At 41.3% G+C, this 137,688-nt stretch overlaps 2 protein-coding genes and 1 pseudogene across 14 annotated transcripts in view; 2 read left to right on the forward strand and 1 right to left on the reverse strand.

Moving 5' to 3' along the window:
- Window positions 1–21,369, reverse strand: part of CFAP95 (cilia and flagella associated protein 95) — a 210,576-nt gene extending 189,207 nt beyond the window's left edge. For 4 of the 11 annotated variants that reach the window (XM_051846478.2, XM_070050984.1, XM_070050992.1 and 1 more), the window contains exon 1: window positions 21,039–21,366. In XM_051846478.2, coding sequence (XP_051702438.1) covers window positions 21,039–21,190 — 152 coding nt within the window. In that variant the 5' untranslated portion in view covers window positions 21,191–21,366. Of the gene's footprint in view, window positions 1–20,481; window positions 21,018–21,038 lie in introns of those variants that run through there. The other 7 variants (XM_051846483.2, XM_051846500.2, XM_070050978.1 and 4 more) reach the window with 5 other exon arrangements.
- A 26,971-nt stretch (window positions 21,370–48,340) lies between these two features.
- On the forward strand, window positions 48,341–49,676 carry LOC127493906 (platelet-activating factor acetylhydrolase IB subunit beta pseudogene; annotated as a pseudogene).
- A 16,036-nt stretch (window positions 49,677–65,712) lies between these two features.
- On the forward strand, window positions 65,713–121,461 carry PTAR1 (protein prenyltransferase alpha subunit repeat containing 1). Of its 3 annotated transcripts, XM_008256252.4 has the most exons (7): window positions 65,713–65,846; window positions 73,515–73,684; window positions 82,039–82,105; window positions 94,951–95,055; window positions 97,833–98,046; window positions 110,418–110,722; window positions 112,504–121,461. In XM_008256252.4, exons 1-7 carry the CDS (start codon window positions 65,761–65,763, stop codon window positions 112,844–112,846), a joined length of 1,290 nt encoding a protein of 429 aa, XP_008254474.2. In that variant the 5' UTR covers window positions 65,713–65,760; the 3' UTR covers window positions 112,847–121,461. The 3 variants fall into 3 exon arrangements, with proteins under 3 accessions (XP_008254474.2, XP_051702419.1, XP_051702412.1); XM_051846459.2 differs by lacking the exon at window positions 110,418–110,722 and having other exon boundaries at window positions 112,504–117,188; XM_051846452.2 differs by lacking the exon at window positions 94,951–95,055 and having other exon boundaries at window positions 112,504–117,188.
- Window positions 121,462–137,688: the final 16,227 nt, after the last annotated feature.

The following is a 137,688-nucleotide window of genomic DNA, read 5'->3' on the forward strand; positions in this document are numbered from 1 at the left end:
TTACCTGCTACACCACAGCGCCAGCCCTGAAAACACAATTCTTAACCCTAATTTCCATCATGAGAACCTTCCCCTCTAACCCTCCATGGAGCCCAGGCATCAGTGGTAGCTCCTGACTCCTTGCTCTGAGTTTTGCAATAAATGCTTCCTTTTTTTCCACCCCATGCCTGCCCCCTGCTGTCAGTGGTTGGCTTTCTACATGTCAGATGAGTGGACCCAATTTAGTGGGTTCTATGGCAACTCCTCCAAGCAGTTTTTGGGGGTGATCTATATCATTTGGAAGGCAGGTTTTTTTTTTGTTTTTGTTTTTGTTTTTTTATTTATTTTTTGACAGGCAGAGTGGACAGTGAGAGAGAGAGACAGAGAGAAAGGTCTTCCTTTGCCGTTGGTTCACCCTCCAATGGCCGCCGCGGCCTGCGCGCTGCGGCCGGCGCACCGTGCTGATCCGATGGCAGGAGCCAGGAGCCAGGTGCTTTTCTTGGTCTCCCATGGGGTGCAGGGCCCAAGCACCTGGGCCATCCTCCACTGCACTCCCTGGCCACAGCAGAGGGCTGGCCTGGAAGAGGGGCAACCGGGACAGAATCCGGCGCCCCGACCGGGACTAGAACCCGGTGTGCCGGCGCCGCTAGGCGGAGGATTAGCCTAGTGAGCCGCAGCGCCGGCTGAAGGCAGGTTTTTCTAAGAGTCTTCCATATGTCATAGATGTTGTGTCCACCAACACAATTTTTCCGTCTTTCCTAGGAAAACAAGAGATAAAAATCCCCAACATCTTGTGATTAGTTGGGACATTTGACTAGCTCTGGCCTATAAAATAAATATGCAGAAATCACATGTGTCCTCCCCGGGCTGACAGGGAAGGCTCTTGTATAATTCTCCACACTTTCTTTCCCTGCCACAGCCATGGATGACTTTCTTTTGAAAATGACTTTGGGCCGGCGCCGCAGCTCACTAGGCTAATCCTCCGCCTAGCGGCGCCGGCACACCGGGTTCTAGTCCCGGTCGGGGCGCCGGATTCTGTCCCGGTTGCCCCTCTTCCAGGCCAGCCCTCTGCTGTGGCCAGGGAGTGCAGTGGAGGATGGCCCAAGTGCTTGGGCCCTGCACCCCATGGGAGACCAGGAAAAGCACCTGGCTCCTGGCTCCTGCCATCGGATCAGGCACGGTGCGCCGGCCACAGCGCGCAGGCCGCGGCGGCCATTGGAGGGTGAACCAACGGCAAAAGGAAGACCTTTCTCTCTGTCTCTCTCTCTCACTGTCCACTCTGCCTGTCAAAAGAAAATGACTTTGTCCATTTTCTACTGCTACAACAGCATACCATAAACCAGGTAACCGAGAAAGAGAGAAACATCTATCTCACAATAAATAAAGGCGGCTATGAGGCTGTGAACCCAATAGCAAGACGGTAGTACCAGGTGAGCTCTCTTACCATCACAACATGACAGAAGGCAGCACATGGTGAGAACGCATGAGACAGCGGGAGAGAGAAGGAAGAGTTTTTTTGTTTCCCAAGACACCCAACTTAGTCTCATGACAATGGCATTAGCATGAGGATGGCGTACTTATGATCAAACCACCTCTTTTTTTTTTTTTTTTTTTTTTTTTTTTTGACAGACAGAGTGGACAGTGAGAGAGAGACAGAGAGAGAAGGGTCTTCCTTTTGCTGTTGGTTCAACCTCCAATGGCCGCCGTGGCCAGCGCGCTGTGGCAAGGCGCACCGCACTGATCCGATGGCAGGAGCCAGGTACTTATCCTGGTCTCCCATGGGGTGCAGGGCCCAAGCACTTGGGCCATCCTCCACTGCACTCCCTGGCCACAGCAGAGAGCTGGCCTGGAAGAGGGGCAACCGGGACAGAATCCAGCGCCCCGACCGGAACTAGAACCCGGTGTGCCCCGCGCTGCAAGGTGGAGGATTAGCCTAGTGAGCCACGGCGCCGGCCCAAACCACCTCTTAAAGACCCCATCTCCCAATCTCCTCACACGGGCAATTAGATTTCAGTAAGAGTTTTGAGGGCACCATCCCAATCACCCCAAGTCCCAGAGTACCTACACAGAGGAGTGTCCACCCTTCACTAAAAGCCTGGAGCCAACCCTGGATGAGCAGGGGATACACCTTTTTGAGATAAGCCACTGAGATTCAGTGGATTGTTTTTTAACACAGATTCAGCTCAGCCTTGTCTAACACATAAATTAGTTCCAGAAGTTAGGTGGATGCTGCTGTAACAAAAACCTAAAGTATGTGGTGTTGGTTAAAAGCCAGGTAGAAAAAAACAGAAAATTTCAAAGGCCAAACATTCAATAGCCACAGTAAATGATAAATCGAGTCATGTACCTAGTGAGATCAAGAAAGAGACTGGAGAGCAGTTGTTAATTCTCTGTGTGAATTTCCATTGGGCATTCTTGTAAGTTATTTAAAAGGAAAAAGAGACAAATTCAGGAAATTGGCTGGCTTACAAGAAGAATTAAAGGGAAATGAGAGACTCCAGAAATGTGGGGCTTTTAAATGTTTCCCACATAGGTTTTTCAACTAACAGAACCACATCTAGACTTGGTAGAAAAGCCATAATATAAGCAGATCCAAGTCTTTGGATCTGTAACTACACAGAATTAGGATCATTTCCCTGAATGAATGGATAAATACAGATTGTACATGAAACAAGACTGAAACCAATATCTGATGACTTGCCTATAGAATACACTCCAAGGATACACTGAACTTTCACCAATAATTAATTTCATTTTAAAAATATAAATTATATGATCTGTGCAATGTAATAAAACTAGAAATTAGTAACATTTTTAAAAGAATTTCAGCAAGAATCACTTGGATGGAGGCAGAGTGATTGTCAACAACACTGAGAGCAGGGCCGGCGCTGTGGCGCAGTGGGTTAATGCTCTGGCCTGAAGCGCCGGCATCCTATATTGGCGCCGGTTCTAGTTCTGGCTGCTCCTCTTCCAATCCAGCTCTTTATTATGGCCTGGGAAAGCAGTAGAAGATGGCCCAAGTCCTTGGGCCCCTGCACCTACGTGGGAGATCCTGAAGAAGCTCCTGGCTTCAGATTGGCACAGCTCAGGCCATTGCAGCCATCTGGGGAGTGAAGCAGCGGATGGAAGATCTCTCTCTCTCTCTGTCTGTCTCTGCCTCTCTCTATAACTCAAATAAATAAAAATCTTAAAAAAAAAAAAAAAAACCACTGAGAGCATCCTAATGTCCTATGACCACGTGGACCTTAACGTTCAATGATACCAAGAATGTGCCAGAAGCCTTCCAAAGGACCAAGACCCCTTAGTGGGTCATCCTTCTGTCCAGCGGGAAGGATACCACGCAGTCCTTTAGGATGCCATCTTATCTGATGAAGGCCTAAGGAGATCAAGCAGCCTGTATTTGCTGCAAACTCCAGGGCCAAAGCCCCACAGCCGGGGTGGCTAGGAAAGCTCAACCTCAAACAAGGTGACCACAGCAGGGGGCGCCACTGAGCTTGGACATCTCAAGAGTTCCACAGGGGCTACCGCGAAGGACGTGGTTACCGGACACGTTCCCCACCCTACCGATCAGCGGCCCGTATGTCCCCCATTCCTGAAGCACAGACTATGGCCGCAGAAGCAGCCGCCTCTGCCTATTACAACCCAGGCAAGGCCCACCATGTGTGTGCATGCCCACGAGCCCCTGAAAGCCCTCCATAGAAAACAAGAGTAGACCCTGTCTCTCACTCTCACCACTCCTTCCCACCTCTCCCCAGCGGCTGTTCCGCCCCCAGGTCTGCTTCCAAATAGTTCCCGGGAACTGGCCTCCCTACTGGCGCCCACAGCTGTCCCCACTAGCTCAGGGCCCACCGTTGCTCAGTCGTGCTTCCCTCTTTACCGGCTCTGGGGCTTTCCTCAGCAGCACCGGATGTCGCCCTGGTTCCCGTTTGGCTCTAGTATCTTCTCCCCACGGAGAGACTGACCACCGCTCCCTCGGTCTGGTGGCCACCTTGCACTCAACTCCGGGAGGTCCTGCAAGAGCAGCCACGTGTCTTGCCCGCAGGTCCTGACACATTCCATGCACTGGTCTCTCTCACAGCCACAGAAGCCCACTGTCCCAGCTCTCTGCCCACACGCCATTCGGCAGCGCTGCCGCCCCAGTCACACCCAGCCGCCTGTGCTTGTCTGTGCTTATTCTGTTGCCACCACTGACTTGGGGAGCTTACCCTGTGTTTCCAGGGAAAGGCCACTGTGACTGGGGAGGAAGCCCTCCAGCTTCCTGCGAGGGTTTCTGAAATTTGTTTTCCCTCCAGACAGTTCTTCTTAATTGCGACTGAACAATGCGTGTCTGTCCGTTCACACCATTTGCCTACTGCTGGGTAGGCTGGGAAGGGTCCTGGCCCTGTGTGCTAACCGAAAGCTACTGCTAGCCCCTCACTCTCTTCCTTGTATCCTCCTGCCCCCACCTCCTCCCATGCACTGACATCTCCTCTGGTTTGTTCCCTGGATTGGCCAACAAGTGAGGAAGGAGGTGGTGATTTAAAGAATTCCTTATTTATTTGACAAAAACTCCAGTTGATATGTTAATGTGAAATAAACCCTGTTTGCACCTTGATTTGTTCGCTAAAATATGAAATATGAAATGAGGTAACTGAGGAAAAATTCAAGTACAAACAAGAAAACCAAAAGGAATCAGAATGATAGAATAATTCAAAAGAAAATTGGTGAGTTAAAAAGAAACAGAACCAAGCAAGAAACAAATAAATTAACAAATCAAGAAAAAGAATTGGGGCCAGCGCCATGGCTCAGTAGGCTAATCCTCTGCCTGCGGCGCTGGCACCCTGGGTTCTAGTCCCTGTCGGGGTGCCGGGTTCTGTCCCGGTTGCCCCTCTTCCAGGCCAGCTCTCTGCTGTGACCCAGGAGTGCGGTGGAGGATGGCCCAAGTCCTTGGGCCCTGCACTCCATGGGAGACCAGGAGAAGCACCTGGCTCCTGGTTTCGGATCAGCATGGTGCGCCGGCCGCAGCGTGCCAGCCACGGAGGCCATTGGAGGTTGAACCAACGGAAAAGGAAGACCCTTCTCTCTCTCTCTCTCTCTCTCTCTCTCTCTCTCTCTTTCACTGTCCACTCTGCCTGTCAAAAAATTTTTTTAAAGAATTGGGCGTGTACAAGCAAAACCAAAGGATATCATGTCCATATAGTATAATAATATTAAGTAATAAAAAGAAATGAAGTGGGGCTGGCATTGTAGCCCAGTGGGTTAAGTGCCCTGGGACGCCAGCATCCCATATGAGCACAGATTGAGATCCTGGCTGACCCACTTTCTGATCCAACTCCCTGAAAATGCATCTGGAAAAGCAGCAGCATGGAGACCCAGATGAGTTCCAGGCTCCTGGCTTCTGCCTGGTGCAGCCCTGGCTGGTGCAGCCATTTAGAGAGTGAACCAGAGATGGAAGATCTCTCTGGCTGTCTGTCTCCCTCTTCTCTCTCTCTCTTTCTCTCTCTCTCTGTAACTCTGCCTTTGAAATAAATAAAATCTATTTTTTAAAAAAGAAATGAAGCACAATCATGCCATAACACAGAGGAGCTTTGGAAACATTATGCTGAGTCACAAAGGGCCGTTTATTATATGATTCTGTTTATATGAAATGTCCAGTATAAGCAAATCTATAGAGACAGAAAATAATTTGTGCTTGATTAGGGCTTGAAGGTTGGGATAGGTTTGTAAGTAAGGACTAAAGGGATCAGGATTTATTTTAGGAGTAATGAAAATGTTCCAAAATTGATTATGGTAATAGATGCATGACCCTGCGAATATACTAAAACCACTGAAGTAGACACTTTAAAAGGGTGACTGGTATACGAGTTGTATCTTAATAAATTGTTTAAAAAACAGATATAACCATCGAAAAAGAAGACAAAATTGAAGCATTAAAGACATTACTCTATGCAAATTACTTGGAAAGCTAGATGAGAGATATACCTTCCTAAGAAAACCAATGTACCAAAATGTCCCCTGATAGGGACAAAAAGTCTGAATAGATGATTTGTAAGGAAGAAACAAAAGAAGTTGGCAAAGAGCAAAAGAGTTAGCCCCAGGGCAGGAGAAGGCCCAGATGGCTTTACAGTGGGAAAACATTTCTTACTTGTGCCAGGATGTCAGGGAGGACATTTGACATGCCTTGACCTGCTCATCTGTCAGAACTGACAGGGGAAGACCTATCACATTACACATACTACATGGGCTTTGACATAACTCTCAGCCAACCAGAGGTGGCCTCCCCAAACTACTTGTTTCTATATAGGATTGCTTAACATACAAAGTAAAATTCCAACTAAACAATCATGCAATTTACCCAGACTAGTTTTTTTTTCTAATAATTCATAAAATAACACTGATTTTTTTTCTAGGTCTGGATGGAAGGTTACAGTATCTTCACCTCCAGGAGATTGCCTGTGATGGCCCACTGGTTGCTTTATTGGCATGCATGCCTGCAAGGAAGGTAGGTGCCACTGAGCTCTGAAGTCAAGGATTCTTACACAACAGTGAGTGGGGAATTTCCCTTCTGTGACTGGACCTATTATTGGATCCATCGGGGGTATTTTGTTCACACTCTTGCTATAGATGGCCATGCACAAACCATCTAACCTTAATGTGTTTACCCTCCATGACATATGAGCTCTGTTGCTCCCACCCATCTGGCCATAGTTTTATGCATGTGAAAATTAGATGTCACAGTTAGATGCATAAAGGCTGTCGAGATTCTATGGCCATTCCTAGGATTAAGAGTCACAATTCTTTTTTTTTTTTTTTTTTTTTTTTTTGACAGGCAGAGTGGACAGAGAGAGAGACAGAGAGAGAAAGGTCTTCCTTTGCCGCTGGTTCACCCTCCAATGGCCGCCGCTGCAGCCGGCGCACCGCGCTGATCCTGGCAGGAGCCAGGAGCCAGGTGCTTTTCCTGGTCTCCCATGGGGTGCAGGGCCCAAGCACCTGGGCCATCCTCCACTGCACTCCCTGGCCATAGCAGAGAGCTGGCCTGGAAGAGGGGCAACCGGGACAGAATCCGGCGCCCCAACCGGGACTAGAACCCGGTGTGCCGGCGCCGCAAGGTGGAGGATTAGCCTAGTGAGCCGCGGCGCCGGCCAAGAGTCACAATTCTTACAATCATACACTTCACATCATAAGATGCCAGCAGTATGCAACAAAAAATATCCACAAGTACTTCCAAAGACTCTTGGGGAAGAGGTAGTACTGATCCTCAGTCAACAATGAATGCATCATACTTTTGTTCTCTTTGTATATCCTAGGGGCTAAGTGAACCTCCCCTATGAAAACTTCTCAGTCCAACAAATCTAAGATAAGTGCTCCTCTTGGATGCTCCCTGAGCACACTGCATATCCCTAATGCATATCACAGTGCATTGTAACCAGTTGGTTAGCCCTCTCCACTTCCATCTTAGGGTCATCTTTGACCTCTTTAAAGCAAGGAAGACCTCTTAGTCACTGTCAAATCCCCAATCAGCAGAGTGCCTATGATAAAGAAATGACTCAATAAATATATTTTTAATCAATGGCATTCAAAAAACAAGGTCTTCATGTGAAGAGAAGATTAACTTTGTTTAAATCTGTTGGTTTTTTTTTTTTTTCAAGTTCATTTAATGCTTCTGGCTCCTGGCTAAGCAATTCAGAGTTCTTCCAAGCTTTTAAAAATGTCACATTTGTTCTTACATTTTAATTTCAAAATACTCTTCTTCCTATCACTTCATATAAAAGGGTAAATTCTTTGCCACAAAATTTACTTAGTAATAAGCAAATGGCATTATATTAATTCTTCTTAAAATGGAACCTAGAATAATCTGAGTAAGCATGTAATGTCTTACCAAAGAAACATTGTATAATATTTCTGCCAATTAATTATGTTGTTAATGCATGAAAACTTAGTTAAACCAAAATACAGAAAATGCACAGTGTGACTAATAGGAATTAAAATTTAATTGTATTTCAAAATGAAATAATGGAGATGGTAAGAAAAGATTAGTGTCAATCAAAAACAGTAGCAGAAGATGAAAGCTGATTCATAACTAACTGCTCTAAAACATTCAAAGATATATTCACCTAATCTCTATACAAAATTTCTTTTTTCACCTGTTACATGTAAGGCAATTTTTTGAAAACTTTACTGGGTAGGTGCAGATTAGTGGGGGAAGGTCAGTTTAAAGTCAAAGTAACAATGAATGTAGGAAACTCTCAGTATATTAACAGATTATATTCTAGACACCTGCTATATATGGGTGCTTGAAATAGCAGAATTCCATCTTAATGCAGCTATATTTCCATTTGACCTTGCCCAGTCTGAAGACCCCAAAAAGAAATCTGTCCCAAGGACAGATAATTGACATGAAACTTCTAGATTCAGAATTGAGAAAACCTTCATGCCAACCTTTCTCTGTAAGACGAAGATGTAAGGTATGCATTCCAGATCTGCAGCAGCTATGTTTCCCAAATTCTTCCATGATAAGGTGGAGCACACACACGAAGAAGAGAGATGGCAGGAGACCTGCTAGCATTCGCAGCCCCCATGCCACTTGTTCCTAAGATCCAGTTGTTTTCCTGCCCTTCTTCTTATCCAGTAGTCAACCATCCATGAATATCAAGAACCTAGTGGGCCTAGCACTGTGGCATAGCAAGTAAAGCTGCCACCTGCAGTGCCAGCATCCCATATGGGCACCTGTTGGAGTCCTAGCTGCTCCACTTCCAATCCATCTTTCTGCTGTGGCCTGGGAAAGCAGTAGAGGATGACCCAAATCCTTGGGCCCCTGTACCCACATGGGAGACCAGGAAGGAGCTCATGGCTCCTGGCTTCAGATTGGCCCAGCTCTGGCCATTATGGCCATTTGGGGAGTGAACCAGTGGATGGAAGACCTTTCTTTCTCTCTCTGCCTCTTTGTAATTCTACCTTCTGAATAAATAAATAAATACTTTTTAAAAAAAAATATTCATTCTCTCTAGTTAGGCTCATGAAAGCTGCATATCTGTCACTATACTCTGACAGAATATAGAGAAAAGGGTACCAATGTGGTGGTGGGTTTCCTGGGGAGTGCAGAAAAGTTCCTCTAACAACACTAGTAAGCATGAGTGCTCCAGATCCATAGCCTGAACATCCCATTATCAAAATGTCATGAAGCCCCACATTCTTATTACCTCCTCCTTCAACCCCTACAGTCTTATCTGGAAAGAGATTGCCAGTAAGGCAGAAGACAGATTTTCTGTGGGTCTGGCTCGAGGCTCTCTGTTAGAAGATACTATAGGGGCCAGCGCTGTGGCTGCCACCTGCAGTGCTGGCATCCCATATGGGTGCTGGTTCGAGTTCTGGCTGTTCCATTTCAGATGCCACTCTGCTAAGGCCTGGAAAGACAGCAGAAGATGCCCCAAGTCCTTGGGCCCCTGCACCCACGTGGGAGACCCGGAAGAAGCTCCTGGTTTCGGATCAGCCCAGCTCCAGTTGTTGTGGCCATCTGGGGAGTGAACCAGGAATGGAAGACCTCGCTCTCTCTATGTGCCTCTCCTTCTCTCTCTGTGTAATTCTCACTTTCAAATAAATAAATAAATAAATCTTTAAAAAAAAAAAAAAAAAAGAAGATACTACACCAGCATATGGCAATGAGACAGCTCTGATGGCTTACAGTTCAGAAATTGGTCATTGAGGAGGGAGTGGGTTGGAGTTAGAGGCACTTAAGTACAGCAAGAATCTTTCTTAATCCAAGTGAGCTCACATGGGGAAGTGCCTGTTCTGGGTCCTCTGCCTCCCAAGGGTTCATCTTGTACACAAAACTCCTTTATTTCCATCAATGCCAGTTAGGTTGAGAAACCATAACACAAAATCATGGCACCAGTTTTCAGAAAAAGCATTTGATTGGAATTGTATGAAGAAACTAGAATTGAAAAAAAAAAATGTGGTCAGGGCTAAAAAGGCAGGGTCTCCTGGATTTCATCTTGAAAAAAGCAAATAGAGCTCATGCCTCGAAAACTATTCCATTCAAAAGCATTTGTAGGTAATGTGCGTACGTTGAAGAATAAGAATGTAGGATTAGATTAAAAATAACTGTGGCGTAGGATCTACCATTATAGAATGCAGACAAGAATGAAAGGGTAGTTAAACCAAATGAATGTGGATAGCATCACTCCCTTTTTACCCAACATAAACTAGCAATTAAAAAGATATTTTAAAAAGACTCATAATAAACCATGAAGGATGACTCAGGCTCTGAGAGAAATTAAGCAGTGTGTCTACATTCTGATTGTTTAGAGAATGTTTGCTTCAGGGGAAAAGCTGCAGAGAATGATATAAAAAATTAAGCAATTTCCCTTTATTCTTATGAAAATAATGCATGTTCACTATGGAAATCATAAAAGTAGCAAAGAGAGAAAAGAAAAGGACAAATAATCCATAAATTTACCATCTGATAATACTTTTTGTGTTATATGGTGAATATATTTCTAGTCTCTTTAAAATGCAGATAGATATTTTTAACCAAAGAGAGATTCTATATATTGCTTTTATAATTCTTTTTTTAAAAACAGATATTTATTTATTTGAAGGGCTGAGTTACAGAGAAAGAGAGAGAGAGAGGTCTTCCATCCACTGGCTCACTCCCCAAATGGCTGCCATGACCAGGGCAGAACCAGGCAGACGCCAGGAGCTTCCTCTGAGTATCCCATGTGGGTGCAAGGACCCAAGCACTTGGGCCATCTTCCACTGCTTTCCCAGGCACATTAGCAGGGAGCCAGATCAAAAGTGGAGCAGCTGGACTCCAACTGGTGCACCACAGGCAATGGTTTTACCAATTATGACGCAATGCCAGCCCCCAAACAGTGGCTCCTTATTTCTAATGAAAGTATATTTTTAAATATTCATATTCATACTTTTCTGAGCTCTCTTTAATATTTGCTTTTATAAATCAGAGGAATCCACATTTGTTTTGGTAAGAGTTAGGAATCTTTCACCAAAAATATGAAAAAATAAAGCACTGATGATTAATTTGACTGACAAAAGGAAATTTTTGAGTCTCGAGTGTTTTTTTTTTTTCCTTTGAAAGCCAGGCATTGCTGAGAAGTAACAGGTATTCTAAATTCTGGAAGCTTCTATGAACAACAAGAACCAGAAGGTGACAATTCCAGCACAAGAAGGGTGATTTCTAAGTGAATTTCTGAAGAAGGCACAGCTGTGGTGTGGTTCTGGCTTGAGGGTAGACCTCCAGAGTTCCATGTGCTGGAAGTCTGGTCCTCAGTGCGGCAATGTTGAAGGCTGGGATTGTGAAGGAGTGGGGCCTCATGGGAACTCAGTAGGTCACTGGAGCTATCACCCTCAAAAGATATTTATTATTAGTCCATTTTCCATGACTATAAAAAATACCTGAGCTTTAGTGAGTGACAAAGAAAGAAAAGAGGCTTGGGTAGCTCACAGTTTTAAAGACTGAAAGCCCAAGATCAGGAGGCCCCAGGTGTGCAGCCTCTGGTGAGGGCCCCAGGAGGGTGGCATCATGGAAGATGGCAATACAGCAGGAGTCCAGGCAAGAGGCAGAGACCACACAGTGGTACTGGAGCCAGAGAGACTGGAAAGAGATTAGAATTAACAAGGCTTCCATGAGAACTATATTGATCCTCTCCAACAGTAGCACCTCCAATGACCCAATCACTTCCAACCAGACTCCACCTCTTCAAGGTTCCACACCATCTCCCATCATCGCCACAACGGAGACCAAGCTTCCAGCACATGAAATCTGGGGGACATGCACAAACCATACCCAAGCCACAGCAAAATCAATGCAGCTCTCAAGGAATCTTAATTATTTCCTGAGAGTAGGGTGATGTAAAAGAGCAAGCCTGACCCCTGGACCTCTCTTGCTTGCTGTCCTATTGAGTGATCTCTCCCTCTCATACTTTCACACCATATGGCAGTGTAGTTAGAGGACAGAGGGTGACAGAAATGCTAGTGTTAAGTCTCAGGCCAACAGAAATACACTCTCACAAAAAACCTCAGCCAATGCCCACCCTCTCTACAGGGCAGTTAGATAGAAGCTGAGTAGAATGTCCTTGGGATGGCGGCAAGCCTCCACGTTGAGAGAAGAGGTGCCTCCCCCCACAGTGGTGTTGGGTGACCAGTGTAGGTAAGGGGGTTGTGGAGGACAACTGACACATGGATCTGCAGTAGCAGCAAGAAAAAAACTGAGACCAAGTCTGTAAAAAGAGATTCCAGGCCCTCAACAAACAAGTAAGATTATCCACAAATCACAGATTCATCAACAGCAGGCACAGCCACCAGACCGGGATGAGGCGAACAAGGACAAAGACTGACACTTGGATCTGGAGTCCTCACTCCTCCACCGTCAAACATCACAGAACCTCCGTGGCTTGAGCACACACAGATGGCACTGGGGGAAGAAGGTGGAGGAGGAGGGACTCAGAAAGAGTGGGCATTGTTCTGAGAGAGACTATTTTAACTTCAAACAAGCTGTCTAAACTCAAAGAGATAGGCTTTAATTGGTGTGCTTGATTTTTTTCTAGTAGCCAACAGTTGAAAAGTTATGAAGACAGCTTTTAGAAAATAAATTTTATATAGACATTTGAGTTGTATGCAAATTTCTAATTATATTACCCACTATAAAGTGAATATATTTCCACGTCTTTGCTCAACTATTCCATCATCTGCAACGCTTATGTGATATTATAATCTGGAGTTAATTTTTCTGAGTTTGAATCAAGAAATAAAAATATCTCAAATGTAAATATCATTTGTCCCTACATTATCTCAACATCTCTTAGCACCTGTCAGTCCCAGACAGCACTTGATGTGCTGCAAGCAGAAACAGCACAAGTTCAGCTCCCGCTTTTAAATTCTCTGCCATTCTAACTGGAAGGTGTACTGTGCTCCACCCTCTCAAGCTCACTCACACAGTGGTCACCCACCATGATTCACTGCTGTCCTGTTGCTTTAGGATCCTGGTTGTGAAGATCAACTCTGGTTTTAACTGGATTTGTGATACACTGTAGTCTTTCACCTCAAGGCTTTGTTAAGTACATAACAAAGGCCCTAGCCTGCAATGCCTTTTGGGGAGTGAACCAGAGGATAGGGTATCAATATTTTCTCTCTTTCAAATAATATATATTGATATTACCAAATAATAATATACTACCAAATAAAAATAGTAAGACTATCAAATAATAATTTTATACACACACGCACACTCCTTTAAGGCCTCTTGTTTCAGTTTGAATTGCATGCTGTGTATATGAAAACTATCTAACCAAATGTATTTTAAATGTGCGTAAAATAAGAGCTAACATGCTTTTGTCTGATTTGAGTCTACAAAGAGGGAGGATTATTAAGAGGGGAGGCCTTTATTGATTTCAGCAGAGGGGCAGGCTGCAGCCAAGGGCTTTAGTTGGCTGTTTTTGTTTATTGCCTTTTTAGCCCAGTCTTGAATGTGTGCTGGAGATGAAGGTTAGGTATCTGGCCTAGTGATTAAAACACTCATGTTCCGAATCAGAGTGCATAGGTTCAAGTCCAGGTTCTAGCTCCCAGTTCCCAGCTCCCATTGTAGACATTTGGGGAATGGACTAGCTCTCTTCACCTCTCAGAAAATAGAGGAAAGAAAGAAAAGAGAAATGGAGTTCCTGGCTAGCAAAGATCTATGTAACTCTAGTTTGGTCCTCTATGTGCTTACAGATTAATGCCCAAGGAGACTGTGAATTAGACACAGGGAGGGGGCTGGCGCTGTGGCACAGTGGTTACAGCCCTGGCCTGAAGCACCTGCATCTGATATGGGCACCGGTTCTAGTCCCGGCTGCTCCTCTTCCGATCCAGCTCTCTGCCATGGCCTGGGAAAGCAGTAGAAGATGGACCAAGTCCTTGGGCCCCTGCACCCACGTGGGAGACTCGGAAGAAGCTCCTGGCTCCTGGCTTCAGATCGGCACAGCTCTGGCTGTTGCGGCCATCTGGGGAGTGAACCAGCAGATGGAAGGCCTCTCTCTCCCTCTTTGTCTCTACCTGTCTCTGTAACTCTTTCAAATAAATAAAATAAAGCTCTATTTAAAAAAAAAAAAGTGATGCTGTACCAAGCCCAAGTCCAAGCTTTAAAATATATATATATATATGGAGAATTATACAGTAAATAAGAAACTGCAGACACTTTCTGTTCTATTAAGCACCCTAATGATAGCCTGGTGCGTGGGTACTGAGTCTTCCACTGAGCGAGAAATAGATCAGAGCCCCCTGTCCACAGAGTCCAACAGAGAGATGAGTTTTCCTCTTTTGTTCTAGTTGATCACACCCGACCAATTGATTCGTGTAAAAATCTTTAAAACTGGGAAGTTCTCTAACCCACAATTATCACCACATTTTATTCTGCTTCCTTTATTCCCCTTCTTTTTCTGTTTCCAAGAAAGGGGGAGTGAAATGCCCAGGTTCTGTAATTTAGGGCTCAGGCAAGGAAGAAAAGTAATTGAAATTACAAATACATAAAATTAACCTGAGTCCTTAAAACTAAATGTCGCCATGGATACCAGAACAGGAACTGTTGCCATGGAGATCTGAATGCTTTTTTGTTGTTGTTTTTACTTTAAATTATTATCACTTGTTACTGGATATCAAGTAGGTCAAGGAAAAGTTGAGAATGAATGAACTAGCCTCACATGAAATAATTTATTAAGGGCAAGTCTAAGTTGTTCTAGCTCTTACTATTCCATTATTCAAACGAGTGAAAAGACATCCCAAAGCAAATTTCCTCTCAGCTCAGAATTTCTAATGGAATCATCTGATGACATGGCTCCATTATTGCTACAGAAAGGAGGAAGGAAATATAATTTCTGGAAAAGGCCTCCCTCAGAAGCACCAAGGTGACAAGAGTGATGTGACTCCATCTACCCCCAAGCTGCAAGGAAGAGATGGCTCTGTTGCAGTGTCCTATCCCCATAGTGGACCAGAAATATCCCTTAACAACCATTGTGGGTATAGTACTTCTGCATGTCTGTTATATACAACTGTTTTATGTGTCATGAGGTCAACAGGACTTGTAATACATGCTAGATAGAGAGAAACACAGGAAACATACAAATATATTAATTATGTAAACACAAGTAAGTCAGAATTTCTCCCATTTACAGATTTTATTTTGTACCTATAGGGACAATCATTTAATTGATCAAATACCAGGTCTGAGATGTCACTCAAATGGTAATCCACAGATATTAGCTATTCATCAATTAAATATAAAATTGCTAATAAAATATTAAGGTTCAAATAAAAGATTGCATAGATCATAAAATAAATCAATAAAAAACTAACAATTATGACTAGGACACATTAAAAACAGAATAGTCAATGATATTATTCTGCTCAAAGGTTACACAATCTGAATTTTGTTCCAGTTTCTAGGACGCTTTTTGGTGACTGGCTGGATATGGAAGGAAAACAAAGACGCCAGCAGTACAGCCAGCTCAGAAAAGACGAACGCCTCTCACACTGGACAGTCAGTTCTCGTTATCGTGTGTCCTAGAAAGTTGCCACAAATGCTCAGTGAAGAGTACACCATTGCCGCTAGAGGAAATAAAAGGTTAGGTTTTTATAGGCCTCTGGTCACAGTATTTTTCACCAACCACTCAATCCATAATCTTGTTTTATATGTGTTTCTGTTCAAAGACATTTAACATATATTTTTTTTTTATTTTATTTTTTTTGACAGGCAGAGTGGACAGTGAGAGAGAGAGACAGAGAGAGAAAGGTCTTCCTTTTGCCGTTGGTTCACCCTCCAATGGCCGCCGCTGCAGCCGGCGCACCGTGCTGATCCGATGGCAGGAGCCAGGAGCCAGGTGCTTTTCCTGGTCTCCCATGGGGTGCAGGGCCCAAGCACCTGGGCCATCCTCCACTGCACTCCCTGGCCATAGCAGAGAGCTGGCCTGGAAGAGGGGCAACCGGGACAGAATCCGGCGCCCCAACCGGGACTAGAACCCGGTGTGCCGGCGCCGCAAGGTGGAGGATTAGCCTAGTGAGCCGCGGGGCCGGCTTTGATTCATTAGGATTGAACTCACTGCCAACAGCGATATAATTCCTGCCCGAACAAAGCTCACACAACACACATATTTTCTCTGGAAGGTACAGCACAGCCTTCTTGTCTTAGGTATATTAGAGCTTCAGCCTGGCATTTTGGGGTCATTTTGAGAACAGCAGCACAAATAAAAAGCATAAATATGCACCAAACAGTAGTGTTAAATAGCCTGTGAAATGTGCACTTGCTGAAACACGAGGGTAGAGGGTCCCCTTGTTTGGCCTTAGTGGGGAACATCCACACAGGGCCACTGAGATGTTTTGCCTCTTTGGCTGCCCTGCACATGTCTGCAAATGACTATGAAAGTGCCTCGAGTATTGATTTTTAGTTACAAATAAATTTTAGCCAGTTGTTGAATTTACAAAGACAGAAGCCACAAATAATGAGAATCAACTACATTTGCCAACTCTAGGGAATTACTTCTATTTCCTGTGCTGCTTCTTTCTCTACTATTGCCTGTTCCCTTTTGTTTACCTACGGAGCTTCTATTTTTGCTTCAAAACCCTACTCAGGAAAACACACACACACATGACCTGTTACATTTGCTTCTTATACCCATCTCTATTTTGCACAAATCTGATTATACAGAATGTATTGACATTATTCTCCTAAAACTAGCATAAGAAATTTCAGGTCAATGACCACGCTTTAACACATATAAATAATACTCACTGTGCTTACTATGGGCCAGGCTAAATGTTAAATGGCAACTCATATACTATACAGTGCCTTGTTTAATCCAACAGTAATCCTATTACTCCCATTTTACAGATGCCAGAACAGTGGCCTAGAGCAATCAAATCATTTGCCACATCACAAAGCAGCAGAATTGGCACTCAAATCTACAACCCAAGTGCTTTTTACCATTTTGGCCTACTAAACAAAAAGCAGTAGTTATGTGGGAAGGCAGGTAGCTGGGGGGAGGGAGGAGCTGAGGTTTGACAGCCCCAGCCAACCAGCACACAGTGCAGGCCCTTGACTAACAGCCCCAGCTGACCCACAGCAGAGCTTAGCTGACAGTTGGACAGATCTGGTAGGACTGCCAAGGGATAACTGATCAGCCACAGCTCGGCCACACAACAGCCCCTGCATAACAGCCCAGGCTGGGCCAAACGACAACCTCCTTTCTGCACGCCTTGCACCCAAGCCTCCCTTTCATGCACCGCCCAGCACCCCCTTTCTGTGTAGCAATTCCGCAATGCTGAGAACTTAGAATCTGAATCACCTGGAAATATCCACAAAGGTTGCAGGATATGTCTCTGCAATAACCTTTAGGTCACTGTCATAAAATTACCATTGCCAGCACTGCAACTCCCATCATGGACCTTGGCCAGGACATTTCCTTTATTTCCAAAAAGAGCACAGAAATGGGTGGTTCTCAAGCTTCCCAAGGTCTGCCCACTTTTAAATATTCAATTAAGCTCCACCCCAGACACCACCAGGTTCTATGCCTCCCAATAGTAAAAAAGGACACCCTGAACCTTGTTGAGTGGGGGTTTTAGTTTTGGGTGTTTCGGTGGGGGTCTTTCTGTGTTTTGGTTTTTTGTTTTAAGATTTATTTATGTATTTATTTATTTGAAAGGCAGAGTATCAGAGAGAAAGAGGCAGAGGAAGAGATAGAGAGATCTTCCATCTGGTGGTTCACTCCCCAAGTGGATGCAATGGCTGGCGCGAAGCCAGAAGCCTCTTCTGGGTCTCCCATGCAGGTGCAGGGCAGGGGCCCAAGGACTTGGGCCATTTTCTGCTGCTTTCCCAGGCCATAGCAGAGAGCTGGGTCAGAAGTGGAACAGCCGAGTATGGAACCGGCACCCATATGAGATGCCCACACTGCAGGCCAGGGCTTTAACCCGCTGTACCACAGCACCAGCCCCATGTTTTGGCTTTTTGTTTGTTCTCTTTCTTTCTCTCAATCTGGCCTGACTTATTTGAGTGTGCATTTTTCTTCTGCTTTGAATAAATCTTGATTTCTTGTACACCTTTGTGCCTCCACTTCTAATTTTTTATTTATTTATTTATTTATTTTTTTGACAGGCAGAGTGGACAGTGAGAGAGAGAGACAGAGAGAAAGGTCTTCCTTTGCCGTTGGTTCACCCTCCAATGGCCGCCGCGGCCGGCGCGCTGCGGCCGGCGCACCACGCTGATCCGATGGCAGGAGCCAGGAGCCAAGTGCTTTTCCTGGTCTCCCATGGGGTGCAGGGCCCAAGCACTTGGGCCATCCTCCACTGCACTCCCTGGCCACAGCAGAGGGCTGGCCTGGAAGAGGGGCAACCGGGACAGAATCCGGCGCCCCGACCGGGACTAGAACCCGGTGTGCCGGCACCACTAGGCGGAGGATTAGCCTAGTGAGCCGCGGCGCCGGCCCACTTCTAATTCTTTTATGTATAGAAGGAAGAACCTAGAATGAACTCAGTCGGGGACTCCACCACCCACAACAGGAGACACCATGTATTACTGACTATTTACTGTGTTCCAAGCATGATGCTAAATGCTTTCTCTCACTGTAACTCTTTCAGTGTTTCTGTGTTCTCAACATGTAGCAAAATGTATGACATACAAATATTTGTTGGGTTAAATTTAAATCTTCCTTGGGCCTGGGCAGGTGCTGTGGTGTAGCAGGTGAAGCCGCCATCTGCAGTGCCAGCATCCCATAGGGGTGCCAGTTTCAGTCCCAGCTGCTCCATTTCCAATCCAGCTCTCTGCTATGGCCTGGGAAAGCACTAGAAGATGGCCCAAGTGCTTGGGTCCCTACACCCATGTGGGAGACCCAGAAGAAGCTCCTGGCTCCTGGCTTTGGATTGGCCCAGCCAGCTCTGCCCGTTGCATCCACTTGGGGAGTGAACCAGCAGATGGAAGAGCTCTCTCTCTCACTCTGCCTCTGACTCTCCATAACTCAGCCTTTCAAATAAATAAATAAATAAATCTAAATTTTTTTTTAAATCTTCCTGCTCTGAAATCGTCCTTCTGCAATCAATAGCAGGGGAGCCGCCTACTTTTTCGGCAGTGGCTGAAGGCTGCACAGTGTTTGCCACCACTCTCCCTCCACCAGGTTCCTCAGCTCTTAATTGTGGTTCTGCTATGGATATTTATCATGTTTGCAAGGCAACTCCTCAAAAGTACTGGCAGTGCAGAAGAGGACAGAAACAGTCCCTTGGCAGAGGCCTTTCGCTCTCAGCCACTTCTGTGGTGATGGCTCAAGTCCTTACGGAGAAGTACAATGACAGCACTTGGCCTGAGGTCCCTGACCAGAGCCCTCCATGAGACTAAGAGAGGATTTTTCTCTTTCCCAGTGGAGCTTCGGGTTCCACACCTATTTAACCTCTAACACTGAGTTCAAAATAGGCCACCAGCCAGTCTTAGGAATGAGAAGTGAAAGTAGGGAAGTAAGCTTGTAGGAAAGCAGGGAGTCGTAGGCTTCAGAAAGTTTGCAAGACAGGAACTGCAGGTGTCACGAGTATCACATGAGTGAATGGAATCAAGTAGGGATTAACCTTAAGTCTAGAGTCAAAATCCTTCCTCCCTTCTCAAAGGCAAAAGTATAAAGTAGCCGAGACTGTGACTCCTTTTCATTTCTCTCTTTTGTTCTGCTACCCTTCAAATATTCCAAGTCCAACAAAAGTGATTATGGTCATCCCTCAGTATCCTCAGGGACTGGCTTGAGAATCCCCTGTAGATACTAAAATCCACAGATGCTCAAGTCCCTTGGATAAAATGTCATAGTATTTGCCCATAACCTTTGTACATCCTCCTGTATACTTTGAACCATCTCAAGCTGATTTACAATACCTAGTGCAATGTAGATCCTATGTAAATATTTCAATAATGCAATGCAGATCCTATGTAAATAATTGTTAGATAGTATTCTTTAGAGAGCAGTACTAGAAAAAAATTCCACACAAGGCCTGAAGGGATGCAAATGTTTTGTTTGAATATCTGTGACCCATGGTTGGCTGCATCAGCTGGTGTGGAACCTGTGGCGACCGAGGGCCAGCCACATTTGTCAGTGGTTCAGCCCAGGAGAGTTGGCCTGAAAGACACAATCCGCACTGCCCTCAAAGTCCTCGCTTTTCTCCCAGCCATGTCCTTGTGTTGCTACTGATCACCGCGATCCGTGTTTCAATGAATTCCAAGCCGAGGGCCTCATGCACAGGAGGTAAACAGAACAGCTCATCCTGGAGCCAGTAAGAACCCTGAGTGACACTACTAGACAGAGAGCCAGTGCCATCTTAAGGAGTAGGTGGAGCTCAGCTCTGCTGCATTCCTCATTGCCAGGAGGAATAAAGTCCTCTCGTCATGCCTTTCAACTTTCTCGGAAGACACAGCCCCGGATCTTCGTGTACTTCTTCTGGTTCTAAGTGTGGCCAACTACAATGAAAAAAAATGCGAAGAGCGCACGCCAAACAAACTTTGTCTGTGGGTCTTACCTAGAGGAAGATACCAGCTTGTGTGACCTCTGGCTGGAAGAGCCCTCCTAAGTAGCCTGGGGGACGCCTTTGGAACTCCCTCAGAGCGCCTTCCTCCCCCCAGGAAGTGGCAGCCTGGGGGCTGGTTCTCTGACAGCTCCCTTCGGTGGTGTCCAGCCTGCCAAAGGGCTCGGTCTTTTACGAGCCACTACTTGCTTCAGAAGCTGCTTTCCAGGCCTCTGAAAAGAAGCCCCTCCTCTCTGCCTCCGCCCCGGCAGCGCAGCGCCGGCTGGAGAGCGGCTGCAGGCGGGCTCTCCCGCCTCCTGCTGGCTGCCCCAGCTCGCACGCCCCCTGCTCCAGCCCTCCCTCCAGTGCCTCTGCTACTGGTCGTTTTCTTCTTTTGTGTCCTCCCCTTTCTCGTCTCACTTTTTCTTTCTCGTCCCTTTCTCCCCTTTTCCTCTCTGTCCTCTTCTTCCCTTCTTTGCTCCTTCTCTCCTTCTGTTTTCTCTCTCCTCAGTCCCAGTCCTCCCGGTCTCCTCCCTCCCCCAGCACCCAGGGATTGCGGGTAGCTGGCTCACCAGGAATACACCAACACGGGCTTGGAGTATTTCTTGTGGTGGGAGCGCAGCGTCAGGGAGCCTTTGCGCTCCAGCAAGTCCGGGGGTCCGATTTCAAACCAGTGTGGCTGACTTTCGCACCACTCATGGTAGAGGCTTCGGACGCACTGCATGGCCACGCTCCAGGAACAGACCTCAGAGGAGTTCCCTCGGCACTCTTCCCGCTCGGCGCGACCAGGACCAAGATTCAGCGTTTCTCATCTCCTAAGCAACCTGGGCGTGGCCAGCCAAGAGGGCGGGGCCAGTGGTGGACGAATCCCTCCAACCTGTTAGCCCTGGTTTCCTAGACATCGAGTTACTGATAATAAACTACATTTCCCAGAATGCAACGAGGGTGGCGCCCACGCTACATAGAAGCTGGGGGCAGAACTGCATCCTGGGACATGTGGTTTCACCCGTCCACCAGCGTAATCCTGGGAGTGTTTCTGGAGGACCAGCTGAGAAGGAAGAGAATAGCAAAATGCCTGAGCCAGGCTGTTTACTATCAATCTTCTGTTGCCCGCACACCTTCTGCTTACAAGTTATTTGAGTTTGGCCAAAAGAACGCCCTCTAAAGCCCTAAATTTTGTTGTTTCTATACAGCTTTCCTATCTGCGTTGGAGACGAGCAGAACCAGCAAACCAATTAAAAACCTTTAGAGTCAAAAAACCTGGTTCCAGGTTCAGCTGTTCTCTAAGCTTTCTGAGAGCTAGTTTCTTCCTCTGAAAAATGAAGTGGGGGATGGGACCGTGGAGTGGGATGAACACACGAATCTGGGGTTCCTCCAGATCATGCCGCTCAGAGCAGCCAACCACGGTCCCCACATTCCGCTCCCAAAGATTCACCACGTTCAACTCTAACTTCTGTTATTTTCTGACGATACAAATTCCCATTAATGTGCTATGAGTTACATACGTGGGAAGGAGATTTCAAAAAGGTTATGGCATGGCCTTCAAGAAGCCATCAGAGAGCTGTGTTGTTGAAGGTTGGGGGCTTATTTCATTGTTGACTTTCCAAGGCAAAAAAACAACACATCAGAATGCGTCTCTCCAGCCACAGCTGCGCACCTTAATGGCATTGATAGCCTTATTCACTGCCATCTTCCTTACCTACACTAGTGCTTAGGGCATTTTTCAGAGTGTTAAAAGAGCAAATGAGTCTTATATTTGATTACCTTACATTTACCCTGGCTTCCATAAATTCAAGAAGCAAATTACTTTAAGAAGACCCCATGTGCAAAAAAATTCAAATGAAAAACAAATTAAGAGATGATTGACATTACAAATAGATTCCCTAGGCTACAGAATAATAGTGGCCTATAAATAGTGAGGAGTTCTGGATCAGATTTTGCAAATCTGATTCTATACTGTTCCTAAGTGCTTTTCTGGGGCCTGTACTGCATGGTATAGGCGCCTGTGATACACTAAGGTTGCTCTTCTACTGACAGCTATAGCTAAGCTGTGTTACTTAAAACCAGGTAACAGCCCACTGTCCTCAGTCAAGTTCTAGAAGAGCAGTGACTGCCACTGTAACCTTTTCCTTCTTGAAGGAATAAAGAGAAAAATAGAAATTAATTTGAAGAAGGTAAATAAAAGCCTTATAAAGTTCAATTCTGTCCATCAAAGGGTAGCATTCTGACTGCTGCTCCAAAAACTACTGCCATCATTACTATCAGCTGTGCCTGTGTTTATTTCACTTATGCGTGCAGTGTTGGAAACATGATCTATGCACAACTTGGAAGACAGGTCTGCGCAAATGACTCGGCTCCAAGACAGAAGCTGCTTAGAGCCAAGCTCTTTCCACAGTGCGTGGGTGCCGCAGAGATTTGAAAGCTTCTCGGCAGACCAAGTAGCCGTGACTTCAGCAAATAAGTCAAACAAATACAGTTTGCTCTTTAACATCCCTTAAGCCAAGCTGAAGTCTGTGACTATGAGTTTTGGTTTCTTGATTCTTTACTCATAAAATAAGAACAGAATAGCACTTATCACAGAGGGTTTTTTTAATGAGAATTACACAAGAAAATAGATACAAACAAAGTAGGTAAACCAGTGCCTAACAGGTAATCAATTATATTCCAAATATTACTGCTTTTATGATTACCACATATTGGCTTTGTCGTTATCATTTAGAAAAATTACTGTAAAATGTAGTTGTTATTTGTGTAGAGGTGATGAAGTATACTCACTGTTTTTTGAGCTTTGTTTATAAAAATTTATTTTTGTAATTTTTAAAAATTATTTACTTATGAGAGAGGGGGAGGAAAAGGGAGAGAGAGAGAGGGAAACAGAGAGAGAATATTCTCATCCAATGGTTCACTTTTTAAAAGCCTGCAGCAGCTGGGGTTGGCCCAGGCTGAAACTTGGAGCTGGGAACTCAACTCAAGTTAACCACATGGGTAGCAATACCCAATTACTTGGGCCACCACCTCTGCCTCCCAGACTCTGTGTCTGCAGGAAGCTTGAACTGGGAATTAAATCCAAGCTTTCTGATATCAGATGTTGGTGTCTGAATTACTAGACCAAACATCTACCCTCAAAATCTCTTTAATGAATATCATTTTATCATATTTTAGTATGAAATTTAATAGTCTGAATCATAAAAATGTTGGCGAGATATTTGGACCTGTTACCAGTGACAACAATGGTTTTGTATTCCTACAGAATCTTTTCTCTTCATGACTATCAATAAGCTATTTTGCTTTGTAAATGTGAAATCACTGATCCTCAACACACTTGAGTTATTCCTGTTTTTTCTTGAACTTCAGCAAATCAGTGAAGTGTAGGGCTTATCACAGGGCATTCTGTTTATGTTAATCATTTTCATCATTTACTTGGGGTGAGAAAATCAGAGCTTGAGTAGATGAAACAGAAACAGGACTTTTCTATAGGATAAGTGCAGATAGCCCATCCAGGTAGTGGGATGCCATCATCTGAGCTCATTATAATACATTTGTCTGTTAGCTTCATCTGATACCTGAAGAAGTTGCCAAGAATTGAGCTGCACAGGAAGCTTGAATGAGATGTAATTGGCCATGAGGACAAATGACTTCATCATTTCCTTTCTCTTCTATCTTAATGACCTCTGCTAAAGCAGCATGTTCTCTGGCTGTCAGTAAACCAGCAGCTCTTCCTGCATCCCATATGGGAGTGCCCGCGTGAGTCATAGCTGCTCTGCTTCTGATCCAGCTTCCGGCTAATGTATCCTGGCAGGCAGAAATGATGGTTCAAGTGCTAGAGCCCTTGCCACCTACTTGGGAGACCCCGAAGGAGTTCTGCCCTCCTGACTCCAGCCTGATCCAATCATGGATGTTGCAGACATTTGGGGAATGAACCAGCAGATGGAATTTTTTTTTCCTCTCCTCTCCTCTCCTCTCTACCCAGTTCTCTCCTCTCTTCTTCCTCCTCCACCTCCTCTTCCTCCTTCTTCTTATTCTCTCAATCTCTTACAAATAAATAAATCTTTTTTAAAAAGAGGGTCTTACTCATTCTGGTTCTCTCCATGTCCTAACCACCCCCATCTTCTCTCCCCTCCCACTCTCCCTTCTTCTCCTTTCCCCCACATTTCCTCTCCTTATTCTTTCCTCTTCCAGCCCTACTCCTCTTCGTCTTCCCTCCCTCTCCATTCTCCTTCTGTCTTTCCCTCTGTTTCTTTCCTTTCCTCTTCCTTCTTTGAAAGTGATATGAATTTAGAAGTCAGAAGCTATTGCTGGGTGCCCAAGAGGACCTGGCACAATTCAAAGTTACATGAAAAAATGACAGAAAAATAATCAGACCCAGAGCCAATATTTATATGAATAAGCCCAGGTTTAATGTCCCAGGAACTCTCAAAGGAATCAACTCCAGCAAAAACTTCAATCTTCTTTCCCATCCTTTAACTATTTGTAACTACCAACAGTCTTTTCTAGAATGATCTTAACCTTGATTGTGATTCTTCTGTGCCCTCAATCTGGGCTGTGAACCAATTAGACATCCACTTGCTCCCAAACCATTATAACTGACCAGTATTGATGAAGCCCTGACATGCAGCAGGCATTATTTCTGGGACTCCTAACATCAGCATGGGAATTCATTTATTAAATATTCAATATCTAGTATTCTATAATTTAGCATTTCCCTTCTTTTAATATCTAATCTTGCCAATAAGTGAAATTCTTCAGCAGAATTGTCCATAACCATTATTATACAATTTTAATGTCTGGGATTAGTAATGACATGCTTAACATAAATGTATATTAGGGACTTCTTTAATATCCTGCAAACTGGATGTCCTTAATTATTCAAAGACTGCATAGCCATTTCCTTAAATGGACCAAGCCCTTGGATTCTTCCATCTCTCACCAGGGTGCTTTGTTTTTTGGCACCTTCACTGTTCTTCAGTGGCGACAATGAGACGACAATGAGACGCAGCTAACCGTTCTTACCAAAGGAATGGAGCTTGAAGCAAGTTCAGTATCTTTGCAACTTCCTTTGTTCCTGGTGGCCTCTTTCTGCCTGAAGGAACCTCTCTCAGGGAAGAAGCCCAGAGGAAGGAGGCGGGATCCCTTTTCCCATATTCTCCCCAAGCCCCACCACCCCCGCTGCAGGTGAGGAACTGAAGGGCTTCCCCTAGAGAGCCAGGCGCATGCCGCAGTCTCCTGTTGTTGAGTAAGCCAAGCACACAGCTGAGGATGCCTACTCACTGCTTTGGGAGTGAGTGTGGGTTGCTAGGGAAAATGACACTCTTTGAGGAAGAAAAACAATAAAGAAGGAAACAAAAATTTCCCTGCTCTTATGGTTGCCTTTCAAGTGGTCCTCTGATTGCTCTCATATAGAATATATCCAGGGATTTTCCAGGTAACACTAACAGTTTGTCGTTAGGTTTCTCTAATAGTAATGATTCTTCTAGTATGCTCTTAGTGACAAATGATGAAAACTGAGCCAAACAGCTAGGACAAAGAGGAGTTTTTTCCATTCATGCAATTGGAAATTCCAGGAGTTCTGGCTCAAGCTCATCTGGACCCCGGGGACTGAAGGTGTCTCTGGGAGGCTGCTTCACTAGTTCTTGGTTCTGCTTTCCCTCTTGGGCTCGCCCTCCTGAAGGCAACAACTTAGCCTGTCCCCTCACTCTCCCTTTCCTCTGGCTCCAGTCGAAGTCCTGGACACTGATTGACTTGACTCAACCCTTGTGATCTTTTCTGGAACTGTGATATGGCACTTTCCTCAGCTAGTTCTGTGTCATGATCTCCCCTCCAGGATGACACCCACCCCTTCTGAACCACCTTGACAGACAGTGTTGGATAGGACTACAGGGCAAGCTACAGGGCAAGCTATTCCAGGAGAAGAGGAACAGGAGCCTGATAGGCAAACACAGCACCCTCCCATTGCAGATGGTAGCGGTAAGACATTCCACTCCAAGACCGCCTTGTAAAATACTTTTACATGTCCTCTTACGTGGCCCTCCAGAACCAATAGGATCTGTATAAATCTATTCGGGACATTCAGTGTGGGATCGGGCTGATACTATTATGGAGGCCAGGAAACCCCACCACCTACCTCCAGGATCTGGAGAACCAAGCCAGCCAGTGATGTCATTCAGTTTGAGTCCAATGACAGGAGAATGAGGGAGGCCCTGTGTCAGTCTCAGAATCTGAAAGCCTAAGAACTAGGAGCTGTAATGTCTGAGGGCAGGAGAAAGATGGATGCTCCAGGTGAAGAATGGAAAATTTGCCCTTTCTCCACGGTCTTAACTGTGTTCAGGCCCTGGTGATGCAGGCCCACATAGGCAAGGGCTGATCTTCTGCACTCAGTCTACTGATTCAGATGCTAACCTCTGATGGAAACATTTCATAGAGATGCCCAGAAAAAAAAAATGTTTTAACAGCCATCTGGGCATCCCTTAGCTCAGTCAAGTTGACATATGAAATTAAGCATCTCAAGTACAGATTATCATTTCTATTTCCTTTAAAAGCTTTTTAAGTTTTATTTATTTGAAAATCAGAGAGACAGGGAGAGATCTCTAATCTGCTGTTTCACTCCTCAGATGCTCACAACAGCTGGGACTGGGCCAGGCAGAAGCCAGGAGCCTGGAACTCCATTCAGGTCTCCCACATGGTGGCAGGGATCCAAGTACTTGAGCCAGCACCTGCCACCTCCAAAGGTGTACATGGCAGGAAGCTGGATTGGAGGCAGAGCCAGGAATCAAACCCAGGGACCAGGATATGGGGATGCAGGTGTCCCAAATGCTGCCTTCACTGCTCTGCTGAATGCCTACCCCGTCATTTCTATCTGTGAGGTGAGCAAACTGAATTAATCAGAAAGAGAAAACGCCAGTCTTGCCCTTATCTTTAGATTCCAAGGAATGCTGTCATTGTCCTACAGACATTATCTCTCTATATATATGTAAATATGTCTATATATGCAAATGTATATGTGTACTTATATATACTCACCTGTTTGCAGGAATCTGGGCTCTAGGACTCTGGGACTATTTCCTCTGTGTAGCCATTACCTCTGTAACTCATGTCTCCTGCGGGTATATAGGGACTTTCCACTTAAAGCATTAGGTAGCTGATCAATTAACAATGTGCTTCCCAAGTTCCTCTCTGTTCATTTCCTCGGATAGTATACACCTCATCTCCCCAAGATTTTCATAAAATAGTGTCAAACAGTTTAGGTCTTCTACCCCACTTTGCCTTGTCAAATTTATTTTCTGGACTGGAGTACCTTTGGTCTAAAATTTCCCTTTGTGTGCCATTTTCCTCTCTGTGTCTGGATTGGTTTCCCTTCTCTGGGTAACCTCATCTCCCTGTGCTGTGCCCCTTGTCCCTGAAGGACTACAGGGCTCAGCGCCTTCTCTCTCACAATCCTCTGTCACTCTACAATGCAGAGATGCAAGAGTGTCTGCATTTCTAAAATATTTTAACTAACTTTTATTCCACAGTGGAAGATTAAATGTTTTGTTCCCCAAAAGCTATGGTGTTAGAACAAGTATGATTTTATGTTCTCACAAAATTCTAAGGAAAAAAAATGACCAAGATCTTAGTGTGCCTCCAAAAAAATTCAAAAGCCTGTATCCAGTTCTATCAAGAATTACAGGTTTAATATTTAAGAAAACTACCCTGAAATACACTTTCAATTTTGTTATGCAACTCATGCTGTGTCAATTCTCATTTACCAGTGGCTGTCCTATTTAGTTTAAGACTAACTGTATTCCAATTTCTCACTATGCCCTATTATTCTTATTGAAAAGTGTATCTTATTTTCTCCTAGTGGATATGCATATGGTGACTATTTTGCATAGAAATTAATTGCCTTTTTTTCTTGGCATATTACAAAGAGGACTATTTTAGAAGTAAAATACATTAATCATTGCTCTGATTCACCAGTCTTAAAGATTTCTTCAATACTTTGACACAAAATTTCTTTCCATTATAGTCAGAATGTGGGATAAGTACTTCTTATTCCAGATGGCCACAATTTCTTATTTTATATTTAAATAGAGAAAGTCAAAGAATAAACTTCCTTGGCATGTGAGCACCAGGAAAAAATGAAGGTCATTTGATGTAGCAACTAAGGCAAAGCAGAAACATCAAGGATACTTTTTCTGTGACCATGAGAGCGCAGAGAGCGCAGAGAGCGCTCCCCCTGCAACCAGCATAGAGCCTGCCATTGTCGTTTGTACGAGTCCATGAGGAGGCTTCCGAAGGAAAGGCTTCATGGAAAATGCAGCTTATGAAAAACTATGCATGGATTTCAAAAACAAGTTTGCACCAAATAAACTCTTATTGTCATTACATTTGTCCATGAACTTTTTGAAGTGTCTTCATAAATTTCATCTTTTGTCAAACAGAGTCAAACTTCTTGCTAGATTCTCCAGTTGGTTCTAGTTCTGGGAAACAAAAGATAAGCGTCCGTCCTCTGCCTCGCAAGAGCCTTTCTTTCAGCTATTTGAGGAGAGTTTCTGTGCCTCTACTTTTCTCAGATCAGTACACAAACCGGTTCTTCCTCTTTGTTGCGGCCAACACCTCTGGATGTGCAGCATCTCTCTGGCCATGACTTCCTGAAAAACCCCTTGGTGGGACAGAGCACAGTGATTCAGGGAGTACTTTTATTAGCGCAACCAAAGCAAGGAGAAAGAATGAAGAAAGAGAAGAAAAAGGGAAAGGAAGGACTGGGGGTGAGGGAGGGGGAAGAGAATAAACTAAAACCAGGTAAGGGAGAAATAAACATGGGAGACGACTTCAATGTCTTCCTGGAAAAATGGAATTAAAAGATAACTTTATGGTGCAAAGTGTTTTTGAAATCCATGCACAATTCTTTCATGGTATGCATCTTCTATGAACTCTTCGAAGAGTCCTTGTCATCTCTGACACTCATATTGGGATCAGAACTACCGTTATGGACCCCTGCCAGGCTTGGAGAGCATAGCCTATTAAGCTAGGAAGTTTTGAAGGGCCTTAGGAGAACACAAATCCTCTTTGAAGCAAAATATCCCCAACATAGGGGTTCAGGATTCCCCCAGATTAAATTTAACCAAGAAAATATTGCCAAATATAAAAGTGAATAAGCTAGGATGAAGGTAGTCCCAGTCTCCTATGTGGGTGGCAGGGACCAACCTACTTCAGCCACCACAACTGCTACCAACAGTGTGAGTTAGCTGGATGATGGAGTCGGAATTCAGAGCCGGGAACCAAACCCAGGCACTCCAATGTGGTAAGCAGGCAATGTAACTGGTTGGCCAACAGCCAACCCTACTTGATTTTGAGTTAATCAAAAAAGAGATTATCCTACTGGTCCTAGCCTAATCCTATGAGCTCTTTGAAAGTAGAGAGTTTTCTCTAGCTGGTAGCAGAAGGGAAAATCAGTGAAATTTGAAATATGAAGGATTTGAGGTAGAGTTACCAGCTTTGAAGATGGAAAGATCACAGGAAGGATAGGAAAGTGGACCACACATCTGACACTAGCATGGAGATGTAGACCTCAGTCCCACATTGGAAATGAATTTGGCCAGTAATTGGAAGGAGCTTGGAAGCAGCTTCTTCCCCAGAGCCTCCAGGCAAGAGTCAGTCCAGCTGATGTCGATTCTGACTTTATGAGACCCTATTCAGAGAACCCAGCCAAGCCTGCTCAGGTTTCTGTCCTGTAGAACTATAAGAAAACAGATGGGGCCAGCATTGTGGCACAGAATGTTAAGGTGCTGCCTGCAATAGTTAGAATCCTGGCTGCTCCACTTCAGATCCAGCCCCCTGCTAATGTGCCTGGGAGAGCAGCAGCAGACGGCCTGAGTGATTGGATCCCTGTTCCCAAGTGGGAAACCCAAAAGGTGTTCCAGGCTCCTGGCTTCGGCCTGGCCCAGCTCTGACCACTGCAGCCATTTGGGGAGTGAACCAGTGGATAGATCTCTCTTTCTCTGTCTTTCCTTTTCTCTGTAACTCTGCCTTTGAAATAAATGAATAAATTTTAAAAGATAATAAATAGATGTTATTTTAAGCCATCGTATTTGGGCCAATTTTTTATGTAGCATTAGGAAACTGAAAAAAAAAAATGATATCTCAGAAGGTGCTGTTAAAAAGTATATACTCCTGAAGATGGTGAGTTACATCTTGAGATATGCAAATAATGGCTAACAAAGCAGAAAATGGATTGGGAGGAGAGCGAGGTGAATATTAGCAAGTGGCAGAAGAGGAGGACTGAAGAGAATCTAAGAGAGTATATATACTCTCCAACACTATAAATGAAACTCATTCTCATAATTTTTGCCAAGATGATATTTGGAGGGTTGTTGCCCTCAATATAAAATTATATCCTTTATTCCATTTTAATACTTTTGATTTTGTTTTTTATTTTTTATTTATTTATTTATTTTTTTATTTTTTGACAGGCAGAGTGGACAGTGAGAGAGAGAGACAGAGAGAAAGGTCTTCCTTTGCCGTTGGTTCACCCTCCAATGGCCGCCGCGGCCAGTGCACCACGCTGATCGGATGGCAGGAGCCAGGAGCCAGGTGCTTTTCCTGGTCTCACATGGGGTGCAGGGCCCAAGCACCTGGGCCATCCTCCACTGCACTCCCGGGCCACAGCAGAGAACTGGCCTGGAAGAGGGGCAACCGGGACAGAATCCGGTGCCCCGACCGGGACTAGAACCCGGTGTGCCGGCGCTGCTAGGCGGAGGATTAGCCTAGTGAGCCGCGGTGCCGGCCTAACACTTTTGATTTTGAATAGTATTTGTTTGATAGTAATATTGCAACATCTACTGTGTTTTCCTGTCTTATCTTTTAATACTTCACCATCTGGGGCCAGTGTTGTAATGTAGTGGGTAAAGCCACTGCCTGCAGCACCAGCATCCCATATGAGTTCACGTTCCAGCTGCTTCACTTCTGATTCAGCTTCCTGCTAATGGCCTGGGAAATTGGCCAGAAGATGGCCCAAGTGCTTGGGCCCCTGCACCCATAGGGGAGATCTGGAAGAAGCTCCTGGTCCCTGGCTTCAGCCTGGCCCAGCCCCAGCCAATGTGGCCACCTGGGGAGTGAACCAGCACATGGAAGATCTCTGTCTCTCCCTCACTTGCTGTAACTCTTTCAAATAAATAAATAAATCTTTAAAAAATACTTAACTGTCTATGATTATTTGGATATGGAATATAGGCAATCATTGCTTTTGCAATGTGAAGTTTTGAGACGGGCATTGTAGCATAACAGATTAGGCTACATCAGCATCCCATATAGCCACTGGTTCAACCAGCTGCTCTGCTTCTGATCCAGCTCCCTGCTAATGCACCTGGGAAAATAGCAGAAGATGACCCAAGTGCTTGGTCCCCTGGCCACCCATTTAGGAGACTCCGGATGGAGTTCCAAGCTCCTGGCTTCAGGCTGGCCCAGCCATAGCCATTGTGGAAATTTGGAGAGTAAACCAGTGAATGGAAGACCTCTTTCTGCGTCTGTGTCTCTCTCTGTAACTCTATCTTTCAAATAAATAAATAGAATGTGGAGTTTAAACTATTTCCTTTAGTTGCTATAACTTAAATTTTTGGCTACTGATGATGTCTTTTTTTCAAAATTCCTTGCTTTCCTTTTATTTATGTATGCACCATATACTATTTATTTGCTATTATATTTTCATTAGTTTTAAAAGGATACATTCTAGTTTTATTTTTCTAATCATTCCTATGAACTGTTCCCACATTTTCTTTAATCTGTACTTCCCTATTTGTCAAGACCAGGAATAAAATGTCACCTTTGGCATTATGTAAAATGGCAGTGCTGAGAACAAGATGTAACATCAGCGGTTGCTTACTGGATTAGACAGCTCAAGGCAGTTTGTTCCTGAATCTCATTTGGAATTATTTGAAACAGGAATTCACACAACATCTTAGAAAGCTCAGAGGAAAAACAAAATAAGCAATAGGGTCTCTGGTAATGCTAGCAGAAATGTTTTTTAAAGAAATGGTTTTAAATGGACTATCAAAGTTTTATTGTCTTTACTTACTACTCTTTGTTGAAAGTCATCAAAGTGCTACATTTTTTAATGTTCGTATAAAAAATCAACTCAGCAGTTGACAATCTTTCTTCCTGCTCAAAAACCCAAGGGAGAAACTGGTTCGTTTACCTTTCACTTCCTTCTAAACGAAGCACCCACAGCCAGAATGTAGCAGCACTCCACAATTCCCAGAAGGAGCCTGAGCACCTGCATGTGGCGTCCTGTCCAGGTGCAACTTGATTGTCAGAGCCTGTCACTAACATCATAGCACCATGAATAGCTTTATTCGGATGACACAGTCCTAAACCGCCTGAGTCTGCGAAGAATGGAGAGTGGCATTTGTACAGTTTATAGATATAACATGATGACCACAGAAGAGATTGGGAAGAAAAGTTAGTTATGACTCCGTTCCTGCCCATATTAGTTTTCCAATTGCCAGGTAAGCTTTATGGCTGACCTAAGAGCTTGTTAGCATGAGCCTCAAAGGCTTCTGGGAAACTAATCCCTATTCTGGCTCTACAGTGCTAAGCTGGACCAGAATGCTGGAGCCTGCCAAGATTGTGGCAGTTAAACAAAACTGTGCATACCAAGTTTAAGTTTATTGTGCTGCATTTATTGCCTCCTGCAACCATATTGTGTCTTGTACTGGAAGATTGCCTATATAAACAAACAAGGGCCACACTACATACAAAAACAGAACTCTGACCTGCAACCTGTAACAACCTGCTCAGGAAATCAACCAGCCCAGTAAGAATTCAGGCTGCCATCTCTAGTGACAGTCCAGGAAACTAAAGCAATGACCTCTATAACAATTCATCTGAAATGTCCAGGATTTGATTATTACCTGGCAGCTTCCCTGACATTTGTCTCCAGCCCGCTGATAGCTTCCTCATGCCAACAGCCTTCAATCAGGTCATCTTGAAGACATCTTTTTTCCACTCTGTGCCTGCCTTTGGGTCTCTGCTAATATGCAAGTGATGGTGGCTGACTCCCTTGCTGTAGAAAACACTGAACAATTGGCCTTTGCTTTTCTTAGCTGGCCGCTCTTCATTAATGTCCACAGAACAAAACTGAAGCTAACAAGGTGCTCCTGGCTTTGAGATTGTCTCCAGCATATATTCAGGCAAACCTAGAGAATTGATCCGGTTCTAATCTATAAAATTTAGCTATGAAGAGAAAGACCATTTCGCCTCCGGAAGGACTGGCCATGACTTTTGCTCAAATGTTAGCCTCTGTCACTGTGCATACTGCGGTGAGCACTTCAGAAGGCTGAACCTCCAGCTGCCTTGATGCCGCGGATCTCTGAGACATGCTTATCAAGAGTGTGCTGACTTCCTTCTACGTCCTTTAGAAAATTAAACCCTGCTTGATCTACCAGAGGAGCACGGATCTGGGCTTTCCATCAGCCTGACTTCACAGGACACTGGTCCAAGTGATGGGCAGGCACATCCCCTCCTCAGATTGAGTGGGCTGGAATTCTGTATTTGGGGAATGAATATAGAGATTTTTGTCTTCTGTCCATAGATTGTATAGATGGATGACTGCTCACAGTAGCAATGCTCAGGCTGGGGCCAGATACCATTTAGGGAGAAAGGGCTTTCAAAGCAGAAAGGGGAGTGTAAGAAAGGTGAGTAGGCAAGAATGCAGACAGCAGTGTGCTGCACCTCACAGGACTTCAAATATGCCATAGGGCACAGGCACTGGCAGGGCAACTAAGACACCTGTGTCTCACATCGGAGTGCCCAAGTTCAAGTCCCAGCTTTAGCTCCTGGTTCTAGCTGCTTGCTAATGCAGATCCTGGGAGGCAGCGGAGCTGGCTCATATAACAATCCCTGTCTCCCCATGGGAAACCTGGATTGAGTTCTTGGTCCCAGTTTGCCTTGCTGTGGGCCATTGCAGGCATCTGGAGAGTGAGCCAGTGGATGGGAGCACTTTCTTTTTTTCTTTCTGTCTCTCAAATAAATAAATAAAATTTTAACAATAAACCAAAAAAAATCACAATATCTCATAGGATTTACATCTAATTTGTAACACAGACTTTAAGCTGCTGAAGGCAGAGAGATTAGTGGAAGGAAGGACGAAAACCTTAGCCCTGAAAGCAGGCTTAAGAATAAGACCACTTACTTCTAGGTACTCCTGTACTAAGGCGAACAAGAAACATCTGAATAGGCTCACCTTAGTCCCCAAAATGTCTTCATGTGGAAGGTGTTCTTCATGCCTGTAGCACAAGATCCACAACCACATTTGTCTCAAAGTGGGAGAGCAGCACAGTCCATAAGTCTATTTTAAATTATTTGAGACCTGGGGGTTGGCTTTGTGGCATAGTGGGTAAAGCTGCCACCTGTGTCGCTGGCATCCCATGTAGCACTGGTTTGAGTCCTGGCTGTTCCACTTCCAATCCAGCTCCCTGCTAATGCACCTGGGAAAGCAGCAGAAGATGGCTGAAGTACTTGGACCCCTGAACTCACATGGGAGACCCAGATGAAGCTCCTGGCTTCTGTCAGGCCCAGAGCCGGCCATTGCAGCCATCTGGGCCGTAAACCAGCAAATGGAAGCTTGTTTGCTCTCTCTTTCTCTCTCTCTCTAACTCTACCTTTCAAACAAATAAATCTAGTTCACTCCCCAGGTGGTTGCAATGGCTGGGGCTGGGCGAGGCCAAAGCCAGGAGTCTGAAACCCCATCCATGTCTCCCCTGTGGGCAATAGGGGCCCAAGCACTTGAGCCATCTTCTGCTGCTTTCCCAGGCATATTAGCAGGGAGCTAGAACAGAAATGGAGCTGCTGGAACTCAAACTGGCACTCCTATGGGTTGCTAGCATCACCGGATGCAGCTTAATGCTGGCCCCACTTCTTTATATTTTGTAAAATTTTGTATATGTGCCTTGTGGGAAATAAAAAAGAATAGAGGACGGGAAGATAGAATAGAGGGAAGGACAGCAAGAAAAAAGTCGGAAAAAAGTGTTAATGGACGCAAGGGGCCCGTTAGGGTGTCCCTGAATAACTGCCCCAAGCAAGCGTTGCTCCAAGGGACTTTATTTCCTTGTGAGAAGGAGACAGCGGGAGGGTGAGTTCCCTGAAGAAGCCGCCTCCCTGACAAGCAGCATAGCGTGGTGTCTACAGCAAGGACCCTGCCTGCCAGGCCACATGTGTCTTTGTACGGTGCGTGCTCCGCCCTGACTCAGGCCGACCTTTCGCAGCGCTCCTACTCCTACTCTGCGCTGACCTGCTCCCTCTGAGCACAGTGCTGACAGACAGCCTTTCCTGGAACCTCCTCTGGAAAACGAGCTCAAGGCGGCCAACTGTTCCACATTCTCGGCCCATGTCTCGGTGCCCTGCGCTTGCCGCAATCCTGCCCTCCTGGCTACGATAGCAAGAAAAATCCCAATTAATACCCAAACCATTGTTAATATATAACATATAAAATCTTCCAAACCTTTTATTGTTATGTAATCACAACATGCATACCATTTTGTAACTTTCTTTGCTCAACAATATGTTGACTTTTTTTCCATATCGTTAAAGATTCCACAATGTATGTAAATATCATTAAACATTTCCAATAACGCCATTATGGACAGTCCATAATATGCCTCCATTGTTACATATTCATTATTTCCATTCCTTTTTTTAAAAAAAGTTTTATTTATTCATTTATTTGAAAAGCAGAGTTACACAGAGAGAGATTTTCCATCTGGTGGTTTATTCCCCAAGTGGGTACAATGGCCAGGACTGAGTCATGCTCAAGCCAGGAGCCAGGAAGTTCTTCCAGGTCTCCCACCTGGGTGCAGTAGCCCAAGGACTTGGGCCATCCTCCACTGCTTGCCCAGCTGCATTAGCTGGGAGCTGGATCAGAAGTGGAACAGCCAGGATATGAATAAGTGTTCACATGGGATGCCAGTGTGTGCCACAGGCCATGTCTTTACCTACTATGCCACAGCACTGGCCTGTGTTGTTACTATTCTTAATTATTATAAGAAATGTTGCCATTAACATTCTTTTTCTGTTTCTAAAGATTTATTTGAGAGGCAGAGTTACAGAAGAGGGAGAGACAGAAAGAGAAGCCCTCCATCCACTGGATCACTCCCCAAACGGCCGCAATGGCCAGAGTTGAGCAGATCCAAAGCCAGGAGCCAGGAGCTTCCTCTGGGTCTCCCACATGGGTGCAGGAGCCCAAGGACTTGGGCCATCTTCCACTGCTTTAGGCTATAGCAGAGAGCTGGATCAGAAGTGGAGCAGCCAGGACTTGAATCAGCACCCCTAGGATGCCAGTGATGCAGACAGAGGCTTAATCTACTAAACTACAGCGCTTGCCCCCATTAATAATCTTAACTAAATATTTTCAAGCATGCATGACTTTAAATACAAGTGAAGAAATAACACTTGTAGAGTAAAAGCTAAGCATATCTTTATGCATTTTTATCTGTGTACCAAATACCTTCCAGAAAAATTTTAAGAATTTATATTCTCTCCAGCAATGCCTGGGTAGGTTAATCTCTTGATATGGTGTTTGTCATGAGTACTATCATCTTAAAGGTCTTTTCTCCTTTCCTTGGCCCTTCTTCACATTTTTTCTCTTGCCAACTGTGAATATAATAATGCACCAGAGTACTGCTAAAAGAAGGGTTTGTTTGTCTTATCAACAGTCCTCCCAAAAAGCATCTCAAGGATACAGGAGAACTGAAGGTATGTGACTCAGCCTTTTGCGGATAGGCCAAGGGCCTTGGGGAAAGAGCAGGGTAATAGAAAAAGGTTTGGACAGGGACAGGAATTAAATGAAAATTGACCTTTGGATGTTCATCTGCTAAAGACTCTATAGAATGGAAGGTGACTCAGTGGGACAAGTAAAGCAATGTTTTGCACCATCTTTTGGAAATTATGTGCAGCCCAGACTTAATTCCTGCTGTGGCTTGGATATGGAATGGATCTGTCTCCCAAAGGTTCTTATATCAGAAGCTTAGTTAGTCCTCTGTGTGGTGGTATCAGAAATGTTGGAGGTGAAGCCTAGTGCAAAGTAATGGGGTGCTGAAGGCACCATCCTCAGGAGAAATTAATGCTGATCCCAGAGAGTAAGCTAGTTCTCACAAGAATGTTTCTTATTTGAACAAAAAGAAAAGTGAGCCTGACCCCTGAATCTGTCTGGCTTCTTGCCTTGCCACGTACTCTCTCCCTCTCATATGTACCCCACCCTGATGTCACCCACCAGGCTGTAGTGTAGCCAGGAGGCCCTCACCAGGGCCAAGCAGTAGTGGGTGCCATGCTGTTCAATCTCCAGAACCATAAGCCAAATAAACCACTTTTCTTAATCAGGCACCCAGCCTCAGGTATTCTGTTACAGCAACAGAAAACAGACAAATACATTTCTTGAACTCAACACTTACATATATTGTATGTAAACTCATAGAAACAGGTAGCAAAACAGTAAACACCAGGGACTGGGAATCAGGGTGGGATGGGAAGACATTGTTCCAAGGATACAAAGTTTCAGATAGAAGGAATCAGTTGAAGACACCTGTTCTACAGCAGGGTGACTATAGTTAATATTTATGTCATCCAGTAATGACCTTTTGAGATTTTTCATTTGTAGCTTGTTCTTTCATCATCATACCACCAACATACAGTTCATCAGAAAAGTCTTTTCACCGTACCTTCAGAATAGATCTTCATTTGTTCCACTGTTCTCCAAACGGCTACCATCACTGCCATCTCCCTTCTGGCAATGGGCTCTTAATCGTTCTCCTCCCAGCAGCCAGAGAAGCATGGTTGTGTCAGGTCACCTCCCAGCTTAAACTGACTCAGTGATTTCCTAAGGCCCTCACCATGAATGCCTATCCCTTCTCGCTAATGGGATCCGGCCTACCTCCAACTCTATTAAACACTGGTCTCCCCATCCGTGCCTCTGCCTAACCGTACTGGCACCATGACTGCTCCTAGAGCATACTTGCTTCTTTTCCATATTACAACTTCTCTTTTCCTTTTCTACAATCACTCTTCTCCTTGCCTTTTGCATGGACAGGACAACACTTCTCATCTATCGTGTCCCACCCCAGAACAAGCTTCCCTGAATACTCCACATAATGTCAGCCCACTCATCAACCTATTTACTCTCCTTCACATGGTTCTATTTTTTTCTTTATTAAAAAAATCAAAACTACCTTTTAAAAATGTCCTTGCCCAGATGTCCTAAACAGCACTCTGGCCTCAGAATCAGCCCTAAAGGCATTCGGATCTGGCTGAAAAGCCCATGAGAGTATTTCAGGCATGGAAAGCCAAGACACTCTGAAAAAAAAAAAAAAAAAAAAAAACTAAATGAAAGATCTCTGTGAGTGAGATTCCAGTGGAAAGAACAGGTCTTCAAAGAAGGAGGTACCTTTCTCTGAAGGGAGAAGAGAACTTCCACCTTGACTATGATCTTGTCTAAACAAGATAAGAGTCGGAGAACTCAAAAGGCTTCCATAGCCTTGGAAACTCATAACTGGAGCATAGGGAGATTACTGATGCCATAAACAGGAGTGTCAATTTGTAAAGTCAACAACAGGAGTCACTGTGCACTTACTCCTCATGTAGGATCTCTGCCCTTAATGTGCTGTACATTGAGATTTAATGCTATAACGAGTACTCAAACAGTATATTTCACTTTGTGTTTCTATGTGGGTGCAAACTGTTGAAATCTTTACTTAATGTATACTAAACTGATCTTCTGTAAAAAAAAAAAAAAGAGAGAGAGAGAGAGAGAGAGAGAGAGAGAGAGAGAAAGTCCTTGCCTACTTGAGTATTGTTTTCCTTTCTAAAATGTGGTTTCTTTGAGTCTCCTGGCTTTTCATTGACTCAGCGTATTTCCAGAACCTAGTAGAATGCCTGGCACATTGTCAACACTGGAAAAAAATAAATGTAACATATATTCATGGTGTTGTGGTGTAGTGTGTAAAGTCACAACCTGAGATGCCGGCATCCCAAAAGGGAGCTGATTCAAGTCCTGCTATTCCATTTCTGATCCAGCTCCCTGCTAATGACCTGGGGAAAACAGCAGAAGAAGACCCAAGTGTTTGGGTCCCTGCCACTCATGTGGGAAACCCGGATGGAGTTCCTGGCTTCTGGCTTTGGCCTAGCCCAGTCCTGGCCATTATGGCCATCTGGGGAGTGAATCAGCAGATGGAAGACTTTCTCTCTCTCTCTAACTCTTTCAAATCAATGAGTGAGGATCTTTTTAAAAAGTTTAAAAAAAAAAAAACCAAATTTTCTTTCTGGTAATAGGTTTTCTTACATCCAGATACAATAATGATGGGCATACTCAAGGAATTAATTTAACAAAAAGATTTATTTATTTATTTGAAAGACAGAATTACAGACAGGCAGAGGCAGAGACAGAGAGAGAGGTCTTCCATCTGCTTCACTCCCCAGTTGGCTGCAACGGTGGACTGCACTGATATGAAGCCAGGAGTTTCCTCCAGGTCTCCCATGGAGGTTCAGGGGCCCAAGAACTCACACCAACCTGTACTGCTTTCCCAGGCCATAGCAGAGAGCTGGATTGGAAGTGGAGCAGCTGGGACTCGAACCAGCACCCACATAGGATGCTGTCACTGCAAGCAGAGGCTTTACCCGCTATACCACAGTGCCGGTCCCAAGGAATTACTTAATTTTAAAGTAGTTTTCATTTTGATTGGTGAAAAGAACTATGTCACCGTGTGAATTGTCCAAAATATACTTAATCAATATACCTTATTATAAATGTAGCTTTTATAACTTTTCATTATTATAAGCAATATTACCATATATAAACATGAAGACATATAATTATTAAAATTGCTGAAGTGGCTTTGCTAGATCAAAATATTTTTACACATTTCATCAAATTTTCCCCAAGAAATATTTAAGAATTGATTCTCCATGAGAAGAGAACTAAAGTTCTTATCTATATATGGCATGTCAGATTGCGGTCAGCTAAAAGGAATAGAAAGCCATGATGAAGACTGGTTAATAAGGGGGGGAAATCCCATTTAATCAAGGACCATGGATAGAGCAGTACTGAGAGCTGCTGGATTCAGTGACTCAATCAGGACATTTTTCTTCTGTGTTCTTTGCCCTAAGGCCAACTCATCACAGGCTCACACAACAGGTAAAGAGAGTCTGGGCTGTATATCCCAACAAGACCATAATCAGAGCTCAAATGGGGTCATCTCTCCTGGTAGCTCTTTCTGAAGATGGTGAAGTGTTTCCCAGAGGCCTGAAAGCAGACTGCCCTCCACTCTCCTTGTCTGGAAATGGGTGACAAGACCCCTCCTCAACCAGTCACTGATAAGGGAACAAGGACCACCAGGACTTGTTTTCATCTAAGTGGTAAGCCAGCCTGGATTTGGCTTGAGGTTGAACCCCATGAGGATTCTGCTACTAAGCAGGAAGTTGGAGTGAGCTGGATCTTGGCAGACAGTCTACAATATCAGATAACAAGGAGTCTTAACATTAAAAACAAATTGACTCTGTGTTTAGTAAAGAACTATGAATTAAAACTGTATTTCTTTGTCCAGTATTTTGCATGAACATTTTTTCATATGTGCTGCAGATTTTCTATTCTATCCTTTTTTAACTCCTTTAGGAAAGCTCAACCCTTTTGGGTGGCAGCTGAAAGAGAGAGAGAGAGGAAGGAAGGGAGGAAGGAAGGAAGGAAGGAAGGAAGGAAGGAAGGAAGGAAGGAAGGAAGGAAGGAAAGAAGGAAGGAAAAAAGGAAGGAAGGAAAGAAAGAAGGAAGGAAATGAATCCAAGCAGGAGATTGAAATCATTATAAAAATCCAGGCTAGTTTGGGAGAATTCTCTCTATAGTTGCCAAGCCCATGAGTTTCCTTATGTACACTGACCACTCAGTAGAACAGGTGAGGCACTAACAACCCATAAAATATTAGATAGTTGCACTAATTGCATCTTCACTAGCAGACAAATTAGGAGGACTGCAGCTCCCCAAGAAGTTCCTTAGGTTTTATGACAACTCAATACCACCTCGTTGTGATTACACATTATAATCTATGTTCCAGATCCCTTGCAAACTCATTCCACATCTTCCCCTAAGGAAGACAAGTGAGGTGACACATTGCCCTAGCTCCACTTGCTTTTCAACTTGTTTGTTTAGGGATTTTCTATCTTAAGAATTGATGCGGCCGGTGCCATGGCTCACTAGGCTAATCCTCCGCCTTGCGGCACCAGCACATCGGGTTCTAGTCCCGGTCGGGACACCGGATTCTGTCCCGGTTGCCCCTCTTCCAGGCCAGCTCCCTGCTGTGGCCAGGGAGTGCAGTGGAGGATGGCCCAAGTGCTTGGGCCCTGCACCCCATGGGAGACCAGGAGAAGCACCTGGCTCCTGCCATTGGATCAGCGCAGTGCGCCGGCCGTGGGGCGCCGGCCGCAGCGGCCACTGGAGGGTGAACCAATGGCAAAGGGAAGGCCTTTCTCTCTGTCTCTCTCTCTCACTGTCCACTCTGCCTGTCAAAAAAAAAAAAAAAAAAAAAAAAAAAAAAAAAAAAAAGAAAAGAAAAAGAAAAAAAAAGAATTGATGCTGCTGAGAATGAATGCTGACAGTTTAATTTAATTGGACAATCAACTCCATCAGTTTGAATTCCTGTTTCTACTTTCTCTCCTCATCTTTAGCTGTTTTCTTCCAATATCTCTAATTTAGTAACTGATTAAATTAATATTTGTGATAACTGAGTAATAATGTTATTTCACATTTTTTAAAAAGTCTTGCCTTTTAAACAATAATGCTCACTGGCCATTTATCAGGTTGTTTATCCTTTGCTCATTAATATATATGCTGTTTATATAGTAAGGATATTGATTATGTGACATATGAATTACCAAATCTTTTTCTTATATTTTTTGGTCTTCAAGCTTTATTGACATGGGAGATACAGATAGAAAGATAATAGAACTGCATTATTATATTAATTTTTTCTTTCTCATTTCTGCCTTGGGTGACATGTTTACAAATAACTCTTACCCTGAGATCAAATACATACATCCACTCAATCTTTTTCTTAGAGACTCATTTTATTCACTGGAAAGGCAGAATTACAAAGAGAGGGAGAATGAGAGACGGAGAAAGAGGTCTTCCATCTGCTGGTCCATTCCCCAAGGGCTGCAAAGGCCACAAAGACCTCAAAGGCTGGGCTGGGTCAGGGTGAAGCCAGGAGCTAGGATCTTCTGAGATTCCCACATGGGTGCAGGGGCCCAAGGACTTGGGCCATCTTCCACTGCTTTCCCAGACCATAGGCCAAGAGCTGGATCAAAGAGGAGCAGCAGAGACTCGAACAGGTGCCCATATGGGATGCCAGCACTACAGGCGGCAGCTTTACCCATTGTGCCACAATGTTGGCCCTTAGTCACTCAATCTTTTCAAGACTGTTAAGCCTTCTAATTTTGCAACAAATATCATCTTTGTTTTTGTGCTATGTTCATATAGTCAGCTAATGCAAACTTTTCAACTATCAACAAGAAAATTATCTGGGGCGACAGAGTGGATTCAGCCTGAGGAATGAGGCCCTGTTGGTAGAACATTTTCTCTTTCACACTGTCCCTGGATGGTCATCGCCACTCACAGCCACCAGCTTCTTACTGCCTACTGCCAACTCCAGCGTTCCACCCCAACACGTAGAGGAATTCTCCAAGCCCGTGAGAATTAGAAGAGACTCAATGACTCGAGAGGAGAAAAGGAGACACAGGAGCAGAGGAACCGCATGGGAAAGGAGAATACTGTGAACACTGTGCCGACTCTATCATTCAGCTTCTGTTTTCTCTGGCCAAGGTCAACGTGATTTCAGCTTTAAGCTTCTGCCACTGCCAGAAACAGAAAATAAGGAACTGTGGGGAGAAACCAGGAAAGAAAATATTACTCATAACTCTCTCTCAAAATATGCATTGGTGAGGAAATCGGCAATCAGATCTCATAACAACTGGAGAATGTATACCTACCCACCTGTCAGAATAATGATTCACAAACTGAAAGGGAGGGGAGAGGTGTTCATGTCCTCTGAGTACGTCTTAAATATCTACTTTGTGCATAAAGTGATTGGGGGGCAGGTGCTGTGGCATAGCAGGTAAAGCCACCACCTACAGTGCCGGCATCCCATATGGGCGCCAGTTCGAGTTCCAGCTTCTCCAGTTTTGATCCAGCTCTCTGCTATGGCCTGGGAAAGCAGTAGAAGATGGCCCAAGTCCTTGGGCCCCTGCACCTGCATGGGAGACCTGGAAGATGCCTCTAGTTCCTGACTTTGGATTGGCTCAGCTCTGACCGTTGCAGCCATTTGGGGAGTGAACTAGTGTATGGAAGACCTTTCTCTCTCTCTCTCTCTCTCTCTCTCTCTCTCTCTCTGCCTCTCTGTAACACTGCTTTTCAAATAAACAAATCAATCTTTAAAAAAAAAAAAGAGAGAGATTGATACACTAGCTGCTCTTTTTTAAAAAAAAAGTGTCTTCCATTTAAAAAATTAAAACCTACAAAAAAAAAAAAAAAAAAGAGATCAGTTAGGTTCAATTTTCCAGGGAGAAATCAGTGAAATAAAATTCTTATACAATACTCAAAGGGTTGTCTTAGAGACTGATTTTAAAGTGAAAGAATTCAAAGTATATTTATTTTAGACTGATTGGTTTTTTAATGACTTATTAAACTAATTGGCTTTGAACCTTCTGTGTGTTCTATGAGAAGAGGGAAAACTGGTTTTGATGATTTGAAGGTAAGAAAATAGAGACCACAGAAAAGGTGAAAAAAACTCATCCTAGGACATGGAGCTACAAAAGGCAGAATTAGGACAAGAAATCCGGTTTTCAGATTCTTATTTTGGTGTTTCTTTTCTCCTTTCACCACAAAATTCTCATTTTCTAGGATTTTATACGAAGAGAAGGTGATATGCTGGCTACAAACCACGGCAGTGGCTTGGAAATATTGCAGCACTGAGAAGACAAGGTTGAGGAAATGAGGAAAATGACAGGAGAAGCAAGTTGTCATCATACCCAAACATTTCATTAGGATGGCTCTGAGCCAAAGAGAAAATGGATGCTGTTAAAACAAACAAACAAACAAACAAACTGTGTGATACCCCCACGTTAGAAACAGCCACCCTAGAGTTTTTTTGTTTTGTTTTGATGTGCAGTTAGACAGAGAGAGAGACAGAGAGAAAGGTCTTCCTTTTGCCATTGGTTCACCCCCCAAATGGCCGCTGCGGCCGGCGCGCTGTGCCAATCTGAAGCCAGGAGCCAGGTTCTTCCTCCTGGTCTCCCATGTGGGTGCAGGGCCCAAGCACTTGGGCCATCCTCCACTGCCTTCCTGGACCATAGCAGAGAGCTGGCCTGGAAGAGGAGCAACCGGGACAGAATCCATTGCCCCAACCGGGACTAGAACCTGTGGTGCCAGTGCCGCAGGCGGATGATTAGCCTAGTGAGCCGCGGCGCCAGCCACCCTAGAGTTTTAAAAAGAAAGAAAAATAACTTCTAGCTATTCTAATAATGGAGCCCTACAGAAGACCACAGTCTCTCATGGGTTCAAGCCCCAGCTCTGCCAACTGTGTACCTTGGGGCTAAGCCACTTATCTAAGCCTTGCTTTCTCACCTAGACAATGGAGGAAAGTCAGGCAGCTACCTCAGAGAGTTGCCGAGGATCTAATTCAATACATATGATATTTCCATGTACGTAAAGCATTTAGGACAGTGCTGGGCACCAAGTAGATAGAATAATGGTCTCCTATCATTGATTGTATCACTATAAGAAGCATGAATTATTCCAAAAGGCTTCTTCCTGAGGCCTCCATTTTCATAAACTGAAATTCCTCTTCCCACTTTAGCTCTTAATTCAGGAAGTAAACCCTGATGTTTTATATATGATGGTCACAAAATCGGGAGACAGAGAGGAGTCCGATTTAATTACGAGTCTGTGATTTAGTCATGAAGTCTCATTTCTTATCTGTGAATTGAGGATATCAATAAGGTCTCACAGAGTTGTTTTGAGGGCTGCATAAAATGGGCAAGAAATTGTGCTTTTGCATGAAATCCTCTGGAGACTCAGAACACCCATAGAATCTAGTTATAAATATTCATCATTCCACCTGCTGACATAGGAGTGGCTCTGCTATTAGCAGAGCCTCCTGCTACTGCTACAATTTTTTCAAGGCTCATTCTCCTGATGCTCATCTCCTCTTCCCAGGGCAGTTCCAGGCTTCCTTAGGCAACAGACGATAAGCTTTTATTATTTTTTTATGTATTCATTGGACATAATTACCCAGGATTCTGAAATGCCATTTCTGTTCTGTGGACCAACCACACTGGGTAAGCCACTGAGCAGCCGCACCAGTTCCTGATCTGCAAACTCTGCATCTTTGTAAGATCGACTTCTCATTTTTTCTGTGAAACTTTAGCACAAGATCTGACAATAAGAATGAACTCTGAAGACAGTAGGTCAGGGTGGGTGATGACAGCCTTCTGTGTCATGAGTGAGAGTCCAGATATTCCACTAATGGGTGATAGAGAACCAAGGAAAGCTTTTAAGCATAGGATGAAAACAATCATTTCTGGTTATTAGAAAAACCTTTGGAAAGTGTGTATAGGTTAGGAAGACACTTTGCCTGGATGTACAACCTACAGAATCAGCATCATCACAGAAAGCAGAAATAATATAAGCATTCTGCCTATCAAGGGAGGCAAGAATTTCAAATAATCCCTTAAATATTTTGAACAATATCCTTAAGATTTCATTTAGTTGTGTTCAATTATATAATTAACTTCTGATAATTATTGAAAAATTACAAAATACAGAGAAACAAAAGAAAAATCTTAATCATCCACATCTCACTTCTTAGAAATCAGCACTATCTCCATTTTTTGTGTGTGTGTACACCCATTTTTCTCAGACTTTTTCTTATGTATATGGAGAGTGAGAAGGGGACAGAGGGAGAAAGAGAAATTCAGATATGAAAATAAATAAATAAATAAAAACAAGAGAAATAATCAGGAAAAGGAGGAGCCAGGGACGGAAGAAGAAGATGTATGAGGAAGAATTCTCACAGAGGCTCAACAGATGAAGTCCAAGTTGCTGGGTCAGGAACTCCCATAGGAGGCAAAAGTGAATACTATGGGGAGTGGGCCTGGGAATGGGAGAACAGTATGAAGTGGCCCGCTTCACTGTAAGTAAAAATAGCTTGAGATATAGTTCATGTACCACGCAATTTCCCTGTTAAAGTTTCTAAGTCAGTGACATCTAGTACATTCACAGATGTGCGTTTGTCACCACAATCAGCTTCAGAATGTTTTCATCAGCCCACAAGCCCCCCTGACCCGCCACATGCCCTCATCTTCCTCCCAGCCCATGGCAATCACTATTCTAGTTTGTCTAAAACATTTGTGCATTCTGGATATTTCATAGAAGAGGAATTATGCCATATGTGGTCCTTTGTAATTGATCTCTTTCACTTAGTAAAATGGTTTTAAGGTTTACTCATGTTGCAGCATAGGATTTTACCTTTGATTAAAACTTTTCCATACAAGTTTACTTAATTGTATATGTATCACTGGCACTTGTTACTTTTGTAATCTAAAAAGTTACAAATGAAAAAAATACATTTTACACACCTTAATAAATCCAAGTGGAATAATACTTTCTATAATTTCTAGTTTTCACTTAAAATGATGTGGCAAATGAGTCATTAACATATGTGAAGTCAGGGATTGTGCTAAGCACATCAGGTATTGTCTTAGTTAATATGCACAAAAATGTCTTTGAAGTATTCTTCTTCTCATTTTATACCAGATATTTTGTAGAAGAGGTACCGGAGTTAGGAAGCTGTGAAGTCCAGATTTTGAAACCAAAGAGTCTGCCTCCAGAGTCTGCATCCTTCAAAATGGTAAATGTAGCTGCTTTAACATTGTTTAAAAATTGGTCTAAAGATTTATTTTATTTACTTGAAAGACAGAGTTTCAGAGAGAGGTAGAGACAGAAAGAGAGAAGTGCTGGTTCACTCCCCTAATGGCCACAACAGCCATAGCTGAGCAGATCTGAAGCCAGGAGCCAGAAGCTTCCTCTGGGTCTCCCACATGGGTGCAGTAGCCAAGCACTTGGGCCATCTTCCACTGCTTTTCCAGGCCATAGGCAGAGAGTTGGATCAAAAGAGGAGCAGCCAGGCCATGAACTGGTGCCCATATGGGATGCCAGTGCTCGAAGGCTGGGACTTTAACCCACTGCATCACAGCACCAGCCCCAACATTGTTTAAAAATTTTAGTACTTAGAACTGTGAACCTTAAAGGTATAAAATAATAGTTATATGGAGTATGTTATTTGAATAGAACATGATGCACTGTACATGGTATCAATAATTTAAAATACCTAAGTCCCAAAGACAGAGAAATTATTAATGTATTAATGGTTCTGTAGACTGCAAAAGAATTCATTTTACTTTTAGCTTTCCCATGGTATATCTAAGATGTATTTCAATATGTAACAGCTAAGGTTTGTTGCAACTTGGCTTTTCAGAGATATGCTGTTACATCAGGCAAGATACCCCCCGAATTTGTATAACTCTTCTTTTGTGAAGCACAATATCAGAAAAAAATTGTTTATTTATTTGAAAAGTAGAAAGACTGACATCTTCCATCCACTAGTTCACTCCCCAAATGCTCACAGCAGCCAGGGTTGGGCCAGGCTAAAACCACATCCTGGAACTTAATCTGGGTCTCCCACATGGATGGCAGAGACCCAAGTACTTGAGCCATTATCTACTGCCTCCCAGGTTTTGCATTATCAGGAAACCAGGTATTACAAAGATTTTTATTTTCCAAAGGAGGGACATAGCACTATATCAAATAAGCTTGATGTTACAGCCAAAATGGTACTGTCTCAGACAACAAGATGAACTAAATCAAGCTATAGCAGGGTATCATTATTCAAGTGGCTAAGAAGAGGCACATGAAGCTTTTAAAAAGGAAACTGAACTAGATATAAATGAGGAATTAAATAAGAAGCATACTGGTCTTCTGGAAAAAAATGGAATTCTGTTACTAGATTGCAAAAGAAGGTTATGGAATTAGAATCAAAATTAAATGAAGCAAAAGAAGAATATACATCGGGTGGACCTCTTGGTCAGAAAAGAGACCCAAAAGAATGGATTCCCCATCCACCAGAAAAATGCACTTTGCGTGGTCACAGGAGTCCAGTCAACTTGAGTCATATTCCATCCTGTGTTCAGTGTTATGGTCTCTGTGTCTGAGGATGCTACAATTTAGGTGTGGGATTATGAGATTGGTGATTTTGAATGAAGTATTAAGGGGCATATAGATTCTGTACTGGACATTTCTTTTGACCCCAGAGGCAAGCTATGGCTTCCTGTTCTGCATAGAGGACCACAAAACTATAAAATTTTCAGGGCTTTGAAGGCATCAGAACTATGCATGAGCACAACCACAATGTCTCTTCAGTAGCCATCGTGCCCAGTGGAGATCATGTAGTGTCTACTTCAAGAGATAAAACTATACAAATGTGGAAAGTGCAAACTGGCTACTGTGTGAAGACATTCACAGGACACAGAGAATGGACACATACAATACAGCCAAGTCAGGATGGCACTCTGATAGCTAGCTGTTCCAATGACCAGCTGTTCCAATGACCAGTAGTGGTTCCAGCAAGAAAAGAATGCAAAGTAGATCTCCAAGAACATGAGCATGTTGCAGAATGCATTTCCTGGGCTCCAGAAAGCTCATATTCTTCCATCTCTGAAGCAACAGGATTTGAGACTAAAAAAAGTGGCAAGCCTGGGCCATTTTTGCTACCTGGAACCAGAGACAAGACTACTAGGGTATGGGACATCAGGTCTTGCATGTGCATCATGATCCTTGTGGGCCATGATAACTGGGTACATGGAGTTCTGTTCCATTCTGGGAGAAAGTTTATTTTGAGTTGCAGTGATGATAAGACCGTATGTGTATGGGATTACAAGAACAAACGGTGTATGAAGATGCTCAATGCTCATGAACACAACACTTTATTACCTCTTTGGATTTCCACAAGACAGCACCCTATGTGGTTACTGGCAGTGTTGATCAAACAGCAAATGTGTGGGTGTGCCATTGGTTGAGTCTCATGGCCCCTCCTCCCTTGTTCCTCTGGATGCACTCTGATGATACCATGGCTACCTCATTGAGGTCTGTTTAAATAAATATTGTCCTTTCATGTAAAAAAAAAAAAATGACACCAGTGTGACTTCCACACAGGGGAATCAGAAGCAGAGCCAGGACTCCAGTCCAGACACGTCAATATGAGATGCAGATAACCCAAGTGGTAACTTAACTGCTGCAGCAAGTGCTCTCCCCCAATACTAGGAAAGTGAGCCACCTTTTCCCAGTTACAGAGACACTCATCTTTAGGTTTACTCTTTTGTACCCTTCATAATGGAGTGACATTTATAGATCTCAAACACTCTCCAAATGCAGCAATTTGAAGCCAAGAATGCAAATCCAAATATTTAACAATTCTGTGTTTGTGTTTATTATTAGTACATATTGTTCCTGTTAAGACTTCCGTTTTGGTCAGACTGTTACCCTGAAGAATGAGCTGCTGTTCATGCATGACTCCATATGGCAAAAAGAACCGTGTTCACGGGATGAAGTTACACCATCTGTGGTGGTATTCCTTTTCTTCTTTTAAAATGGCCTTTAAATGGTAAATCACTAAAGCAAATACATTTCCCCTTTTTGGACATCTTCGTTTTTAAAAATATATGCAACTCTCAATGTTTTCATCACATTTATATTTTTTTACCTTTTTACAGATTTTCATGACCACACAGCTGCTTCTTCAAAATCAAAATTTGGTAGTAACAAATAATAACAACTCTATGTTTTTTTCCATAGAAAACTGAAAATATCATGGCAGGCTTTTACACTGGTTTTCTTCTAACTGGCTCCTGTTAAATCCTATAAGAGCAAAAGGTTAAACATTAATTCCTGGTTCATTATCAGGTGATAAAGTCACAAAATGCCGAAGACACATACCTCTTATGAGGCTGTGCTCCCAAATAAAGACTCTTAGAGAACTGACACGGAGCAGGTGTTCAATAAAAAACACACTGAATGAATGAATAAATGGATGAACAAATGAAGTAGAACCAAAAGGTTCTTAAACCTAACTTTTGGTTTTCTTTTATTCCTGAGAGGCCATATTTCTTGGACATTTCAAGATATTGGAATGTTATATTGATTGATGAGACAATTACAAAAGATGTAACATATATAGAATGAAAATACCACTAAGAGAGGAGAGAAAGGAACAGAACAAAGGATTGACGTAAGAACGATTGAGAAGGACCAGCATTGTCTCCTTCTCTCTATCTCTGTCTTTCTTTCTCTCCCTAACTGACTTTCAAATAAATATATATATAAAAAAGAATAGTTAAGAATGCTCCACAATTGATGACAGACAAAAGCCACAGATATTGGAAGCTCAGAGTTCACCAATTTGGATAAATATTGAAAAATCTACACTCAAGTATTTCCTATTCAAACGACAGAGAACCAAGACAAAGACAGACTCTTAAACAGCCAGAGTCAGGAGAAAGACATCTTATTACTGGAAGTGCAAGGATAATAATCACATCACATGTCTTCACAAAAGTCACACAAGTAAGAAGGGAGTAGAATAAAATATATAAAGTGTTGAAAGAAAGAACGTACCAACCTTGAATTCGGTATCCAGTGAAATGATTTTTGAAACTGAATGAGACAAATAGAAATTGAGGGAATTTGTCATAATAAAACAAGTAAAATGATGTCAGAAACTGGATCTACACAAGGAAAAGAAGAAGTTTAGAGAAGGGGAATATGAAACTACAATAAAGTATTTTTAAAAAGATTTATTTATCTAAAAGGCAGAGTTACAGAAGAGAGAGAGAGAGAGAGAGAGAGAGAGAGAGAGAGAGAGATCTTCCACCCACTGATTTACTCTCCAAATGGCTGCAGTCTCCAGGACTGGGTCAGGCTGAAGCCAGGAGTCTGGAGTCTATCCAGGTCTCCCATGTGGGTGGCAGGGGCCCAAGCACTTGGGATATCTTCTGCTTTTCCAGGCACATTAGCCCAGAATTGGATGAAAAGTGGAGCAGCCAGGACTTGAACTGGTACTCATATGGGATCCTGGCCTCATAGGCAATGGCCTAACTTGTTGTGCCAAAATTCTGGCCCCTAAAATAAATTCTTTTAACTTTTAATTATAATTAATTGATGTAAAAAATTATTCATAAAACAATATTATATTAAATGATTATCACTTGTAAATAAGTAAAACGCATAACTGCCATATCATAAGGACTTGAGAGAAATTAACAATATAATATTGAGAAGAATTTAGACTGCCTTTGAAGCAGCATAGTGTTATTTAGAGGCAGACTTTGATCAATTGTAAATGGATACTTCATATTCTATGACAACCACTAAGAAGAATGTTTAGAAAGAATTGCAAGGGCTGGCGTTGTGGCACAGAGGGTTAAGCCATTGCCTGACATTGTCACATCCCATATGGGTACTGGCTCATGTCCCAGCTGCTCCACCTCCAATCCAGCTCTCTGCTAATGACCACCCACATGGGAGAGCTGGATGAAGCTCCTTGTGGGGAGCAGCTCGGACTAGACTGTTACTGGAATTAAGACTTATTCTATGCACCTGCTCTCCCACAATATGGCGCTGGGAGAGAAGAAAACAGCTTCTACACAGCTGCCTCCAGTTCAACCAATAAGCTGTAGGACTTGCTCCTGATTGGAGGAGAGCAGCGTACTCGGCGTGTGGGCAGCCGAGTTGGGATTGGCAGAGGAGGACTATAAAGGAGGAAAGAGATGGCATGCACCAGGAACATCTAAGGGGAACATCTATCTGAATAACACCTGAGCAGCCCCCGAGAGAGCCGGCCGGCGGTGTGCCGCTCCCCTGCGGAAGTGGGGAATGTGGCCGGGGGGAACTGCCCTTCCACGGAGGTGGAAGGGATAGTAGCCAACCCGGGAGGAGCCAGCAGCAAACCCGGGGAGGGCCGAGCAGACGAAAGAACAGCGCAGGGTTTAGTGTGGTTCCTCCACGAAGAGGGGGAGCGACATAATGGTGCCGTGACTCGGATATGAAGCCTAGGCAGGGCTTAGTGTCGTTCCTCCACGAAGAGGGGGAGCGACAGCTCCTGATTCCTGAATTTAGCTTGGCCCGGTGCTGGCCTTTGCTGCCATCTGGGGAGTGAACCAGTGATGGAAGACCTCTCTCTCTCTGACTTTTAGATAGATAAATCAATCTTTTTTAAAAGCAAGAATAAGAATTACAATTGATTGCATTATGGTCTGCATTGGATCCCCCCAAATTCATATGTTGAAGCTCCGATCCTCAGTATCTCAGAATTTGATTGTATTCCTTCAAAGAGAAGTTGAGTTAGAATAAGGGCATTAGGGGTGTGCTCTAATCCAAGAAGAGGAAATTAGGACACCCAAAGAGATGGCAGGGATTTGTGCACACAGAGGAAAGGGCCTGTGAGGTCACAGTGAGAAAAATACTATCTGGAAGCCAAGGAGAAATGCCTCAGAGGGAATCCTTGCTTTTGGTCATCAGCCTCCAGAAAAGTGAGGGAATACCTTTCTATTGTTTAACATACCTAGTCTGTGGCATTTTCTTTTGACAGCCTTGACAAACTAATTTAAAATGCTAACAGAGGAGAGAAAACAAACTTAAAATTGTTCCATTAATACCAGAAGAGGCAGGAAAAGAGTGGGAGGCAAAAAATAGAGAAGCAAAGTGCAAGGGAACACATAGAAGACAGCAGCAAATATGTTAGATGCTTATCCAACAGGACCAATAATCTCCTTAAATATCAACAGCCTAACTTTAAACATCAACCTCAATAGAGCAATTAAAAGAGGTTGTCAGAGTGAATTTAAGAAAAAGTCATAATTATATCTAGTTTACAAAATTAGGATGGATCCAACATGTGGAAACGGATGCAAATTAGCTTCTGCATATCCCATGGCAGAAACCAGAAGGGCAAGTGAACACACAAGACAAAGAGAGGAAATTAAGCAGAATCATCCTTCTTATTAGTATCTTATTCTAACAATTCACAGCAATGATATTAAAGCTTTCATGAGGGACCCAATCACCCTCCGGTGCACCCTACCACTTAATAAAGTCAATTAAATTTCAACATGAGTTTCAGAGGGGATTTTCAAACTCTAATATCACATTAATTCAAAAAAGTCTCTAATAAACAAACATTACAGCAAGTAGCATTCAACAATAAACCTTGAGTAAGAAGAAATAAATTTTCTGAGTTTTCACACTGCATTAATTTAAATGTCCAGGTTTCAATAAAAAAGTTACAACACACATAAAGAAACAAGAAAGCATGTTTCATACACAGGAGGAAAAAAGGAGTTTAAGAAGCTGTCTCTGAGGAAGAGAAAATGTTGGACTTACTAAAGATGAAGGTTTTGAATCAGCTGCCTAAAATATGTTCAGTGAAGTAAAGGAAAACATGTTTTAAGAACTTAAGAAATAGTAGAACAATGTCTCACCAAATAGATAATATCAAGAAAGAGACAGAAGTTACAAAAAGGAACAAAATAAAAGTTCTGGACTTGAGAAGTAAAGGAACAGAAATAAAATTTTCACTTAACTGAAGAATTAAGAACTCATAAGAAAGTAACTATGAAAATGGGTCAATTGAGATTATTAAGTGCCGAAAACAGAAAGATAAAAGAACAGCGAAAAAGAACAAAGCCTCAAAGACCCGTGAGCTGTGTCAAATATTCCAAGTTATGCATAACAGGAGTCCTTCAAGGAGAGAAGACAAAAGGGGGCAAAAAGAATCTTTGAAGAAATATTGACTAAAAACTTCTCAAATTTGGGAAAAATATTTACCAACACAAACAAGAAGCTTGACAAACTTCAAGTAGGATAAACTCAAAGAAAAATCACAAATAGACACATTACAATCAAATTGTTGAAAGTCCACAACAAAGAAAAAACTTGAGGACAGCAAAAAAAAAAAAAAGATAGCCACAGGATGTTATTATATATAAGAGATCCGCAAAAAAATTAACAACCAATTTCTCATTAAAAGTTATGAAGGTCAAAAGACAGTGGAATGACATAATGACATATTCAAAGAATTGAAACAAAGACTACCAATCAGGAGTCCTATTATCCAGCAAAACTAGCTTTCAAAATTGAAGAAAAAATTAAGACCTCCCAGATAATTAAACAGTGAGACAATCTGTCAAAATGAGACCCTCCATACAAGAAATATTTTATGGAGTTTCTGGAATGAAATAAAAGACACTAGTCTGGGGCCGACGCTGTGGCATAGTGGGTAAAGCTGCCACCTGCAGTGCTGGCATCCCATATGGGCGCCGGTTCGAGTCTCAGCTGCTCCACGTCTGATCCAGCTCTCTGTTATGGCCTAGGAAATCAGTAGGAGTGGCCCAAGTCCTTGGGCCCCTGCACACCACGTGGAAGACCCAGAAAAAGCTCCTGGCTCCTGGCTTCAGATCGGCACAGCTCCGGCCGTTGCGGTCAATTGGGGAGTGAACCAGTGGATGGAAGACTCTCTCTCTGTGTAACTCTTTCAAATAAATAAACAAATCTTAAAAAAAAATAAAAAAAGACACTAGACAGAAACCCAAACCCACAGGAAGAAAAAAGAGGACCCATAAAAGTAAGCTAAATATATGATAAAAGGCAGTATGAATGTACTTTTTGGCTTTGGGAGTTTCTTGTTTTAAATCTCCCATCTAGATTTATAAATAGCTTAATTTAAAAATAGCTTAATCAGGGGCCGGTGCTGTGGTGCAGCAGGTTAACGCCCTGGCCTGAAGCGCCGGCATCCCATGTGGACACCAGTTCGAGACCTGGCTGCTCCACTTCTGATCCAGCTCTCTGCTATGGCCTGGGAAAGTCCTTAGGCCCCTGAACCCACGTGGGAGACCCAGAAAAAACTCCTGGCTCCTGGCTTCGGATCGGCACAGCTCCGGCCATTGCGGTCAATTGGGGAGTGAACCATCAGATGGAAGATCTCTCTCTCTCTCTCTCTCTCTGCCTCTCCTTTTCTCTATGTAACTCTGGCTTTTGAATAATAAATAATTTTTTTTAAAAAAGATGTAATTTGAATTGCAATAACGGCACAAAGGAGACATACAAGCAAACTTCAAGAAGTTCATGGAAAATGGAATTTTCAGATACATTTCATTTGTTGTAAAAATTTTTAAATCCATGACTTTTTTTCATACCCCACTGGTGTGGCAAAGACAGATAGCTAGGGTAGAAGCTGGGGTCTGACATCTCCAGCTGAACTGTAGCTGGACAGCTCCTTGCCAACCCGGGAGACATCGTGGGACAGTGACCAACAACTGCAGCCAAAATGCTGTTGACAGATCCAGGGATGGTGTGTGTGTGTGTGTGTGTGTGTGTGTGATTGACAGCTCCAAGCAATTTGCATTTTGACAGCTGCAGCTAACCCAGCACAGGACAGCTGCAGCAGGTCCATGTGACAACCTAGTCCGGTGGTGTGACTTGTGCCATTCTGTGTATCATCCTCTTCTCTGGTTTTTGTACACAACCAAAGCTTCCCTTTCTGTGCCTCATGCAGGTCCCCTCCCATGGCTGCAGGATGTACCCCCTCCTTCCATGACTTTTAGGTCATTATAATGTCATTAAAATAATATTACCATGGGGGCACACCCACTCCCATCAGGCACCTGCCACCATGACACTTCCACTATTTCCTAAAAAGGGCACAGAAATGGATGGTGAATATGCAAAAAGGGGCTGGAGTTTGGGGCATATTCAGTTGAGTTCCACCCCAGACATCACCCCCTATGCCTCTGGAGGGTATAAAGGGAAGACCTAACCTTATTGATGGGGCTTTTTTTTTTGGTTGGGGGCTACTTCTGTTGTGTGGGGTGGGGGGCTTTTTCATTGCTGGATATTTTTCCTTGGAGAAAGGGTTTTCTTTGGAGCCTTTTTTTGTGGTTTTTGTCTGTTCACACACGACCTGGTTCTTGAGCTTGCACTTTTGTTTTGCTCCAGGTAAATTCTGCTCTCCTCTACATTTCTTTTAATGATTTATTTTATTTATTTGAAAGACAGAGTTACAGAGAGAGGTAGAGACAGAGAGAGAGATCTTCCATCCAATGGTTCACTCCCCAGTTGACCACAACGGCCGGAGCTGCGCTGATCTGAAGCCAGGAGCCAGGAGCTTCTTCCAGGTCTCCCACGTGGGTGCAGGGGCCCAAAGACTTGAGCCATCTTCTACTGCTATCCCAGGATATAGTAGAGAGCTGGATTGGAAGAGGAGCAGCCAGGACTCGAACCAGTGCCCATATGGGATGCCAGTGCTTCAGGCCAGGGCTTTAACCTGCTGCGCCACAGTGTCGGCCCCACTCTCCTCTACATCTTTATATACCCACCTTTGAATTCTTTTATGCACGCAGGGCAGAATCTAAAATAGGTCTAGCTGAGAGCCTGCAGCCCACAACGCTACCACTCTGAAGCAACTTGCTTGACAAAACAGTAGAATGACCCACGGAAGACTCAACTACAGTTTCAGGTGGGGCAGCACATACAGGGCTGCTGTGCTACAAGATAGATTTGTAGTCTGAAGCACCACTTAGTGTGTGATGCCATGTTTTCCAGAAAACAAATGTCAAGGACCAAGGAGAAATGGCTTTTCATATTACTACAGCTAAAAAATAACTCATGACTTTTTTTTTTCTCACCAAAGCAAAAGGGGTGAACTGTTGTACTGGGCTGTCTGTTGGCAATTTAGGATTACCATTGGCAATTTGGAATTACTGTCACCCAGGCATCACCATTATCCCTTTCTAAATTTTCCTTTGTAACACAGTGCAGTCTGCTAGCAAGAGTACAAGATACAGAAAGCACAACTAAGAGATCACCATTGTCCAGGAGACAGTTACAAGCAGAAGCATGTACAGACTGCCAGCAGGAGGCTTGACACACCTGGGAAGATTCTTGACAAGCAGCTGGGTATGAGTAGGTGCTGCAGAGAGATTTGGGAAGAGCTTCCCAGGGCTTCTTGGGATTTGCAGTAGCTTCTGGACAAGGTACAATCATAGGGTTCGCTTTGTTTTTCGAGTTATATATTTATTCATTCATTTGAAAGGCACAGTGACAGCAAGGAGGGGGGAGAGAAAGAGAGAGAGAGGTTATGTGTGTGTGTGTGTGTGTGTGTGTGTGTGTATGACAGAAAAAGAGAAATAAGACCTTGTACCTCCTGGGTCTATTCCCAAATGCCTGCAACATTCAGAGCTGAGCCAAGCCAAAGACAGAAGCCAGGAACTCCATCTGGGTCTCCCACATGGGTGACAGGGACCCAAGCCCTTGGGCCATCATTGCTTCCTTCCCAGGCATATTAGTAGGAAGCTAAAGAAGTGGAAGATTCAGAACTCAAACTAGGCACTCGAATATGAGATGCAGGCATCCCAAGTGGCAGCTTAGCCCACTGCTCCACAACTCCCACCCCAATCACAGGTTTTCTGCTGGAGACTGAGACATTTGGTGACAGGTTCCCTGACTGTTGCTACTCTGTCTTTCCAATGAGTGTGTGAGACTGAAATGACCTGTGTCAAACTCCTTTTACTTAGAAAACAGAGTATGGTTTGTGTTTCCCTGGCAGGATCTTAACCAAAACACCTTACAACACATTAATTTTTCATTCTGCAAATATGTCTTAACATTCAGATCCAAGAACTGCTCAGAGGATAAAAGGGGGAAAACTCTAGACATTCAGCGATGACCATCATGAGTCTGAAATCACTTTAGAAACACTCTAAGGTCAGTAAAAGTTATTAGTTGGTTTGTCAATTCTTGTGACCTGGTTAAAAAAAAACTTTCTTCTCAGGGCTTCAAACACTGGGCCTCCACCACCAATGCGGCTCTTCCTCTGCTTTTTGCAGGTCCAGTTCCTTCTCATCTTTCAGATCTCAGCTTACATAACATTGTTCAGATGGGGCTTCCTTGAGCTCACTGCCTACAGTTAAGCCATTACCCCCACAATGGGTAATTATGACACCCTCCTTTATTCCCTTAGTGCCATATACTACACTTTTCATTTTTGTCTATTTGAATGGTGTCCATCTCTTCCATAAAACTGTTAAGTCCCATGGGAGGGCACACCCCATGTCTGTTTTTATCATCATCAAATATCCAGCAGCTAACATTATGTCTTATACATGTAACGCTCATAAAATTCATGGGATAAATGAGAAAAATTGCTTAGAGTGCTGTCTTCCCAGATAGGATTTACCTTCCCCTCCTATAAACCAAGCACATCATCATTTGCACAGTTTTTTTGCTCACTGATGATTTGGCGGTACCCTTAACTCAGAAGACATCAACTGGGGAGTTGCTCTTGGATGCCCCTTCCTAAAGCTCAGATGATCAGTCTCTCTAAATATTAGGCCACGAGGAAAGAGCATGATTCAGTGATCAGCAAAGACAACGCCTAGCAGGACAAAGAGCCAATCCAGGGCCCTCATATGGAAGCAGCTAGGGAGACAGGCACGGTCCTTAGAGTTTTCTTTCTTAAGAAAAGAAGTTCATGTTGTCCTACGGGTAATTGTGGCCTGATATTAATTTTATTGGTGGCTCAGTGGTAACTTAAAATAGGGAAGCAGGAAGAAATTGAGAAACAAGCTATATTTTTATTACTAAATTTCTTGAGAAGCAGATGAAAGAACAGGATACATAGATCTGTCTTACTTTTAGACAGTTACTGAAGAGATCCCAGACTGAACCTCTTGTAGAGTCAAAATGAAGCTTCTCCTATCTTTTAAAGTTTTCAGTTATGATTCTGCAATATACCTATGTTGTTCATCTCTGTTATAGTAAAGAAAAAATAAGTGAAATATAAATCAGAATAAAATCCTAAGTATGTACTTAAATTTAGGTACTTCTTTCATTTAGTCATTCATTAAAAAGAATGACTAAGAAAAGAATGCTAAGAAAATCTCTATGAAGTTTGACATCTGCATTCATTGCATCATAGAGAGATGCCTCACTCTCCAGCTGTTTCTACATGCAGGTCCTGGGTTGGCTCTTTTTTCCACTAGACAGTTTCTCTCTCTCTCTCTTTCTCTCTCTCTCTCTCTCTCTCTCTCTCTCTCTTTTACAGGCAGAGTTAGTGAGAGAGAGAGAGACAGAGAGAAAGGTCTTCCCTCCTTTGGTTCACCCCCCAAAATGGTCACCACGGCCAGCGCTCTGCGCTGATCCAGAGCCAGGAGCCAGGTGCTTCCTCCTGGTCTCCCATGGGGTGCAGGCCCCAAGCACTTGGGCCATCCTCCACTGCACTCCCAGGCCACAGCAGAGAGCTGGCCTGGAAGAGGGGCAACCGGGACAGAATCTGGCACCCCAACCGGGACTAGAACCCCGAGTGCTGGTGCGGCAGGTGGAGGATTAGCCTAGTGAGCTGTGGTGCCGGCCTCTTGTTTTTTTCTAAGGATTACATCATGGGTCTCCTGGGTCTCTGTGGTAGGAAGAAGGAGAGGGCAAAGGGACAGGATGATATTTTAGAGCTGTCAGATACCAAGGGAACTAGATCACCACTTACTCAGCAACAGAAGCCATTTATGTAATCAGTATCCTCACCTATGTAATTCAATGGATTCCAACATCAGCATAAACTGGTCATTTAAAGTCATCTTCATTATTATCATCTCTGATAACACTATCAGGTTAAAAACAGTTCATATTTCAACTAGAAAATTAATCGCACTTGTGGCATAATTCTCTTTAGAAGTGTTAAAAATAGTCTCATAATGAAAGTATCTGGTTTAGTCTTAATTTATTATTGTGCTTAATAATAAATTAGTCTTAATTTATTATTGATCAATAGATACTGATCTATTAGTAGTGGTACTTTATCCACAAAAAAAGAATCTATATAGTACCTCATAAGGTAAAGATGTTATCACATGTACTTTCTCATTTTATCCCAACAATTGGAATTATGAAGTGCTAGAGATACCAACTAAATATAACAACAAATAGCATTAGCATTCATGGATGTTTTTGAGATTTTTACAAATATTTCTTGAATATATATGAAGTCTTGTAGTTGGGAAATATACCAACACATGAAGGCAATGGATATTCCAAATATTCTTAAGTCTAGGGTACATGACCTTTAAAATATATTTGTTAAATTCTATGCCTTTTCTTGCGCTAGTCTTTAATAAAGACTTTAAAGATGGGCTTTACTCTTATTAACATTTCTTAAGAATTCATAAAAATATGTTGATATTATGGCTTCTTATTGTACATCATCCTACTCCTTTGCTAGTAAATTCTCAGATTTTAGGATAGTGGATAGGCTGAGATCTATCATACTATAAGATACAGCTAATCAAAGCAATAATATAATAAAGCATTCAATTTTTTAAAGAAGATTTACTTATTTGAAAGGCAGAGTTACAGAGAGAGGGGAAGAGAGAGAAAGATCTTCCATCTGCTGCTTCACTCCCCAAATGGCTGCAACAGCAAGGGTTGTGCCAGGCTGAAGCTAGGAGCCAGAAGCTTCTTCCTTGTCTCCCGTGTGGGTTCAAAGCCCCAAGCACTTGGGCCATCTTCTGCTGCTATCCTAGGCCATAGCAGAGAACTGGACTGGAAGAGGAGCAGCCGGGACTAGAACCGGCGCCCATATGGGATGCCGGCGCCACAGGCAGAGGATTAACCTCATGCACCACAGAGCCGGCCTCTTCATATGTTTTTAAATATCTGCATTGGTGAAGGGTTTATCAAAGTATTGACCCATTTTTAAATCAGGTTATTTGTTTTCTTACTGTTGAGTTTTAAGGGTTCATTATATACTTCTCCCAGGTTGTACTAGTCTTTTCATTCTTTTTATGGTGTCTTTTGGAGAGTAGAAATCTTTAATTTTAATGAAGTCTTTCAGTTTGTTTTTCTAACACAGTATCATATTTAATACCTTTCTTTAGTTATCATCATTTGGTTCTATAAACATTAACAGTATTGCTTAGGCATATTGTTTATATTTCTAGTTCTAGAATACTTTTTACTTCTCTGATAATAAACATTTTTAGTTCCAAGTATAAGAAATGATATCTTCTTAGAAGTATAATGCTAATAATTTAATAATTCTAATCACATTATATGATCAACATTCATTGTGGCCATTTGGGGAGTGAACCAGCAGATGGAAAATATCTCTCACTCTCCCTCTTTCTAGTTCTGTCTTTCAAATCACTCTCCCTCTTTCAAGTTCTGTCTTTCAAATAACTAAGTCCTACAAAAAAAACCTTACGTGTTCTTCCAGTTGTTATTTTTCAAAAATATTTGTTTATTTATTTATTTGAAAGTCAGAGCTGGAGAGAGAGAGGCGGGGATCGAGAGAGAGGGAGAGAGAGAAAGAAAGATCTTCCATTCACTCTTTCACTCCCCATATGGCTTTAATGGCAGGGACTGGGCCAGGCCAAAATCCAGAAGCCAGGACCTCCTTCTGGGTCTCCCACATGAGTGTAAGCCCAAGCACCTAGGCCATCTTCCACTGCTTTCCCACATTAGCAGAGAGCTGATCTGGAAGTGCAGCAGCCTGGACATGAACGAGCACCCGTATGGAATGCTAACATCACAGCCTTACCTGCTATGCCACAACAGCAGGCCCATAATGTTATTTTTAAATAGCTAAATAGTCTTGCATAAACCTATTATAATTTAATCAATCTCCTGTCACCAAGCCTTTATTCTATTTACTATTTTCCACTATTATCCATAAATGTCTTTGGTAGATCCCTGAATATACATTTTTCAGTCCTTCCACAAAATCATGCTGAATATAGCATACCCTATTCTTGTACACATATCATTATTAGGGGCTCATGCATTTCAGTTCTTAAATTGTTGGGACCTCAGTTTTCTTATGTACATAATTATTGGGTGGCAGTTCTTATACAATCTAATTCTTAAAACACTCAGCCCTAAATATAGATGATTAATGATTGGATGAAACAAATTTTGAAACATGAGACATGTAAGTCACCAGAATGAATAGGGGGTGTGTGTGCATTTATGTGTCTAAGTGGGGATGCAAACAAAGAACTACATAGAGGAACCAACATCCTGGAATGTGAAGCTGACTTCAAGAGCTGGGGACAAAGCATGTTTTTTGTTTCCTACTAAATACAAGTATGTCAGAAACACAAAAGTCACACAAATTTTAATATAAAAATAAAGCCTTTGGGTGGAAAAATCATGAGTGTGCTGGTTTGAGTCAACAGAAGTCAGGTTTTATTTCCCACTGCCATTAGAACAGGATGTTAGGTTCTGATTAAGAGCAGAGGAAGGAGCTTATCAGTTAACAGGAATCATTGGAGAATTGGTGGCACATTCTTAGCCTAACCAAGATACTTTAAGTTCTCCTGGGCCTTTGAAGCCAAGCACACATTCCAATCATTTCACTGCCGAATTTGTCAGAGGTTAAAGTTCATTTTTGCTAATTCTTCTTAAACCTGTTCCAGCTTGCTTTCTACAGTTTTGTGATTTATATCTTACTTCTTTTTAAACCAGAAGTACAATGTCTAGTTTTGATAAACATTCATTTTGACCACTGGGTATAGTTCATTGGTGTTTAACTTTCACAATCATGGACCATATTTCAAGTGTTCCATTACATTCCCATTAAACATTACTAAGAGTGAGTTTGGTTCTTTTCTTTTCTTTTCATAACTATGTAAGATGTAGTTTGGAAGGATGGAAGAAAAAAAAAAAGTCTTGGACCAAAGGCAACCGGATTTCCTATGACAGAGGGGCAGAAGAAAACCTGATCTGTGAAAACCTAAACTATGGATCTTCAAAATCCAAGTGGACATGAATGCTCATTTTGGACCTAAGAGGTCCTTTTCCTTGGGGTATCACCAATCAATCACCCAGTTAAATGAGAGTTACTCATAGTTTTATTTGCCTGTGAGGGGTAAATGAGACAGTGGGAAGGTATAGCTCCCTCAAGAAAGGGCAGCCATGATAAGCAGTTTTTTTTTTTTATCTTTTATTTAATGAATATAAATTTCCAAAGTATGACTCATGTGTTACAATGGCTTCCCCCCCCATACCGTCCCTCCCACCCACAACCCTCCCCTTTCCCACTCCCTCTCCCCTTCCATTCACATCAAGATTCATTTTCGATTATCTTAATATACAGAAGATCAGCTTAGTATACCTTAAGTACGTATTTCAACAGTTTGCTCCCACTATGACTGTGTCTAAACAAGATAAGAGTCGGAGAACTCAAGGGGCTTCCATAGCCTTGGAAACTCATGACTGGAGCATAGGGAGATTACTGATGCCATAAACAGGAGTGTCAATTGGTAAAGTCAACAAAAGGAGTCACTGTGCACTTACTCCTCATGTAGGATCTCTGTCCTTAACGTGCTGTACACTGAGGCTTAATGCTATAACGAGTACTCAAACAGTATATTTCACTTTGTGTTTCTATGGGGGTGCAAACGACTGAAATCTTTACTTAATGTACACTAAACTGATCTTCTGTAAAAAAAAAAAAAAAAAAAAAAAAAAAAAAGAATGATAAGCAGTTTTGACACCAGACAGGCTGGGCTCACTGCAGCCTCAGGAGTGTTCTTGGCTTTTGCATGAGATAGAACTCAATCTGGAGGCAGCATTGTTAAAGCAAGAGAGGTGTACTAAACAAAGTAGCAAACAGCACAGTCTTCTGGGACACAGCAGCTCCGTGGGCTGTTGGAGTTTTATGTTAATTAGGTCCAGGAAATGTATGCTAATACTTGGGCAGATTATTCATCTAATTTCTGCATAAGGAGTGATGACTTCAGGGAATTAGAGATCCACAGCTTTTTTTTTTTTTTTTTTCTCCTTGTCTGGCCACTTAAATGGCTTGTCATGGTAATTGTAAACTGTTGTGGCCTAAAGGGGAGTGATCTTTATTATGCCAATGAATTACAAAGAGTGTATAATGGGGCTTGAGGTCAGGTAGTGGTGAATTTGGACACCGTGTTAAATCCAATTGATCTGAATCCTGTTTTTTTTCCAGCCTGCTAACTCGTAGGTGGAACCTGGGCTTGCCACACTGGCAACTTACAGCCAGGGTTAGGGGAGCTTTTGTCAAAAACCGTGGCAAAAAAGGAGGGGGGAAGGCCCTTTATGCATTACATTTTTATACATAGTATGTTCAGCAAAGAGCAGCAAAGGCCTCCCCTAGGTGGGTAATTCACAATGAAGAAAGCTCAGTTTAGGATACTAAAAATATGACTCAAACTGGTTGTTTACAGCTTTAACTGCTCCTTTGCGGTGAAGAAGCCCTAAAGTGCAATGTTGCAAGGTAAGTTCTCCTGGAACATTCTCTAAAAACAAACAGACATTCTCGTGCCTGCCCCCTCCTTTCTAAATCCTACACTACTGGTTACATTTTTTCCTACAAAACTTCTTTGTAGCAAGATCCTTTTTTCCCCCTCTCAATCCTACACTAGTGGTTACTTTTTTTTTTTGTTCCCTACAAAACTTATTTGTAGCAACATAAATGGTCATTGTTGGCAAACCATCAGGACCTTGGCACTTTTCCTCCAGAACTGACTCAGCGTTCCAAGGCCACTAAACGTTGTGCAAAAATGAAGTACACTCAAAGCAGAAAAATCTAAAAAATGCATGACTTCTACTCCCTATATCCAGAGGGCAAACAAGCCTTCCTTCCCTTTTCCGTGTCTGATGCAGTAACGGACGGCTTTAAATGAACTGTGAAGGGCCGCTCTGGAGAGCGCACAGGCGGAGACTGACTAGCAGGTCCACAGAAGGAGGTCAGTAGCACGGGCCCCTTGGGACCTCCCCATCGCTCCGCTTGGGAAAACAGCGCAGACGGGAGCTGGGCTCCGGAGGACCGGTCCTCGCGGTTCACCATCTCTCCAGGTGCTCTCGGCTCTTCCGGACCCTTCCGTCCTCAGCCCGGACAAAACTAACGGTTACAATAGTGGCGACTTAAACGAACCCGACCCGTCTTCGCCGTCGTGCGCACAACGGATCGCAGACCCTTCCACGCGAACTCAGACCCGCGCGGGTCCTGGCCAGGGCGTGGCCGCCGCCCGCGACAGCGTGACCCGGAAGTGCTCGGCGGCGGCAGCGGCGGCAGGCGGCGCGGCCAAACCGGCGCACTCGCGCGCGCTCCCGCGGAACTCCCGCCGGCCGTTCAGCTCTCCCGGAGGCGCGCCCGAGCCGCCGCCAACATGGCCGAGACGAGCGAGGAGGTGGCGGTGTTGGTGCAGCGGGTGGTGAAGGACATCACCAACGCCTTCAGGAGGAACCCGCACATGTGAGTCGCGCGCCTCCCCCGCCTCCGGGGGGTGGTCGTGGGCGGGCGGGGGCGGGGCCACGCCTAGAGCCGACCTCGGGCGGCTGGCGGGCGGACGGCGCGGGTCCTGGCCCTCGCGCCCCTCGGAGCGGATGGCGAGTGCGGTCCGGGTGGACGTGATGGGCCGCTCCGCGAGGCCCGCCTTTCGGCCCGGGGACGCGCTCGCTGCGAGTCCCTGGAAGTGACCTCGAACGACTTTTGTCTGCTGTCCCTGGGCGCCCTTCCCCGGGAGTTGAGGAAACTCGAAGGACTTCATCCGCAGGTCCTCAGCCGCGGTCCGTGCGAGGTTCACGGGTGCACACAGCCGCGTGGGTCGGGGCGGGCTCGTGCGGGACGGTGGTTCTGGGGGCTCCCGAGCCCCCTTGTTCTGGCTGGGCCGAGACCCCTCCGTTTGTCCCCCCGAAGGGAGTCGGAGGCTGCTTGTGACTTGCGCCTCACTTGTCACAAGACTGTAAAGTGACTCCGGCGAGACATTGTGTTTGGAAGGTGAACGGTGCGGTTCCCAGAGAGACTTGTGTAGGGCGCAGTGTGGGTCTGGGGCAGAGCGGATGCCGTCTGGACACTTTTTAGCACGGCTTGATTCATAAGTGAGCGGAGCGGGTTTATTTTTATCCGCGCCCTGCTGCCCTCCTTAACTGGCCACTACAGGATGGACACATGTATCTCTTCCTCCTCCTTTTGCATTTTATTCGGAGTACTCTGAAGATACCAGAAGAGTCTGTACTCTTGCTGACACTTTGGCTTTTATGTAACAGTGCAAAGGAAGCTATTAAAAGGCGGAGATAGCTACAACTGTTACAAAGCAGGGCACGGAAGAAGCAAGGGTGTAGCTCCTTTCCCATCCCTCCTCCCCGGATGAAAGAAACAAGGAATCCAGTTTTGCGCTTCATCTCACTGTTTTTGGAGTTTGTTTTTAGTATTGTATTTTTTAAATCAGAAGACTGATTATGCTTTGAAAGGATTCTAACTAACCTGTTCAGTTTTTTTTCCTTCCTAAAAGAGGTGCCAGCCCTACATCGTAATAGTGTGTTCTTTGCGAAACTCCAAGGTGATGCTTACAAAAGACTCAGGAGGCCCTCAGATGTCTTTGCTCCCTTGTGGTGCACAATTGGAGATAATGCAACTGTGCCTCATTAAAAACGAAACTGGTGACCTCAAAACACCTGCCGCCTCTGACCCCATCCACTTCCCTTCCCCTCCTGACTGCTGCTTTTTTCAAAATGCGAGTGTTTATAATGATTTCCTGGCAGTCACCATAGTGGCTGCTGGGCCTTCCGAAGAATGCTTTGATGTCTTGTATATTCCTCTTTCACTCTTTTTTGAGATTAGGAGCCTTAGTACAAACAGGACACATCCTCAAAAAAAAAAAAGTTGGACTAATAAAGGCCCTATTCACTCATCATTGGTGTTATTTTTTCTAAAAGAAATTTAGCAGCTGTTAGAAGTCTAATAAAAATATAATCATCTTGGTTCTTCCCCGAGGTGGACTGAAAGAGCATTGTTATTTCATATTTCGAGAAACTGGGTTTGAGTGTTCATTGACTTGGCAGTTTGACACAGTGCAGCTTGTGCTGCATCCCAATTTTTCTGGATCTTGTGTGCCAAAACTCAGAGTACATCAATATCCGTCCCTTAGTCGTATTTTTACTGTGAAGTCTCAGCATATTCTGTCAGTTTATAATTTACTGTTATTTATAAACATTGCATTTGTTCAGTTGAAAAGTTTCAACTGTATTGGGCATTTGAAGTAATGATATGTAGTGCTGGTCTGAAACATTTAATAGTTTAAATCATTGTTTATTTAAATAGTCTTCATCTATATGTTAGTGCATACTTCCCTGCAGTAAAAATCTTTGTTGATATTACCATTCATCTTTAAAATATCTTGTAATTTAGGCTTTTCAAAATTGTACTTCCCCAATCTGGCCCTTTTAACTCCCCAAATAAAAAGACTGTATATGTAGTTTAAAGAAAAAGCATGTTTACCTTTAAAGTTAATATCTAACTTCACTATCTTAATTATACTTTCAGTATTATCAAAGTTTTTCATTCTTTACTTTTAGTTTCCTTTTTTTCCCCTGAATAAGCTAGACTGTAATTTTATTAGCAGTCATCTACTCCATTAAATGTATCTATGTAGAAACATCCAGCCAGAAGGAATCAAAGTTGGAATTGGTAGATTGTGGAATTTGTTATTGTTAGGTTTGCGTATGGTACCCTTTCTCAGCCTTGGTTTCCCCTTGATCCTGGGATGCTGAAAAGAACACAGGAAAATCACTTCCACACAGTGGCACTCAACTGCCACTCTTAAGTATTAGGCCTAAACAGAATCTCTGTGTTTCTCACTGTACAGATATTGACCACATGAATGATGAGTGTGTGGCACTTTATAAACTGGGAAATACAATACAAATGGTGTTTATATGGTGACTTCAGTATGCAACTAAGGCTTGACCTGGAGACAGGCATTAGCTCAATGTATAGACCCAGTGCAAATGTGGAAGATAGCAGTTTATAGTAAAATTAAGGTCATGTTAAAGTACATAAGCATCCAGCTAGTTATTATTTTTAAAATTATTCATTAGACTCTTGTGTTTAGATGCCATAGGTACTTTGACTATTTGGAAATAAGTATAAAATACAGTTTTCCTACTCTAGGCACTCATGAATTTCTGGGATAATGGAGGGTTCTTTAATCAGTATGATAGCTACTAGCCATATGTAGCTATTGAGCACTTGAAATGCACCTAATAGAAATGAGGGATGGAATTTTAAGAGTTATTTAATTGTGATTGATTTATCCATAATGGCCACATGTGCTCAGTGACTGTTGTATACCTAAGACCTACCTGCAAACAGTAAAATAACCCTGCAAAGCAGTTTATAGTTGAGGGGAGTATGTCAAAATAGTTTGATGAGTTAGTGACGTAGAGCCTAATAGAAGTAGAGAGGACATTGAGTTTACCTGGGCCAGGACTCTTACTGGAGATGGATTTTAAACTTGACATTGATGTCTAGGTAGGATTCATAGAGGGAGCTAAAGAACTCCACAGAACAAGCAATGAATTGACCAAAAGTAGCAAAATGTGTTCTGGAATATACAGGAGGGCCAGATTATGGAAGTCTGTGACTACCTAGCTTGATTTTTTTTTATTCCATTCCTACATTCAGTGAAAGAGTGCCTTCGATTGACAGACATGATGCTGAAATGTCAGTGGTCTAGATGCTGGGTGTAGATCAGTGAACAAACTGGGTATGGTTGCTGTCCTAAAGGATCTTTAAACAAATCGGTACACAGATTATCAAAGGAGGCAGAACAGGTAGGAAGGGTACTTTGAAAAAAGTACAGGGGATCCCAATTTAGATCAGAAGTTCAAAATAGTACTTACTGAGAAAATAACATTTAAATTGAGACATGAAGGCTGAAAAAGAGTTAATTGAGGAAAAAATAGCTCCTAGGTAGTGGTAGGCCCCAATGAAGATTTTTGGGTAGAGGAATAGAAAAAGTGTTTTTAGAATTTCTACCAATTGAAATGAAGAATAGGTGAAGTCACCTGTGGTGCAACGCATTAAGCCCCTGCCTACAATGCTGGCATCCCGTATGGATGCCAGCTGCTCCACTTCTGATCCAATAAGGGATGACCGAAGTTCTTGGGTCCCTGCACCCATGGGGGAGACCCGGAAGAAGCTCCTGACTTCAGCTTGGCCCAGCCCCAGCCATTGTGGACATTTGGGAGTGAAACAGCAGATGGAAGCCCTCTGTGTGTGTCTCCCTTTCTCTCTGTAACTCTGCCTTTCAAATAAATAAAATAAATCTTGAAAAAGGAATGAAGAATAGGGGAGTCTAATAGTCATATTCTGGTTTTCATTTATTTAAACAATAGTATAGTTGTGAAAGTTTGAGTTTAGAGTTTCACAGTCCTAGATTAGATTTGAATCTTGGCTTGACATTTGACAGCGGGGTAGACTGCAGCAAAGTTCTTTCATTATCTATAAAATGGAGATTAAATTCCTACTTTGTAAGATTGTTGTGCAGAATAATGATATATTATGGAAAACCTAACCTACAACATGGTACATAACAATAAACAATAATTTATTATTGTTTATAGCTTTTTTCTAAATATCAGTTTTCTAAATAAAGTCAGTAATGTAATTTCAGTGATGCACAAAGTTGGTAATCTTTAGAAAGCTTATGAGATCTCTGAAATATTTTAATTGTCAGTAAAATTTTAATTATTAATATGCAAGGGTCAGTTTCTTCAGATATTTTACTAACTTTTCTTTTTGGTCATTCTGAGTGTAATTCCATTTAGGGGAAAAAAAAACAAAACCAACATAAGTATTAAACTTAAAAGATTTGTTCCACTTCCTGAATCCTTGGGCTGTTTTCTCTCTGGTTACCCTACATTACAGGGTTAAGTGTTCGTATTGGGAGAGTATCTGCTTCTCCCAGAAGGGAAGGGGTAGATGCTACTTTTGTATGTGATCAGTAGGTCTATTCTGGTGGACCCCTGATATTTCTGAAAGGTACAGATAAAAAGCTCTCTAAACCCAAGGAGCAAAGTCAGAATCAGTATATTATGAAGCTTCAAATTCTTCTGGAAGCCAGTGGATCCCATTACGAGGTGAGGGTCTCAAAGAAGTGTGTCATGGCTGTGTATGTCTTAAGTAAATATGTTAGTTCATTCCATATTCCTGAGCCTTTGGGGTGGCTTGCAGAGGTAACGTACAAAGGGAAAATGGTAGTATCTTTTTGAGAGTGTTAAAAGTCTGTCACTTTTAGGAGTTGGCATCGTGGCGTAATGGGTTAAGCAACTGCCTGTGACTCCGTCATCCGTATGAGTTCTGGCTGCTCCACTGCCACTCTGGCTGTCTGCTAATGCGCCTGGGAAAGCAGCAGAACTTGGCCTGAGTACTTGGGCCCCTGCCAGCCTTGTGGGAGACCAAGATGGAGTTCCAGGCTCCTGGCTTCAGGTTGTCAGTGAGCCAGAGGATGGAAGTCTCTCCCTCCCTCTCTGCCTTTCAAATATGTAAATGAATCTTTATTTCTTTAAAAATCCTATGACCTTCTTGGTAATGCAAGTAGTTATTGGCATACCACATTAAATATCAGGAGTCTAAATTGTAAGAAACCTAAAAAATGTTAAAAGTACAAAATTTAGTGGTAGTGAAGCAGTTTGCTAAGGGAACTAGAATATATTTGATATTTATATCCCATTCATTGTAATCATTAAAATGTAAAGCATTATTTAAGAGAATATATTAGCTTTTGATTACTACAGTGAAATACTGGAAAGAAACCGACTTTATGAAGAGAAAGGGTTACTAAATTCAAAGTTTCAGAAGTTCAAGGCCAGGATCAGGCAATCACATTGGTTTGGCCTCTGATGAGAGTGGCAGTGGGTAGACTATGGAACACAGGTGTAGAGAGATCACATGGAAAACCAGGAAGTATAGCAAAGCACTAGGCTTGACTCAGACTTTTATAATAATTTTTGTAATTGTGAGAATTACCTTCTGAGGGAAAACCCCAGGTGACCAAGGTCCTCCCCATATATTGGCTTAAGTTTTTTTTTTTTTTTTAAAGATTTATTTATTTATTTGAAAGCTACACAGAGAGAAGAGAGGCAGAGAGAGAGAGAGAGAGGTTTTCCATCTGATGGTTCACTCCCCAATTGCCCGCAACAGCCAGAGCTGCGCCAATCCGAAGCCAGAAGCCAGGAGCTTCCTCCGGGTCTCCCACGTAGGTGCAGAAGTGGGCCATCCTTCACTTTTTTCCCAGGCCATAGCAGAGCTGGTTTGGAAGAGGAGCAGCTGGGACTAGGACAAGCGCCCATATGGGATGCCGGCGCTTCAGGCCAGGGCGTTAACCCACTGCACCGCAGTGCTGGCCCCATGGCTTAAGTTTGTAGCTGCCCAGTATCATTAACTTACCATTTTGGTTTTAAAGCCCTACATGAGTTCAGAACCCAAATGATGTTCACACTATAGCAATGTTTATTGTGAATTGCTAAAAAAGTATTATAGAATATGTCCCATGTAGTCCCCCTTTGTAATTAGGGAAAAAAGTTGAATACTCAAACATTAATAAAGCAGAGGGATGACAAATGGCTTTTAGTTTGCTTTTCTCTGAGTTTTCCAACTTAAGTGTGAAAGTAGAATTCAAATGGACAGAATCTTGCCAAAAATCTAGAAGGAATTGGTCTAAGTCCTGTTGTTTTGTTTCAAGGGTTTTGACCAAGTATTAAGAGGGCCAAATTCTTAACTTAGCCACTAGCAATATGACCTTGGATGATCCCTTTAACCTCATTTGACCTCAGTCTTCTCTTAATGGAAAAAATGAAAAAACTGGAGGAATGAGGTCCCTTGAATTTTAAAATAATTCTAAATTATCTGGAAAAAAGTAGACTATGACCTAAGGGACTAGGCACAGAAGTCTGAAGTCAAACACACTGTATTTGGAAGCTAACTGACCTACCTATCTTTATACAGTACATGTTGTATTTTTTAGGAAGCAGCAAAGCACTGTTTCTTTGGATCAAATAACTTGACAGCAGCTTAGCCTTTTTTGCCTCAGCTTCCTCATTGTTTCTCTTTATAAAGAAATTTTATTTATTTCAAAGGCAGAGAGATGGGGAGACAGATAGTCTCTTCCACTGATTCATTCCCCAAATGCCACAGCAGCTAGCACTGGAACAGGCAAGCTGGAGGCCAGGAGCTCAATCCAGGTTTCCCGCTAGGATATTGGATCATCAAATTTTGGAAAACATTTTGTGTTTTAACATTTATTAGGGTTCTTTTTTAATTCAAAAGTATACAGATGGGAAAAAAATGGCCTAAAATCTCACTGACAGGATAGCTTTTATTGATATTTGTTTCTGCTCCGCATATATTTATTACCAGGCAAGCATTTGTTAACCTCTTTTTTAAAATAGAAATGATGCATACAAATGATTAGATAATTTAAACTGGATGAAAATAAAATCTTAGCTCAATACCTTTGTGTCTGCAAAAGTTTCTTGATATACTTCCAAAAAGTTTTTTACTCATCTATGTATCTTTTAAAGTAATTATATAAAAGGCTTTAGGGTGTACATTGTGTTCAACATCCCCCCCACTTCTTTTCCCCCCTTTACCGTGACTTGACAGTTTCCATACCAGCATATGCAGATCTACCTTTTCTTTTTTTAATCAGTTTTATCACATGGATTGGTCATATTTATTTCATCACTGTTAAATTGGTAAACATTTAGATTGTTTCTATTTTTGTTGCAATGGTGTAGTCAGCATCCTATTTGTGTATCTTGGTAAAAAATAATTTCTGAGCAGTAGAACTGTGTCAGAGTATGTGTATTTAAAATTTTACCCTACATTTTCAAATTGCCATCCAAAGATAGGTCAGTGTTTAGATCCATCAACAGAATACAGCAGACCAGTTTTCCCATACCCTCGCTATCATTAACAAACTGGTTTTTCATTTTTGTTTTTTTATTTCTAGCAATCTAGTGAGCTAAGTAATATTTTTAAAGGGGGAAATATTAGAGTTTTAAAACTACTCTTTGTGAATAGAAAACTTTTGAAAAAGCTGGTATTATATTTAATTCTCTTTATGTTTTACATACTAAGAGATGAAATTGGCCTGATCCCATGTCCTGAAGCACGGTATAACCGGAGTCCTATAGTCCTGGTTGAAAACAAACTTGGTGTGGAGAGCTGGTGTGTCAAGTTCCTTTTGCCCTATGTACACAACAAGCTCCTTTTGTACAGAACAAGAAAGCAGTGGCTGAACAAAGATGGTAAGTATGAACAGTATCTTCTTCATCTGGCTTTTTGGAAGCAGAATGGAATATAGTGAGAGAAGCCCTTGTCTAGGTGTTGGCATTCCTGGATTCTAGCTCTGTCTCTCCATTTGCTGCCTGGAAAGTGCTTAACCTCTCAGTCAAGTGAGGAGTTTGGAATGGATCACTAGTTTTTTAAATTTTGCATCCACAGTGATTATGTGGATTCCGGTTAAATTGCAACCGGAGCAATTTTGATTTTGTCTGTTGATGTATTGGGGGCATTTATAAGATTTTATTTGAAGAAAGCACCCTGTGGCTTAAAAAAAAAAAATCACATACCACTGAGGAGCACTCTAGCTTCTGTAAGCTCAGTCTCTGAAGCTAATCCTTCAGTATTTTATGGGCGATAGAATATAGCAGTCCAAATGGGATAATGGCAGCGTGGGGGAGGTAGTTATATTGTGAACCAGCCCAGTGATTCATGAATGTGCCATTGCACGGTGAATCCCAGTTGAGCTGTGGCCTTCTGTGTCCTATTCCTGTGCTGAAATGAGCAAAGGAAAACCATCCAAGCATTCACTTCTTCTGTTCCTGAGAGAGTTCTTTTTTTGCAGCAGACAGGCTGGACTGTTCTCTTAGTGTTCCCACCCATTAAGACTTCATGTGCACAGATTTTGTTTATCCTTTTAGGCTCACATCAGCTCTCTTATTTTGAGGGAGTGTCCATCTAAGAACATACCTTTCACTGTTGTAAAGCTTCTTTCCCTTCCCACATACAATGTGTAGTACCTTCAGAAGTGCTCAGTGTGCCTGGAGGCTGACTTTGAATAAGAACTCTATTTCTTAGAGAATTTTAATTACCAATTTGGTAGTCGTTACTGAAAACCTACTCATATTAGAAGTGGTTCTGAGAAATGTGGGAGATAGAAAGATGAATAATATATGGCCCTTTTGTTCAGTCAGGTTTACACTGAATGATAAACAGTGTCTCTGGGGGTACAAGATGTGGGGAAGAGTGTTGCCAGAAGTATGACACACTGATTTCTTTGAATTCCTTTTAGCACTGTGGTTAACATATTGTTATAATAGGTTAATAGCATTTTTCCCCATTTAGACCATGGAAAAGTAGTCTGATTGGAAGACTTACTGAAAAATAGTATCTTTTTCTGTGTTATTATTTTACTCAGCTAATCCTTTGTTACTTTTTTTTTTTTTTTTTTTCCTATTTGAAACACAGAGTTACACAGAGGGAGAGAGGGAGAGGGGGAGAGGGGAGAGAGGGAGAGAGAGAGAGAGACCTTCCATCTACTGATTTGCTCCCCAGGTCTAGACCAGGCTGAAATCAGGAGCCAGTTATTTTGTCTGGGTCCACTTGTGGGTGTCAGGGGCACAAGCACTCGGGCCATCTTTTGCTGCTTTCCCATGTGCATTAGCAGGGAGCTGGATTGGAAGCAGAGCAGCTGGGACTTGAACTGGCACTCATATGGGGTGCCATGTTCATAGGCAGTGGCTTAACTCACTACACAACAATGCTGGCCTCCGTTTTAAAAAAAAATTTGAAAGGTAGAGTTGGGGGCAGGAGAGAGATCTATTTCTTAATTAGAAAGCTGTGCCTAAATTTAGGCATAGCTTAACTGTATGGTATAAACTTTGCAGCATGAGTTTAGACATGAACTTAAAGGCAAGAGTGTTCACTGTTAGAATCTTTTAAACTCTCATTTCATCACCTAATGAATTAGTCAGGTTAGTTTTGTTGAAGCAAAGCCATGTTTGTATTCTGCACAGAATTGTATATAAGCCCACATGTAACTCAGGAGGGGAAAGATAAATTATTTTATGTAGAAAATGCAACATGAATTTTAAAAAGTCAAAAGCTGCAGTTGTTTCAGATCATTGGCTTTTGCCCATTAAAATATGTGAGTCCAGCCCACCTTGTTTTTTGTGGCCTTCCACATTCTTCTATTTCCCTGTTTCTTCCTCTCTGGGCAGGGACTGCAGGCCTTCTTGTGTCTCCTTGTTAAATTGTTTAGTCTTGGTGGGCCCGGGGGACCCATGCTGAAGGCCAAATGGTGAAGTTCACTCAAGAGAATAGTGGGCATCCGAGTCCTGATGCCACTGCCTGTGCACAGAGTCAGCTTTTGATTTGTATCCTCATGGAAGTAGTTTTCAATTTCACTTTGTTAGAGTAGGTGAAGAGAGCATAACTTCTCATGGTGTCACATACTATACAAGTTGTTTATTTGTAGTCTTATCAGTAAAAAATAAGGACATGAATTTCTGACTTAACAGAAAATGATATCTGAAAATGCTGAGTAATGAAGAGTATTCTGTCCGACTTATGAATCAAAGCAATTAGAGCACAGGTGAATGTTACTAAGCAAATAATGTCAAAAATATTGGGAAAAAGCAGTTAATGAAAATGGCTGTGACTTTAAAATCATTTTGTTTATTAGATGGATATGAAGAGCCAAATGAAGAAAGCTGACAATTTAAAAAAACAACTTCAGAGCATCATTGTCTGCATGATTGATCATGCCAAAATCTGAGGCAGTCGCCTAAGGGTAGATTCTGCAGCTGAAGGTGACCTTCACTCCTGGGATGGATTCTTTTTTTCTTCTTAACCCAGTGAAATCCATGTTTTTATTAATGTACTGACTTCCTTAGGTATTTGGGAGCCAATTCTATTTAGTTAGAGATTGGTATTTTTAAAAAGTCTACTGTAATAATAGCTATATTTAGTTTGGGGGAGGAATGATACCATAATTTTGATTTTTTTTTTTTTGAGAAATCAATGACAAATACGAAAAGCAAAAGAAAAGACCATAACATTGGAGTCCTCACTGGGCAGAGTTCTCTCCCAAATTATCTTCAGCTGTGCCCTCTGTCATTCTCTTTTGTCCCTCCCTCTCACAGTGCCCAGTCTCAGTCCATAACTCAGTTATCTCTTCAAAAACCATCTTCTGTTCTCCATTTCTTTTGCTGGCCAGATCTTCATTAATTCTCATCTGGATAGCTGTTATCTTTTGTCTGGTCTCCCCCATTTTTAGACCTTCCTACACTCGTTCTTCATGCCACTTAGCCACTCATTTCAAACAGCACTTCCTAATAGCACTTAAGAACAGTTTGAGAGATGCTTTCTGAGACAGATCTCATCTTGGTTCACTGTGCCTCCAGGGTCAGGTAGAGTTCATATTCCTTAGCATGGTGTTTGAGCTCCTTCACCCTCTGCCACCAACTTTGTAGTCTACAGCAAAGGTTGAAGAGTCTCAGCCCCAGGCTAATGGTTGTATTCAGATATATTTCATTTTAGTTTCTGCAGTGTTTAGAAAAGTTTTTTTAATTTATTTTAGATTTATTTATTTATTAAAAAGTCAGAGTTACACAGAGAGAGGCAGAGGCAGAGAGAGAGAGGTCTTCCATCCGATGGTTCACTCCCCAATTGGCCGCAACAGCCAGAGCTGCACCGATCCGAAGCCAGGAGCCAGGAGCCTCTTCCAGGTTTCCCACGTGGGTGCAGGGGGCCCAAAGACTTGGGCCATCTTCTACTGCTTTCCTAGGCCACAGCAAAGAGCTGGATTGGAAGTGTGGCAGCTGGGTCTCAAACCTGCACCCATATGGCTTGGGCATTAACCTACTGCGCCACAGCACTGGCCCCTAGAAAAGTGTTTTTAAGTAGTTAGATGAATGCTTAAAATCAAGATGAAAATCTTGATTTTAATCTTTTTCACTTTTTTAATCTTTTTCAGTTTTCACTTAATCAGAAGCCTTAGCGTGGCAACAGTTGTCTAGGGTTTGTAACCTTTAGTTTGCTTAACGGGGCAAGTTTTTTCTAGCAAATCATAACCTCTTCATGCCCTTCAGAAAGCAAGGTAGTGTCAGTTGCCACCTCTCATCAGGTTTGCTCTGCTGCTTTTTTGACACGTTCTATCCACAGTCTGCATTCTGTCTTCCTTTGAGGTTGCCGTGTTCTACTGCCTTACTTCCATGCCTTTGCTCAGGCCAGGTTCGTCTCTTTTGTTGTCATCATTGGTGTGGCTTCCAGCTTAAGTGTGCATGCACATGCATTCACACTCTGTCCCATGAAGGCTTTTTGATTGCTTCAGGAAGCAGTACGTCCTTCCCTGCACTCTTATGGGAATCCTTTATTCAGGTAGCTTGCATACTTGTCACACTGTGTTATAGTCGATTATTTTGACAACCTGTTTCCCCAACCAAGTTGTAAGTTTGTTAGGAACGAGGACCATGGCTTTTGTTTACTCAGCACCTTTGTATGTTCAACAGACACTTGTCAAATGAGTCACAGGAGTTTGTTAGCTTAGTCTAGCTGTTGATTCCGTGACACTATACTGTAATAAACACAGCCTGTCTTAGGGTTTACCACATAGCTTTACCTCAAACCTCTCTTCCTGAGCTAATCGGAGTGTATTCTGGGGGAAGAGATGAACAGTCTGAATTGACATTGGGTCTGTTTCTAGATGCATGAAAACCATTCTCTGTCGGACATAGTGGTAAAACTGTGACTATTACCAGGTGACTGCTGATCTTGGGCATTTCTAGAATGCTCTGCGGTGAAGAGGGCATATTAGTTTTTCTCTGACTTCTGTAGTGTCCTTACAGCCTCACCTTGTTACAGCTGGAATTGAGCTGCTTTCCAGTGTGTAATGTACAGATTCATTTTCTCCTGTGATGTGATGATGCACTAGTTATTTGCTGGAGTGTATGTAACAAAGGAACACTTGCTGGTATATATTCTCATGTTGGAAGAGAGGCCTGCTTAATTTCAAGAGACTGTAGGAATTTCAGTTCATATCTTTGTGGTGTAGTTGCAGAGCAACAGGTATGTAGCTCATGAAATTTAGGAAATGAAAGTGTTGCATTCCACTATTTTTTGTTTCTCTTTATGTGTTTATCTTTAGGTCTTTGGTTCAGTCCAGACAAAGTATTTGACATTAGTGGGCTGGAAGAAAAAGCTTCTGCCTTGCAGAAAGACAGACCTAGATTCAGATTCAACTCAGCAGCACATTGAAGTCACTTAGCTGTGAGGTTAGGCATATTACTTAACACTTTTAATTTCTGTATTTCCACACCAAAAGAAGGGAATACTAATCAATTTCTCAGAGCGCTATTAATGAAGGATCTGGTTTTTTACATATAACGTAGAATACCTTGGTTTCTTCTTCATTGACCCTTTTCCTTTTCTGATACTTCACTCCCACCTCTTGGATCTGACTCTCAACTTGAGTCCTGAATGAGGAAGAGTTACAGTTTGTCAAGGAGAAGGGGAGAAGGGCCTGTGGTTCTGTGTGTTAGTGGCCCCTTCTGAAGGTTAGGTAAGGCTGTTGATATTTTCTTTTTTTTTTTTTTTTTTTTTTTCTCTTCAGGGGAAAGCGCGAACGCAGTCCCGATCCCAGGGTTCCTAGAAATTGAAAAGTATCTCCTTGTACAGCAGTCACTATTCATTCAGCTATGATAATCCTTTTCCTCCCCCTGGTGGCATCCAGTCCCAGGGCTATGTGTGGCCTGGGGCTAGGAGATAGCAGTGTGTAATGGGAATTAGCATTCCATAGTGATTTTATATACTGTTCTAACACTTCATGGATTTTAATCATTAATACCCCTATAAGTAGTACAGTTTTTCAGCTCCATTTTACATATGAGGAGGACACTAAGGAACCAAGGGATTAAGTGACTTGCTCAAGAAGTAGTAAGTGGTGGAGTTGAGCTGTGATTCCATCAGCTTCCATTGCCTGCCTAGAGGGAGACCCTCCAGTAAAGAAAGTGTGGCTTTGAATAGCTCTCCTCTATCTTCACAGAAAGAAAAAAAAAAAAGAGGACTTAAATATAATTGTGGTATTTCCTGGATTTTGCCTTGTGCTGCCTTACAGAAGTCTCTCTTTCATGGAGGATGAACTTGACTTATAAAGAGAGGCGAGAAGAGTTATGTTAGAAGTGCAAATAGCACCTGCCGTTGATCACACACATTTTCTTCAGTGCAGAATCAGAGGAACAAAGTACCAGTTTCCTAGGTAGTGATAATGATTCTTTAAAAACCAGTAGGCATTAAAGAATTTCCAGAGGTTTTTCCATTGCGCACCAACCTTTTTTTTTTTTTTTTTTTTTTTTTTTTTTTTTTTTTTTAAGATTTATTTATTTATTTGAAAGTTGCAGAGAGAGAGAGAGAAGGAGAATCTTTCCATCCGCTGGTTCACTTCCCAAATGACCACAACAGTCAGAGCTAGGTGGTTCTGAAGCCAGGAGCCAGGAGCTTCTTCTGGGTCTCCCACATAGGTGCAGGGGCCCAAGCACTTGGGCCATCTTCCACTGCTTTTCCAGGCCATAGCAGAGAGCTGGATCTGAAGTGAAATAGCTGAGTCTTGAACCAGTGCCCATATGAGATGCTGGCACTGCAGGTGGCAGCTTTTACCCACGACACCACAGCATCAGCCCCTATGCCTCAAGACCTTGAAAGTAAAGAACTGATGAATATGAATAGGCTGTTCATAAGATGAACTATAAGTATAAACAAAAATGAAAAAGTGTTCTTAATAATAAATATAAAGATACAAATTACAACAAAGTGCAATTTTTATCTGTCACATTCATTTCTTAAAATAAAACTATATATAGATCAGACTTATAAGTACATAAGTATACTCATATTATTATTGGCAGTATTAAAAGATGCAGTCCATTTGGAGGACAATTGGTAAATGGTTAATAGGATCCATACTGTAGATTGTTATATTGTTTTGATATAGTAGTCCTACTTTAAGAAATAAGCCTAAGGAAGTAATCTATAAGATGAAAAAGTCTGTTTTAAAATGTTTGTGGAAATATTGCCTATAGCAGTAGAAACAATAGGAAACTTCTTACAGAATAAGTGGTAATGTATATTAAACTAAGGAATTCTGGTTTAGCTGTTAAGAGCAATATAGGGGAATTCAAATGAAATAATGCTGAATAAAAAAGAACTGTATATCATTACTACAAATGTGTAAAAATCTTTGAAAGGGTAGTTTTTATAGGAAAAATAAGTTATGTTAAGTGGGTGGATTATGAGTATTTTTGTCTTTTTCTTTTGAAAATTTGCACATAGGCAATACTTTAGCTATTTGTGGAATTAAATGAATAGTAGTATAGAAGTTATTTGTTTTCCTTTAATAGTATTGTTAATGCCAAAAATTACTAAAATGTATGAAGAAGCTATTTAGATGGTTATTTATAGGCATAGAGTGGTATTTCATAAAGTTTATGGGAGAATAGAGTGAAAAGATGTTTATTTTGGTACAGAAAATTTTTGAAATCCATAGATAGGTTTTTTTTTAAAGATTTATTTGAAATAGTAATACATAGAAATCTTCCATCTGCTGGTTTATTCTCCAGATGGGTACAGTAGCCAGGTCTGGGACAGACTATAGCCAGGAACCGAGAACTCCATTAGGGTCTCCTGCATGGGTGTTAGGGACCCCAGTACTTAGGCCATTATTCACTGTTCTCCCAGGCACATTAGCAGGGAGCTAGATTGGAAGTAGAAGAGCTGGCACTCAGCTCAGCACACTGTATGGGATGCTGGCATAGCAAGTGATGACTTAACCTGTTGTACCACTGCACTGGCACAGGAGTTTTTTTTTTTTTTTTTAATAATATGCATTTTCTGTGAACTTTTTGAAGACACCACATATTGCAAAATTTTTTCAACGTCAGCTTTTCAAAATTTTGTTTGAGAGCTGGCACTGTGGTATAGCAAGTTGCACTATCTGCAGTGCCTGCATCCCACATGGGTGCCAGTTTGAGCCCTGGCTGCTCCATTTCTGATCCAGCTCCTTGCTAATGGACATGGAGAGGCAAAGGAGGATGACCCAAGTTCTTGGGCCCCTGCACCCACAAGGGAGACCTGAATGAAGCTCTTGGCTTCTGGCTTCAGCCTGGCACAGCACTGGCCATTGAAGCCATTTGGGGAGTTGGCCAGGGGATGGAAGACCTTTCTCTTTATCTCACTTTCTCTCTCTGAAATTACAGAGAGAGAGATTCAAATAAATAAATAAATAAATATTTAAAATTTTGTTTGGAATATTACCTCATACTCCATAAATATATATAATTTTTATGTTGCTTAAAACATTTTTTGGATAAAATAAAGGAACAATACTTATCATAAGCAAATGAAAGCCTTGCCAGTATCTCTGACAATGTAGAACAGGGTATCATTAAGATTAGCGTGACATGAGATTTGTATTAGTATAATGTGATAAATATTTATGTATGAAGAGAGGAGGAGAGAGAATAAAAGACAAAAAGAACCTCAAAAGAGCAACCAAGCTTTAAAGGGTAGGACTATTTGTTTTTAATGTAACTTCTTTTTATTTTAGAATTGCTAGATGTCACATGCACCCTGCTGCTTCTAAACCCAGACTTTACCACTGCATGGAACGTGAGGTATGTCATTTTCATCAGTGATAAGGTAAAGTTTGTCCAGATTTCTGAAGACTTAGGAGCCCTGTGAGTTGTTAGCTCTTTGGAAACTGAACTTAAACCATTTATCCCTGGTGTCTCACACTTTTTTCTGTCTATTCTTTATAATATCTCTGTGACAGTTCTAATACACTTGGCCCCTTTTTGCATGTTTATGTCTGTTCTTTGTAAACTTTCTTGCCTGGAAAATGAATTACAGTGTTGAATTATGGTATACTGTTGAAATATGCTTTTATTTTTCTTGGGGGGCACAAACAGTCATCGTAACTGGTTGGATTGTAAGGTGTCGGTTAGTATATTTGAGAAGCACTGCAGTGCAGTGGAAAGTGAGTGGGATGTGGACTCAAGGCCATGAGCTTTTAGTCACAGTTTAGTCCTTGACATTGTGACCCCTGTGGGGAAATCACTTGAGAGCTCTGACACTTGTTATTTTGGGGTAGGATCACATTTTATTAATACTTTAAATTTTTTATTTTGATTGTTATAGCTGTTAAACAAAAAAAAATTTGATGGAAATACTAAAATTCTGACCAGATTAATTTCTTTTCATTGAAATTTTCTAAACAATATACTTGTGTATGTATGATTTTAAACTAATTGGTGTTTCTGTAGACTAACCCAAATTGTCTTAGAAATATGACACAAATTACAAATAAATAAAAATGAAGTCCTAGTGAACATTCTGCATTTACCTTAAATTTTCCATAGTGTCAAGCCATTGATTATGAGACTTCATCTATAAAGATGACTGAAGTCTTACTTTGATTTTCTGTGTATTATAAGCAACATTAGTTTTTATGATATCTACTCAACTGTGTAATTAATTTTTAAAAGTTTAGGTAACTTCTGTTTTATGTCTTTTTAAAAATTTTTTTAAGATTTATTTATTTATTTATTTGAAAGTCAGTTACACAGAGGAGAGGCAGAGAGAGAGACAAGTCTTCCATACGGTGGTTCATTCCCTAATTGGCTGCAACGGCCGGAGCTGTGCCGATCCGAAGCCAGGAGCCAGGAGCTTCCTCCAGGTCTCCCGCACAGGCTCAGGGGCCCAAGGTCTTGGGCCATCTTCCACTGCCTTCCCAGGCCATAGCAGAGAGCTGGATCAGAAGTGGAGCAGCCGGGTCTCAAACCTGCACCCATATGAGATGCCAGCGCTTCAGGCCAGGGCGTTAACCTGCTGCACCACAGCGCCAACCCCTTTTTTATGTCTTTTAAAAAAGTTCTTTGAATAATTAATTGTTGGATATTTAAAGAGTAAGAAAAGTTAGAAAGCTAGAAGTCTTTAAAATTTCCTGTAATTTTAGAGTTCTGATGTTCTTTTACAGAAACTACTGTAGGGGTTAAAGAATAGCCTAATGTTTATTGAATTGCCACTGATATGCCAAGGGCAATACTCCAGCCTTATGTTATCTCGTGTAATATACATAATACATTATAGTATTTGCTTATTCATTCATCAAATATTTATTGGTCAGCAGTGTGTGCTAGGTTTTGGGCAATGGGGATAAGGCTATGAACTAACAAAGAATCCTTGTTCTTGCGGCATTTTTAACCCAGTAGACAAAGAAAAGTAATAATAAGGATATTAGTAAGTAAAACATGCAGTAGATCAAGTGGTGAGTGTTAAGTCCTGTAGGGGGAAAATGAGAAAGGGAAATAGGAAAAGTCAGGAAGGAGAATGGGAAGAGTAGTGAGTAGTATTGCAGTTCTAACTATGGGGAATTTGAGCAAGGGCTGACATGATGTCTAGGATCAATCCCTTGGGACTCTGGGATATGAGCGTTCTAGGGAGAGGGAGAAGCAAGTGGAAAAGCCCTCAGTCATGCATGAAGTGTTTCTGGGTGTTCTGAAGCAGCAAGGGTGCCAGTGAGAATGAGAAAGAAGATGAGGTGAGTAATGGACCAAATCTCATAGGTTTGTGTGTTTTTTTTTTTTTTTTAACTTTTATTTAATGAATATAAATTTCCAAAGTATGATTTATGGATTACAATGGCTTCCCCCACATACCGTCCCTCCCACTCACTACCCTCCCCTTTCCCACTCCCTCTCCCCTTCCATTCACATCAAGATTCATTTTCGATTATCTTAATATACAGAAGATCAGCTTAGTATACATTAAGTAAGGATTTCAACAGTTTGCTCCCACACAGAAACATAAAGTGAAAAATAATAGATGATTTTTTTTAAATGATGATGAAATCAGATCAGACCTATTGTCATGTTTAATCCCAGTGAGAGTCAAGTTGGGAGTTGACAATTTCTTTTTTTTTTTTTTTTTACAGAGGATCAGTTTAGTATAAATTAAGTAAAGATTTCAACAGTTTGCACCCCCATAGAAACACAAAGTGAAATATATTGTTTGAGTACTCGTTATAGCATTAAATCCCAGTACACAGCACATTAAGGACAGAGATCCTACATGAGGAGTAAGTGCACAGTGACTCCTGTTGTTGACTTTACCAATTGACGCTCCTGTCTATGGCATCAGTAGTCTCCCTATGCTCCAGTCATGAGTTTCCAAGGCTATGGAAGCCCTCTGAGTTCTCCGATTCTTATCTTGTTTAGACAAGGTCATAGTCAAAGTGGAGGTTCTCTCCTCCCTTCAGAGAAAGGTACCTCCTTCTTTGAAGACCTGTTCTTTCCACTGGGATCTCACTCGCAGAGATCTTTTGCCAGAGTGTCTTGGCTTTCCATGCCTGAATTACTCTCATGGGCTTTTCAGCCAGATCCGAATGCCTTTAGGGCTGATTCTGAGGCCAGAGTGCTATTTAGGACATCTGCCATTCTATGAGTCTGCTGAGTATCTCACTTCCCATGTTGGATCACTCTCCCCTTTATTTATTCCATCGGTTAGTGTTAGCAGGTACTAGACTTGTTTATGTGCTCCCTTTGACTCTTAGTCCTTTCATTATGATCAATTGTGAACTGAAATTGATCACTTGGAATAGTGAGATGGCATTGGTACATGCCACCTTGTAGATCTTCATAAGCCATTGTGGGAACTTCGAATTTACTTTGGGTAACAAAGAAAGTCAATAAAGGTTTTCAAGACAAGGAAGGGCGATATTTTGGGTTTTAAGTTCCTGTTCAGAAAATAAACTGTAGGAGTGCAGGAAGTGCTTAGGAACTTAGAAAGTGTTTGCAGTAGTTTGGGTGCCTTGAAGAAGAGCTCAGCAGTGGAAGTGGTAAGAAGTAGTAAAATTCTGGACAGATTTGATAGACAGAAGATAAATCGGATGTGAGACTCAGGGGAATCAAGCTTGGCTCTGGTTTTTGCTCTGAGCAACTGAGTAGATGGAGTTGCCGTTTACTAAAATGAGGATGTCTGGAAAAGGAGAGTTTTAGTTGGGGATTAGTGGTTGGAGGCCAAGAGTTTAATTTGGGATAAGTTAGGTTTGTGTCCAGGTGGTTGTACGTTAATCTAAAGTTCAGAAAACAGGTGTGGGCTTGATATAAATTTGGGTATCACTGGCTATAGATGATTTTAAAGCCATGAAAGTGTTTGAGATCCAGAGGAACGGTTATAGTTAGAACTAATCCAAAACACCAGGACATTACAGTTTTGCACAGTCCAGTGCTATAGCTACTGCCATACATGGCTGTTGAATCCTTGAAATGTGACCAGTTTTAGTTGAGAAATGCTACAAATATAAACTATACATCAGATTTTGAAGACTAGACACTCCCTAAACTGAAATGTCTCAGGGTTTTTATGTTGATGACTTGTTGAAATTACATTTATTATATACATAATATTATTACATTATATATATTATTACATTATATACATTTTGCATATATCAAATAAAATATACTTGTTTTTAATACTACTGTTGGAAAATTTAAAATCAGATTAATAGTTCACATTGGTGAATCACCCTGTATTTCTGTTGGACAGCATTATTGTAGCATTTGCAAGATGAGGAAGAATCTGCAAATGAAATTTAGGATGGTATTATGGTCTTATAATTGGGAACTTTCTTAAGGGTAAGGACTGAGGAGGCCCCACCCTCCTTTGTTTCCATGGTATCTAACTCTCCTGTCTGGCACAGGATAGATACAGAGTTTACAAACTGGGTACTGAAAATAAATTAAATGAAAAAGAAATGAGGGTAATAGGGAATGGTAAATACCATTTTTATTCATGTTTTAGCATTCAACATTAGAAATTGAAAGTTCTTCAGCATGAAATTATTACAACCATAATATATACATATATGTGTAGATATATGTAGATATACATTATTCATTATATGTTCTGTAGTGCAGTTAATTCCATTTTGGAAGAACTTAGTCTTAAGATTCATGGGATTGTTCCGCTTCATCAGTTCATTAGCAGTTTACTTTGGAGAAAACCATCAGTTTCTCAAGAGTTTAGTTTTATCTGTGAAATAAAAGATTCGAAGTAGGTGACTATTTTCTAATACTTTTTTGAAACTGTTTTTTTGATTGTGTGTGTTTGGTCTTCTTAGGAAAGGAGATTGTTCCCAAATCTTAACTTCAGTGATGTTTATAGAAGTTAATCTAGTAAGATGATTAGTAAAATTTTGTCCTAAGTGAGAAGACAGGGAATCTTAAATTTTTTAATGGATATGTGCTGTAGTAAATTTGTAACATATTGACATACAAAGATAGAGAATAAGGGCTACATTTTGAGAAAAAAAAAAAAAACTAACTTTCTAAGTAAATGTCTGTACCCTTTTGAGGTCTCTGTTGCAAATCAAATACTTATGTTTAATTGGGCATTAAGTGATTTTGACTGTTTCGGAAATTGCTAAAAGATGTGTTAATAGCTGGCACCCTGGCTCACTTGGCTGATCCTCCGCCTGTGGCGCCGGCACCCCAGGTTCTAGTCCCAGCTGGGGCGCCGGATTCTGTCCTGGTTGCTCCTCTTCCATTCCAGCTCTCTGCTGTGGCCGTGAGGGCAGTGGAGGATGGCCCAAGTGCTTGGGCAGCCCTGCTCATTAGGGGAGTGAACCAACGGAAGGAAGACCTTTTTCTCTGTCTATAACTCTGTCAAATAAAGTTAAAAAAAAAAAAAAAAGAAAATGTGTTAATACACCTCTTATTCAGCTTGTGGTTGTTAAAGTCTGGGGCAAGAATAAGTTTTTGAGATGATCTCCTGTGTTTACAGTAGTCAATGTACATAGTTTAAAAACTAGCTGGTTATTTTAAAAAAATAATAACTATCATTTCTGCTTTGAATTTGCTTTGAAAATTGGTGAATTAAGTGATAAAATGGTTTGAATTTATAATAACAGTTTTCATCAGCCTGAACTGAGAATCAACAAAACATGTTTCTAGCAACTACGATAGAGTAGTTGACACCAGGCTTCAATGATTTATGTTCTTTACTCATAGCCTATTGATTTAAATTATTTTATGTAGATTTCATGTTTGGATGTTCTGAGCCAGGAAAACTTAAGCAAATTACTGATTCTCTCCATGACTCAATTTTCTATCTATAAAATAATATCAGGTTGAACCACATGAAGTTGTTGTTTTAATAAATCAAAAACAATCAAATCTCGGAACTCATGTTAGTTTCTAATACGTTCTCTAGTAAGAAGAGCTGAACTCTTTGGAAAAATGGCTGATTCTAGGACCAGAGCAAGGATCATAAAAATAGACCTGATCCAAGCCAAGGGCATCTTGTAGAGATAAAAAGTAAGGAAGTGCTCAAAGAAAAAAATATGGTAGAGATATGTTAGAGGAACATCAGGAACCAAATCAAAGAATTTGCAGTGACTAAAGCTGGAATGATTTGAGCAGCAGAATAAATCCAGTAGTACCCCATTATCTGTAGAGAGGTGTTCTAACACCCACAATGCGTGCTTGAAGCCTCTGATGGTACTAAGCCCTGTAAATACTTATGAAATGAAATGAGTAATAGATGGGGAGCATGTACAGTATAGATATGCTAGACAAAAGGAGGAGACAGAACAGGTTTTGGCACAATTTAAAACTTATTTATTTCTGAAATTTTCCATGTAATATTTTTTTATTTTATTTAATGAACATAAATTTCCAAAGTACAGCTTATGGATTACAATAGCTTCCCCCCCCATAACTTCCCTCCCACCCACAACACTCCCCTCTCCCACTCCCTCTCCCCTTCCATTCACATCAAGATTAATTTTCAATTATCTTTATATACAGAAGATCAACCATGTAATATTTTTTTACTTCAGTGGACTTTAGATAACTGAAATCACAGAATGTGAAACTGGTATATGAGGGGACTATTGTTCCACAGAGTGTTAAATGGGTATGCATAAGTTAATACTGACATGAATGAATGAATAAATATTTAGGAGAAAACAGATACCTGTGTTAATTTACATAGATAACCTCCCTCAAGGAGGAAGAGCCTGCCTTCCTGCTCCTTATAGGCAGGCTGTGCACTGAATCAGAAAAATAATAGTGACTTCCTTCCAAAAACTAATAAAGAAACTTGACATACTGTTTCTCAGCCAGGTAATAGAAGTTGACCTCAGCAGTGATAAGTCATGTCTATAGTGTGCCCTTGGTATGATGCAAAAATGACACTCTGCCTCTGTGATCTTCCATCCCCAATCCCCTAACTATTGTCTGTTCATAAGATCAGCATCATGCAAAATACTTTGCTCACTATTTGACTCAGTTTTCTCTCATTTGTCGTGAAGAGGTGCTAACTGAATTATTTTAAGAATCCTTCACTGTGCTCTCCTTTGTGTCCTTTTAAAACAAGGATGAGGAACATTTTTTCTGCCAAGGGCTATTTGGATTTTAGTAACATCACATGGGGCCATGCAAAATTAACAACTTAAAATTAGCCTGCTGAAAATCTGTTGAATTTTGAGTCCTACCTGTGGTTGCCTTGGCAGGACCAGACCAAATAATTTATTTCTTTTGTTTTTCTTTTTTCTGGAATTAGTATTAGTATTTGCTGGGATTAGTATTTATTTATTTATTTATTTTTTACCTAGAAACCTTTTATTTAAGGTATACAAACTTCATGCATTTCATATATACAAATTTAGGAACATAAGTGATTGTTCCCATCCTACCCTCCCTTCCACCTGCACTCCCATCCTTCTTCCTCCTCCCTCTCCTATTCCCATCCTTGTTTTTTACTATGATCTATTTTCAATTAACTTTATACACATAAGATTAACACTCTACTAAGTATAGAGTTCAACGAATATTATTAAAAAAAATCTGTTCCTCAATAGTCAAGACAAGGACTGTTCAAAGTCATCACAATCTCAAAGTGTCAGTTTCACCTTTTTTTTTTTAATAAGTTCTAGCCTTGGAAACGCACAGATGTATTTCACACGGGATTCTTTTGTATCTTTTTTTTCTTCAAGATTTATTTATTTATTTGAAAGTTAGCATTACACAGAGAGAGGAGAAGCAGAGAGAGAGAGACAGAGAGAGAGACAGAGACAGACAGACATCTTCCATCTGATGGTTCACTCCCCAATTGGCCACAATGGCCAGAGCTATGCCCATCTGAAGCCAGGAGCCAGGAGCTTCTTCAAGGTCTCGCATATGGGTGCAGAGGCCCAAGGACTTGGGCCATCTTCTGCTTTCCCAGGCCATACCAGAGAGCTGGATTGGAAGCGGAGCAGCCAGGTCTCGAGATATGAGATGCCTGCGTTTCAGGCCAGGGCATTAACCCTCTGTGCCACAGCGCTGGCCCCCAATTTCACTTCTATAGGTTATCTTTTAGGTACTCTATTAGTTACCACAGATCAGAGAGAACATACAGTATTTGTGTTTTGGGGACTGGCTTATTTCATTAAGTATGATGTTTTCCAGTTTCATCCATTTTGTTGTAAATGACAGGATTTAATTTTTTTTTTATCATTGAGTAATGTTACATGGTGTACATGTCCCATAATTTCTTTATCCAGTCTTCAGTTGATGGACATCTGGGTTGATTCCATATCTTAGCTACTGTGAATTGAGCTACAATAATCATGGGAGTACGGTTCACTCTCATATGCTGATTTCATTTCCTTTGAGTAAATTCTCAGGAGTCAGACCAAATGATTTCACAGGCTAGATGATCCCCACCCCTGTTGTAAAAGAAGGTAGCCCTAACTTACATATTTTTGTCACACAACAAAGTTCCATAGCACTGTTCCTTATCAGTCCTGTTATCTATCCTAGAATAATTTGTACCTTTTCCTCTCCTAGAATTCTCCACATTTGATGACTTTTGCTCTATTTCTCACTCTTCTCTTAGCAGTGTGCCACCTAAGGTTCAAACATTAAAGTAGAAGTGAGGCTTTTTCAGTGTGTTGGAAAGAAAAATCCAGGAAAATGCTTTTTGAGCACATACCAACATGAAAGCTTTTAAGAGACACACCTAAAATAAGTAAATGCCTTCTTGTGGTAGTTACTCTTACACAACTTTGAAACAACATGTACAATATTTTATGATAAATTTTTCCTTACATTTGATCAGTTTTATTCAAACTCCTCACACACTTTATTGATATCAATGACTTTGTCATTAGGAGAGCTCTCCTTTTTTTTTTTTTTTTTTTTTTTTTTAAGAATGCTTTATTTAATGAATACAAATTTCATAGGTACAGCTTTGGGAATGTAGGGGTTCTTCCTTCCATACCCGCCCTCCCACTCCCACTCCTGTCCCACCTCCTACTTCCTCTCTCATCCCATCCTTCATTAAGATTCATTTTTACTTATTTTTATATACAGAAGACTAACTCTATACCAAGTAAAGATTTCAACAGTTTGCACCCACACTGACACACAAAGTATAAAGTACTGTTTGAAGGCTAGTTTTACTGTTAATTCTCATAGTACAATTCGTTAACGACAAAGATCCTACATGGGGAGTAAGTGTCCAGTGAATGCTGCTGTTGATTTAACAATTGACACTCTTATTTATGACATCAGTAATCACCCAAAGCCTTTGTCATGAGCTGCCAAGGCTATGGAAGCCTTTTGAGTCCACAGACTGTCAGTATTTAGACAGAGCCATAGTCAAAGTAGAAGTTCTCTTCTCCCTCCAGAGAAAAGTACATCCTTCTTTGATGGCTCCTTCTTTCCACTGGAATCTCACTCACAGAGATCCTTCATGTAGATCATTTTTTGCCACTGTGTCTTGGCTTCCCATGCCTGAAATGCTTATGAGAGCTTTTTTTCTGATTACCTAGCAGGGTTTTCCAGAGCCCATTATGTTTTAAGTTGTTGGCATTGCAGTGCTTTATGACTTCATGCGTGATAAGTAAATTTTCTCAAGTCAGATTCCTGTATGAGTCTGAAGATTCATTAGAGCAGCTATTTTTTTTTTTTACAGTACCTTTAGGTAAAGTGAATGCTACAACTTAACCACTTAGCATATTTCTTTTTAAGCTGATTTTTAAAAAACTGGTAACAACAGTATCGCATCTCCAAGAAAGTTCATTAAATTGTTAATAAAATTTTGTTGTTATATTATCAAATGATCTTTTTAAGTGTCTAAATATACCATTTATTCAGGTATTTATTCAGGCTAAGATGTCTTTCCAAAATACTACTTTTTTGTTCAAAATGTGGAAATTAGTAGAGTGCTCAGAATTTAAGAAACTTTGTAATTTAATGACAAGGTCTTTTCTGAAGCAAATTTTGATTATTTCCTCTTTTTTTCTGAGTATATGTGTCTGTAAAGGAAGGCACCATTTATAAATAAGGAATGGTCTTAAAGTTAGTAAATGGAAATTAAGCTTGATACAATATATTCTGTACAGTAGTGGTTTTAATATTTAATGCAGATCACCTGAAGGGCTCTCTGAACACAAGGTGCTTTGCCCACCTGTTTCTGAACAGTGGGTTTGGGGTGAGGCCTGAGCATTGCATTTCTCAGAAGCAGATTTTGCTGATGCTGTAGGCAGGGACTCCACCTTGAGAAGCACTTAGAGCAGGCTTTTCTGTGCCTCTTTACTTCAAGGTATCTTGACATGTACATATAAACAAAATGTCACTGATGACTAAAAAAATAATTGGCTGTTGCATTTAGATTTTTTAAATGACAAATAGGATTCCTGTACATTGAAAGGAAAATAGTTCAATCACTAAAATTACTAATAACTTTCTGGATATTCAAAGTATTTTAAAAGGTGAAGTTATTAATCTAAAAATGTGCCGGCGCCGTGGCTCAACAGGCTAATCCTCCGCCTTGCGGCGCCGGCACACCGGGTTCTAGTCCCGGTCGGGGCGCCGGATTCTGTCCCGGTTGCCCCTCTTCCAGGCCAGCTCTCTGCTGTGGCCGGGAGTGCAGTGGAGGATGGCCCAAGTGCTTGGGCCCTGCACCCCATGGGAGACCAGGAGAAGCACCTGGTTCCTGCCATCGGATCAGCGTGGTGCGCCGGGCGCAGCACACTGGCCGCGGCGGCCATTGGAGGGTGAACCAATGGCAAAGGAAGACCTTTCTCTCTGTCTCTCTCTCTCTCTCACTGTCCACTCTGCCTGTAAAAAAAAAAAAAAATGTTTATAAAGTGCATTCATTTAATAATCACTGCTTAATATTTTCAGGAAAGAGGAAGTTATTTTTCTTATAAAAATATAGAAATAGTTTATTGTTGGAAAGAAGGTAGGGTTGCGATTTGGAACTAAATCTATCTAAGTAAGCGATGTATAAAAGATGGACTTTGGTTTTGTTTGTCTTAAACTTCTCTAAAATAGGCCGGCGCCGCGGCTCAATAGGCTAATCCTCCACCTAGTGGCGCTGGCACACCGGGTTCTAGTCCCGGTTGGGACGCTGGATTCTTTCCCAGTTGCCCCTCTTCCAGGCCAGCTCTCTGCTTTGGCCCGGGAAGGCAGTAGAGGATGGCCCAAGTGCTTGGGCCCTGCACCCCATGGGAGACCAGGAGAAGCACCTGGCTTCTGCCTTCGGGTCAGTGCATGTGCCGGCCGCAGTGCGCCAGCCGTGGCGGCCATTGGAGGGTGAACCAACGGCAAAAAGGAAGACCTTTCTCTCTGTCTCTCTCTCTCACTATCCACTCTGCCTGTCAGAAAAACAAACAAACAAACAAAAAAAACTTCTCTAAAATAAATAATCACTACCACAGGAAGGGCATTTTAGACTAATAACAGTTATATTATAAAATAATGGACACATTGGGTACATAATCAGTAATGTCAGTGCTGATTAAAAATTGGAGAAATTGAACATAAATTGTATTTACCTGAAAAATAGATACAGAACTCTATGAGACATCCTTTGTAATTGCATTTAAGCTTTGACTGAGCTTGCTGTTTTAAAACAGCAAAAACCTTACATCACTTAAAGATGCTTCTGCTGCTTATTTAAAAAAGACGTAGTCTAATGCATCAAAATATCAAGTATTTTACTTGGTAATGTCTCTCTTGAAAACTTATTCTACATAGTAACATAAAACAAAGAAGTCATAATTACAAAGTCTTTTCTGTATCTAGAATTCTTTTAGAATATCAAAAAGTTGGAAGCAGTGTAAATATGTAACAGTAAAGGAAGATGTCATTATATTATAGCATAGTTACTGAATGAAAATTACTTGATCATTTCAAATGTTCTTTAGGGAACTTCTTAAGATATGAGAGCAATGTGTGAATTATGTTAAAATATTTGCATATGAGGAACGATAGAAGAGCTTTTTTTTTTTTTTTTTTTTTTTTTTTTTTTTTTTTTTTTTTGACAGGCAGAGTTAGTGAGAGAGAGACAGAGAGAAAGGTCTTCCTTCCGTTGGTTTAGCCCCCAAATGGCTCCTATGGCTGGTGCACTGCACCGATCCGAAGCTAGGAGCCAGGTGCTTCCTTCTGGTCTCCCACGTGGGTGCAGGGCCCAAGCACTTGGGCCATCCTCCACTGCCTTCCTGGGCCACAGCAGAGAGCTGGACTGGAAGAGGAGCTAACGGGAGAGAATCTGGCGCCCCAACTGGGACTAGAACCCGGGGTGCCGGCGCCACAGGCAGATGATTAGCCAAGTGAGCTGTGGTACCGGCCAATAGAAGAGAATTCTAAAATAAGAAATAGTAGTTCTGTTAGGGTAGTGACTCAGTGAATGATTTTCCCCCCATTAATTTCAAACATACCATTTTCTATGTTTGGTTTGGATATTTTTATAATAAACTAGAACATACCAATATACTATTTAGGAAGTTAGCGCAATCCTTACCAAGTATTCGGTGTGCCTCCCAGATATTGCTGTCAGATCAGTAATACTTAGAAATGAGATAGGCCGGCCAGCGCCAAGGCTCACTAGGCTAATCCTCCACCTGTGGTGCCGGCACCCCAGGTTCTAGTCCCGGTTGGGGCACTGATTCTGTCCCGGTTGCTCCTCTTCCAGTCCAGCTCTCTGCTGTGGCCCAGGAAGGCAGTGGAGGATGGCCCAAGTGCTTGGGCTCTGCACCTGCATGGGAGATCAGGAGGAAGCACCTGGATCCTGGCTTTGGATCGGTGCAGCTCGCCAACCGTAGTGGCCATTTCGGGGGTGAACCAACAGAAAAAAGGAAGACCTTTCTCTCTGTCTCTCTCTCTCTCTCACTGTCTAACTCTGCCTTTCAAAAAAAAAAAAAAAAAAATGAGATAGGCCAAAAATACTTTTGTCCCCTCTGAAATAGTTAACTAAAGATCGACTGTTGATTTAAGAGCTTCTCTTATTAATTTATTTTGAGATTCTGAGAATGCATTCTTGATTACTCTGATGTAGTAGTAGCTTTGTTTTTGTTGTTCATTTGTGGAAATTCATTTCATAATGAAGTTATGTTAAAAGCTATGCAGAATGTTTAGATAGGAGGAGACAGTGCTTTTTTCTTTAATAATTTTTTCTTTTGCAGGAAAGAACTGATCCTCTCGGGCACTTTAAATCCAATTAAAGATTTACATCTTGGAAAATTGGCCTTAACTAAGTTTCCAAAGAGTCCGGAAACATGGATTCACAGGTGTGGTCAATTTATTTATTTATTTATTTCAAAGATTTATTTATTTATTTGAAAGCCAGAGCTATACAGAGAAGGAGAGAGAGAGAGAGAGGTCTTCCATCCACTGGTTCACTCCCCAGTTGGCTGCAATAGTCGGAGCTGCGCCTATCCGAAACTAGGAGCTTCTTCCCACGTGGGTGCAGGGGCCCAAGGACCGGGGCCATCTTCTTCTACCTTCCCAGGCCACAGTAGAGATCTGGGTTGAAAGTGAAGCAGCCGGGTCTCCAACCAGCACCCATATGGGATGCTGGCACTACAGGAGGTGGCTTTGCCCACTACACCACAGTGCTGGCCACAGTGTGGTTAATTTATAACATAGCAGTCTTTGTAGAATTCAGGATGACTGGAAAAAGAAGCACAGTGTATGAGGCAGACTGCCAGTGTTGCAAAGCACGAGTTCTGTAGTGAAGTTACCTACATTTAAATCTAGGTTTGTTGCTTGCTACATGGGGGATTATTTAATTTATCAGAGCCTCAGTTTTTTCATTTGTAAAATGGGAATAATAATTATACCTGTCTTGTAGAGTAGTGTTTGAGTTTACATGAGATAATACATATAAACCTGTGTATTAAATACTCGATAAATGTTAGCTGTTACTACTAAGTATCTGAAGCAGTTTTGAAGATTGCATTTAGATAGTCAACTCTAATGAACACCTTGGGTTTTTAGAAGTTTTCAGTTGTGTTCCTTATAAAGATGGTAGTGTAGATGGTTTTGGTTATTAAAATTAATTTACAGAGAAAATTAAGGCTGAGATGGAGTGTAGGCTAAGCTAAAGTTGCTAAGAATACACATGCGAAGAACAGTTTTAGATTACAAGCCTGAGACAGTTGGTCAGCCAGCCTGAGGCACATAAGGACTCTCACAGTCCTGGCTGCCTGGCAGCATCTTCCTCTTGGATCCTTCCTAACTACTCTTGTTTGGCTAAAATGGGATGGTGTGGGTTTGTTGGCCAGCATTAATGGAGAAGTTACTCCGAAGAAGTCTGATCTTAGTTCGTTAAGTTACTGTTAAGTTTCCTTAAATTGTGAGTGTCTTTAGGAACTTGTGTTGGTTCAAGGTGTCTTACCTGTTACCTTACCTTTGGTTAGGATTGCAATCTCCTTCAGTTGTATTTTATTTCTTACTACGAGGAACCTAGATAGTAAACCTCAGAGAGGTACTTGATTCTGAGGAAGGAGGAAAGGGATCATAGCAGGTGAAGGAACTGTTGAATATGCATCCACCAATTTATTGGCTGGTCTAATTTTTCTAAAAAGCTTTATTTGTTTATTTGAAAGGCATAGTTACAGAAAGAGAAATCTTGAATCCACTGTCTAATTCCCCAACTAGCTGCAACTGCCAGGGCTAGACTAAGCTGAAGCCAGGAGCTAAGAGCTTCATCTGAAATCTCCCACTTGGGTGCAAAGGCCCAATCACTTGGGCCATCTTCCACTGCTTTCCTAAGCACAGGAAACAGGGAGCTGGATTGGAAGTGGAGCAGTCGGGACTCTAACCAGTGCCAATATGGGATGCTGGTGCTGTAGGTGGTGGCTTAACCCACTGTCCCACAGCACTGGCTCTTGTCTAATTTTTTTTATAAGGCAGTATTTTATAGTTATAAATATAATAATATCCTATTGTTAAAATTTTAAATATTATTTAAAAGTTACCAAATGAAAAAAAATGACAAAATGAATTTGCTTATTCAGTTTTCTGTACCTTTGAGGTTGGAAATTTTTAGCCCAAAAGGAAGCTTTCATATGAGGAAAATATTTGTATGAACAAAATTGTACAGATTAAGTAGTTGGTACTTTTGACTTAAGTACATGTTATGCATAGCTCAACTAGACAGAGGGGAGATCTGTTTATAAAAGCATTTTAAACCCTCTGTGATTGTTTAACTAGTTATATTGTATTTGTATCCTTCCAAATACTTTGCTGTAATATAGAAATTGTGCTTAATGAAAGCTGTCAGAATGCAGTTTCTTGTTTGCAAACTCATACACATTGGGTGAAGCAAGTGCATGTAGTTAAAAATCTGAGCCATGACCCTTGTTTTAGTATTTAACCAGTCATAAGAAAAATACCACAAACTCTTAATGCCTTCATATTTCCTGACCAAGTGGAGATTGGAGCTATAAATTTTTTTTTAAAGTTATTTGGAAGACAAAGTTACAGAGAGAGGTAGAGAGGTCTTCTATCTGCTGCTCAACTCTCTAGATGGCTGCAATGGCTGGAGCTGCGCTGATCCAAAGCCAGGAGCCATGAGCTTCCTCCTGGTCTCCCACATGGGTTCAGGGGCCCAAGGACTTAGGCCATCTTCTGCTATCCCAGGCCATAGCAGAAAACTGGATTGGAAGAGGAGCAGCTGGGACTAGAACTGGCACCCATATGGGAAGTTGGTGCTTCAGGCCAGGGCTTTAACCCACTGTGCCACAGCGCCAGCCTCTGGAGCTGTCATTTTGAAACTGATGATACTTTCTTTTTTTGTGAGATTTTAAAATTTTAGAGATTTTTTTTCCTTCTTGTTTATCTTTCTCCCAACCCCTCCATCTATGCTGCTAAATTTAATTATCCCCCCCCCAAAGAACAAAATTAGAACCACTCCCAATCTCCAAAAAGACTAGGCTTATTGATACATATTATTTTGCTTTGTTTGTTAATGGATATTAAATTAAGAACTAAGAAAACTGGTTGTTTGCCTTTGTGGTTTATGTTTTTTCTTTGTTCTGGTTCGCGTGTGCTGTTTTGACAGGCGGTGGGTGCTACAACAGGTAATTCAGGAAACTTCCTTGCCTTCCTTTGTGACCAAAGGAATCTTGGAAACAACTCCTGCCGAAAGGACCCAGCGACTAATACAAGAAGAGATGGAAGTGTGTGGTGAAGCAGCAGGGAGATATCCAAGCAACTATAATGCCTGGTCCCATCGTATCTGGGTTTTACAAAACCTGGCCAAGCTAGATGTCAAGGTAGGGCTGGTACTCAGTCTCCCTGGGCAGCATGTCTGTGTGTCCTTAATATCTTTTGGTAGTAGTAGCTCGGCTTCCAAAAGGCTTTAATGAAGTAGAGGAACTAATGATCTGGTAGCCCAAGAATCTTAGAAGAGCTGAAAACCTCCATAGAAACCTGGGCAATTGAAAAAGAAGTTTGCATTCCCCACCATTGTAGTTGTTGGCACCCTTAAGGCTTACTCGTTGGTAGAGTAAAGGCAGGTTGAACTATTTGAGAAAGACTGAATTGAGTTTGCTTTGCCTGGAAACAGGAAATGAGGGGATTACTAAGCCTGGTAGATTTGGAGTTGTTTTTTGGTAGTCTTTGGTGATGAGACTTACTGTGCTGCATCAGCTGGCTGTCCTTCCGCAGTTTCCTCTTCTGGAAAGGGAAGGAGGAAAGCAGAAAAACCTTACCCAGGTGTTAGCAAACTTGCTGAGTATATGCAAATTCCTAGGTCCCATCCCAGGTCTACTAAAGTGAGGGTGGGATCTAAATACATCACTTTGCACAAACTTGGAGGGTTATTTTGATACAGAGCCGGGTTGGAAACACAAACGATCTGGTCCTTTCAGTTTAGAAATGAGGAGATAGATATTTCCATAGAATTTTTAGTGGTTCAACCTTAAGCATAGTTCCACCCTTTAGTGTTTATCAGAATGAGAGCCAGATAGCCCTGGTGCTGCTTTCCTATACTACAGCATCACAGTTCAATTTGTTTCTTTTCTGCTTGCTGTATTACAGCACCATGAGAGCACAGGGCACTATTCTACAAAGCTTCTCAAGCTTGGGGCAATTAAATAAGGTGTAGTCAAAGATCACAGTGTCCCAGCTGGTTTTTCACACTAGTTGGGATGCATTCTGTAGTTTTAGCTTATCACCCCATTCTTTCTACATCTCCCTTCCCAGGTTTTTTCCTTTCTTAGTTTCTTGGCCAGAGAGTTTTCACCTCTAGGAGATCTTCAGCCAGCAATTACAAGAGAGTAGTCTTTCCTTTCCAGGTTAGATGGCTTTGAGTTTCAAGAGGGTAGGTCACCTAGTTGAGTAAGAAAAGCAGAGGTTTAGAATCACCCTGACCTGAATTCAGATGCTGGTCCCACTACTATGTGTAGGAAAGTGAAGTTTTGGTATGTTTAGACTCTCTTGCCTGTTCTGTGGATTATTGTGAGGATTACTTCAGGTGACATACGGGCAGTACTGGGCACCTAACAGAGCGACTCACTGATTTTTAGTTCCTTTCTCCTCCATAGATAGAAAGTTCAGGTGAAATTGGGTACCAGTTTGTTTGATCAAATCAGTACACTTGTTTTATTTAGAAATTTGAAAATGATTTTTTTTTAAGTGATGAAGCCCAGGATTGCTAAGGGTCTGATAATGAGTATTGTAGGAATTGTTATAATCTGGCCGGCGCCGCAGCTCACTAGGCTAATCCTCCGCCTTGCGGCGCCGGCACACCGGGTTCTAGTCCCGGTTGCCCCTCTTCCAGGCCAGCTCTCTGCTGTGGCCAGGGAGTGCAGTGGAGGATGGCCCAGGTGCTTGGGCCCTGCACCCCATGGGAGACCAGGAAAAGCACCTGGCTCCTGGCTCCTGCCATTGGATCAGCGCAGTGCGCCGGCTGCAGCGCGCCGGCCACGGCGGCCATTGGAGGGTGAACCAACGGCAAAGGAAGACCTTTCTCTCTGTCTCTCTCTCACTGTCCACTCTGCCTGTCAAAAAAAAAAAATTAAAAAAAAAAAAGGAATTGTTATAATCTTACTGAAGGGCAGTATTTAACGAGCCTTATTAAAAGAGGAGCTTTTATCTGTAACATTTCTGCTTTCAGGAATTTAAGGCTTTACTCCATGGTCATACAGACCTAACTTGAATCCTGGTTCTACCACCAGTTTGCTGTGTAGTTTTGAGGAAGTTGTATAGTCTCTCTGAATTGCAGTTTCCTCATCTGTAAAGTAGAAATGAATGATACTTCCTATGTAATCAAGGGATACAAATTGAATGGAAGGATCAACATAAAGTGGCTATCACTGCTCAAACTAAGTGCTCAATTAACATTGATTGTTATATTAAGTAAAAGTTGGGAAGTACAAAAGCATTTATAATGTGAAAAAATAACCCTGCAGTGGTAAGGGATTAGTAACATCACAGTCCATCATAAATTCAAATATGTTGTTCCAACTAAAAATTGTATTTTAAGAGACTAAATGAAAATGTTTACACTAGTTTAGGATATAAAGCTAAACATGGGCTACATCTAATATAATTTTAATACTTTTTTTCTTTTAAAAAAGGTTTGTTTTATTTATTTGAAAGACAGAATTACAGAGAGAGGTAACGACAGAGAGGTGTTCCATTGCTGGTTCACTCCCCAAATGGCCGCAATGGCCAGAGCTGAGTTGATCCAAAGCCGGGAGCTGCTTTCGGGTCTCCCACATGGGTGCAGGGGCCCAAGGACTTGGACAATCCTCTGCTGCTCTTCCAGCCACGTCAATAGGGAGCTGGATTGGAAGTGGAGCAGCTGGAACTCAAACCAGCACCCATATGGGATGCTGGCACTGCAGGCCAGGGGTTTAACCCACTGCGCCACAGTGCTGGATCCCTTCAATACTTTTTTTTTTTTTTTAAGATTTATTTATTTATTTAAAAGGCAGTTACAAAGAGGAGAGGCAAAGGGAGAAGTCTTCTGTCTGCTGGTTCACTTCCTAATGGGCCGCAACAGCCGGCATTAAGAGCTGCCTCTGGATTTCATATGGGTGCAGGGGTTCAAGGACCTAGGCTGTCAACCACCGCTTTCCCAGGCCATAGCAAAGAGCTGGATCAGAAGTGGAGCAGCCAGGCCTTGAACTGGCACCCACATGGGATGCAGGTGCCACAGATGAAGGCTTAGCCTACAGCACCACAACGCTGGCCCCATCAATACATTTTTAAAATGAGACAGCAAACACTTTGAAGTGTTTGGAATAGTGCCTGGGACCTTATAAACACTGAACTGATATTTATATAAACCTACACACAGTGTTGTTATGGATATTTTTTCTTATATCTTTTGTTGCAAACATCTGTTAGTTTTCTAGTCAGAGAATAAGAAATGGTTAATCCTATTGTGGTTGGAATAATGAGGCTTTAATTTTCCATAGTTCCCTATGATATTTATATATTTAAATGGATAGACACTTCAGTAAATATTAAAATATAATACATTTTTGAGGGTAGAATAGGAAGAAATAATCACTGTTGAGCAGAATTTAACAGTTAAAAGTTGCTATGGTATCACCTGAAAAGCATGAAGGCTTGTTTCTCAAGAAAAAGATACACAGATGGCCAATAAAGTCATGAGAAGTAGTCAACATCATTAGTTTTTAGGGAAATGCAAAGCAAAATCAAAGTGAGTGAGATGCCACTTCACAACAATTATGATGGCTAACATAGAATAAGATAGTAATAAGTGTTAGGATGTAGAGAATTTGGAACCCTTACATGTGGTTGGCAGGAATGTAAAAAGGTGAAGTCCCTGTAGAAAAGAGCCTGGCATTTCCTTAAAAAACTTAAAAAAATTACTAAATATGAAAAAAGAGAACTGTAGTGAATAATGATGTATTTTATTCTTGGGAAGAAGAAGGGAATTAACTGTATATGACCCTACAGTTCCACTGCTACATGTATAGTCAAGAGAATTGAAAACATATTCATATCAAAACTTGTCCTAAAATGTTTATAGCCACATTATTCATAATAGCCAAACATGGTAACAACCCAGTGTTTGTCATCTGAGAAATGGAACACAAGGGCCAGTATATCCATATAATGGAATATTGACTGTAAAAACATGAATGGAATATTTTTAAAACATTTATATTTATTTGAAATGCAGGGGGATGTAAGAAATGAGAAAGAGAGAGATTGTCTGTCTTCTGGTTCACTGCCTAAATGGCTCCAATGGCCAAGGGTGGCTCATGCTGAAGTCAGGAACCAGGAACTGTATATGCCTGTCTCCCATGTGGGTGGCAAGTGCCCAAGTATTTGGGCTGACTTCCCCTGCCTTCTCAGGTGCATTAGCAGGAAGCTGGATCAGAAGTATGGAGTAGCTGAGCCTGGGACCAACAGTTCAGTATGCCAGCTTCACAAGCAGTGATTTAACTCATTGCACCGCAGCCCTGGTCCCAGGAATGATGTATTGATACATGGTGTAATGTGGATAAGGCTTGAAAACAGTCTGTTGATTGAAAGCAGCAGATTTAAAAATTCATGTATGGTATGATTGAACTTACGTGACAAAGCAGATAAATGAGTGCCAGAGACTGGGAAGGCGAGAATAGGAGTGACTGCTCTAGGGCTTTGGGGGGTGATAGGAATGTTTGAAGTTAGCAGTGATGACCATCTAACTCTGAATATTTGGAAAAGCATTGATTTATTTTCAACATCAAAAATTGAGTCTAAATTTCATGAGATAGAGTAAAGCTTCAAGAATAGTTAAGTATTTGTTGAAAAAATAAGGAGGACTACTGTTAGATACTTATATGCTTATTAAAATACTGTCATTAAAGTTATGAAACTGTTTCAAAAAATAGGCTCAGTAATGGAAGAAAAAACAAAGCCCAGGCCAGCACCGCGGCTCACTAGGCTAATCCTCCGCCTTGCGGCACCGGCACACCGGGTTCTAGTCCCTTTTGGGGCGCTGGATTCTGTCCCGGTTGCCCCTCTTCCAGGCCAGCTCTCTGCTGTGGCCAGGGAGTGCAGTGGAGGATGGCCCAGGTGCTTGGGCCCTGCACCCCATGGGAGACCAGGAAAAGCACCTGGCTCCTGGCTCCTGGCTCCTGCCATCGGATCAGCGCAGTGCGCTGGCCGCAGCACGCCGGCCGCGGCGGCCATTGGAGGGTGAACCAACGGCAAAGGAAGACCTTTCTCTCTGTCTCTCTCACTGTCCACTCTGCCTGTAAAAAAAAAAAAAAAAAAAAAAAAAGCCCAGAAACAAATCCCAATCCACACATGCAGGGATATTATTAATTATGAATATGGCATCTCACATAGTAACAGAAAGAATTCTTGTTAAAATTGTGGTGCTACATAGAACTCCTAATAGACACAACTAGAAAAGATCTTCACTGTGACACATTGTAGTCAGACTTTCCATAGTAAAACATAAAGAAAAAGATGTGCTTATGAGAGAAGCACCAGACTGCTTTCAGAGCATCTCCAGTTAGACTCACAACTGACTTCTCTTCAGAAACCCTACATGCTAGAAGAGAATGGCAAGATATAATCCAAGTCTTAACAGAAAAACTGTCAACCTAGAATACCCTGCAAAACTCTCATTTATAAATGGAGGTGAAATAAAGACCTTCAATAAAAAACAGAACTTGAAAGAATTTGTCACCACTTATCCAACCTTTTTTTTTTTTAAGATTTTTTTTTTTTTTTTTAATTTTAAAGTCAGCATTTCACAGAGAGAGAAGGAGAGGCAGAGGAGTAGCAAGAAAGGTCTTCCATCTGCTGGTTCACTCCCCAGTTGTCCACAATGGCTAGAGTTGTGCCAATCTGAAGCCAGGAGCTTCCTCCAGGTCTCCCATGTGTCACAGGAGCCCAAGGACTTGGGCTTTCCCAGGCCATAACAGAGAGCTGGATCAGAAGTAGATCATCCAGGACTTGAATCAGTGCCCACATGGGATGCTGGCACTGCAGGCCACGGCTTTACCTGCTACGCCACAGCGCTGGCCCCACTCTTCCAGCCTTACAAAAGATGTTTAAGGATGTGCTACACACAGAAACACAAAATTATGGTCATCACTATGAAAGAATTTGCAAGCAGAAAATCTCTCAATAAAAGTAAAAAGGAAATCCAAAGTAAACAATAGTCATGTTTTTTAAAAAATGGAAGGGCCAAGTTGTTAATTATCAGTAGTCACCTTGATTATAAATGGCCTCAACTCTCCAGTTAAAAGATACAGACTGGCTGAGTGGATTAAAAAACAAGACCCATCCATTTGCTGCCTACAAGAAGCACATCTCACCAACAGATACATGCAGACTGAAAATGAAAGGATGGAAAAAGATATTCCGTGCCATCAGAAACAAACAAAAAAATTGGTTTAGCCATCCTAATTTTAGACAAAATGGACTTTAACACAAAACTGTTAAAAGAGACAAAGAAGGGCACTATGTAATGGTTAAGGGATCAATTCAACAGGAGGATATGACTATGATAAATATATATACACCCAATTAAAAGGCACCGGGCTATTTAAAAGAAATGTTAAATGAGCTAAAGGGAGACATAGACTCCAATACAATAGTAATGGAAGACATGAATACCCCATTTTTAGCAATGGACAGATCAACCAGACAGAAAATCAGCAAGGAAACAACAGACTTAATTGACACTACAGACCAAATGGACCTAACAGATATCTACAGATCTTTTCATCCAACAGTTGCAGAATAGACATTCTTCTCACCAGTGCATGGAACGTTCTTTAGGATAGACCCACATGCTAGACCATAAATATGGTAAGTCTCAGCAAATTTACAAAAATTGAAATCATACCATGCATCTTCTTGGACCACAATGGAATGAAGCTGGAAATCAATAATTCAAGAATCTCTAGAACATATGCAAACATACAGACTGAACAACATGCTCCTGAATGAACAGTGGGTCACAGAAGAAATCAAAAGAGGAGTAAAAAATTTCTGGAAATGAAGACAGTTACAACATATCAAAATTTATGAGATGTGGTGGAATGAGAAGGCCATGCCAAAATGGCCGCTGACAGGCGAGCATCAGTTACTCAGGAATGGCTTCAGAAACCACCTGGTAACGGAGCCTTCTGTGATTGGTTAGGGCATAAACTGCCCCTATCCATGGGATGAACTTAGACAACCTCTAGGCGATAACCCATGTGAGGTCATCCCTTCCACATCCAGTGAGGATCCCCACATTTGTGGCAGTCCCGGGCATTCCAGGCTCTCAGGGCAGCCACCAGACCCCATTGCACCCACATCTTTGCCATTAATGTCGGAGTGGACACAGAATTCAGGTGCTGGGTTCAAATGCCTGTAAAAAGGCTTCTGCTAACCAAGGGCTGAGTATATGCTTGTGTCTCTCCAGAGAATGCGGGACAGCCCGTTTGGGTACCAGCCAGAAACATCAAGCCTGCAACTGACAGTCAACCAGAACCAGCTAAACAAGACTGAGAGTCCACTTGTTAGCAGACGCACCTGCTACTGATTGTTAAGCTGCTGCCCTATCATCCTACTCTGAGGAACTGCCCACAGCCCCATTCGCTACTGCTTTATACCCCAGTTAGCTCTGGTCAGCTACTCGAATGGCCCACAGCCTGTGTACAGTCATGCCAGTCCTGATTACCATTGTTCCTCATTCCTACCCCTATCTGAGCAAGCACTCCTGTGGTCTCCTGTTTTGAGGGCTGGTTAGTCAATAACAGGTAAGATCCCATGGGGGACAACCTAAGACAGGCACAGCTGCAGCCGCGTACGGAGACTGCATGGAAACGGGGTCAACAATGGTATGGCCAAGAATCATGCCTCCCGTTGCTCAAAAATAAACGAAAAGGGGGAAATGTGGTGGAATGAGAAGGCCATGCCAAAATGGCCGCTGGCAAGTGAGCATCAGTTACTCAGGAATGGCTTCAGAAACCACCTGGGAAACCACCTGGCAACAGAGCCTGCCTGGGAACAGGCTGTGATTGGTTAGGGCATAAACTGCCCCTTGACCAGATTGGCTGCCTCGGCTATATAAGCTGCTGTACCAACTGAAATAAAGGAGTCTTCAGGCTGCTTACCTCTGGCCCGCTTTCACCCAATTCCTGGATTCTGTGTGATGACTCTGTGCCTCTTGCCCCCACCGCACTCCTCCTCTCAGAATGAATCCACAGCAACAATGAGATACAGCAAAAGCAGTGTTAAAGTTTATAGCAATTGGTGCCTACATCAAGAAATTAGAAAGGTACCAAATAAATGAGCTATTGATGCATCTCAAGGACCTAGAAAAACAACAGCAAACCAAACACAAAACTAGCAGGAGAAAAATAATTAAATTTAGAGAAGAAATTAATAAAATTGAAACAAAAAAATGAAAGTTCAGCAAAATGAAGAGCTGGTTTTTGAAAAAATAAAAAATTGGCCGGCGCCACAGCTCACTAGGCTAATCGTCCACCTGTGGCACCGGCACCCGGGGTTCTAGTCCCAGTTGGGGCGCCAGATTTTGTCCCGATTGATCCTCTTCCAGTCCAGCTCTCTGCTGTGGCCTGGGAGTGCACTGGAGGATGGCCCAAGTGCTTGGGCCTTGCACCCGCATGGGAGACCAGGAGGAAGCACCTGGCTCCTGGCTTTGGATCAGCGCGGTGCGCCAGCCACAGCGTGCCACCGGAGCAGCCATTGTGGGGTGAACCAACGGAAAAGGAAGACCTTTCTTTCTCTCTCTGTCACTGTCCACTCTGCCTGTCAAAGAAATAAAATAAATAAATAAATAAATAAAAAATTGACATATCATTGGCCCAACTAACCAAAAAAAAAGAGAAGACCAAAATCAACAAAATCAGAGGTGAAAAAGGAAATGTAACAACAGATACCACAGAAATAAAAAGAATAATCAGAAATTACTACAAAGAGCTGTATGTCAACAAACAGAGAAACCTAGAAGAAATGGATAGATTGCTGGACACTTACAACCTACCAAAATTGAGCCATGAAGATACAGAAAACCTAAACAAACCAATAACCAAGATAGAAATTGAATCACCCTCCCAACAAAGAAAAGCCCAGGACTAGAAAGCTGTACTGATTTCCACCAGACATTTAAAGAACTAACTACAATTCTTCTCATGCTATTCAAAAACAAGTTAAGGGAGGGAATCTTCCTAACCTCCTTCTGTGAAGCCACCATCATCTTAATTCCTAAACCAGAAAAAGATACAACAGATAAATAAAACTACAATTTCTGTGATGAACACAGATGCAAAACTCCTCAACAAAATATTATCCAATCAAATCTATCAGCACATCAGAAAGATCATTCACTCGGACCAAGTGGGATTTATCTCTGGTATGCAGGGATGGTTCAACATTTCCAAATCAATCAATGTAATATATCACTTTAACAAACTGAAGAACAAAAACCATATGGTTATCTCAAAAGATGCATAGAAAGCATTTGATAAAATACAACATGCTTTCATGATGAAAACCTTAAGCAAATTGGGTATAGAAGGAACATTTCTCAACACAATCAAGACAATTTATGACAAACTTATGGCCAATATCTTATTAAATGTGGAAAACTTGGAAGGATTCTCACTAAGATGTTAACAAGGGTACCCACTCTAATCATTGCTATTCAATGTAGTTCTGGTAGTAGTAGAGCCGTCAGGCAAGAAAACAAAATCAAATGGATACAAATTGGGAAGAAGGAAGTCAGAGTATCTCTATTTGCATATGACATGATTCATAGGGGAGACTAAGAGACTATTGAAACTTTTTTTTTTTTTAAGATTAATTTATTTATTTGAAAGGAAGATTTACAGATAGAGGCAGAGAGGGCGAGAGACTTTCCACCCACTGCTTCACTCCCCTGATGGCCACAACAGCTGAAGCTGCACCAATCTGAAGTCAGGAGCCAGGAACTTCTTCCAGGTCTTCCACGTGGGTGCAGGAGTTGAAGGACTTGGGCTGTCTTCTACTGCTTTCCCAGGCCATAGCAGAGAGCTGGATTGGAAGTGGAGCAGCCAGGACTTAAAGTTGGTGCCCATTTGGGATGCTGGCACTGCACACAGCAGTTTTACCTGCTAAAGCCATAACACCGGCCCCTGGAACTCTTTTGTAAAAGAGTTTGGTAAAGTGGTAGTATATAAAATTAACGCACAAAATCAGTAGCTTTTGTATATACAAACAGTGTCACAGCTGAGAAAGTACTTCTAAGATCATTCCTACTCACAATAGCTACAAAACAATTAAATACCTTGGAATAAATTTAAGGACATCAAAGATCTCTATGAAGAAAATTATAAAACATTAAAAAAAGAAATGGAAGACACCAAAAAAAAGGAAAAATCTTTGATGTTCATGGATTGGAAGAATTAGCATAATCAGAATTTCCATACTGCAGAAAGCAATTTACAGATTCAATGTGATACTAATGAAAATACCAACAACATTCTTCTTAGATATAGAAAAAACAATGCTGAAATTCATATGAAACACAGGATACCCTGAATAGCTAAAGCAATCTTACATAATAAAAACAAAGCCAGAGGCATCACAATACCAGATTTTAAGACACACTACAGAGTAGTTATAATCAAAACAGCCTGGTACTGGCACAAAAACAGGTGGGTAGATCAGTGGAACAGAATATAAACTCCAGAAATCAATTCACACATCTACAACCAACTTATCTTTGACAAAGGAGCTAAAATCAATTCCTGGGGATAAGGACTAAATGACTTAGCATGTGGTGTGGCAAAAGGAGCCTCTTGCCAGAATTTAAAAGCTGTTACATTATGGTTTAAGTGTTCTGGGTTAACTCTTCAAAAACTGCCTTAAAATGAATTTTTTTCTTCAGGTGTAAGTTCATCTGGTGCTATTTTTGCTCTCCTTTTACAGTTCAATATACCATCTTGTTTTGCATTTCTGAGAGCTCACTAGCTGTCATTTCTGCAATAAAAGTTCATTGGCCATGGGTAAACTCATTAGAACTTAAGGGAGGTATTTAAAATGTATCAGTACTATCATGCTGGATGGAAACAATCTTCCATCATTGTACTAGTCACCTCTTTTCATTTAATTGTTTGTTCATTCATAAAATACTTGTATATCTACTGTGATTGTTAGCATAGGGGAATAGAAGCGTAAACTAGAAATTAATAAATATTTTGCAGATTAAAAAAAAACTAAAAGCATTTGGCAGAGTTTAATGGGAATAAAGAAATGTACAGAAAATTCCCTGATTTATATGATGGAACACACAGGTACTACGGCTCAGAAGGGGAAAGATTTCTTCTAGGGAAGAAAGGGTTTGAGGTGTAGGTAGGGGATCTCAGTACAGGAGAAAGCCTAGGGTCCTTGACAAGCAGGCAAAAGCATCTTTGGCAGTGTGCTGTCTGTATTGTTCACTGTTTACCAACTGTATGTCTTTTTTCCATAGCTGGTCTGAAAATCCTCTGTGGAATGTGGTAGGCCCTCAATGTACCTTTCACTGAATAAAACTCACAGTTGCAGCCTGTCCAAGGAACTGCCAAATAATTCCTTTTTTTCATAAATGCTGTTTCATCTTCATCATTCAATTTGAAATTATTTAGTTTGCAGGACTGTTACTACAAAGATTTAAGCAATTTACTGCTAATTTTTTATTTATTTTTAAAACTCTTATCATTGATGTTAGTGAATTTGAGAAAATTAGAGAGTGAAAGTCATGAGCTCTTAAAATTCTATTGTTCATGCATCATGTTTTTTGTTAAGTTCTTAGAATTAAGTAGTGAACAGACTTGGTTTCTGCCTTCATGACATTTATGGTGAAGAACAGATAATTACATTGAGTTTGTTGTTGTACACATATAGTACATATTCATCCAAATTAGATTTGAGTATAGTATGTATTCATTAGATGTATGAAACTTTATATCAGAAGTTTATATTCAGAAGCTATTTGCTTCTGAATTTATATTTTTCCTTCAACATCATTAATGCTTTATAAAGAAGCACCCTAAGGTTTATCATTATTTTTTGGAATTTAGCTTTTCTTTGTGTGCCAGTTAGGGTTATCAGGATCCAAGGAAAGAATAAATAAGTCTTTAAATTCCATGACTATAAAAAAAAAATCTATTACTTTATAAAGGAAAAGAGAAACTAGCAAATTTTTTTATAGATATTTCTTTATTTAAAAGGCAGAGATACAGAGGAGAGAGAGAGAAAAAGATATCTTCCATCTGCTGGTTCACTCCCCCAAATGAGCACAATAGCTAGGGTTGGACCAGGCTGAAGCCAGGAGCCAGGAGCTTCTCCAAGTCTCCCACATGGGTGCAGGGGCCCAAGTACTGGGCCATCTTCCACTGCTTTCCCAGGTGCATTAACAGGGAGCTTGATCAGAAGTAGTGCAGCCAAGACTTGAACTGGCGCCCATATGTAATGCAGTCACTACAGGTAAAGCTTTACCTTCTATGCCACCATGCCAGCCCTGAAACCAGCAGGTGTTCAGCTTCTATTAAGGCACATTACTGTGTTGGACGTTGTATTCAAAATACTAGTGAGAACAAGGAATGAATCAATTGGAACTCAGGCACTGGTAGAGGGGAAAAGTCCTTTGGGTATTCCTGTTCTTACTTCCCTTTTTTCTTCCTACAAGATTCTTCTTGATGAACTCTCTTCTACTAAACATTGGGCGTCTATGCATGTTTCAGACCACAGTGGATTTCACTACCGCCAGTTTTTGTTAAAGTCTTTGATTAGCCAAACTGTGAATGACAGTTCTGCATTGGAGCAAAACCCTTTGAGAAATGAGTCAGCCCCAGTTCTTCCCAAAGATGAAGCAGCAGCAGCTTCAACAGAGGAACCCAGGATAAATCTTCCCCATCTTCTAGAAGAAGAAGTTGAATTCAGCACTGATCTTATTGATTCTTACCCAGGACATGAAACTCTTTGGTGTCATAGGTAAGAGAAGGGAAAATCCACTTCCTGCCTGCTGGCATGTCATTTGGAGAGCCATAGATGGTATTACATCTGACTTCTACCTTCAGTGGAAATGTGGTTGACTGATGGTGGAGCTCTGCCCAACAGAGGAGTTATGTTTCCATATCATCATCATCTCCCCCCACCCCAAGTTATTTGTTTGGGCAAGTTCCCATATACTGGTTCACTTACCAAATGCCTGCAACAGCCAGTAATGGACTGGCTTGAAACTGGGAGCAGGGAACTTTATCCAGCTTTGATTACTGAGCCATCATCTGCTGCCTCCTAGGGTCTTCACTAGCTGGATGCTTGAGTCAGGAGCCAAGACTGAGTTTGAACCCAGGCTCTACAGTGTGAGACATGGTGTCATACCTGTGTCTTAACATCTTAACTGTGCAGCCAAACACCTGTCCCCATTTTTAACGAACAGTACCAGATGATTCTAAGGGCAGGAGAACTGCTCCCCTTTGAGGGAGAACAGGAACTGTATCTTTTTTTTTTTTTTTTTTAATCTTTCCCAGGCATTTTTTTTTATTTATTTAAAGATATATTTAGCCCGGCGCCTTGGCTCACTAGGCTAATCCTCTGCCTGCGGCGCCGGCACTTTGGGTTCTATTCCCAGTTGGGGCACCGGTTCTGTCCCGATCGCTCCTCTTCTAGTCCAGCTCTCTGCTGTGGCCCGGGAAGGCAGTGGAGGATAGCCCAACTGCTTGGGCCCTGTACCCGCATAGGAGACCAGGAGGAAGCACCTGGCTCCTGGCTTCGGATCAGTGCAGCACTGGCCGTAGCTGCCATTTGTGGGGTGAACCAATGGGAAAGGAACACCTTTCTCTCTGTCTGTCTCTGTCTAATTCTGCCTGTCAAAAAAAAAAAATAGATATATTTATCTATTTTAGAGGTAGAGTTAGAGAGAGAGAGGGAGAGACAGACCATCCACTGGTTCACTCCCCAAATGGCTGGAATGGCCGGAGCTGAGCTAATCTGAAACCAGGAACCAGGAGCTTCCTCCGGGTCTGCCGCATGGATGCACACATCCACTGCTTTCCCAGGCTATAAAGCAGGGAGCTGGATCGAAAAAGGAGCAACTGGGCCATGAATCAGTGCCCTCGTTGGATGCCAGTGTTGCAGGCCAGAGGTTTATCCTACTACATCACAGCGCTAGCCCCAGGAATTGTATCTTCTAACATGCTTTACTCAAAGCCCAGCACACCTCCATTAAATATGGATGTTTAAAACTGTGAGGATGGGTTTAGGACAAAGTTGAATTGATTTTTAGATACTAAGACCAACTGTAGCAGATTGGTTATTCTTATTAAGGAAACTATTTGAGACCATCAGATAAGTCTATGGAAGAATTGGTTAATACCCCTTGTTTCTGAATCACTATCTTCTAGTGTATGAATGAAGTTTAATTATGATTTTGCATGTATAATCATTTTTAACAGAAATTGGCTAAGACCTGTTTTTAGTTTTTTGTTTCAAACAACTCCAGGTCATTATTCTCATATCAATAAATATTTATTGAAAGACCTTTAGGATAGTATTCTTTGTCACCAGCAAACCAGTAAGTTGGAATCGAAGGCTTTGTCCAAATTCTCAGGAACTTTGTCTCCTTCTTTCTTCATGTATGTGGGTTATGAAGTGGATAGTAAGCATAGTACAATAGGCTTTGAAAGTCTCAACATTTTTGTTTGTTTTTCCTGAAAAGTTCGACTTTGAGATGTGATTTTCTCTGTTCTCTTCCTCCCCCACTTCCCTCACAGACGGCATGTATTCTACCTTCAACATCATTTAAGTGGTAGATTGGCTCACAACTTGATCCAGCTGCCATCTGCAGACAGCCCTGGGGGGACTGTGAGTGACTTGCACATCATCCCAGCAGGCCCCCAGCTGTCTCAGGCAATGGAAGTGGATGGACTGAATGACTCTAGCAAGCAAGGCTATTCCCAGGAAACCAAACGCCTGAAGCGGACCCCAGCCTCAGACTCCCTAGGCCTAGAAATGGAACACAGGTTCATTGATCAAGTATTGTCCACTTGCCGAAATGTAGAACAAGCAAGATATGCAAATGCATACAGGAAATGGCTGGTTACTTTGAGTCAGTGAAAGGTGGGTTAGTCAGTCCTTCACAATTCCCTTTGTAGTGCAATATTGCTTTCCTTATTTACATAGTTGCATGAACTGTTTGCTGATGTTGGCTAACTATATGTTCTTCATCTCTAAGCTGAAAGTCCATAGTAAATTTTTCATTTTATTTATTTTGTTAAGAACTGGCATTCCTTTGGGGATAAAATAATCATTTCTTCCTGTTAAAGATTAGTGACAAATTTTTAATTTTTGACTTTTCTTTATATTTTTAAACATGGGGCTTCTTACTTGGTTCCTCTAATTGGTTCAACACACACGTCCACCCATCTCAGGGCAGTTGCCACATAGGCAGATGTTTTTAGTAATTAAAAATTTATGTTTCGAAGCTGAAGAACATTAATACAAATGCAGAGTAACTTGATCTAATTGTTATTTGGCAAATCAAAGGCTGGCTGGATGGATATGTGAAACCATAAACCAGTTCTCTTTCTCTAGTATGTTCCACTTGTTTTAGACTAAGATAACCAAAGACAGGAATATTGGAATTTATATGAAAAAATGCTTCCATGTAATATCCATTTTAAAATGGTTATTTTTTTAAAAACTAATTTAAGAGTTTCTGTAATTGCAGTATTAGAAAAAATTACTTTTAGTACAAGTTTTGATAGTTTTTATCTCATATTTGGTATATGCCAAAACAGTCATCAACCCTTATAAAATAATTTTTCCCTAAAAGCCTAGAATGCCATTTTTAGTTATTTTAGTTATAACATTTTCCTTTATAAATTTACTCATAAAAATTGGAGAAATGAACATGGGTATTCATAAAAATGTTCCTTTTAAATATTGAAGTTACTTAGGATACACTGGATGAATTATAAAGCTTTTGTGATGTGACTGTTAAAAGGTTACTAGAGAAGAGTTTTGCAGATTACTTCTTCAATCTTTATTTTAAAAATGAGATAAAACACTTTGAGACTGAACTTATCAGGGATGTGGTACCAAAGTATCCATGTTAACAGCTGTCTCTGATCTTTTTAATAACAAGGGCTGAGTTTTTCAGGTCAGTGACTTGCTGGGGTGGGGAAGGGTCAGGTAAAGTCTGCTTTCTTGTTTTCCCCATCGTAATTGGTCTTTCCTTATTCTTTCTACACACCTTATTTTTCCAACCCATTCCGTATTTTTTTGTCATCTTATTTCAAGGATGCCTACCAAAGTGATCTCCTCCTTTAATACCATATCGAAGATACATGCAAATACATGAAACAGGACCACCCCTCTAGAAAGTTCCTCTAGGGATTTGGAAGCTGTGTCTTTTTGTATGTATTCACAGGATTTGAGTTATGGTGCCAGAGTGAGTGTGAGCACCATGCTGTGCCTGCTTCCTTTGTACTTGCTTGACAGTCCTAGAGAGAAAGGTACAGGGCAAGGCGCTGAAGAAAGCCGGCACTGCAGGGAGCTGCATTGTCTTAAGGGAAAGAAAGCAATCGTTAACTTTGGTGTCATGATTTTGTTGAGTGGTAGACTGTTGAACTGGGTGAGACACTAAAGAACACTAGAAACATTCTCTAGCCTGCCTCCAGTAGGCAGAAGTTGTCCTCTCTTGGGGCACAATTACACTTTGGTGGCTTTTATAGTATTTAGGTGAGAACTGAATTGCCATTATGAATATAATTCCATGGCTCTTTGTATACAAAGTATATTTTTAATCAAATACCTCACGGTCTTCATAGACCTCTGACTGAAATCATTAGATTTATTATTTTCAGCTTTTGTGAGAATTGAGGGAGGGAGAACCACACAGAAGACATGGGAGGTTTAACCCATTCCACTAATATGTGTTGCCAAATTTTGGCCTCACTCAGTATTGCCTTTTTTCTAAGCATCATTTTGGGTATTCCGGATATTAGGGCTTCTTATGCTTTCATGTGAGAAAGTGTCAAGACACTAGTTTAGACAATTCCTGGTAAAGCATTAACTAAGTTTCTATAGTCCTCCAAGCCTTTTTATACCTTCTACTCATCTTAATTGGCTTAAGGCTCATAACCCACTCCTTTCTAAAGCCATAGAATCCTTTACTATATTTTTATCTCTTGTCTTCCTAAGAAAGTTTTAGGTAGGGAGTAAAAATACAAGTATCCAAAGGATACTGTTAGTATGTGACTTTAATATGCTACTTTATTTCTCAAATTTGCATTTTCAACTGGTCATTCACAGAAAAAGTTAGCATTGCCCTTTCTGGTTGTATTTTTTCCTAAGTAGACTGTACTTAAACTATCTCTTTGAATCAGAGTACATGTAATATAATGGACATGTCTATTTTCAGTGACATGTTAATCTTATTTTCCTATGAATTTATAATTATTAAAAGGAAAAGTTGGGTTTCGATTGACATACATTTTATCAAACTTTCACTGGAAGAATAGCAAATCATTGTACCATCCTGTGAATCAAGATGACTACCAACAAGCAAAGAGCAATAAGATCTGTAACTGTTTGTACCATCATCCTCACCCTACCATTTTTTAGTATACCTATTTGAGTAAGAGGGTGTTTCCAGATTCTAATGTTAGCCTTCACATTTGAATACTCATTAAATATTTATTAAGTTAATAAATGATTAAAGAAGGTAAAGATGGGTTATGAGTGATAGAAAGAATGAATGATTATTGAGAAATCAGTAGATTAGTCCAGTGCATTGTGAATGAATGATGCTTTCCAATTTCATAAGACCTGGGAAGTGCCATGTATATAGAGTAAGTCAATTTAGGTTTTCTCCTTTATTTCATCACCTTATTTAAATTGGTTAAGTCCTAATCAAGGAATGTAATTATAGTCATCAGTGAACTGTAAAAAACTCAAATAGCTAATGTAAGTCACTTGTATTAAGAACACTACTTTTTCTTCATTTAAGGAATTGGAAGACAGATCTTGCATACAGAGCCCGAGCCATTTTTGGGCATCTGAGAAAATTCTTTGATTTCAATGGCTTGTTGGTCTGTATTTGCATGGATAGCCATTTTATGTATCTCCTTATTCCCCCCACTTTGATCTGTGGACATTTTAGGTATTTCTTAAACTTGGATGAGTCTTTTTTTGAGTTCAAGGATTTGATGCAGATTACTGTCCCCTGTTAAAAACTTGAGGCCTAGACTTTCAGTTAGTTTTTATTTGTAAGGTACGGTTCTAATTTAGACTTCATTAATTATTAATGAGATTAAATGTATACAGATTGTCACCAAAAGCCACTGAAATCTTTAGGTAAGGGCTTTATGTGACCCAAGATGTGGAAACGGAAGTTTTTGGATTTTTACGCAGCAGTTTGTAGGAAAGTTTATGTGTTAGACTTTGTGTCATTTAGATATGGTCAAGTTATACCAGTCTGTGCTTGTTGAGTCACACTATATTTGTGTTTGTGTGTGTATAAGTGTAAAGAGAACCTTTAATATTGTTATGAAAACATAGTATAATAATTTTTTCTTATGTAGCATAAGATGGTATCTCATATGGGCTGAATACAATTTATGAGTGCAGCTACCACTTGCTATACAGCAATGCAATCGCGATTTTAGCTCCATTGAACTGTAAAAGATGCTAAAAGATTTCACTGTAAAAGGAACTGATGTATTTTATTTTCACAGAAAGTTGATTTAATTTTATTATTTTGTTACTAGAAAAATTATATTTTAAAAGTCCATGCTATTTAAAGTATGCTATAGATTTGAACCCCATTGTAACAACTGAACCTTTTGTCTTCTGAATCTATTTCTCAAACAGAAGTGTGCAGCCCTGACACTCGATGTGCTGCAGTTTCTCCCCAGCTAGGATGCTCTTGTTTAAGGGAGAAGTGTGTAAAGGCACTGGCATGTTCAGTGTCATGAACATAGTGAGCAAGAACCGTAAACCCACGAGTTCTACTTACTGTCACACAGTGTCTTTCAAAAAATAACTCTGCATAACTGCGTTAATTCGAGTGCCTTCTTAATTTCTAAGGGAGCAAGATTACACATAACTCTAATGTTTAGATAGAAAACAGAATGGAAGTTTTATCACAGAATTGATTATGACATATTTGATTTATTCTCATTGCTAGGCATGGTCCTATGGGATATGTTACTCGTCAGTGAGATACTGCTAGAAGTGGATAGGATGCCTTGATTTGAATTAAAGTGATTATCAGTTTTAAGCATCCAACCAAGAATTAGTTCTTTGTGACGGCTTATGTTTTGGAGGTTGTAGGCATCATATTTATGGGAGTTGTGTGCACAATTCAAGACAGCCTATAACTTGTGCAACCTATGGTCAAGCAGAAACAATGGCACTGCTTCTGAAATAAAGGCCATTTTTTGTCCTCAGAGAATCCTTTGCCTTACTTGAAGTACCTTCCTTCCCTCCCCACTTCAGGCCTAATATAAGATCATTGAAAGGAGGAGAAGTAGACTTGCTGTCTTTCAAATATTGGAGAAAAACAAGTAAATACTAAGATGAAATTGAAAAAAATTTTTTATTTATTTGTATATAAAAGGGAAAGGATAGGAATTGCATATTTCAAAATAGCAAATAATTATTTGTTGTAATTTCCAAAAAATCATTGAGATTCCAAAGTGCTTTACTGAGAACTCTTGAATAATATATTCCTAAAGGACAGCATCATGCCATGCTCATGATTGTGACAGGAAATCCAGTGTGTCCACTGTGGATCTGGGCTAGGAGGGGAACCTCAGGCTCCCAGCTCAGACTTCTCTACTCTCACCAGGCCACGTTAACAGTAAAACCAAACTCTTGGCTAAGAAATAAAAATACTAGGACAGTAGCCTAGTCTGCTGGTAAAACCTTGTGCTTCCAAGAATATTTGCTACATATAGTTTGTGCTTTCTGGTCAATAATACAGTCCACAAAGCTAACCCTGACATTTCTTTTATTAGTCTGTTATTCCTCAGGGTATAGAAGATTTAGTAAATATAGGGCAAAATTTTATATTCAGTGGCAAAAAAGGCAAAAATATGCTAAATACAGTAATAGTTCTTAAAATTTTAGAATAGATAGTATTTTTTATAAACCAGTCCTGTGCAGTAGCTCGCAGATGCTCTGTGACTGCCTTGTTCATCTCACAGTTTCAGTCCCTGTGGCTCTATTCCGAACATTCTATGTTTGTCTTCTACAGGAATGGTTTCTATATTATTATATTTCCATTTTGGCAGAGATGGTGGTGATTGCATTTTGTTTTGGTTGACATCATTCTCAATTTTTGAAATTGCTATGGAAGAAAACAGCTACCATTGTTTTTCAGATTGACAACAGTTTTTTTTCCTAGCCCTTTTTCCCTGAGGATGTTTTATAGAAACATTCCATACATGCTCAGCACATTGAGTAATATGTTACACATTATAGAAGTTCAGCAAGTCAGATTTGATAAGTGCTGGAAAGGTAAGACCAGCTTATCCCTGTCTTATCATCATTGTCCACATTCTTAGGTTTGGAGGAAACACACCATTTTTCATGAAGTATGTAATCAGGTTCCAATGCACAGGGCAAAGCTCTGAGTCTAATTGTACAGCATTACAAGTGAAATTTGATGCTTTTAAGGTGTATGTATGTTTCTGTGCATGCCTACATATATATATTTGTGTGTATACATGTTTAAATGATTTGGAGATTGAATTTATATGGTGATTTTACAAAGAATTTTATCCAAATGATTTTTATTTTCCAGTTTGCATAAATGTGTTCTTAACTGTCTTAAGACAGTTTTCTTTATTACGCCAACACCCTCCAGCAAAGTTGGGAACCTTACACAAGAGCCCATTTGCCTGAATTAGCCAGATGTCTGTGCAAATTGTTTATATTAAGTCTCTGATGGTTTATAAACTGTGACATTATGGCTTCTCTTCCATATCTTCAGGGCATTAGCCTTAATTTTATATATGGCAGTCACTTTCTTCAGAGTACTATATAGCATACTTCAGATTGTTTAAAAGGTAAGGGATGGTATATTTGAAGGTTTTTTAAGTCATAGGAGCTGTAAAATTTCATGTCTAAATGTTGACAAAAACAGCATTCTATTAGAAATGCTGGTATATTGTCCTCTGTCACAGATGTCACCTTGAATTTGGAGCAAGTATCTTTTATTGGTTAAAGCATGGGTATAGACAAGTACAGCCATAGCAGGTGCCTAATGAATACTTAGTTGGTTATTTTTTTTTTTTATCTTTTATTTAATGAATATAAATTTCCAAAGTACGACTCATGGGTTACAATGGCTTCCCCCCCCACTTAGTTGGTTATTGATCTGACTCCAAACTAAGTGAACTTTCAGAAAGGATAGTTTGCCATCCTTTCAAAGAAGAGTATATTTGTAAAGTAATATATCTGTGAAATTGAAAAATTATATAGTTTGACATGAATTAGCAGGCTCAGTTTGGTTATAGTTAGTAATGTAATGAAAATATTGTTTATGTAGAACATGATCTGAAGAGATGTGAAAAGTTCCTTCTTGTGCAGGAATGTTAATAAATGTGATTAAATGTCTTAAAAAGTAGGCGGCTGACTTTGAGAGAGAGCTACTGTAGCCTTCTATTACTAGTTTCCATTACTGGCATCTCCAGTGCTATCTGATCTTAGATTTTTTAAAAAATTTCTTCTTAAATCTTAGTTGCTTTCTAGTGTCTTAAAAATGGTGTGGTAAAATAATTAAATTCCATTAAGTAGCTTTTACTTGTTTTCTCAGAACATTTTTGACAGGAGTAAGTTTTTATGAATGATGCAGTAGTTTCAGCTTCTGTTAATTTGTAGCTTTCAGAGCATTTTTCATACAGTTTACCTTTGTGAGAAGAGTAAAGAGCCTAAAGAAGAAACCATGCAGAAACATTCCTACCTGCGGAAGAGAGTGTGTATCCAAGGGCAGTGAGGCACTGCCTCCTGGTGAGGTTTTTGATGCATGATGACAGGGACTGAGGTGACCACTGTCAGTGCTGTGTTTTGTGTGTGCTCTAGGAGCATAACAGAATGTGTCTTTGATTATTTTATTGTTTTAATTTGGGACATATAAAAGATGAGTTATTGCAAAGATGCCAAATATTTAATCACTGTACTACAAAAACTAAGAAAAGGAAGAGAAGGAGAAAAAACTAAAAGGTCAGTACTCCTTTTTTGATAGCTGCTATGTTTGGGAATTTGTTGGTTTCTTTTTTTTTTTTTTTTTTTAACCTAAGTTTCTGGATACCAGTTAGTTGCTGAGTTTAACTCAGAGGGACTTTAAGGGAGAGGTTTTAATTTAAGGGAAAGTTCTTAGATATAATATTCTGCTTTTAGAATTCACCTCATTGGAGTGTTTCAGGAAGTTTCAGTCAATCCATGTTGTAAGATTTTCCTGCAATTTATGCTCAAATGGACAAGTTACATATGTGATGTGTGGTACAAAGTCAGATCTTGGGCATTCAAGATAAGTTTGCACTGCTATGTTTCTTAATCTACTTGCCACTAGTATCGCAGTCTTTAACTGTTTTTTAACTCTCATTGTGTATGAATTGACCTGTCTTTAAAGGTCTAAATAGTTTTGAATTCTTTTTATATCTAAAATGTATGCTATACAGAAGGATAAGGTAAATTTTACAGTGAAGTCTGTGTAGCATATGCTTGTGGTATACTGTAAGTTAGTATCCCAGAGTGCTTACATTATGATGCTAAATTGTAAGGCTAATGTAGTGACTGTAGATCATCTGTATCTGCACCATTCATTCAATAGAAATATGATGTAAGCCACAAAGTAATTTTTAATTTTCCAGTAGCAACATATAATAGGTATAAATTAACTTTAATAATATATTTTGTGTAAAATATTATTTCAACATATAATCAAATGTGAAAACTACTAGTGAGATATCTTGGCTACTTCTTTCCCCACATTTAGTCTTCAGAGTTCAGTGTGTATTTTGCAATCACAGCACATCTGAGTTCTGACCGTCTGCATTTCAAATGCTCAAGCTGCATATAGCTAAGAGCTACTTATTGGGCAGTGCAGATTCATAGGCTACAAGGTAGGACTTTCAGGTCAGAGACAATGAAGTAGGCAGGAAATTATGGTACTTTAAAAATTATTAAGAATAATTTAAAAAGCATCTAATAGAATTATCCACTTATTTTTCTTCATCTTCATTTTAAATTTCCTCTAGAAGTAAGATCAACGTGTTCCATTTTGCCAAGCACTATTTCAGGAGGAAGAAATTCCATGCCATAAAAAGTACCATGATATGCTAATTATAACAACATACTTTTCAGTTGTATTCACTAAATTCTGTCCTGTTTCTTTGACATAATAGCTTAAATTGCATGGTAATTGTATATCTGTACCTGTTTTGTTTTTATATTATGATTATGTATACTAACAAACAGCCCTAGAATTCTAATCTTCCTATGCAGCTGTCTTCCAGTATTTACTGGTACTCTTATTAAATTGTGATAAGTGACAGAAAAGTAGAATGAACCATTCTTTCTTCTGTTAGTTTTTTTTTATCATGTAACCGTGTACCAAGCCAGCTATAAATTATTGTATTTCTGTAGAATTTGGAAAATAGTGTTTGTCTTATCTTTACTAAATGTTTGCAATTTCTAAGTAAACGTTTCATCTCCTAAAATGTGTGCAACATGTGATGTTATCTTTACATGTAGTGGGGCTTCAAACTTAGTTTCAGTCTACTAAACTGGTTTAATTACATTGATGGTGGTAAGGAGGTGGAGGTCTGAACTGTTGCCTAGGTAAAACCAGTAATTTGGTTACTTGCATTTGTAGAAAGAATTAAAATGTTATTGTGTCTGAGACATAAAAGAATTGTCAAAAACAAATTAATGAAAATGCCACAATTGTCTTTAAATTGCATTAATAGTGACTCACTAACTTGGGAAAGTTATTTATTATAGTTATAAATATTATATTACGTATACTAGGAAAGTTATAAATATTATACTAGGTATGCCTTTCCTGATAAATGCCAAGTGCATGTGTAAAACAGGGAGTTCATCTGTTTCAGGGCCACATCCCATGTTTTCTCTATCTTTTAAGCCAGAAGCACACACACAGTGTGCACAATATGTAGTACCTGAATACACTGGAAAGTATTTGGTGAAGTAGATCCCTTTTTGAACTCAGATTTTAAGTATTTCAGAAGATTGTGTACTTTTTTGTTTTTTGTCCCATGACTATTTAGAATTATGTTTCTTCACTGGCAGATTACTTATACAGTAGTGGCCTCATTATAATTTTACAATGGAGTATATGCTTACTTATACAAAGTTTAAAATACTGTGTTAGGTTACACCAGCAGCAGTCTCATATATATTGTGGTTATTGTGTTTGTTTGGTTGTGTCAAGATGCTATGTGGAATGATGAAACTCTATCATCCAGGTTTGTGTACGTACACTTCATCATGTTCATGCGATGATGAAATTGTCTAACAACACATTTCTTAGAACATATGTCTGTCATTAAGTGATGCATGACTGTATTATAGATAATGCACTGCTACCTATATATATTTCATTAGGAAACAGAATGTAAGGTTTATTTTATATCCTGTCAAAGTACTATAAACACTGTTTAAAATCACAGCAGTGCTTTTGCACTGACGTGCTAGGAAAGGAAACTAGCGTACTGAAGAATCTAAATAAGTAAGCCAATTATATAAGAAGTTTGATAGAAATTGCTATTAACAAAATACTTCCCTGAAAATTGTTTTTGCTTAATAGCATGCTTCTTGAAATATAAGAGTAATAATAGATGCAAGATAATTAGATTAATCAATGAAATTTATTAGGCCAATAACCCTTTCATCATTGGTGTACATTTAGCAGATATCACTACCATTTTCCTGGGATAAACTCAAACAATAGCTTTGGTGCTCTTTGTTTAAAAAAGAAGACATATTTTTAGGCCTGTGCCATGGCTCAATAGGCTAATCCTCCACCTCGTGGCACCGGCACACTGGGTTCTAGTCCCGGTCGGGGCGCCGGATTCTGTCCCGGTTGCCCCTCTTCCAGGTCAGCTCTCTGCTGTGGCCAGGGAGTGCAGTGGAGGATGGCCCAGGTGCTTGGGCCCTGCACCCCATGGGAGACCAGGAGGAGCACCTGCCTCCTGCCATTGGATCAGCGCGGTGCGCCGGCCACAGCGTGCCGGCCGCGGCAGCCATTGGAGGGTGAACCAATGGCAAAAGGAAGACCTTTCTCTCTGTCTCTCTCTCTCTCACTGTCCACTCTGCCTGTCAAAAACAAACAAACAAACAAACAAAAAAAACCAGATTTTTAAAAACATATGTAAATAGTAAATAGCATAGTTCTTATCTGCTAGGAACTCATTCCAGAAAGGCTACAGTGTGTCCTTTACTTGTGAAAAGTGCAGTATCATTTTTTGTGTCCACTGTTAAATCAGTCAAAATTGAAGGGCTGTTTTCCTTCCCACCTGAGAAACTGTAATTTCTGAACTATGTTCTTTTACAAGAAGTTTCTTAGAATAATGCTGATTGCCAGATTTCTGATTCCTTTACCTATGTTGTTGCTGCTGCCTTTTTTGTTTGTTTTTAAGATTCTACTTATTTTGAGAGGCAGAGTTATAAGGAGAGAGGAAGAAAGGAAGGGGGGGGAGGGAGGGAGAGAGGGAGCAAGGGAGGGAGAGAGGGAGAGGCCTTCTGTTTGCTGGTTCACTCCCAAAAGGGCTACATCATCTGGGGCTGGGCCAGGCAGAAGCCTGGAACTTCATCCAGGGCTCCCATGTGGGTTCAGGGACCCAAGGATTTAGGCCATCATCTGCTGCTTTCCCGGGCACATTGGAAGGGAGCTGTAAAGGAAGTGGAGCAGCTGGGATTCCAGCTGGTTCCCATGTGGGATGCTTGTGCTGCAGACAGAAATTTAACCCGCTGTGCCACAGCATAGGCCCTCCTTCCTTTTTATTTATTAATTTGAAAGGCAGAGTGATGGGGGTGGGAGTGCGTGGAGGTGCAGAGAGAAAGAGCAAGAGAGATTGAGATCTTCTCCACTGGTTCAATACCCAAATGGCCACAACAGCAAGGTTTGGACCAGGCTGAAGGCAGGAACCAGGAGCTGGATCAGACATATGGAATAGCCAAAATGTAAATCAGGCACTCTGGTATGGAATATCCCTAATCGTGGTTAACCTGCTGCACCAGAATGCCCATCTCATTATTTTTGTATTCTCATATTGCTTCAATTGCTCATGGTCTCAGCAGACACATCACTGAAAGAATACCAGAAGGTGGGTGAATAAATGGGATTGATGTGGCTTCAGTCACTCTACTGGCTTTATTTTCAAGTAAATTTTGTAGTCTTAATATCTATTAAAGTATCTTGAATAAAAATAATTGCCAGTTCTCTTGTTTAAAACTAACTGGGGACACACACAGTTTATGCCATTAATTTGATGTGTCAGTTATTCTGTATGTAAAAAAATGTAAAGCATCTTTTGTAGCATTTAGTATAATACACAATAGAGGCCGGCGCCGCACTCACTAGGCTAATCCTCCGCCTGTGGCACTGGCACCCTGGGTTCTGGTACCAGTTGGGGCGCCAGATTCTGTCCCAGTTGCCCCTCTTCCAGTCCAGCTCTCTACTGTAGCCCAGGAAGGCAGTGGAGGATGGCCCAAGTGCTTGGGCCCTGTACCCGCATGGGAGACCAGGAGGAAGCTCCTGGCTCCTGGCTTCGGATTGGCACAGTGTGCCAGCCACAGCGCACCAGCTGTAGTGGCCATTTGGGGGGTGAGCCAATGGAAGGAAGACCTTTCTCTCTGTCTCTCTCTCTCTCACTGTCTAACTCTGTAAAAAAAAAAAAATAATAATAATAATATACAATAGAAAACCATAATGAGATAAAAACATAGTAAGATCTCATTACACTTTAGTTTTTTAAAATGAGTTATAAAGCAGTATGTAAATGGAGATCTTTATTTTAAAACTTTAATCACATTTCCAGTGTGGAAGGACCAAACCCTCCTAATGAAAATATTGGAACAACTAAAAATGTTGGAAAAAATACTCAGTAGGCTAAGCCACTGCTTCCACTGCCCACAGCACAAATAGGAGTGCCAGTTCTAGTCCAGCTGCTCCACTTCCAATACTACTCCCTGCTAATGCACCTGGGAAGCAGTAGAGGTTGGCCCAAGTGCTTGGGCCCATGCACCCATATGGAAGACCCAGAGGAAGCTCCTGGCTCTTGACTTTGGCCTGGTCCATCTCAGGCTGCTGCAGACCTTTGCTGATTGTATCAATGATGGTAGATGTCGTCTGCCCCCACCACACTCCATCCCCATTTATCTCTCCATCTGTCACTCTGCTTTTCAAATCAGTCTTTAAAAACATTTTCAAATCTTTTTAAAACTCTACATCATACTGAAACTGTAGACACCAATAGAAGTCTTAAAAATAGGTAAAGATAAAAACAGATTAAACTGATAGGACTGTTCTTGACAGCAACATTGAAAGAAAACAGCCAAAATAAATTCAGTGTGCCAGAATTCTGTAACTGCCAATCTAGAATTACAAGATAAAAGCAATCCTTTAAGGAATAAAGGTATATTAAATATACAAGGTATACTTCTCATGTAAAGCTTTTTTTTTTTTTTTCAATTTTAAGATTTATTTGAAAGGCAGAGTTACAGAAAGAGATAGAGCATGCTTCCATCCTCTGGTTCACTCCCCAGATGGCTGCAATAATAAATGAATCAGCTAGACAGAAGATAAGGAGAGAAGTAGAAATCTTCAGCAACACCCAGCAACAGCAGAACACAAACTTTTCTCAGGCATACACAGGACATTCTTTAGAATAGAAATGTTAAGCCATAAAACAAATTTCATTAGGTTTTAAAACATTCAAATAATATATAGGTTCTCTGTCTATAAAGAAATAAATTAGGAAGTAATCTTGGGGAGAAATGTGAGAAACAGGGAAATTAACATTCTCATAAATAACCAGTGGGCCAAACACAAAATCATAAGCAAAAATTGAAAATACTTTGAGGTGAATGAAAAGAAAACATGCCAAACCAAACAAGAGATGTAGTAAAGGCAATCTCCAGAGGGAAATTTTTAACTCTAAATACTTAATATGAAAACAGGGAACACCTTATATAACTTCCATCTTAGTAAACCAGAAAAGGAATAAAACCAGAAGTAAGCAGAATAGAGAAAATAATATGACATTATAAATAAGTTATAGAATAGAAAAATGAGAAAATCAATGAAACCAACAGTTGATTATTTAAAAAGATAGATCAATGGAATAAAATACAAACTCCAGAAATTAATCCGTGCATCTACAACCAACTTATTTTTGACAAAGGAGCTAAAATCAATCCCTGGAGCAAAGACAGTGTCTTCAACAAATGGTGCTGGGAAAGCTGGATCTCCACATGCAGAAGAATGAAACTAGACTTACCTTACACCTTACATAAAAATCCACTCAAAATGAACAAAAGACCTAATCTACAACCTGATACCACCAAGTTACTAGAGGAGAACATTGGGGGAAACTCTGCAATACATTAACATAGGCAGAGACCTCCTGGAAAGGACCCCAGAAGCACAGGCAATCAAAACCAAAGATGACAATTAGGGTTACATCAAGCTAAAAAGCTTCTGCACTGCGAAAACACTCAGCAAAGTGAAGAGACAACTGACAGAATGGGAGAGAATATTTGAAAACTACACAGCTGATAAAGGGTTAATATCCGGAGTCTATAAATAGCTCAAGAAACAACAACAACAAAACAAACAATCCATTTAAGAAATGGGCGAAGGACTTGAACAGGCATTTTTTAAGAGGAAATTCAAATGGCCAATAGACACCTGAGAAAATGCTCAGGATCACTATCCATCAAGAAAATGCAAATCAAAACCACAATGAGGTTTTACCTCACCCCTGTTTAGAATGGTTTTCATATATATCAACAAATAACAAACGCTGGTGAGGATGTGAGGGAAAAGGTACCATAATCCACTGTTGGTGGGAATGTAAACTGTCGAGCCACTGTGGAAGACAGTATGGAGATACCTCAGGAATCTGAATATAGACCTACCATATGACCCCTCTGTCCCACTCCTGGGAATTTATCCAAACCAAAAGAAATCAGCATATGTATCTTGATGTCCATTGCAGCTCAATTCACAATAGCTGAGATTTGTAATCAACCCAGATGTCCATCTACTGAAGACTAAAGAAATTGTGATATATATACACTATGAAGTATTACTCAGCTGTAAATAAAACTTGAAATCCTGTCTTTTGCAACAAAATGGGTGCAACCGGAACCATTATGCTTAGTGAAATAAGCCAGTTCCCAAAAGACAGATAAATAAAATAACTAATAGAGTACTAACAGGTACTGGGTTGGAATGAAATGGACATTTTGAAATTTGGTGACTGTTTACCGCCCTTTTCTCTTCTGTTGAGGAATAGTGTTTTTTCCTTCATGCTGTTTGTTGAACTCTTTGCATAGTGTAGGGTTAACCTTAAAATCATTAAATAAACTGAAAATTGAGCTTTGTAAAAATTAAGAGTTGGAACAGGAGAGGGAGGAGGGAGGATAAGGTGGGAAATATCACTATGTTCCTAAATCTGTATATATGAAATACATGAAACTTGTATAACTTAAAAATTTAAGAAAAGAGGGAGGTTGGGGCTATGGGATAGTGGGTAAAACAGCTGCCTGCAGTGCCAGCATCCGATATGGGCACTGGTTCAAGTCCCGACTGCTCCACTTCCAATCCAGCTCTCTGCCATGGCCTGGGAACACAGTAGAAGATGGCCCAAGTGCTTGGGCCCCTGTACCTCCATGGGAGACCAGGAAGCTACTCCTGGCTCCTGGCTTCAGATCAGCTCAGCTCTGGTCATTGCCTCTTTGTAACTCTGCCTTTCAAATAAATAAGTCAGTCTTTTAAAAATTCCTTAAAAAATTTAAGAAAAAAAAAAGGTGAACAAAATTGAAAAACTTTTAACTACGGAAAAAAGAAGACTCAAATATCAGTAATGAAAAAGACATTACTACCAACCTTGAACTAAAAAGGATCATAAGGAATATTGTGAACAAACTAGATGATCTTCATGAAATAGATTCCTAAAAGGATATGCACACAAATTACTGAAACTGTCTGAAGAAAAAATATAAAATCCAAATAAACCTAAGACTCATAAATCAAGGAGATTGAGTTACAAGCCAAACCTTTCTCCAAAAAGGCAAAAATCACTTTACTAGTGATTTCTTCCACATGTTTAAGAAATATTTAAAAATCATTCCTTCACAAAATGTTCCAGAAAGAGGAAGAGGGAACACTTCCTACCTTATAAAGTCATCCCAGATAACAACATCATCCCATCCCAGCACTAGACAAACATATCAAGGAAAGAAATCAGACCAATATCTCTTATGAATATATATGGGAAAATTATGCAGAAAGTACAAACAACCCAGCATTAGAGAAAAGCTATACCACAATCAGTTGGGTGTATCCTAGGAATGCAAGATTGATTCAACAGTAAAAATCTATCCATGTGCTACACCAGGTAAATATAGTATGTGGAAACCGAGGTAATCACATAGAATCTCAATTGATACAGGAATCACTGTTGACAAAATCCTAAATCCCTACCTGATAAGGGACTACTAATGAACATCCCTAAGTGGATATAGAGTGTCTGTGAAAAATTACTAACATGCTTAATAGTTGAAGACGAAAATCTCGTTCCCAGATCAGAAGTGAGTTGTGATGTCTGTTCTTGCCACTTTTGGTTTAATATGTACTAGAATGTGACAAGAAAAAAGTAAAAGGCATCTAAAAATTATGTATGTTAGTTAATATAGAATACAAGAGAAAGCTGGTATATACAAATGAAACTGACATTTTATGATATAATTATTGTTTATAGCCCTTTTTCATATTCCTGTGAAACAGTGGTCTCTACATTTTACTTGTTGAACATCATGGTTAATGGTGCATTAGGCCTCTGATTGTAAAATAAAATGAAAGTATGTCATTGTAAAGGTTAAAGGAACAAAAAAAGAAGAGAGGGGATTGACGGTGGGAGGGAAGTATGGTTATCTTCTTAGAATTGTATCTATGAAATCATTTCTCTTTATATTAATAAATGAAAAAAATTAAAACTGTTCTTTGGTAAAGGACACAGTCTCTAAAAAATATTGTAAAGAATTTTCCAAAAAGCTGTTAGTGTTAAAAAACAAGCAATATTACGAGATGCTCAACACTATTGGTCATTAAGAAATGTAAATGAAGACCACACTAAGATACCACTTCACAATGACTAGTATGGTTACTAAATAACAAGCAGCAAAAACAAATGTAAACGGGACATAGAATTGAAGTCTTTATTTTATCATTCATGTGTTGTTCATGTGTTTAAATGAAAACATTCATTTTTTTTAAAGATGTATTTTATTTGTCTGAAAGGCAGAGTTACAGAGAGAGGCAGTGACAGAGGGAGAAGTCTTCAATCCACTGGTTCACTCCCCAGTTGGCCACAACAGTCGGAGCTGTGCTGACCCGAAGCCAGGAGCCAGGAGCTTCCTCCGGGTCTCCCACGTGGGTGCAGGGGCCCAAGGACTTGAGCCATCTTCCACCGCTTTCCCAGGTTATAGCAGAGAGCTGGATAGTAAGAGGAGCAGCTGGGACTAGAACTGGTGCCCATATGGGATGCTGGCGCCTCAGGTCAGGACTTTAACCCACTGCACCACAGTGCCGGCCCCAATTCTTCATATATTTGTGTTCTTTGCAATGGGTGAGAGAGAAGATGGTAAAGCAGAGTTTACCACCACTGACCAATTAAAAGCTGGCATTATATGTCACTTGAAAAAGTACATAGTTTCATGTCTGCAAGTAAGATTACAAATGGCCATATCTTGTCTCTAAATTCGATGTCAGGGAGAAAGATGAACATTGTGGCTAGACAGGTGAACCATATTACAATTTGAAAACATAAGACAGGAATAAATACACTTAAGGATTTTTAGTTGCTTAAGCCTGTAATTAGATAAAGGTGTGATGGGCATTTGGTACAGTAGTTAAGATGCTTCTTGGGACGCCCGCCTCTCACATCTGAGTCCCTGGTTTTGAATGCAGCTTCCTGCTGATGCACACCCTGGGAGGCAGCAGTTGGTGACTCAAGCAGATGGGTTCCTGCCACCCGCATGTGAGACATGGGTCGAATTCTGACCCAGCCCCAACTGCTGCAGGCCTTTGGGGAATAAGAAGTGGATGGAAGATTCTGTGTGTGTGTGTGTGTGTCTGCATTTAAAGTTAGTGAATTTTAAAAGTTTTAAGTAGGAGACCAGGATGGAGTTCCTGGCTCCTGGTTTTGGCCTGGTGCAGACCTGGCTTTGCAGCCATTTGGGAAGTAAGCCAGCAGATGGAAGAGCTCTCTCCCTGTCTAACTTTCTCTCTGTCACCCTTCCCTACAAATAAATGAATATTTTTAAAAACAGATTAAAGAGTGTAGACAAATAGTTTTAAGTCTAAACCAAAGTACTGAGACCACATTCCTGGTTTCTCTGTTGGCCTTAGAATTGGTGGTGTTACCGTCTCCAATGACTACAGGCACATTCTTTGACAGTATATGTGTAACAGCGGCTAAATGTAGAATTCCATATTCGTCTGTGTATTTTTACTTAGTTACATTGTCTTTTAATACCATTGGAATTCCAGGTTCAGACATCAGCATGATCATGGAATAGGGCTTTCCAGCGCTCTTCTCCCTGTAGAAACATCAATTTGAACAAATATCTTAACCAAATATACTTTCACAAGAGCTAAGGGAAAACTGAGAGATTTTGGTGCCTGGGTATATCACCAAACTAAGAAGGGATGCCTTGAGGAGAGTAGAAAAAGGGCATTTTCCTATTACCTGTGTCATCTTGAACTCCAGAAGCACAACATGGAAAGAGGTTCTCTTTGCTTGGGAGAAGAAAGGGTCACTCGCTTTTGCCTTGGATCTAATACTTGTCTGTTCTAGTGCAGCTGAGCAACTGGCAGGTCCACATGCCCCCAGACTCCAGCCCTGAATCCAGGGGCTGAGCACCCAGGACACAAGACTCGAGACTTTAAAATTACTTGAAGACTGCAAAGCAAAATCTCTATGATACTGGTCTGGGTAAAGAGTTTTTTTTTTTTTTTTTTTTTTTCAATAAAAAACCTGAAAACGCAGATAACAAAAATTAAAATAGACAAATGGGATTACATCAAACTAAAACGCTTCTGCACAGAAGAGGAAACAAAGTGAAGAGACAGCAGATGGAAGGGGAGGGTGATGTGAGGTCTGAATATCTGTGTCTACCCAGAATTCATATATTGAACCCTAACCTCCAAGGTAATGGTATTGAGAATTGAGGCCTCTGGGCCCCATTAGTGATAGTAGGTTCCCTTGTCAGTGGGCTTGAGGGAGCCTGCATGCCCCTTCTGTCCTGCTGGCATGGGAGAACACTGCAAGAAGACACCAATTTTTGAAGCAGAGAGTGAGCCATCACCAAGCACTGCACTTCCCAGGTTCCAGAGTTGTAAGAATTGTCGCTCCCCCTCTTCGTGGAGGAACGACACAGGACCCTGCGCTGTTCTTTCGTCTGCTCGGCCCTCCCCGGGTTTGCTGCTGGTTCTTCCCGGGTTGGCTACTGTCCCTTCCACCTCCGTGGAAGGGCAGTTCCCCCTGGCCACATTCCCCACTTCCGCAGGGGAGCGGCACTCCGCCGGCCGGCTTTCTCGGGGGGCTGCACAGGTGTTCCCCTTAGATGTTCCCTTTAGATGTTCCCCATAGATGTTCCCGGTGCATGCCGTCTCTCTCCTCCTTTATAGTCCTCCTCCGCCAATCCCAACTCGGCTGCCCACACGCCGAGTACGCTGCTCTCCTCCAATCAGGAGCAAGTCCTACAGTTTATTAGTTGAACTGGAGGCAGCTGTGCGGAAGCTGTTTACTTCTCTCCCAGCGCCATATTGTGGGAGAGCAGATGCATAGAATAAGTCTTAATTCCAGTAACTCAGTCTAGTCCGGTTGCTCCCCACAAGAATTAATTGCTATTGTTTATTGATAACCCAGTCTAAGGTATTGTTATGGCAGCCTCCATAGACTTAGTTGGCAAACATATTTGCAAACTATTCATCTGATAAGGAGTTAATTTCCAAAATATATAAGGAACTCAACTCTGTGTCAAGGGTGCAGATAACATAATTTTAAAATGGCAAAGTACCTGAGTAGATATTTCTTGAAGCCACAAAGGGGCCAGTGTTGTGGTGCAGTGGATTAAGCCACTGCTTCTGATGCTGGCATTTCATATCAGAGTGCCAATTTGAGTCCTGGCTGCTGCACTTCCCATCCAGCTCCCTGCTAATGTGCCTGGGGAAGCAGCCAAAGATGGCCCAAGTTCTCAGGCTCCTGTACCCAGGTGGGACACCTGGATAGAGTTCCTGGCTTGTGGTTTCAGCCTGGAGCAATCCAGATGTTTGAGGAGTGAACCAGTGGGTGGAAGATCTCTGTCCCTCTCTCTGCAGCTTTTTCAAATGAATGAATGAATAATAAGGAAAGGAGGGAGAGAGAAACAAAGAAAAGGAAAAGAAGACATAAAAATGACTTAACAAGTGAATGAAAATTTGTTCAACATCACTGATCTTCAGATTAATGAAAGTTAAAACACAATGAGGGCCGGCGCTACGGCTCACTAGGCTAATCCTCCACCTTGCGGCGCCAGCACACTGGGTTCTAGTCCCGGTCAGGGCGCTGGATTCTGTCCCGGTTGCCCCTCTTCCAGGCCAGCTCTCTGCTGTGGTCAGGGAGTGCAGTGGAGGGTGGCCCAAGTGCTTGGGCCCTACACCCCATGGGAGACCAGGATAAGTACCTGGCTCCTGGCTTCGGATCAGCGCAGTGCGCCGGCCGCAGCACGCCGGCCGCGGTGGCCATTGGAGGTTGAACCAACGGCAAAGGAAGACCTTTCTCTCTGTCTCTCACTGTCCATTCTGCCTGTCCAAAAAAAAAAAAAAACACACAATGAGATCTCTGTATACCTATTAATATGACTGTTTTCAAAAAGACATGGTGGTGAGCATATGGACAAAGGAATACCACTGTACACTGTTGGTAGATACATAAATAAGTATAATCATTATGGGAAACAGTGTGAAGTTCCTCAAAAATTAAAAATGAACTACCATATGATTCAGTAATCCCAATTATGGGCATATATCCAAAGGATATGAAATCAATATCTCTGAGAGATACCTGCACTCTCATATTCATTGCAGTATTATTCACAGTATCCAAGATGTGGAATCCATCTAAGCATCTACCAATGGATGAAGAGTTAAAAAAAATTTGGTGTATATATACAGTGAAATACTCTTCAGCCTTCATTTGTGACAACATAGAGGAACCAGGAAGACTTTATGTTAAGTGAAATAAACCAGGCACAGGAGTACGAATATCATAAATCTCATTTATATGTGGGATCTAGAAAGGTTAAACTGGAAGACAGAGTAGGAAGGTGGTTACCAGGGCCTTGGTGCTGACAGAGTTCAGAAGGTGGTAGATATGTGCCAGTGTCTGTATTCCCATATTCATTACAGTATTATTCATAGTACCCAAGATATGGAATCAACCTAAGTGACCACCAATGCAAGAATGGCCCCAAGCAACAGCTTGGGATGCCCACATCCATATTGGAGTCCTGGTTCAAGTCCCATCTTCCTCTGCCCTAGGAGGCAGCAGATGATGGCTTAAGGGCTGGGCCTCTGACACTTATATTATTTCAAAGTAGGATATATATATATATATACTTGGAAATCCTGATGGAGTTTGGGCTCCAGGCTCAGGATTCAGCATGGCTCAGCCCTCCTGATTGTTGCTGGCATTTTAGAGAGTGAACCAGCAGATAAGAGATACTTTCTCCGCTCCTCACCACCCTCCACCGTGTGTGTGTGTGTGTGTGTGTGTGCATGTGCACCTTGCAAGTAAATTAAGGTAAACATTTTTTTTTTAAATCTCAAGGTTAGAAGCTGGTGTGTGTCATAGCAGGTAAAGCTACCACCTTTGATGCCAGCATCCCATAAGGACACCTATTTGTGTCCTGGCTGCTGCACTGCTGACCCATAGCCTGCTAATGGCCTGGGAAAGCAGTAGAAAATGGCCCAAGGGCTTGGGCCCCTGCCACCCACATGGGGAGACCTGTATACAACTCCTGGCTTTGGTCTGGCCCAGCCCTGGCTGTTGGGGGCATGTGGGGAGTGGACCAGTGGATGTAGTATCTTTTTCTGTCTCTCCCACTCTAATTCTGAATTTCAAATAAATATATAAATAAATAGCCAAATCTTTCTAAAAATTCACAAGAGTAGAATGTAAGTGTTCTCACCATGGAACGTGAAGTCACTCAGGCGATGCTCATGTTAGCTCAGTCTAGCCATTCGCAAGGTTCACAGTTGGGTTCTTTATCTGTGCATTCAACTAACTGCAGATCAAAAATACTTGAAAATTGCATTTGTACTGAACATGCACTGATTTTCCCTGCCAGAACAGTATAACAACTGTTTGCTTAGCACTTACTTTATTTATCCTAACCCCTGAGGATAGTCAGTTAACCCTCCAGTGTGGTTCAGAATGGATAATATTCACAGAGTTTTTACTTCTCTGTTACTACAGAGGACTAATTACTAAGTGTAAAGAAATTTTCCCGTTGATGAAGTGTGTTTATAAAGGAAGATTCCATTCATCATTAACTGTTGTTTTTTAGTTTGTAGTAAAATCTCCCCATTTACAGAAACTGAAATGTTATAAGAAACCTAGAGATGATTTAAAGTGTGTGTGTGGATGTGTGCAGGTCATATGGAAAGACTACGTCACATTAGAAAAGGGATTTGAGCATGCAGAGATGTTGATTTCCAGGGAGGGTTCTGGAACCAATCTCCTGGAAATATTGAAGTGCAACTGCAGTGATTTCAAAACAACATGTTACACACAATAAATATACGTAATTTTGCCAAGTTAAGAATAATTTTTTATAAAGTACTGTGGGCAAGTAATGAAATAGCCTGCTGCGTCATTGGCCTCATACAGGCAATCTGCAGTTGCCATCCGTAACCCCTGATTACACAGGTGTAGCTTCCTGGGGAAGCAAGCCACTCACAGGCTATTCGGCAGGTATATTCTGGCTTCCTACTCTAACAAACACTTGAGAGACATTGCTAGATGTCATTACATAGAAAACTGGAATCGTTATGTCAAATACAAGAGCTGCAGAATAGGATGTGTAATCGATGATAATAAAAGTATTTTTTAAAAGATTTATTTATTTTTTGAAAGGCAGAATTACACACAGAGAGCAAGGTCTTCCATCCACTGGTTCACTCCCCATCTGGCCACAACAGCTGGGGCTAAGCCAGGAGCCAGGAGCTTCCTCCACATCTCCCCCAACAGTGCAGGGGCCCAAGCACTTGGGCCATCCTCCACTGCTTTTCCCAGGCCATCAGCAGGGAGCTGGATCAGAAGTGGAGCTGTGGCGCAGCACGTTAACACCCTGGCCTGAGGCATGGGCATCCCATATGGGCGTGGTTCGAGACCCGGCTGCTTCACTTCTGATTCAGCTTTCTGCTATGGCCTGAGAAAGCAGTGGAGGATACTCCGGGTCCTTGGGCCCTTGCACCCACATGGGAGACCCAGAGGAGGCTCCGGGCTCCTGGCTTCGGATCGACACAGCTCCAGCCATTGCAGCCATTTGAGGAGTGAAACAGCGGATGGAAGCCCTCTCTCTCTCTCTCTCTCTGCCTGTCCTCTCTCTGTGTAACTCTGACTTTCGAATAAATAAATCTTAAAAAAATTAAAAGCTATTATTAAATTAAAAAAAAAAAAAAAAGAAGTGGAACAGATGGGACTCAAACAAGCACCCAAATGGGATGCTGGCGCTGGAAGCAGGAGTTTCACCTGCTATGCCACAGTGCCAGCCCCAAATCAAATGCATTTTATTTTTTTTATTTATTTTTTATTTTTATTTTTTTGACAGGCAGAGTGGACAGTGAGAGAGAGAGACAGAGAGAAAGGTCTTCCCTTGCCATTGGTTCACCCTCCAATGGCCGCCATGGCTGGCGCTCTGTGGCCGGTGCACTGTGCTGATCCGATGGCAGGAGCCAGGTGCTTCTCCTGGCCTCCCATGGGGTGCAGGGCCCAAGCACTTGGGCCATCCTCCATATGCACTCCCGGGCCACAGCAGAGAGCCGGCCTGGAAGAGGGGCAACCGGGACAGAATCCGGCGCCCTGACCGGGACTAGAACCCAGTGTGCCGGCGCCGCAAGGCGGAGGATTAGCCTATTGAGCCATGGCGCCGGCCAACATTCATTTTTAATTTAGAAATTAGAAGGGGAATTTTAAAATATTTTTAAACTTTAAAGTTTTATAATATTGGACAGATGAGCCCTTTTAAATTTATAGATTAGATTGGAATGTTCTTAACATCTCTAAAAATTTCACTTGTCAACACATTTGGTAAAGTTTTATCTAACAGGACCAAGAAAAAAAATCCAAGAGATATTGTCATATATCTATTTCATCAAGGCTAATATTTAAACTTTTTTTGTGAATTAATAGACTTCATTGGCACAGATTTTTAACTCTGGCAGGTAATTTGAATAGATGAAAACTCATTTTTTTTCACCAACTACCCTTCCTATAGCTGGCTTTCCCAGGCAGTGTCTGTTGTTTTAGGAGGCAGACATGTATTAGGTTGATTTCACCTCAAATCTCCATTCTACTCTTTATTACCGGGATGAGAAATTTCTGGTATAGTATTCAACTATGTGGTTTATTTCTATGGCCCGGTTTCTGATTCTACAGCTGGGAACTGGTTCTGGGACAGCTCTAGGCACATTGCCTGGCGCCACTTAAGAGCCTATCCCATACTGTCTACCAGAGACAGACCCAGAAGAAATGACTCCTGGCCAGAGGGATAAATGTTTCCAGCATGATAAGGCATGGTTGCTCTTCGGCTTGATTTTAAGTGAGTGTGATCACTTAAGAAAGACAAACATTGTTTTGTGTAAACACTGGTTTTACTATCATAAACCAGGAGAGGTTGTTAAAGACAACTGACCCTGCTCCATGATAATTGACACAACAGAGGTGCTGTTGATGAATTATTCTGGGACAAAGTTAACTGTGGAAGACTTTCCCAATACTGACAAGATGTGGAGTTGTAATCCCACACAAGTTCACGTATTCAGTTACCTTCAAGTACATTATAAACATAATTTATCTTGAATGGTGTATCCAGAGCTAATGTAGCTTACCACTGGCATTTTTAAGAGTCAATGATTTTGTTGTATATAAAATTTTTGCTAGTTCTTAATAGAGCAGCAATAATGAGCTATAAAACATATTGAAATACAATGGAAAGATTCTGTCTGCAGTGTAACCCAACATCCTAAGAAATGTGAAGAAAGTCACAAACTGCTGACAGATGCAGGAGAGACCATGTTTTCTTCAATGGCATGAGCAAATCTTTGTGTAACTGAATGCCAGTTAAAGCCACATCCATTTGTGAGACCTATAGTGCAGATATAGGAATAAGTAGACACATTTACAAATCAGATTCTGCTCTCTCTGATCACTTAAGATATAATCAATGCAACATTAAAAACCAATAACAAAGTTATTCAATAAATTAGGAAATAATCATATATTTTGGGAAAAATCACTTAGTTCCTTATTGTACACTGTTGAATGGACTAAAAGGCTAAGTAAAATAAATAAAACCATTTAAAAAGATTTGGACATCTGAAGAATTCTTGCACATTGATAAGAAAAACACTAAGACCCTCAATAGATGAA

This window comes from Oryctolagus cuniculus, chromosome 1 (assembly GCF_964237555.1).
Source record: "Oryctolagus cuniculus chromosome 1, mOryCun1.1, whole genome shotgun sequence".
In the NCBI taxonomy this organism is placed as follows: domain Eukaryota; kingdom Metazoa; phylum Chordata; class Mammalia; order Lagomorpha; family Leporidae; genus Oryctolagus; species Oryctolagus cuniculus.

What these genes read in the sequence shown, in the direction of transcription:
- PTAR1 (XM_008256252.4), top strand. Translation starts at nt 65,761, where the DNA reads ATGGCCGAGACGAGCGAGGAGGTGGCGGTGTTGGTGCAGCGGGTGGTG. An exon ending in GCAGTGGCTGAACAAAGATG is followed by an intron (nt 73,685 to 82,038) that starts GTAAGTATGAAC and finishes TTTTTATTTTAG; the next exon opens with AATTGCTAGATGTCACATGC. An exon ending in GAAACTCTTTGGTGTCATAG is followed by an intron (nt 110,723 to 112,503) that starts GTAAGAGAAGGG and finishes CTTCCCTCACAG; the next exon opens with ACGGCATGTATTCTACCTTC.